Source organism: Eulemur rufifrons, chromosome 6, assembly GCF_041146395.1.
Source record: "Eulemur rufifrons isolate Redbay chromosome 6, OSU_ERuf_1, whole genome shotgun sequence".
NCBI classification, from domain to species: Eukaryota; Metazoa; Chordata; class Mammalia; order Primates; family Lemuridae; genus Eulemur; species Eulemur rufifrons.
In genome coordinates, this window is record NC_090988.1 from 37,679,324 (window position 1) to 37,823,502 (window position 144,179).

At 37.3% G+C, this 144,179-nt stretch overlaps 1 protein-coding gene and 1 pseudogene across 1 annotated transcript; both read left to right on the plus strand.

Annotated features, from left to right (window-relative positions):
- Window positions 1-16,009: 16,009 nt before the first annotated feature.
- SLC36A4 (solute carrier family 36 member 4) lies at window positions 16,010-64,523 on the plus strand. Its single transcript, XM_069469073.1, has 11 exons — window positions 16,010-16,158; window positions 29,824-29,947; window positions 31,066-31,156; window positions 32,371-32,459; window positions 33,512-33,607; window positions 35,806-35,890; window positions 41,834-42,061; window positions 43,943-44,041; window positions 47,868-48,037; window positions 56,010-56,179; window positions 64,046-64,523. The coding sequence occupies exons 1-11, from the start codon at window positions 16,104-16,106 to the stop codon at window positions 64,351-64,353; spliced, it is 1,515 nt and encodes a 504-aa protein (XP_069325174.1). The 5' UTR covers window positions 16,010-16,103; the 3' UTR covers window positions 64,354-64,523.
- Window positions 64,524-122,086: 57,563 nt separating this feature from the next.
- Window positions 122,087-136,215, plus strand: LOC138384808 (large ribosomal subunit protein uL24 pseudogene; annotated as a pseudogene).
- The last annotated feature ends 7,964 nt before the right edge of the window (window positions 136,216-144,179 follow it).

Here is a 144,179-nt window from a genome sequence, read left to right on the forward strand (position 1 = left end):
GGAGTCAGAAGACAGCTTTGATTTCTTTCTTTATTTTTGTTTGACTCCCTGTGTTATACTTTCTGAGTAGCAACTGGCTCATCTTTAAAATGGGGAAATGTACTCTATCTCATTGGTTTTTCTGAGAATAAAGTAAGAAAGTGTATAAAACGCTTTAAAAAAAGGAAATGTGATAAGATGGCTTTTTGTTTTGTTTTGCTGTGTGTGGATTAGTTATTGTTTTCTGTTCATAATTATCATACCCAATTTGTTTGTTTGTTTGTTTGTTTGAGACAGAGTCTTGCTCTATCATCCTGGGTAGAGTGTAGTGGCATCATCATAGCTCACTGCAACCTCAAACCCCTGGGCTCAAGTGATCCTCCTGCCTCAGCCTCCTGAGTAGCTGGGACTACCGGATAATTTTTCTATTTTTAGTAGAGACTGGGTCTTGCTCTTGCTCAGGCTGGTCTCGAACTTCTGAGCTCAAGCAATCCTTCCCGCTTCGGCCTCCCAGAGTGCTAGGATCACAGCTGTGAGCCCACGCCCGACCTGTGGCAGAGATTTATCCAGCAGTTATTTGTTGAAGGCTTACCCTGTGCCAGACCCCTGCTCTTAGGATCTGGCAATGTTCCAGTGACAGGGAGACCTGGCAGTTGCCAAGAATGTTCTCTGCAGTCACTGGTTTCTGATGAGGCAGATCACATGGGATTTGCTGCTTTGGATTGTTAAAAAAAAAAAAAAAAAAAAAAAAAAGTGCATCCACACAGACATGGACTTGGTCGCCAGAGGTTTGATATTATAATTAGCTGTAGAATGCAAGCCAATGGAAGTCAGTTGGCAATTACTAAAACACACCTATTTGGTTTGATAGCTCACAATGAGTTTGTTATTGAGAACAGTTTATAATCAAATTTTCCACTAGGTGACAGCAAAGCCCATAGTATTATCTTAATCATCATTTCTCTTGAACAAATATTGTTTGAGAATCTTCTGAAAGCAGCCTATCCTGCCATTCTGGAGAGAGTAATTATTGCTAAAACTATGACATGGCCTGGAGAGGCGGTCATTATTCTCCTGAGCTAACTAAACTCCAGTTTTTAAAAGCCAATTTTAGTTTTTGGCATTAAATCACTAGAATTTATGGAAACAACTACAACAATAATATAAAGAGTTAACATTTATTAAACATTTGCTACTTGCCAGGCAATGCTAAAACCAGGAAAGTCCTGGGCACATCAGGACAAGTTGGTCACTTAGATCATGGTGATATTTGGTTCCTTTCCAGTTTTCATCTGATCAGGCAGGCTTCTCCAGAAGACAGAAAGAGCATTCAAGACCAGTAAATCAGAAAAAAGTTAAATGATCATTAAATCATTTAAATTAAATTTTAATTTCAATTAAATTAAATGATCATTAAGTCATTAAAAAAGAAAATCATTAAAGATCTGCTGATTGAACAGACATCACCACCATCTTCTTAATAATAATAATAATGATGATACTTCAATGGTAAGCCATATTTAGAGGGAAACTAAATATCTCTTTCTGAGCAACTTTCTAGCAAACCAAGAAAAACACTAGTGGGATAATTTTAACAGAAGATTTTCTCTGTGGGTGGTGAGAGAGCACTAAGAAACTGGCTCTTCCAATGGCGAAGGAAGTAGAAGATAGGAGCTGGGGTACTTGCCACACTTCAGAGAATAGAGATCTGGGGCTCCTGCTCCCCAGCAGTGTGGAGGGGGCTCAGCCCACATTAGGTGTGACAGTAACAGGAGGAAGTGCAAGAGTGAGGTGACTGATTCCTCTTTAGAGGGTTTGGGGCAAGTCTGGAGGGGATGCTGGCCTCCTGCGCTGCAGCTTGCACGGTTGCTGCACCCCCACGTCCTGGCCTGCACCCAGCGGAGTCATCGCCCAGACTGCTCTGACAGGTGGACGTACCCACAGCTGAGGAGGACGCAGGAGGATCAGGGTCAGATGTGGGCTCCCAGGGTTATGGCACTGCTCTGCACAGAGACTGAGGCAAGGGGTGAGGAGCCGAGATCAGGAGCAGAGTGGGAGACAGAGGTCCTCACTGGGTAAACTCAGAGACTTAGGACACAGGCTGTAGACGTGGCTGAGGCACTAGAGGCTTATTCTCACCGGCTGTGGGATTCAGCGACATAGTGCCTACAGACGCATAGCTCTGTGCATGGCATATAGTTAAAGCTTACTTTATGTTAGCTAGTTTCGTGTTTTGCATCTCTGAAAATTAATCAACTAATTTCCCCTGGTGTAGAAGCAGGGAGATAAAAGTCAAGAACTGTATTTCTTCTCTGGGGATAAAAGTTGTGTTTGTTCCACCAACAGTTTTCTTTGATCCAAGCAAGCAGTATAGAAAGATCAGAGTTTGCTTCTACAGTTTGTAGAGAATAAATGATGTCAACAGCACATCTGCCAGGAGGAGACCATTAATGATCTCTCATAGGCCTCCCAAGGTGGTATCATGACCTGAGTTTACCCACACAGGCCAGGAACCCTGATTTTATCCACCCATGGAGAGAAAATTTATCTCTGGGGGTTAGTTCCATACATTAATCAAACTTACAAAAGTGATATACAAATGAGTGTATCTTTTATTTGTGGCTTTAAATGTTTATTGTTTTTATTTTTATTTTTCAATGGTATAATAAAATGAATAAATAAAATAAAAGAAGGGCCATGCATGGGCCAATGGTGAGAGGGTTGTCACTAAACACAGACAGGTAGTTAGCAGTGTCTGCCCCAACCATGGCATCAGTTTATTAATTTTCAATGAGAAATTACTCTCAGATTGATGGGGTCCTTACGATCCATGCCAAATGCCGTGAAAAGTCCAATCAAAATCAGAAACCCATTAATTTTTTCATTCAGAAGAAATTACTGCATAGGAACCAGAATGCAGAGGTCTATTTGACAAACACACAGTCTTCCTTAAGAGAGAAGCTTAACCATAACCAGGAAGAAAGTTGTTCTGACTACAGAGCACAGGTACTAGGAAAGTTGACTGTTTAATGGCATCGGGATAAGAAAGTTTCTCACCCACAGGACTTGAAATACTGGCCAGGTCACTGCCTGTCTTGGACAGTGCTGAGATGGATGTTCCCAACATTTGTGTCAGTGACTTCTGTTTTTTTCTATGCTTTCCTAACACGCAAAATCACTTTTTTATGTATGCATTCTTTGATTAGCCAAGTTAATATATTCATTTCTGTTACAGACAAGTTTTACAAGTCCACAGGCCAGGTTTTCCTCTTAAGAAGTTTTTGTGTAACTCTGCTTTGATTCATAGCCTTTTGATTTCTCTGTTTCTCCCTGTGCAAACACCTCAAGTTCTCTGTGACCACCACTGACACCCTTATATAGAGAGAGCAACTGTCCTATCTCTCCCTTTTTTGACATTCATATTATGTTATATAGCATATATAGGCAATTTCACAAAGTCTCTTAAGATCCCTTCTATTCAATAGGTTGTTGATTGAAATAACTTTGCCATCACCTAGGTCTCTGCACCATTAATTACCTTCTTTATTTCTTGGATCTTAATTTCTTACTCCACTGTATCTAGCCTCAGCCTACAAATGTGGTTAAGCCTAACCTCCCCCAAAAGCCTGCCCTCAAGACTGCTACTCTCAGGCCACCACTCTATTCCCCCGCTTCCTTTCATCATCACAGGACTGGACTGTGATGTGTCATTGCCACCTCCCACTTATCCATGCCTTGCAGTCTGGCTCCATAAGTTCCACAATCCACTGGAACTTGCTTCTTGGAGTAGGGCTAACCTTCAGTGACCTCTTCTCACTGGGGTCTGGTGCTAGAACCCAGACGGGGTGACTGCCTGGCTTTGCTAATGTCACTCCCTTGGCCATGGCTGATTGTTCTAGGGAAAGAGACATACACTCAAGCTGGGCCAATCACAATCTCTCCTGGGATCTGGAGCTTGGATTGGAGAGGCACAGAATTTGGTGGAGCAGAGTTGTATTAATGGCTGTGCCACTCAGGAAAAGGAGCTGTGGATTTCCAGATGGCCCCCAGAGCTGCCTTGGTTCCTACCCTTCCCGAGCCTGGGTTGTGCATCTCTTCTATTGACTCTGTGAGCTGCCCCAAAATCCCACCTCATGCATTGGCCTTAGAGTCCCTTTTTTCTGTTTAAGTTAGAAAGAGTCAGCTTTTATACTTTACAACCAAAAGACTCAGCTAATTCATTATTTTACCCTTTTTAACAACTCAGAAGCATTGGACACTGAAGCACACCCTTGCCTGCTGAAGATCTTTCTCTCTGTCTTTGCTGCCTTTGCACTCTTGTGGCTCCTTGTCCCAGCGCATTTTCTCAGGCTCTGCAGCCACTCCTTTTCTTTCCCCAAACCCTGAATGGGAAGCTTCTGAAACTTCTATTCATGGGAATCTTTTTTACATTCTCATTTATTCAACTCAACTAAACAGAATTTTGAATGAACCAGACACCCCACCACCTCAATTCAGAAGACTCCCAATAGACATAGTCAAGCATCAAGACACCCAGGTTCTAGACATACATTTGTGATCATCTAGACACATATTTCTGATCCATCACCACCTAAGGTCACCAATTGCCATTTCAAATTGAATATGTTTAAAACAAGACTCATGATTTTTGCCTATGAATATGATCCTTTTTCTGTCTTTCCCATCTCAATCAAGAGCAGTACCATCCTCCCAGCATGGGCTTAAATATTAGAGTCATCTCTTATTTCCTCCTCCCATCTGATCAATGCACAGGCCCCGCCAATTCTGACCCTGTCACACATTCACCTCAACAGAACATGCCCACGGTCACCTCTCCTCAAGACCCCTTACATTGCACATGCTGTTGCAGGGTTTACTAATCATCCTCCACACTACTGCTTAAGTCTTCCTAAAACTCATATCCAATCATGACAGTTCCTAGGAGAGAAGCCTTTAATTCAGTGGGTCTCCATTGGGACATCCATTAAAATAGCCCAGGAGTTTTGAAAAATTACATACTCTTGGGCTGCAAATAAGACTTCCTAAATTAGTTTCCGGGAGTGAAGCATGAGCATGTGTACTTTGAGAAAGCCCCCTCCCCCCTCCCCCCCCCCCCCCGGGATTCTGTTGCAGACCTGTGGTTAAGAGTAATTGCTTTAATTGAACCTCAATGACTATTAAACAAATCTCAGATTTCTCACTGTGATATTGAAGGCACCAACTTCTGCTTCAAGCCTTGTCTCCCTTTATTCCTTACGTATCCAAAAGTCTGGCCAAAAAATGATTACAGTAGTTACTGTTTCCTGAATGCCTCCTGACATCATGCCTTTCATTAGCCTGTTCCTGCCACCCGGAATACCCTTTCTTTTCCATTTCTATTTCTTTCAATTATACCTTTTCTTCAAAGTCAAGCTTAAAGTGGATTTAGACAAAAGTGCATTTAAAGTATCTAGACTAGTCTTTTAGTCATAGTCCATATGTCTTAGCCCTCCATAAATACTAGCTAATGTTGTTATTATCATGATGATAAATAATACATTCTACTTCCATGAAGTCCTTACCACCCCCCAAGTCAGAACTAGTCTTTCCTTCTGTGTTTCCACCCCACTTTGTTTCATTTCTGTTAGGGGTGCTTGTACGATTCTGTTTTCCATTTTGCACCTGTCTCACCTCTCTGGTTGAAGTGCAACCTTGTTGGCAAACTCTATCTTGGTCAGGGACTACATCACATTCAAAACACAGTAGATGTTCAACACATTTTTCCTCTGAAAATTGAGTTCTAAATGATCTATGTCACCCCAGCCAGAACCAGATGTTTAAGGGCATTTCCTGCCTGCTTGCTCAGCATGTTTTGTTACTGAGCTGAGCAGGGAAGCAACCTGACCCAGAGTCCTTTAAATTAAAAGTGCATTTAGGAGGCAAAAGAATTTCCAATTAGAGTTGGAGCAACGGAAACATTAACATTTGTCCAGTACATACTGTCTGCCAGGTCACTGTGGTCTACTTGCCCTTGGACAGCTGCGTAGCAAGGGGCTGCTTCTGACTTATCTTGTATTCTTTGCTCCCATTGTTTGCTTAATGCAACATTTATGTCTGATATTTTCTTAGCTCGCCCTCAAGTTGTTTCTTAGCATTGTACAAAGGAAATAGTTCAATAGGTGGCGACGCCAAGCACTCAAATTTTCCACCGAGTGTTCAGGACCAGAGGAGTTGTGCAGAACAGAATTTGTGACTGATGTGTTAGCAGTGCTCTTTGAAAAGTATTAAGAGTCAAAATATCTGGATAATTTGCTGTTATTATCAGGCAGGTGGCTGTTTAAATGGTTTTAGAAGGAGGAGGAGTTTCAAAAAATTGGGGGTCTTTTCCAAAACCATACTCCTGGGAGAGGTGAGGATTTGGGCTCATGGCGTTATATCTCTGTGAATAGTACCAGAAATGTAGGTCTGCTTTGCTGGGATAAGGGACAAAAGTAGCTCTCAGAGCACATGCTTCCATGTTGGATGGCAGCTAGGGCTATAAGAAGGTGGCCATGTAACTTATTGTTCGAACAGGGACACTCGGAACAACAGAGTAAATTGGGACTATCCCAGGCAAACTGGGACCTTAGCTATCAGTGCATAGATCACCTCTATGCAGGGAATGGAGTTGTTGACAGTTGCTTCTTTTAGCCCCAGAGAAAGGGTCAACAGAGACAATGTGAGTCCTGAGAGAAAGTACAAAGATACTCTGGATGTGAAGGATTCATCCTGAAGTAACTGAACAAAGCTAAGGAATGGATTCAATAAATCCCTGCACTGTAGCCTAATATAAGAGACAGCTTCTCAGTTAAAAGAATAAGTCATACATTGGATCTTCTGAGCAAAGTTAGGCCTCTCCTATAGATACTGCAATGTGACAGGGGGTGGGCATGCATTCTGTCTGAACACTGAAACTGGTATCTGAACTCAGGAATCAAATTAACTGCATCCAGTGTTTCCTGAACTGTCCAGCCAAGTGGTCATCCCAGGCCCTCTCCTATGTCCTACCTTATCTTCAAGGCTCACCAAGAGGTGAATTCCTCTATTTGGTATTCTCACTGTCCTCCAAATTCCATTGCTTTCTCCTTCCTTTGAACTGATAACAACATTCTCTACTACAGGATTTGAGACTTAGGTTTATACAGCCATGCTGAAAATCATCCCCAGCCAAGCTCAAAGGGATCTTTACACATTCTGATTCCCTGTAGCATTGAGAAGTTATTTAGTCCACTTGGCCATTGGGATATATAGCCTTGCATTGTTAGTTCTTCTTTTGCATGGACCGTTTTGTCTTCCCAAATTGATTGGGAATTTAAGTCATATATTATTGTCACACCTCCATCCACCTTACTCAATTATCAATGAATACTTATTGATTTTGAAAATCTTATTTCATATGTTGCACCATCTTGATTTTGTTCTGAATGAAAGAGCTATTAATATTTACTCAAAAGGGTGATGCTAGAAGCCTAAGGTATGCAATGGAAATTGTACGATGAATAGAAGCTTGAAAACACATCAGATCAGAGTTGGGATCCTGGCTCTGGTTCTTATTGACAGTTGGGCTCTGGAATTTTCACTTCTCTGAACCTCGGTTTGTTTGTTTGTAAAATATTGATGATAATATCTGTTTTCATAGGGCTACTGTGAAGATTAAATGAGATAGTGTATAAGAAAGCACTTGGCATGATGCTTAGAACAGTAAATGTTAAATAATTCTCAATCTGAATGAGCCACTGCTATTGTTTTGAGTATGCCAAGCTGTAATTCTAGATATTTTGGTTTCCTAAATAGCCACATTTGAAAGATCACCAATGAAGATAAGGTCAAACTTGTTAGATGGTAATCTCTTGGCATAAGTAATGAGAGTCCAAAGACCTGACTAAAGCATGAATTAGGAAACATTTTTATTATACAAAATAAACCACTTCTTGGTCAATTTCTCACTTCTTTGACTTAATACAATGGCTTATCATTAAGCAATCAATCACTGATCTAATTTATTATAAAATGGAGTTAGTCTATTGAGAAAATCAGGTTGAAGTGCAAAGTTTTCATGAGAGTAAAAGCAGGCAATGAACAATCATGTGTTGTTATCACTAAAAACCAAAATAGACAGGAATAATATCCTACAAATGGAGCATAATGTGATTGGCGACCAGCCTGGCTTTAAAGTAAACAGGTTGGTGACATTTTCTTTTTCAAATGTACCTCTTTCTAAGCACTTCTTGTCTTAAAAACTTGAGGGCATGGGCTGGAACACAACCCTCTAGCCGGGACTTCTCCTTTTTCCACTGAGGAAACTTTCTAACTTCCATGCACTTCTTTTTATTACCAAAAAGCATGCTGTGTGTTGGTCTTTATTTTCTCTATTCAAGTGCACCAGGGATCTGCATCATTTAGGCAGATTTCCCTAATGAAGTATGGTACAATTCCTTCCCAATGTGGCTGGTATTCTCAACAAGGTTATTAAGTTGTAAGCAAGCTCCTCAAGTCACCATGAAAAGTGCTCCAGGTAGCAGGAATTCCAGGATTCCTCATGCATAACATGTGTCTCAGGTGACCTACTTACCGAAAGTAAGTCTTTCCCACACTCGCTTTGAACTGTGATGAAAGTAGGCTACACAAAAGCTGACAGGTACAGCCTGTCAAATTAAATCCCAGACCAGACCTTGATGTTAAAATACTGAAACAGAGAGGACTTAGCAGGTTAAATTTGCATGTGAGGATCGTGAGTTCTTAGTGTCCAGAGAAAACCCAGACTTTTGTACTTGGCATGGTAATAGTTTTATTTGAAGAGAACACAAGTAAAATAATTTCCTTGTAGGCTAATGTTTAACCAATACATAATGCTTAGAAGAGAAAGACGCAAACTTTGAAAAGCAGTCTTTTTCTTTTGAGCCTTTGGAAGTACACTTGGGATTTATTAAAATACAAGCAGTAAAGCTTTTTATTATTTATGTTAAATGACAAAAGGAATAAATAACATGTGGGAAAATAAGAGTGTGCTTTCCAGCACTTGCCATAAGTCACTTTTTCTATTGACCTTCAAAGAGTAAAATTTTCAGAGGACAATGTTTAATGTTAGTAGTGATATTTATGTCAGAATTAAACCCCAACAGTGAAGCTCAGTTACCTGATTTCAGGCTGATCTTCCTAATCTTTCATTAACTATATGAGAATGGATAGAGACAAGTGTATAATACAACACTGTAATTAGTAAATCACACACTGACCAACAATCAGAGCTGTGAGTGGCTCTCACAACCTGCCAGCTCAGGACCTCAGGACCTAGAGCAGCCATGAGGCAGAGTGGTTAAGAGCACATGTCCTAGAGTGGCATTGGGACTCAATTTCCATCTGTGGAACTTTGGGAAAATTGTTTAGTCCGGTTTAAGCCTCAGTTTTTTCTTTCTTTCCCTTTCCAGTTTTATTGAGTTATAATTGACAAATAAAAATTGTATATAGTTACAATGTACAATGTGCTGTTTTGATATACACATACATTGTGAATCAAGCTAATGAACATATCTATCACCTTGCAGTATCTTTTTTTTTCTTTTGAGTGTGTGGAAAGAACATTTAAGATTTACTCTCTTAGGAAATTTCAAGTATAAAAAAATCCAGTATTGTTAACCATGGTCACCATGCTACGCATCAGATCTCCATAACTTACTCATCTTGCATAACTGAAATTTTCTACTATTTAACCAACATCTCCCCATTTCCTCCACACACCCCCCTCCTCTCCCCAGGTCTTGGCAACCACCATTCTACTCTCTGCATCTATGAGTTCAGCTTTTTTAGATTCCAATATGAGTGAGATCATGCTGTATTTGTCTTTCTGTGCCCGGCTTATTTTACTTAGCATAATGTCTTCCAGGTTCATCTATGTTGTCACAAATGATAGGATTTCCTTCTTTTTAAAGGCTGAATAATATTCCATAGTGTGTGTATATATACGCACATATATATTCTTTATTCATTTATCCATCAATGGAAACTTACATTGTTTCCATATCTTGGCTATCACGAATACTGTTGCAATGGACACTGGAGTGCAGATATCTCTTTGACATATTGATTTCATTTCCTTTGGATATATACCCAGCAGTGGGATTGCTAGATCATATGGTAATTCTATTTTTAATTTTTAATTTCTTAGTTTCATCGATCTTTTCTATTGCTTTTCTAGTCTCTATATCATTTATTTCTCTGATCTTTGTTATTTCCTTCCTTCTACTGAATTTAGGCTTAAGTTATTTTTTTAGTTCCTTGAGGTGTAAACTCAGGTTGTTCATTTGAGATCTTCCTTTTTTCTTAATGTAGGCATCTATTGTTATAAACTTCCTTCTTAGAACTGCTTTTGCTGCATCCCATAAGTTTTGGCATACTGTGTTTTCATTTTTGTTTTTCTCAAAGTATTTTTTAACTTCCTTTTTGATTTTTTCTTTGATCCACTGGTTGTTCAGGTGCATGTTGTTTAATTTTCACAGGTTTATGAATTTTCCAATTTTCCTCCTGTTATTGATTTCTAGTTTCATACCATTGTGGTCAGAAAAGATGCTTGATATAATTTCAAACTCTTAAATTTGTTAAAATTTAGTGTGTGGCCTAACAAATGATCTATCCCGGAGAATGTCCCATTTGTGCTTATAAAGAATGTTTATTCTGCCATTGTTGGAAGGAATGTTTTGTATATATCTGTTAGGTCCATTTGGTCTAAGTTATAGTTCAAGTCCAATGTTTCCTTATTGATTTTATATATGGTTATTTATCCATTGTTGAAAGTAGGGTATTGAAGTCCCATGCTATTATTGTATTGCTGTCTATTTCTTCCTTTGGATCTATTATGTGCTATACATATCTAGGTGCTCCAATCTTAGGTGCATATATATTTATAATTGTTATAACCTCTTGATGAATTGACCCCTTTATCATTATGTAATGACCTTCTTTGTTTCTTTTTACAGTTTTTAACTTAAAGTCTATTTTGTCTGATATTAGAATAGTTATCTTTGCTTTCTTTTGCTTTCCATCTGCATGGAATACATTTTTCTATCACTTCACTTGCTATTTATGTCATTAAAGGCAAATGATGTAGTACACTTACATTTCTTTTATCACTATCTTGTTAACTGGAATTACTTGCCTTCCCCCCCCCCATCTGCTTGATTTTCTTCACATCTGTGGCTTAGTCTTCTAAGACTTTAAAAACCATCTCTTTGTCCAATTTTACACACTTCAGATTATTGATCAGTTTCACCGTCTCTTTTGTTCCTAGAGATATCCCTTCCTGGTACCTTCTGTCTTCCTGCCCCAATTTGGACTGGTTGATCTCTAGGTCTGCTGCACAACTGTGATACTGGAACTTCTTGGCATCCCCTTGGAATTTCCTCTCTCTTATGTTGAATTCCTAGTTTCCTGAATCCCACATCTCTTTCTTTCTTAGATAACTCTTCAATTTTGGTGGAGCATTCCTCCAGTGCTTTCTCAGAAAGGGTACATGGGAAGTACATGTTAAGCTTTTTTTTTTTTTTTTTTTTTTTTTTTGAGACAGAGTCTCACTCTGTTGCCCAGGCTAGAGTGAGTGCCGTGGCGTCAGCCTAGCTCACAGCAACCTCAAACTCCTGAGCTCAAGCGATCCTCCTGCCTCAGCCTCCCGAGTAGCTGGGACTACAGGCATGCACCACCATGCCCGGCTAATTTTTTTTTTCTATATATATTTTTAGCTGTCCATATAATTTCTTTCTATTTTTGGTAGAGGTGGGGTCTCGCTCTTGCTCAGGCTGGTCTCGAACTCCTGAGCTCAAACGATCCGCCCACCTCGGCCTCCCAGAGTGCTAGGATTACAGGCGTGAGCCACCGCGCCCGGCCATGTTAAGCTTTTATGCGTACTAAAATGTGTTTATTTTGCTCTTTCATTTGACTGATAGTTGGTTAGGTATAGAATTCTAAGTTGGGTGTGTTTTCCTTCAGAAGTTGGAATACAATGTTCCATTGTCCTCTAGCTTTTGATGTTACTACTGAGTAGTCAGATGTGACTCCAAGTGAATGTGACCCCCCTCACACTTTTTATTTTTTTCATCTGAGGAAGCTTTTAGGATCTTCCTATTATTTTCAGTGTTCCAAAATTTTTATGATGCTGCATCTTGGCTTAGGTATATTTTCATTTGTTATATAGGGCATTCAGTGGATTCTTCAAATCTGGAAGAAAATGCCTTTCAATTTTGAGAAATTTTGTTTTATTACTTTGATTATTTGCCCCTTCTCTTTTTTATCTCTTATCTTTCTGAATGAAGATATTGGAACTTCTGGATGGATCCTTTAATTTTCTTATTTTTCTGTTTTCCTTTTTATGGTCTTTTTCTTCTATTTTCTGTTCACTGATTATTCCTTTTTTATAGCAGTCTATTCTTTCTTTTACAGATGCAGTATCTTTTCTAAAAATCTATTTGAGAATATTATAAAGGCTTTTTTTTAAAGGTTAATTTTTTGATATCTGCATCATTTTTCTTTCCTGCAGGCACTTAGTTTTCAGGTTTTTTACAATATGTTAAATCAGTAATAAAATAAAATTATTAGTAGTAAAAGTAAGGCTGTCAGTAACAATTACCCCAACAAAGAACCTCTTATGAGAACTAGTGCTGGTCAGCTTGTTTCCTAGCTTTATTAAGAGAATAGAGAAGTCATTAAAGCAGATGTTAATTATAAGATGGTGAGAAGCTTGTTTCCATTTCCATTGAAAATGTAAGTGGGTAAAACAGCCTTAGCATACAAAATGAGTAATATTTTACAGAGAAGGAAATCAAAGTAGCCTGAACACCTAGGATTTGATCAGCTCAGCCTCTCCTTTTGAGAACCGTTCCCTTCTCCACACTGGCATCTACATGGTTCCGTCAGGAACTATCCCTATATATGACTTTGTCCACCACTCACTTGACTAGTCCAGGGTTGGGAATCTGATCAAAGGTGATACAATCCCAGGTCTTCCCTGGAAAATTTTATAATTACAACTGAGAAAAAAAGACCAGCATGTTTCTGGACACCTAAAGTATAACATATAGAAATTGAGAGCTTTTAGGAAACATCTTCCTGCTAGGTGAACTTAAGAAGCAGAAGAATTATGCAGCAAAACCCCACACAGATATAGAGCAGGTGCACAGAGAAAAGCAATCCCTAGAGAAGGAGATAGAGTCTCAGAAGCATCAGGATCAGTTGTCCAGGGACCACTCTCATCTCTGTCCTGGGGATCTCAAAATGCTCATTAAATTCCCTTTTTGGCTTAAGCTATTTTGAATTGGCCTCTCTATTGCAATAACAAAATTTCCTAGCTAATATGCTCAGTTTATTTGATGCTTTCTATGAATTAGGCAATGAGCTAAAGCTTTATATACTGTATCTCATTAAATCTGCACAACCTATAAGAATGGTAATATTATTTTGCATATGAGAAACTTTAGAGATCCAACTACTGTATATAGACAACTCTATCTAAATGTTCTACAGGTGTCTAAAACAGAACCATTTCTCCATCTATAAATTGGGAAAGGCTGTTCTCATTGCTGGAGGTGCTCTGCTCCCTAAACACACCTGGCCAACTCCACTCCTTCTCACCTTAACATGTCAGCTTAAATGTCCTCAGAGAAGACTGTCCTGCCTACCCAATCTAAAGTAGGTTTCTGGTAGTGGCCTTGTGATTTTCTTCACCAGCAACTGTAATTATATATTTAGTAATTTTCATTCTTTTCTCTCACATGCTCTCCTGCACTGGACTATGAACTCTGTGGCAGTTGGGACCGTATCAACATTGTCTGCCATTACAGTCTCTGCACGGAGCACAGTGCCTAACACAGGGGAAGGTGATCCATAAATGTCTTTGAATAAATTAAAGACTTCTAAATGTTTCCTTTCATCTATCTATGAGGCTGTGCTCAATAACTTTCAACAACTATTTATTGAATGACTAGTATGTGCAAGGCACTGGGGAAGGCCCGTTTGAGACAAAGACAGATAAGATACAGCCTCTCTCTCCTGTAGGGGCTCATAGTATAGCATAAGGCCCAGAGAGGGGAATAAGTATAATTCAAGGGGAAAAGTCTTATAGCAGAGAGATGAACAAAGTGGTGCAGTTGCAAAGAAGGAAGTATTAATAATTAAGATACGATCCCAGAAGTTAAAATCAGGAAAAGGAAGAAAGAAATTGTCAGGATTCAAATTGTCAGATTCTATATGATATCTGTATTCTGATACAACTTTACCTTGTGCTCTCTTGTAATTTCAAGACCTGGAGCAGAAGTTATAGTAAATATGTTCTCAAGTAGTGATGCATGAAAAACAATTCTCTGGAATCTTATGATCATCCCTATCACTTGGTTCATCTCCATATCACTGTATAAAGACACTGAGCCTGGCTGTCTGATTCAGCCCAAGCCTCTCCAAAAAATCCTAGGCCTATAGTACAAGTCAGGATTTTTTCCCTCTTTCATATTGCCCGATCTGCTTCCCCTGAAGCTGAGATTAGGGGACAATGGCTTTTGATCCCTTTTACCACTTAAAGGATAATGTTCCTCTTTCAAGACACTGTCCCAAGTGTTCTCATTACATTGAGTGGCTTATGGACAATTACCTGAGTGCTATGACTTCTGCCTACTTTCTCACTTGCTGATCTCTAACTAGGCGACCCACACCAACACAGGTTAGGGACCATCGTTCTAGTTATATTCCAGGATAGATCTCTCTATCCCTCTCTTTCTCTGTTTTTTAATCTCCCCTACATCTTCGTTATTTGTCAGGTACACTTCAGACAAAAACTCCCTTTGTGATTTGCATGTGTATGTGTGTGAGTGATTGAGGTTGATTTAAAGGGAAAAAAAAGGTTTTGGGAAACCAACACCATCAATAGTTATCTAGTAAAAACCTACAAAGGCTGAAACTGGAAGAAAGATATAGATGTTATGTAACTGTGTACCATTTTAATCTCAGAAGTTTAAGAATTTAACACCATGTAGTTACATCAGTGGCTCCATAAATCAGAACATCTCCCAGCCCCCAACAAAAAGCCCAACTCTCCTAAAACAACCACAATGAAGTGAAACAGATAAATATTAAAAATGTCTGGTGTCCTGATTTTAAAGAACCATGAAATGAAAGTGAAGAACTATGAAAATGAAAGCAAGTTTAAAATTAAAATAAATATTTTCCTTTCAAACCAAAAGCTTGCTTCATCCATTGATTCATCAAATATTTATTGGTACCCACCCGAGAAGCCAGCTTTGCTTACTGGTTGAGAGGCCAGCTTTGGCGGCAGATAGAATTCCATCTCTGCCATTTACTAGCTTGACTGTCCTCGGACAAGTTACTTACCTCTGTGTGGGTTAGTTCTTCATCTTTAAAATGGATACAAACAGAATATCTCACAGGTTGTCATCAGAATTAAAGATAACGTATGCATGATGCTTAAGAGTATTTGACATTATCTCAGTATAATTACTCTTAATCTTAATTTCCTTTCAGTACCGCGGTTAACGTCAAATATCTTGAAGGGCATTGAAATATAAAAGTGAAACTTTATGTGACTAAATTAAATTATACTTGAGTGATGTATCCTATATCTTTAAACAGAGGAACAGGGAGATGGATAACCAAAGAATAGTCAGAACCAACACGGACAGGTGACAAATCCCGTCCTACTTTGCATTCTCCAAGATGACTTACAGAATGCTAAAACCTTGCAAGTAGACGGACGTCCCAAATTTAAGTTCTCGGTCAACTTTAAAGACCGCCAGGAGCTATGTGCCTGAGTCTCTGCCAGCTCTGTGTCCCTAGCCCCAGTTATCTCCCAAACGTCCCTCCCCCGGGTCACCCTGCTCTTCTCCAGGCCCTACCCGGCGTCGCTCGAGTCCCGGGTCCTCCACCCCCCAGGCTGCGCCCGCCGCCCGGGGCCGCCCACTGCGCATGCTCCTCGTGGCGGTGGGGAGCGCCTCGGCCGCGAGGCGGGCACCGGGCGCGGGTCCCGCCGGGCAGGGAGGCCTCGGCCCGACGCCGGCCACGCAGCGGCGGGAGAGCGAGCACCGGGGCGGCGGCGTCCTGGAGACCCCGGAGAGATGGAAGCGGCGGCGGCGCCGGCGGCGGCCGAGGCGGCGGGGTGCGAGGAGCTAGGTCGGTGTTGCGTGCGGCAGGGACGCGGGGCCGGCGCGGGCGCGGATGTGCGCGGCGGCGGGGTGCGCCCAGGCCTCCCGCGCCCGGCTCGGCCACGGCCGGGGGCGGATGTGGGCCGCCCGGACCCTGCCTACCCCCCGCGGCCAGCCCGCATCCGGGTTCCAGCTGCCTCCGGCTGGACAGGGAGAGACGGGGGCCCGGTGTGGGCCATCCGCGCGGGCGTCGGTGAAGGCTCCTGGGGGTGTGGGTCTGGTGCGGGTTTGAATTGGAAACCCCGCAAAGCGAACCGCTCCGGGACATCTGGGATGAGCCGAGGCTCTGTGGCTGACTGACCCCGGCTCAGCACCCGCGTAGGAACCGGTTGTCTGACCAGACAGCTTGGTCAGAGGAAAAGCCAGGGCCTGCAAAGGGCGTCGGAGCGTGTGTGTGTGTGTGTGTGTGTGTGTGTGTGTGTGTCTGGGGAGGGGCTCTGTGTGTACACGTCAAGGGCAAGCCAGAGCCTGCGCCGCGACTCTCACCGTTTTTTTCCAATGATGCTTTGAGGAAGTTGTCATTGTTTTGCTTTTCAAACGCCCGGTTTGGAGTCTCCAGGTGAATCTTATTTTACCTCCTTGCTACCCCCGGAGTGACGCACAGGAGGTGCTGACTAGAATGAACAGGAGATACCTGTAGCTAGCTCCCTTGGCAAAGTTTGTTTTCCTGCTTTCCTCTGGTCTGATCTGATCTTAGCAACAGGGAGTGTTTGTTTTAGTTTCCCACTGTCCAAAAGAAAACAGAAGTCAGGATCAGGGTGGTAACATGATTGTCCTCCCAGTTTCATACACTATACTTAGGAATATTTTTAATTCAGTGCTGAATGATTAAATGTAATCTTCAAGAAAGAGGTTGAGCTTTAAAAAAATACTTTATTATAAGTAAGTAACTGGTTGGTGTTCCCGTAATAATGCGCAGGGCACTTTGCAATTGACTTCTTTCAAGTGATAGTAATGGTAGAAACAATAGGCTTAATATATTATCGTGTGTTTACCGTGTGCAAGCACTGTGCAACATGCTTTCCATATGCAGTGTCGTCTTTAATCCTCACAACAATTTGGTGAGGTAGGTGCTATTATTATCCCCATTTTATAGATATAGTAATTTTAAGCTTATTAATGGCAGAATCCAGATATGAACCCAGGTTTATTTGTTTTAAATTCATTAATAACCTATCTTAGTGAAGATGGAGGGAAATGAGTATTCTTGCGCATTGCTGGTAGGAGTAGGATAATATGTTTATCCTTAAAAATGTACATAGCCTTTGATCCAGCAATACTACTTCTAGAATATTTCCCAAGGAAATAAGTATTGTAACAAATGTTTACATAAAGAGATTTTCATTACAGTATTTATGATAGAGAAAAGCTGGCAAATATCTAAGTGTACAAGTAAAGGAAATTTGTTAAATTGTGGTATAGCTGTATAGTATGGTGGTATATATTAATAGCACGGTAGTATATAGTCGTACACTACCTAGCTGTTAAAAGTGATATAGAAAGATGTCTACCATATACATTTTTATTCACTGAAAAAAGATTTCAAATTATTAGTTTTTTTAAATTCATTAATTCAACACATACTCATTGAGCTTCTCCTAAGTACTTGAGATACATCATGAACAAAACAGATCAAGATTCCTGCTTTCATGGAACTTGTATGTAGTAAGGGAAAGCAGAAAATAAACAGTAAAGATAATAACCAGTTAATTATATAGTATGTTAGGTGAAAAGTTCTATGGAAAAGAGCAGGGTAAGGGAAATCAGGAATGAGAATGAGGGCTGGACAGTTTATACTATTTTGTAAAGAGGTCAGGATGGGCCTTAACTGAAAAGGTGTGATTTGAGCAAAGACTTAGAAGAGATGAGGGAATTAACCAAGTGGGTATCTGAGGAAAGATTATTCTTGGCAGAAAGAACAGCTAAAGTAAAAATGTAAATAGCAAGGAGGATAAGGTGGCTTCAGCAGCGTGATCGAGGCAGTAATGAGGCCAGATTATGCAGGGTCTTTTAGGTCATGTAAAGACTGTGACTTTTACTCTGAAAGAATAGGGAACCAATGCGGGATTTGAACAGGGGAGTGACATGATCTCACTTAAGTTTTAAAAGGATTACACTGGCTACTGTGTGAAGAATATACTGTAATGGGGCAAAAGTAGAAGCAGGAGGGTACTTCAGTAATTCAGGACAGAAACATGTCCTTCGGAGCAGTATGGTAACAGCATTGGAAGTAGATAGAAAAGGTTAGTCTCTAGGTCTATTTTGAAAGTAGAACCAGCATGATTTCCTGACAGATTGTATGAAGCTTGAGAGTGCAACAGAGGAAACAAGGATGACTCCAGGGACCTGAGTATCTAGAAGAATGAAATTATTAATACTATCAACTGGGATGTTATGGTAGTTTTATAATATGCCTGCAAGTTCTCTGATGTTTCTTTTCTTAAAGAAAAGGAACTTAATTTCCTTACCTTTGAGCGTGGGCTGGATTTTGTAACTTGCTTCCAATGACTAGATTATGGTAGAAGTAATGATGTATGAGTTCAGCACTAGGTCATAAAAGGCATCGTGCCTTCCTCTTTGCTTTCTCTTTTTGGATCACTCACTTGGAGGGAAGCCAGCTGCCACGTTGTGAGAAGACTGAAGTAGCCCTAAGGAAAGGTCCATGTTGCATGAAACTGAGGCCTCCTGAGAACAGCTGTAAATTAATATGTAACTAGTACAGATGGGCAGAGTCACAGAAAGAGCAGATTTGGTGGTGAAGATCATCAGTTCAGTTTGGGGCATGTTAAGTTTGAGATGCCTATTAGACATCACAGTGAGGATGTCCAATAGGCTGTTGGATTTATGTCTAGAATTAGTGAGAGGTCTCATCTAGAGATAGAAATTTGAAAGTCCCCAGCACATAGATAGCATTTAAAACCGTGAGACTGAATGAGAGCATATGGGGTGGGGGTAGGGGGGAGAGAGAGAGAGAGAGAATACTCTAAAATGTTAACAGGGTAATTTCTGAGTGACCAAGTGATTTTTCATTTAAAAAATATTGCTTACATATTTTCTGATTTTCCACAATAACCAAGTATTATTTAATTAAAAACATAATTAAAAAAATGAGTATTTATGTGAAAAGCACTGGTAGAGATGTTGAGATACAGATTCTCTTAAGGTGGATAAGTAGCTTAAGGTCTGCACTTTATTTCATAGGCCATGGGACCTCTTGAAGGTTTCTTGCTATGCATATTTTCTCCACCTCAGAAACGAACAAAACAGTTACTGTTCCTATTTTATGTCTAGACAGTAGTTTATAGAATCAGATGGCAACATTATGTTATTTTTTAAAAAGAAACTATTTCTACTTTCTTTTAGTTTGTCCATTGCCAAAATATAAGTGATTTCCTTTTTTTTGCTATTATAAAAGTAATGCAAGTTTATTACTTTCTTCTCATTTTTTACATTTTCCAGAGAAAGAAAAGGGCACTCATGATCCCATTGCCCACCTATATCCTTGTTAACTTATTCACAAATTGTAAATTGTATATTTACTTTCCTGTATTTCTATTTAATTTTTAAAAACATTATTGCAATTAAACTATGACTATCTAGCTTTTTTCCCCACTCAGCATATGATATACTTTTCCCTGTTGTACTCAGCCTTCATAATCATAATTTAATGTTAGTGCTATATTGTATACAGTGGTTGTGCCATAGTTAATTTAGTAATTTCCTGATTGCTGCACATTTAAGTTGCTTCCAGAGTTTCAACATTTGTAATGTTTCAGTTAACATCCTTGTGCAGAAGTCCTTTTCTCCATATACTAGCTTGCCAGCAGTAGAACTGCTACGTGAAAATAATAAACATTTTCAAGACTTTAATACATACGGTATTGCTAAATTAATGTGATTTTTAAAAAATTCTGTCTACAAATTGAAATGTAGATTAATTTTAGGTTAGGAAACTGAGGTTGAACAATTGTCTAGGTACTATCAGAGAGCATACAAGCACTGCCTAATTTAAGAATGTTCCATTGGTAGGCCCCACTATTGTATATATATGATGTATGGTATATAATAAATATTGTATAATACTGAATCAAGCTAGTGTTTTTTATTCATCTATAATTTCTCCGCTCGTAAATAGAAATAATTATGTCTAAGTTGCTCGATATCTATTACTTAACAGTGATTTATTTTATAAGGCATTATTAATTCTTAGCCATAGTAATCACAGCACTTTTCAGACCTGCCCAATTCAGTACTTGGCCAAAAATTACAGGAAAACATTGGAAATAGTAGACATTATGTGTAATGTAAATTGGATCATGTAATTTTTAATTACTTGGTGAGTGTTGAGATTTTATTTCATATGTTTTTAACTCTTTTAAAGCTTTACCATGGAGGGTTTTTAAGTACTTGTCTCCTCCACTAGTCTCTATTTCCTTCTGGGGAGGGTAACATGTTTTGCTCATCTTCTCATACTCAGTTTTATACTATAGTTTGTAGCTCATAAATGCTCAGAATTATTATTATTAAATTAGTTCTAATTTCTTGTCAAAAATTGACATTTTAAAATCCTATAATTTGTTTCTAGTATATCATTATGTAGGGGGGGAAGAAAACTAGTATTTATTACTTATTATGTGCCAAGGTCTGAGCTCTATGTTTTATATATGTTATCTTATTCTTTATATTATATATGTAATACATATAAAATATATATAATAACTTCATATATGTTATCATTTGTGATTATGACACCACAAAACCCCTATGAGGCAGAAGTTATTAGTCTCACTGTACACATGAAGAAAATAGGCTCAGAGGAATCTTGGTAAAATGTAAATCAGATGATGTCGCTTCTCTGCTCAAAACTCTCCAGTGCTGTCTGTCTAGTATGATAGCCATTAGTTATATATGGTTATCGAGCACTTGAAATGTGGTTTGTTTGCATTGCAATCTTCCATAAATGTACAATATATGCTGGATTTCAAAGACTTCATGTCAAAATTAGAATATAAAATGTCTTAATTCTTTTATGTTGATTACTTGTTGAAATAACATTTTAGATATATCAGGTTAAATAAAATATATTATTAAAATTCACATGTTTCCTTTTTTTTTGAAATGTGGTTACTAGAAATTTTTAAATTATATTTTGGCTCACATTATATTTCTATTGGACAACACTGCTCTAGTGGCTTTTCATGTCACTTAGAATGGTACACAAGGCTGTATTAATCTGTCTTCTGTCACCCCTGATCTCATTTGCTCCTGCTCTCCCTCTTGCTCACTCGTCTCTAGCTATTCCTGCCTCCTTCCTGTTCCTTAAGCACACCAGGCTCTACATCAGGAGAGCCTCTGCCTTTATTGTTCCTGCTGCCTTGATTACTCTCCCCCTATATATCCTTTCCACATTGCTCACTCTCACTCCTCCTTGAGGTCTTCTTTAAAATGCCACTTTCTCAATGAAGCCTACTTTGACTGTCCTATCTAAAATTACAGGTTTTCTCTCCCAATTCCTGTTTTTCTCCTTAGCACTTTAACACTGTCTAGCTTATCTCTGTTTTATTTATCTTATTTATTGTCTTTTTCCCCTAGTAGAATTTGAGCTCCGTGAGGGTAGGAATTTTTTTTTTTAGTTTTCATAGTTGTTCCCAGCATCTAATAGTGTTTAACATATATTGGGGCCCCATTAATATTTGTGAAATTGAATAGAAAACAATTACAACCTCTTTTATTGAATATATTCAATCATGAGGCACAGACCTTTTGTGCTGAAGGGCTATTGTCAGTAGATATTGGTGAGATGATGATGACAGTCTATTAATAGAGGTTCTCAACAAGGGTCAAAAACCAATAAAATTTGTGAGAAGCCTCGTGCCTCTTTGCATCAGCTCCTGTAGTGTGTTCTGCCTGCAATGCTGATGTACATAAAAACCATCTTAGTCCTTGCCATCCTTTTCACCAGCAAATCAAAGGTAAGCCATGGGAATCTACTGAGCTAGGAAAAACAACTGCTACTAAACACTTTCATATACACATCCTTTTGGGAATTCCACAGGAGGTTCCCAGAGAGACTATGGAGCACTGATTCTTTACCCCATACCTCACTGCTTTCCATCTGATGTGACAGTGTGAAATAAGGGAAAGACATGGTGCTGGTGATGGGTGCTGCCTTTCTTGAACATGAACCAGAAACCTTTCCTAGGAAGGAGATTGCAGTTCTTGACAAAACTGATTTGAAAACTTTTCAAGCTTTACAGTGTAATATTTGCCATAAACATGCACCTTCTATTTCAGTCACATTAAACCAACCTGAAGTTTCTCAAGCAAACAGTGAATTCAAGCCTGGAATGCCCCACTCAGTCTTGTAACCAGTGCTAATGCTAATATCTCTCCTAAAAATTTAAAGAGTTGACTATAAGAAAACAATATTACTGCATTTTTCTATACTGTATACCTAAATTGGGAACAAAAATACAGTTTAGAATTTTATGTTTAGTATTACCGGAAGCTTCTAATAAATGACTAGTTGACTCTTTTAATAAATCTAATGCTCAGAGATCAAAGCTTAAGTGGGTTAATACCATTTAAAGATACACTTTCTTGGGTATTAAGTATTTCCCATATATTTGTAGTTTATTGTCTTTTAATTTAGTCTGTAGATTCAGGAACTATTTTGTATAATTCAAGCTAATATGTTCAGTCCTAAAACCTAATTGCTTCACCTATTCTTAGTTTACTTAGTTTAACAAATGTGTATTTCTCAGGATGTAATGTTAGCTCAATAGTGTAGGCTTAAATTGAGGGCAAAGTCTTAGAGATTTTTTTAAAGTGCAGTTTTGAAAAAATAGTTAGAATTTAGCTAATAATTTGTAACATTTCATAGTTCTGTTTTAATGGTAGAGTCAAAAATAATATGTAAGTGTACTTTTTAAATACTTAATACTGTTAAGTATTTTTCTTTCAAATTCAACTTTTAAAAATTAACTTTTTAATCTCACTGTGAGAGGGTTAGTTGGAGGAGCTTCTTGGAATAATTATGTTTAAAAACAATTTTTTATGAGTATATAATATACATATTTATGAGGTACATGGGATATTTTAATATAAGCATGTAATATATATTGATCAAATCAGGGTAATCACCACCACCTGAAATATTTATCATTTATTTGTGTTGATAACATTCCAAATATACTTCTCTAGTTATGTTAAAATATACAATAAGTTGTTACCTATAGTCACCCTACTGTGCTACTGAACTCTAGAGCTTATTCCTACTATCCAAATGCATTTTTGTACCGAAGAATAATTAAATTTTTATTAAGCTTTTAAATGTGAGAGATGACACAAATGGATTTAGAGCAAAGAAGTATGTATATGAAAAGCCATTTTTCACAGTAAGTCATGTTTAGTGTTTCCTAGACAACATACCATTGAGAAATACTGAGTTTAAGAACTCGGGAAGAGTGTAACCATAGGGGATTACACTGTCGAGCAAAAATAAATAAGACAATTGCTAAACAATTTAAGTTTGTTAAGAATAATTGAAAGCCCAGCTAACTTCTACTTGGGAATCTGAGTGGACATTGTACTATTACTATAAAAGCTTGACTCTGTAAATTACAGAACTAATATTTATAGGTCATTGTAACACTTCCAGATTTTCAGGTTTATCTAAAAAGATATCAAAAGTAAACACTCCAGTAATGCCATTAAAAGTAAACTTATCATTTAGAGTTCATAATTTTTTAAAGTGAAGGGAAAACCTACCTGTTTCCTGATTTTCCATTGCTGCTTGGCTCTCTTGGGCAGTATGCTTCAAATTACAGATTGTTCAGTTTTTGAAATAGCGATAGGTATCTTTATTGAGAACAATTAGTGTGTATTTAGTACTGCACAGCCCCTGGCAGAAAGAAATTAGAAAGTTCAAATAACTGACAGTTTGGATAAACTGAATGAATAAAAGCAAATTTACTCAAAAGTCAGCAAGGACAATGGGGTACATTTAGGAATGAAAATAGTAACATTTCTGTTTAAAACTGAAACTAATTCAACTATTAGGTTGGTGCAAAAGTGATTGCGGTCTCAGACTGAATTTTAAATCATTATAACTAGGCTCAAACACATCTTTATTAATCAAAATAGGAGCCATTACAATACACATATTTTTGCCAATGAGAAATAAGTTTGTTTATTCTTGTAGTGTAAAAATCTATGCTTCGGGATTCCACGAACTCTTGGAAGGCATGTTCATCTTGCTAGTTGTGGAAGTGTTTTCCCTGCAAAAAGTTGTTGAGATGCTTGAAGAAGTGGTAGTTGGTTGACGAGAGGTCAGGTGAATATGGCAGATGAGGCAAAACTTTATAGCCCAATTCGTTGAACTTTTGAAGCGTTGGTTGTGCAACCTGCGGTTGGGGATTGTCGTGGAGAAGAATGGGGCCCTTTCTGTTGAACAATGCCAGCTACAGACGTTGCAGTGTTAGGTGCATCTCATCGATTTGCTGAGCAGACTTCTCAGATGTAATGGTTTCACCAGGATTCAGAAAGCTCTAGTGGATCAGACTGGCAGCAGACCACCAAATAGGGAACATGACTTTTTTTGGGCACAAGTTTGCCTTTGGGAAGTGCTTTGGAGCTTCTTCTCGGTCCAACCACCAAGCTTGTCGTTGCCGGTTGTCATCATATAAAATCCACTTTTCGTCACCTGTCACAATCTAATCAAGAAATGGTTCATCATCGTTGTGTGCAAGAAGAGAAGACGACACTTCAAAATGATGATTTTTTTTGATTTTCGGTCAGCTCATGAGCCACCCACTTATTGAGCTTTTTGACCTTTCCAATTTGCTTCAAATGCCGAATGACCATAGAATGGTCGACCTTGAGTTCTTTGGCAACTTCTCTTTTGGCAACTTCTCCTGTAGTTGTAAGAGGATCAGCTTTGATGATTGCTCTCAATTGGTTGTTGTCAACTTCCATGGCTGGCCACTGCACTTCTCATGCTCTTGTCTCCTTTGCAAAACTTCTTAAACCACCTCTGCACTTGTACATTTGTTAGCAGTTCCTGGGCCAAGTGCATTGTTGATGTTGCAAGTTGTCTCCGCAGCTTTACGACCCCTTTTGAACTCGAATAAGAAAATCACTGGAATTTGCTTTTTGTTTAACATCATTTCCATAGTTTAAAATAAATATATTAATAAAATAAACAGCAAGTAATAAGTCATTAGCAAATAAAGCAAGAAATGCGCATTAAGATGATGTGTAACATAACCACATTTATTTAAGAATGCATTCCAATATCAAACAGCAAATTTCAACAGTGCTAAAACCGATTACTTTTGCACCAACCTACTAATAACGATGATTGTTATGGGTTAAATAATCCTCCTCCCCATTAGTATGTCAAAGTTCTAACTCCCAATACCTCAGGATCTCAGGATGTGACCTTATTTGGAAATAGGGTCAATGTAGATGTAATTAGTTAAGATGAGGCCATGTAGGATGGGTCCCTAGTACAGTATGACTGGTGTCCTTATAAAAAGGGGACATTTGGACACAGATACAGTTACAGGGAGAATGTCACGTGAACTTGAATATGGCCATCTATAAGCCAAGGAGAAAGATCTGGAATAGTGCCTTCCTTCCCAGCCCTCAGAAGGAGTCAACCCTCCCAACACTTTTTCAGACTTCTAGCCTCTAGAACTTTGAGACAATAAATTTCTGTTTTTTAAGCCACCCATTTTGTAGTACTTTTTTATGACAACCCTAGCAAACTAATGTGATGTTTTTACAAGATAGTGTCTATTTTGTATAGAGTGTAACAGAAAAGGTTATAGGATCTGTTCAAACAAAAGATGAACATAATTTGTGTTAGTAAATCTCTAGAGTAAATGCGAAATAGTCGATATCCCAGTAGACCTAATGCTGGGAAACCACTTAATTTTCACTGTGCACAGGTCTCGGCTTTGCCACCTTTGATACTGGAGAACAAGAAAAAAGGAAGTTCTACAAAATAATCTATGGCGAATTAAAGGGTTAGAAAAACCACCAAAGATGAAAGTTGGGGAATTTGGATTATAGAAAATCCTCATTAATTTGGACTCCAGGAATTTGGAACTTTTGATAATTTAGTGACTTTTACTATTCACATATTTTATTAGAGGAAGAATAAATTCAAATGATTTTATAGACTATTTTCAAGCGTCTTTCAATATCTTAAAGCATCACTTTACTGTTAAGAAAAACTGATATGCTGAATTCCAGTTGGCACTAAGCTAATGGTGGCTGCCTAAATCCTAATCTCTTAATATATTCTTCCCAAAAGCTTGTATATTACACTACGAGCACAAGTAAACCATTCATGAAAGTATTCTTTTAGCATTATCCGGAGAGCAAGGATACCACAGACTTCAAATTATCTGTAAGTAGAGAAAGAAACAGCAAATTTCAAACAGAGTTCCTATTGCTGCTGCGAGCATGGAGTGTGGGGAAGGGAAATCTTAGAATCTGTTTGGAAAGGAGGAGAGGGGAGCAGAAAACCAGATGAAGCACAGTGAAAATCTCCCTCAGAAAGAGAAAGGCTAAATTAAAGTGTTAAAAGTCTAAACAGAGGTCAGGTCTGGAATTTAGTAATTCACAGCATGGAGTACAGAAAAGGAATCTGTGAGCAGAACTAGGGAGTGCAGCATTGGAAAAACATTGCTTCTGGAGGAGGGAGATAAATAGAGCAGTGAATATGATGCCCCTCAGATACCTGGCACTGAGGGGAAATAAGGTAGTAATGGTGGAAAAATCAACTGCAGAAATGAATTAGAAGACATATAAGTTACTCCTCACAGATAACAACTCAATATCATCCATGAAATGAACTGAATTTCACCATAGTGACAGAAGAGAATGCTATCGAACTAGGGTTTCTGTACATGAAATGCTTAGAAATAGGAAAAATCACAAATAAAGAATAAATTACAAGGTATCCAAGGGAGAATGTATTGAAATGAAAATTTAATGCCATGGAAGAAAGACAAGAAGAATGAAAATAAGGTAAAGAAAGACATTAAAAGGGGCAGAGAGAAAGTAGTTGAAATGGAAGACAAAGAATATCCAACATGCATGTAATTAGAATCCCTAAAGAAGAAAAAACATTTGAACCAAACACATGTTTAAAGCTATAATCCAAGAAAAGCTTCCAAAAATAAGAGAAAATCTAAATGAACATACCAAAACAGCTTGGGAAAATTGTATCCCCTGGGAAAATTGAGTCAGACCAATCAACCCTAAGATATATTATAGCAAAGTTATTAGAATTTAAAGATAAAAAAACCTTCATGACCTCCAGGGAGAAGAGAAAGTTACTTAATGGCTGGGAAAATTACTCTGACATCAGACTTCTCAAAAGTAAAAACAAGGCAGCGTTTTTAAGAAACTCAAGGATAGGAAGTATGATCCAAGGATTTTATATGTAGTTCTTCAAGCCTCCAGACTTTAGAAAAATAGTTTGAGACATGCAAAGAACTCAGGGAATACTGTGCCCATGAGATCTTCCTGAAGCATCTGCTAGGGCAGTGGTTCTCAAAGTGTGGATTCGAGACCAGCAACATCAGTACCACCTGGGAACTTGTTAGAAATGCATATTCTTAAGTCTAGCCCAGACCTATTAAGTCATAAACTTTGGTGTGGAGTACTTTAGTTTGTGTTTTAGCAAGACATACAGGTCATTCTGATACACACCCTACAAGAGGATAAACTTCTCCCAGCCAAGGGAGGATTAAGGAAACTTTGGCCAAGAACTAATAGTAAATATTGATATTCATTGCAGATATAAGTCTAAGAAATGGGTAAAGATATACTTGGAAGAACAATATGTAAAGCCCCAGAGTAGAAAGAATACAACTAATAGAATACAACCAAAAATGAGAGAATAAGGGACAAAAACAGGAGGAAAAAAATGAGATTATTTATTGTTGAATAGGTAACAGGTAGAAGTCAGAGAAAACCATTTAAAACTGTCAAGAGAATAAAAATTAAGTAAGATGAAATATCATCTCACCCCAGTTAAAATGGCTTTTGTCAAAAAGACAGGCAATAGCAGATTTTGGTGAGGATGTGGAGAAAGGGGAACCCTCTTACACTGTTGGTGGGAATGTAAATTAGTACAGCCATTATGAGGAACAGTATGGAGATTCCTTGAAAAACTAAAAATAGAACTACCATATGATCTAGCAGTCCTACTTGTGTTTATATCCAAAACAAAAGAAGTCAGCATATTGAAAAGATATCTGCACTGCCATGTTTATTGCAGCTGTATTCACAATAGCCAAGATACGGAATCAGCCTAAGTGTCCATCATTGCATGAATGGATAAAGAAAATGTGATACACATACACAATGGAATATTATTCAGCCATAAAAAGAATGAAATCTTGTCATTTGTAGCAGTATAGATGAACTGGAGGACATTATGTTAAGTGAAATAAGCCAAGCCCAGAAAGACAATCATATGTTCTCACTCATATGTGGGAGCTAAAAAAATGATCTCATGGAGAGTAGAATGATGATTACTAGAGGATAGGAGAGATAGTGGGAAAGGGTAGATGGAAAGGGGTTGGTTATTGGACACAAAATTACAGTTGGATAGAAGGAATAAGATCTGGTGTTTGTTAGCATAATAGGGCAACTATAGTTAATAATAATTTATTGTGTATTTCAAAATAACTAGAAGAGTAGAATTGGAATGTTCCTAACACAAAGAAATGATAAATGCTTGAAGTGATGGATACCCCAATTACCCTTATTTGATCATTATAAATTATATGCTTGTATCAAAATTTCACATGTACCCCATAAATATGTACAACTATTATGTAGCTATATAAATTAAAAATTAAAATAAAACAACAACAACAAAAAAGAGGATTAAGGGCATCATGGAACATGTAATGGCAAAGAAAACAGTAGAACAACTCAGTTAAATGCAATATGTGATCCTGGACTGAAAATGTTGCCAACAGGACTTATTGGTACAATTGATGAAAGTGGAATGTGGAATATAGATTAAATAAATTATTGCATTAATAATTCTATAGGAGTAATATGAATATTCAAGAGAATATTCTTGGTGTTAGGAAATACATGCTGATGATTGGGTAAGTGCTAAAGGGCAAATTTTGATATTAAAATTTTAGATATGGGAACAGTTTTCTAATTTAAGTATTTAAAAACATTACTATTTATACAGTCTGATTTGAAGCTAACTGGAGATGAAAATATATTTGATTATTTCTTCATATTTCTCATCTTGTAATTCAGTGATCACTTACTGTAAACCTCATGTGGATTTGGAAAAAGCAGAAAAAATTTTGCATTAAGTACTTAAGCTTTTTGCTTTGCACTGCTTAATCCAAACAGAATATCCAGCAAATAAATTTAGTTGTTTCTTTTAAAATATACTAAAACTCATGTCATTAATGTGAACTAACTTACTCAGGGTGGAAATAGTAAAGATAAATACGAATGGTATTTCCTAATACTTTAAAATTCATTTATACCAGTTTTGTTCCAATTTTTTTTAAATTTTATTTCAGCTTATGGGGGTACAAAAAATAATAGTGAAGTACATTGGTTTTCTTTTTTAAAGACATGGATGTAATGAGGCCCTTGATAAATGAGCAGAATTTTGATGGGACATCAGATGAAGAACATGAGCAAGAGCTTCTACCTGTTCAGAAACATTACCAACTTGATGATCAAGAGGGTATTTCGTAAGTGTTAAGTCTCCGTTTCATTCAGTTCTTTTGGTAATCTTTTTTTTACAGGCAAGGCATTTTACTAGATACTACAGAAAGTACAAAGATGAAGGTACGGTTTCCATCTTCAAGGAATTTATAGTTTATTTGGGAAAGGAGAAATGCATTTAAATCCCAGAGCAGTGTATAGGAATTACTACTCTGGTGATACATATCAAATGCTGTGTATCTAGAAAGGAGGGAGATCTGATCTAGAGGAAGTGAAGTGGCTTCTGAAATGATTAGAAGTGAAATAGTGGGAGGTAGCAAATACTTCTTTATGCTGAGTGCATGGCATGAAACAAAGTCACGGAGGTAGGAAAGCATTAAAATGTTTTTTTAAAACTTTTTTGTTATTTTGTCATTAATTGATTTGAATAAGTTCTTATTCTAATAATTAATAATTAAGCAAAGTAACATGAAACTTAATTGATTAGAAAAGATGAGTATAAACTGAAAAAAATTTTAGGCAAACATTTTTGTTTCATAAATTTAATTTTTTTGCTCTTTTTTTTTTTTCTGGTTTTAATTTATTTCTTCTTGATCAAGAGATCTTTTTTAAATGCCTCCTAGAAACTATTCTTATCAGATCCATTAGGGAATTTATATCTAAAAATTAATTCATTATTTATCTTACCTGATGATATACATACAGTTTTAAACCTTTGTTTTCTTTTAATTAACTTCTTCTTAGGTTGATAGTCATACATCAAATATGTTTAGTATCATGATTACACAGGCAGTGTCAAAAAATGGCTGTCTTATTAGCCTAATCTTTGCCATTGTTCTGAAAATCATAGCCACAAAGTATCTTATGAGAAAATTACCTTTTCTTTAATTATTACTTTACTGTTTGCAAAAACAATTTCACTTAAATATGTCATGTAATCTCCACAGTAACTCTTGGTATTTCACTGTTAAGTAACAAGGATAGGGCTTGAGCCAACTATGACTCCTGGCCCAGTGGTGGGAATGTTAATTTGGTTCCTTGCTTAGATTAATTGTCAGTTCCCTTCTAATACCAAAACCATGAGCATGTGATTTTAATAGCTTTTGTTGTAAAATGTTTAAATCTTACAACTTTTACTTTTCAGATTTGTACAAACTCTTATGCATCTCCTTAAAGGAAATATTGGAACTGGCCTTTTAGGACTTCCGCTGGCAATAAAAAATGCAGGCATAGTGGTAAGACTTATCTTTGTAATCTCCAGTTAAGATACAATTACCAGTCTAATTTACAGCAAAATTACCACAAGCTAACATCTAGCCTAGTCAAATTATAACCTGATCAGGTGACATTTAGATGGTAATTTAGCTGTTATATTGATAAAATTATGTGAACTATGGTAATGATATCTAACAAAAAATGAGAATTAGTTTTTCATTTTTACTTAATTATTTATTTGTAGTATTTAACAAAACTCCAAACCTAAAACAGTGTTTGATTTTTCCAGATATGGTCATATCTTATTATTCTTTTAGATTTTCTGGGATTTACATACCAACAAATATATTTAATAGAACAGATTATTTGTATTGTGGAACTGCATAGTTTTTTAGACTCAATAAAATATACAGATTTAAAGAATAATAGTTAAGAAAAGGAATAACAATATCTTTTAAAAATAAATATTTAAAGCATTGTTAGAGACGATTATTGTAATTTTATAACAGAAGCTTGATAGAAGGGAATTCATTTATGAAGTAATGAAATTATATTTAAATTTTTTAATGGGCCAGTTTCTTAAAAATAGTTTTAACTACCATCTTCTTCTTTATTTGACTGTTTTGTCCACCCTAATTTATAGTAACTTAAAAATTTCTGATTATAAAAATAAACTTCGGGAATATTTTGGTTATGTCTCAATAATACAGGTATCACTTTAATTTTAATAAATAAATACTTGAAATTTTTTATGTACCACTTTTTGAAATAATTATTTTCTAATCACAGTTTCTGACACATAGTAAGTACTCAATAAGCAGTCCATAGAAGAAATTGGTTGCTCATAATCCCAGTCTGATATTGTGCTTTTTAGTCAGTTAGATAATGATGCATAGTTACATATAATTATAATGGTAGGACACTGATAGTTGTAGACTTGCCATATGATATTAAATATGATGTTGTATTCCATTCTACCTTGTTACATATCTGTACTTTGTATTATAAGTTTGAGTAGCCAAGTTGATAAGGTGGAATCATACATGGTTGGCTTAAATATGATTTAAAATTCATTCTGTATCAAGTTTATTAGTTTCCCCATTCAAATGATTATTTAATCATTTTGCCCAACAAATATTTATTCACTGCAAAAGAGTAATTCATTTACTACTTGTTTAGAAAGTTACTCAATTTTTGTTAAATATTTAAACCTTATAAATTTTCTTCCCCACAGCTTGGACCAATCAGCCTTGTGTTTATAGGAATTATTTCTGTTCACTGTATGCACATATTGGTACGTTGCAGTCACTTTCTATGTCAGAGGTAAATGTGGATTTGTTAAGCCTATTTAATTTATCTTAAAGCTATCAATTTATTTAGAGCATCAGATAGTCTTATATTTCTACTGTGCTTTGTATTTCCTTCATTATATAGACAAGTCTAAGATAATGAATATGAAAAAAGGTAGCATTTCATATGATTTAAATCTGGTTAGAATCTATTTATTTTTAAGAGGTAGCTTTATTAGTGAAATAGGTTTCTCTTATTTAGTATAAATGGGAAAAATCAGGAAGGATGTATAGAGGCAGTGGAGGCAGTTATACAACTTTCAGTTGTGGCATAATGATCTTCAGTTTATCATTAATTCAGTTTGGGGTGTAACGCCTTTGGTACTCTGTATTGATATATAGGTTAGTAGTAGATAGTCATTAAAATAATACTCTTTTTCTTTATTTTTGTATCATGAAATACTTCTATTGGATAATACACAAACTTTAAAAAAAAATAGTATTGCCTATGCTATTAGCCCAATATCTAGTCTTGACTCTTTTTATTTTTGTTATTTGTTCTTAAAACTTTGGATAAATCACTATGATCTTTAAATGACAATACATACTTTACAAAAGAGAGAAAAAGGGAATGGAGAAGTAATAGCTACCTCATGGGGCTGTCTTGAAGATTAAATGAGATAGTTTATGAGGAAATGTAGAGCCCTGTACAGATGTATTTTTAGATAATGCTGTTCTCAGAATGGAATAGTTTAGACATGAACAATGTATTAAGAGTTGGTGATGTTTTTGGGTATTTAAAATATTTGCATCTATGAAGCACAAATATTAGGTTATATGAATTCTATAGTTATATAAACTTTAGCAGTAGGTAAAAATTAATATTCTGATAAAAAGGACAGTTATTAAAATTTAATGAGGCATGTTTTAGAAGTATGCAGATCTTGAAATTTTGAAAGCTCATCTGTCATTGCATAGCCCTACATTGGTTAATTCCCATTCATTTGTTGTTCTTTTGAAGGGATGGCTTTATGAACCAACTTAAAATTTTTCTTTTTCCTTTGTATGAATATCATTAAATTATAGGTATAAAAAGTCAAACTTAGGTTATAGTGACACTGTGAGTTTTGCTCTGGAAGTAAGTCCTTGGAGTTATCTTCAGAAGCAAGCAGCATGGGGACGGTAAGTACCTGCTGTGTTACTAATATCTCATTGTCAAAATTATGTTAATTTTAAGTATTTTAATCTGACAAGATATGTAAATAAAAGTATGATAAAGTTGGGGAATAAACATTAAAAACTTTAGAGTTAGGCAGGCTTAGGTTCAAATCTCAACTCTACCATTTTTCAGTTTTATGACCTTGGTCAGATTGTTTATCATTTTGGCTTGGTTTTTTCACTGTGAAGTGAGTTTATAATAATATTCACTTCACAGGATTATTGTGGTAGATTAAATAAAATTATATTTATAGGGCACCTGGACAACCAATGACATAATCATGTTCGGTAATTTTTTAAATAAAGGAAAAAAGCAAGACAAATGTTGCAGTCTCGTTATTTCAAATTGGTGGAGTTTAGCTACATGCTCATAAGACATCTGAGGTGTGGATATATTTTAGCATAACTTTATTTTATTGTCTTGTTATTTAAATATAACTTTATCATTGGTGGCTTTGGCTAGTCAAAGTCAGATGAACACAAGACTAAAAAAATAAGGACGTGTAAGCAAATCAAGTGCTAACTGTGGTACAAATGACATATGAGGTGGGAATAAATGAAGAGAAAGAACAGTGTTGGTAGATGAGTTTATGGTTAAATAGGGCGTTTCTGGGGATTTTTAGGAGGTCATATTTGTTTATGAGCAGCTCAGAGCTCCTGATATGCTGAGTAGGAAAAGGAAGGAAACAACCGAATGCCCTAGGGACTTGCCCCCGGAACCCAGAACTGCATCTTCTTTCTTCTGGCCCAGACTAGAGGCATCTTTGTCTACTTGTTCTATGAAGAAGAATGGCTTTCAGATAAAAGTGGCTGGAATGATTGTTGAGGGGACACTAATATCAAAGGTGGATGAAGACATATTAAGGGAATGCTTAAATGCAATTCATCAAGGAGAAGAGACTTGAATTCATTTCAGGGTACTAAGATAATTTACAAATGAGATCCCTGAAGAACCATGGAGAATGGTAGAGTTATGGCAAGAATGAAGATAGGCATACTGATCCCAACTTAAAATGGAAGAAGGTGGGACTATAGATTTTATAGACCACAGTGTTTGACAGGTTGACACATGGTCAGACAAGAGACAATAAGAGATTAGTATATATATGCTATAGTAGTCACTCATTGTTCTTAGATCAAAATGAAGAAGTCTGGGCTGTATATTAATATCATGTAGGCAGATTTGTAACTGATTACTGCCATACCCAAATAATGCTAATTTGACTGATGTCTCTGGTGATATCCCTTCCCTACTCCTGTATACTATTTTATGTAGCTGAAATTATCTAGAGTACAGTCATCCATTGGTATGCATGGGGAATTTGACCCCCCTGGGGATACCAAAATCCAAGGTTGCTCAAGTCCCGTATATGAAATGGTATACTATTGGCATATTACCTACGTATATCCTCCTGTAGACTTTAAATCTTCCCTAGGTTACTTATAATACCTAATACAGTGCCTACATATCACTTCATTTCCATGGATTCAATGTAGTACTTAGTGTGTGGCAAATCAAGTTTTGCTTTTGGAATTTGGTGGAATTTTTTTTCTGAATGTTTTCTATTTGCATTTGGTTGAATCCATGGATGCAGAACCCACAGAGGCTTACTGTATCTCACTAACAAAAAATAAGAACAGAGAAAAGCCACTGGAGAGGTCTCTCCTGGTATGATTTAGGACCATGCTCCAAATCCTCTTCCATTCTACATTCTTATTGGTGATTTGAATACTAGAAAGCATGCTCATCATATTTGTAGATGCCATGAATCTGGGAGGGATGGGAAATATACTGGGTTGATCTAAAAAGATCTTAAAAGGTAGGAGCATTGGGCTTAATCTGAAAGAGGAAATGTTTTTATGAAATGATTTTATCAGCTGATATCCTCAAACTGTTGAATTTCAGAAATAGAAGATGACAGAAAAATCTTGGCCTTTTAACTTAATGGAGAATCCTTTCGTTCTATAATAATTCTAGTGACATATTGGTGATAAATGTGTGATCTTTGTAGAAAATAAATATTTTAAATGTTTCTTATTTAAGGAAGCAAAAGAATATGTGCTGTTATAAAATGTTTTAAAACAGTTAAAAAGAGACATAAAATGTAGTAATATTTCAGCAGCTCTGATTGATTCTTATTTTTGGATATTTCTTTTTCCAGGACTGTGGTTGACTTTTTTCTGGTGATAACACAGCTGGGATTCTGTAGTGTTTATATTGTCTTCTTAGCTGAAAATGTGAAACAAGTGAGTATTTTTCTCTAGTTAGTGAAATAATTTTCTTCTAATGCCCTGCCTATGGCCTCCTATTTCTTCTGTGGCATCCATGGTTGAATATGAAAACGTGTTCCTTTCATAAATAATATTCTTTGTAGATTTTACTTTAGTCTTTTTTTTTTTTTTCTTTTGGAATTTGGATTTCTGCTGTTATTGTTGATTTTACTGTTTTTGCCATAATATCAATAATGCTTGTCCTTTCAGATCAGAATATGACATAATTTACTGATACTTAGCTACTTGAAACTTAGATCTCAAAAGCATATATATAGATGGTTTGGAAGCATATTCTTTACATTGATTTTCTATAAAAAATACATAAAACTTCAGCCAGCAGCCTAAAAAAAAAGTAAAAAAATAAGCATTCATTACAAAAATCCAATTATTGCCATTGTCTAAAAATATACTGTTTCCAAAAATGAACAGCTTTCTGTAGTTCTCTCCATGTTGTGAAGGTTTGCTTTAAGAGGAAGTGGTTTTCAGTCTTGGTAGAGATTGACAGTTCATTTGGACAGACACTGAAATAAAAACTCCTATCAAAACAATGCCAAAGCATATTTCTTTATAACTGGTATTATTATTCCTATATTACCCATTGGTCTTCTTAATTATTTTAATTAAAAATATTTATTAATTATACACATGAACATGGGGCAATAAGCATTTTACATAGTATTATATAGAACTGTCTTATAGGTATTGTAATGCAAAATGATGATATGAATATTTTTTCTAAAGAACCTATATATATATAAGTATATATTTGACTCTCTTTTCTAAGTATAAAGTATACTTCATTTTATATTTAGACCAAGAATTGGCAAACTTTTTCTCTAAAGGACTAGATAATAAGTATTTTCCACTTTCTGGCCATATGGTCCCTGTTGTAACTACACAACTCAGCCATAGATAACAATATGTAAACATATAGATATGGCTGTATTTTAGTAAAGTTTTGTTTGCATAAATAGGTGGTAGGCCAGATTTGGTCTGCAGGCCATAATTTGCTAAACCCTGATTTAGATTATGCCTTTATATTATATTTGAGCCACTAGCTTAAATTTTTAATATTGGAAGAAGTCATCAAGTCAAACCCTCTTTTATAAAACAGTTGTCTTAAAAGGTCACAGCTAGTTAATAATCAGAGCCTGGATTTTCAGATCAGTGTTCTTCCCCGTGTACTATGTCTCAGCATCTAGAAAAGTTTTGTTTGTATCTGGAAAGTTCCAAACCTAGCTTAAATGTCACCTATTCTGTGAAATCTTCCTCAACTGTCCCTTCTGTGCCTTCCCTTTCTTCATCTTTTGCCAGAATTTATTGATTTTTCTCCTGGGTTTTGTCTAACACTTTAAAAATAACCTTGATTATACTGTATTAAAAGTTGATTACAAGTTAATTTTCACCAGTAGACTGCAAACCCTCTGAAGGAAGGGACCACGATATTTGTTGTGTTCACCACTGTAAACTATCATGTAAGAGTTCCTCTTATTGGTACCCAATATGGTTATTGGACTGGAAGGGAAATGAACTCACTAAACTGAGAGGGATATTTGTTTTTCATCTCTTTATTTCTTAGACCTAGTACTGTACCTGGTTTATTGAGCAAGTGTTCAATAAGATTTTGTGGACTCAAAGGGTTTAACCTTTCTGTTTGATTTTTCCCAATGATGGTCTCTCTGCTGCTTTCCTTACTCCCATCCTTTCTCCCACCCATTTCTCCCATTTTCTTTGTCAACTCTTCTCTTTCGGCTCCTTGTGATTGTTTTAGCTTGGTTTGTCACTTCCGTAGCTATTTATCCTTGTGTCTATAGAAGGAATGGTGTCAACCAGATTAGTGTTGTGACTGCTGACAGTTTTAGCCAGGAGATACTCTTAGTTGCTATCTACATCTGAGAGTCTCAATAAATTATGTAGTTTTTTGTTCCAGCCTTATATTACTTCTTTTTCCAAATATCTTCTAAACTATTTCTTCTCTCCTTTCTTTTCATAGATACTTGCAAACAATCAAGTTCATATACAAACTTTTCTGGAAGAAAAATTCATAATCTAAACCATTGCTGTTCCTTTAGATGTAGGTGTTCCTCAAACATACTGTAACTATAGAATCAAATGAAAGACTTTAGTGAGAGCTGTGGAAGAAGTAGAGTAATAGCACTTAGAGTTAATTAGAATCCTGTTTATACTCTTCTGTTTATTAAAATAAAGCATCAATCATTTTATTGGCATTACTTATTACAGATGATGTGCTTTTGATTTTACAAGTATTTAATTCTACAAATTGCATTTCCTAGGACTCCTAACTCCATTAAGGCCCTATTTATTGTTAAGAACTGCTAAGACATACCATCTTACCAATCATTTACATAGAATATGATGGAAATGATGCCTTTCTAGGAGAATTGTGTAACATGGTAGTACTGTATCTTTTCTAATATCTCCTAAGAGAGTTACCAAAAAGCTCTATTTAAATTGAAAAGTAATGCTATCAATGTCTTATAAGTTTTTATTTATAAGCTATGACATATATCATTTAATCTTTACAACTACTCTGTAAAGTAAGTACTGTGCTCATTTTATGAATGAGGAAGCAGTCTCAGTAAACATGAGTAAGGTGCCCTAAGTCATGCAGAATTACATTGAAACCTAGGTCTCCGCCATAGCTGCCACCCAATAGGTTAATTGTTTATCACTGGACAGGACATAGTCTGATTTTAGTTGTGATTGAGTGTATTTGTATGGATATGACATAAAGAGTAAAGAAGATAAAATAATTGTCTATAAGCTTAGGATTGGTGACTTTCTCCCATGAAATATTATCAGTTGCTTCCAAAGTTGAATGGAAAAGTTAAGCTCATTTGTACATATCCTAAGAAGACTAGGTAGAAAAAGTAACTCTCTGGGAGGTAAGGAGAATGTCTGCTGTAGATAGAAAGGTGAAACTCCTTTTCAGGCATAAAGAGTAACATAGAAAAAAGATATGCAGTTAGGCTTGAGAAGATAGTTGAGGTGGTCACTGAAGCAGCATGAGGTCGAGATTTTCATTCTCTCAACAAAGGTGTTCTTTTACATTTGATAGCAGTATACAATAGTGGACACACTGATTGATTCAACCTTACCAGTTACTACTACTAGTATAGTTAAAAACTGTGGAATTGTTACCCCCTTAATTTACATGAAATTGAAGGTACAGTATTTGGTTAACCCAAAGAATTAAGGGTTTAGTTGCCATACAAGTGTGGAAACCTGCTTCGTAACTGCCACATGGTTTCATTAAGCCAGCATGTATTATACAATCAGTAGAGGAAAAGAACCCTAGTGCTTCTGATGACTCTGGTCCCTTGTGGTTATAGTTGCTCCTCTCTGTTTTTACTCTAAGATACTCTAGAAAATTTCAGATAGATAAAATAGTGTATATGGGCATGGAGAGTGGGGAAGGAATACAGGATTATATTAAGAGGAAAAAATGTAAGGATACCAAATACCATTGACTTCAGAGTCAGAAGATAGGAGCTCAAATCTCTGCTTTCACAGTTTGAACTCACACATGGGGCAAGACCTCCCTCCCTGGTCAAGCCTCAGTTTCCTTATTTATAAAAATGGAAATAGTACAAAATCTCTCCTTATTTCTCATAAACTTACTGTGAGGCTCAGCTGAGAAAAGGTTTATGAAAGCCTTTGTAAAATGTAAAACAGTATACAAATGTAGGGTATAATGACTTTAATTCTGCATTTAGCTTTACTAAAGAATATAAGCTGCCTTTAGAATTTTAACCATTAAATTGCTGAATCATTGAAAAGTTAAAAAGTAGTGGGTTTTAGTAAATTTGAACTCAAAATGGAAACAACTGAATTTAGTAATTTTATTTTATAATATTTATTTCAGTGTTTTACATTTTGGTAAACATGTGAGATCATAGGAAGTCCTATTAGATAGCCAATCTCTGTCTCTAGAGGGCACCAAAGGACTCAAATGTTTATCTGAATCTTGCTCTAGGTATGTATCTACATTTTTATTTTATTTTATTTTTTAATCCTGAGAATTTTTATAACCATCTTTCTGCCAAGAAATGCTAAAATAAGAGATTTGTTTAGAATTAATTTTAAATTTCCAAGCACCTAGTAATAATTAAAATGGCCGTTTTAAAAATTGGCTATAATTGCTTTTCTCTTGCCAGGCATCCTTGTTAGAACTTAACTTTGATCATTACTTAACCTAATTTTTGGAGGTACTGCTTTGATAAGAAGTACTTGGCTCTAAATAATTTAGTTACTAGAAAATTAAGTCAACAGTGAAATACATTCATGAAAAAGTAATGTAAATTACCAAATTTGCTTTTATTTCAAATTATAGAAAATAAAATATAAAGTTCTAATGGTCAGTTAGAAGATAATTGTGAGCTATGCATTTCTTAAATGGTACCTGGTGTAACTTGAGAGTTTATTAGTCCAGTATGGGTTTTAAATTGCCTTATAGCATAAAAATCTAATAGATACATTCCCTGCAGTCTGAGATGATGTGTACATTTGTAGTGACATTAAACATTGCTTATCATGGGTTATAAATATAAAATTAAAAGAAACACTTGAATTAATCATGTCAGAATTGTATTTTAAATTTCTGTTGGCCTCTTACTACTTGCTGCATTTAAAGAGAGATATGTCTGAGTGGAGGCCAGGTGGCAGCGTGGTCAGGGCCCCCCTTTCTGGGTTGCAGTATTTTGGTAAGGTTAACAGATAGCTGTTACAAGTTAGATGCTGGAGTCCTAGGCCTGGATTTGAATCTTAGAACCATCACTTACTAGCTTGATGTTATGCAGGGTTTTTTTTCAACCTCTCTAAGCCTCAGTTTCCTCAGATATAAATTGAAATTGATACTATTATACTGCCCACTTTAGAGAGTAATGTTAGGATTAAATGAGATGTTATATAAGTATAAACCATGTAGTTCCATACCTGATCCATAGAAAGTACTCAAAGTACTTAAGAATGTGTGTAACCACAGACTTTGATAATATCAGTGTGTTTGAAGGAGGGTACACCATGTTTGGGGGCAAATAACTTGTCACTGGTATTCAAGTTATGGTATGATCTGCCTCTACTGTAAGTTTTTTAGTTTGTTTCTAAAGTTGTTTGTAATTTCATACCTATTTCAATAAGTTGAATTATGTGATTAACTGAATCAGAAACAGTTTTTAATATATGGAGCCTGTAAATCATTGTATTTCTTTTGAAATCTGAAAAGTGGGTTATAGAAGTGACTGAATAAATTGTCACATAAAGTTTATTTATCTTGTAGAAGATTTTTGCTCCAGCAAAAATTTATCTACTGTTGAGCATATGGCCATGAATGAATGTAGTAGGTTCTTAATGAATATCTATTGATAATGACAATTTGTAAATAATAGCTTTATAAAAGTTTTAAAGTTAGGATATGATTATTAAATTTTACTTTGATTACATTTCTAGGAGGTACTTAGAGCTTGTTTCATATCTGAAGAAAATAAGCTGGAGTAGAATACCCAATGGCCATTATAGACAAGTATGATCCCAAGCTTAATGATCGCAAAAATGAGATCTTTGAGTCTTTGCAGAGATCATGAGTATGATATTCACAGAGCTTCAAAATAAATTAGTAAATTCATCCTCATAATTTTTAATGAAGTTTATTTTCACAGTATGATAGAAATTATGCGAAGAAGATTATCCTACTTTAATTATCCTTATGTTTGATATATATGTTTCTAGGAAGCCAGAGTATCTTGAAAAACTGCAAATATTTTATGTATTGTAAAGTGCATTATGGGAATGTATCATAGAGTGTATAGATCATAATTTTCTTTCTGTGTCTCTTTTACGATTAAAAGTTGATGGAAGTTTTCTCCCCTTCCTTATTCTCCTGGTAATCCTGTCTAGGTTCATGAAGGATTCCTGGAGAGTAAAGTGTTTATTTCAAATAGTACCAATTCATCAAATCCATGTGAGAGAAGAAGTGTTGACCTAAGGATATATATGCTTTGCTTTCTTCCATTTATAATTCTTTTGGTCTTCATTCGTGAACTAAAGAGTCTATTTGTACTTTCATTCCTTGCCAACATTTCCATGGCTGTCAGTCTCGTGATAATTTACCAATATGTTGTTAGGGTAAGTATAACATGTTTTTAACTAAATATCATGCATTTATTATATAAATAAAATTTTTGTTTGCTTTGGAGGTAAAAGTAATGCTATGTAAAGATCCCTACTTCATATGTAGTACACAGTAGACAATCCGTTTGAGGGATACTGTTGAATTAGAAAAGTATGTGACATGGAGATTAAAAACCACAGGCTTTGTGGTCAGATCTGGTTTTGAATCTTGGTAAATATGCTTCTGGGCTTTGTGACAGTGCTTCAGAAGATAGTAATACCTACCCAAGAGATTTAGGACTGTGCTTTTAGTACAGTGCAAAAAAGAACTCATTAAGTGTATTGTTTATTGCTTTAAAATTTGAACCAACCACAAGAGATGAGTGTATAGATGTAATTCTGTAATTTTCTCTCTGCCACTACACTAATCTATAATCCCTTTATCTGAAGTATATGCAGTAACCTCAACTGATTTCATTGTCCATAGTCTAGTCTGGGAATTCTTAACCCAGTTTGCTTAAAAGAATCTGTTGATGGGATTCAGGGAGTCTGCACTTCCCTCAAAATTGTTTGCAAGATTTAGTGTTTCTGTATGTATATATGTGTTTTTCTGCTGAGCAGCTGTATAGTTTTCATCTCTCTAAGGGGCAATGACCTTGCTTCCAAAGTAATTGTTGTAATACCTCCATTAGCAATTCATTACAAACTTTTGTGATGGGTCTGTGTTTCATTTTGCCCCCTCTCTGAATTTCAAATCTGTAGTCTCTATCATAACACATGAGTAGAAGTGAAGACAGGAAGCTCATGTAAGGCTTTCCATGACCTCTTTGATGAACATGTAAGAGTTAGTGGAGCAGAAAATGAGGTTCCCTGGGTAGAGGAAACAGCATTAGCTAATGCATGGAGAAGTGAAATAGCATCCTGCTTGCCTTGAATAATAGTTTAGTATTATCCGATGATCCAAACATTTTAATACCCTTTCCATTCTGAGCCTAGCTTATGTTTTTGATCATATATCACAATTATATCACACAATTCAACCTATGCTTCAGATGTTGTAGACCCCTGTGTTCCCCAAATTATTAGTGTACTTTCACACTTCAGTTGCTTTGTTCATCCTTTACTTGGCTTGAATTCTACTCCTAATGAGGTAAGACAGAGAACACAGGGTGGTGAGGAGAGCAGGGACCAGACTTTGTGGAAGTGACCATTGTGGAGCCAGAGATCTTGTAAAAGATGTATAGTTTGTCCAAATAGTGAGAGTTGGAGCAAGGCTATGAGTCAGGACAAAATAATCAAAGCCAGAGTTGGGATACACACACACACACACACACACACACACACACACTCAACAGGGATAATGACAACTCTCCGGTCAAAGAGCAAACACTCAAACCAGAAGGAGACCTGTTCTAGGGAGCAGCAGAGCTATGAGGTAGAAAGCAAATTCAGGAGCCAGGTATCTTAGAGAACTGAAAGAGCAATAAAATAGAATGGAGAGTAAATTTCCTTTGGATACCAACAGCAGTGGTTGATAACTGACTATATGGCTCTCAGCTCAGACCTTGAGTATGCTTATATATTTCCTGTTGTGGCAGGAGCCATACCTAGTGTGCACAGCCTGGGACTTGCAGGTGGAAACAGGTAATCAGGAGTAGTTTGCTCAGATGGAACGTGTGGGCATGAGGGGAACAAATGCTTTTGGCAGTGAAATCCTAACAGCTTGGCTACATTTAACATAGGTTGCTTAAAGTGTTTATTGAAAGAATTATTCACTTTTATAACCTACATTTGCTGTTGTGAAGCTCAAAAGTATATGATTTTGCTCTTTCTTTTAAAATTCTTTAGAATAAGTAAAGATGTAACCTGTGTTATTTTTTTTCTGCCTTTCTTCAGAACATGCCAGATCCCCACAACCTTCCAATAGTGGCTGGTTGGAAGAAATACCCACTCTTTTTTGGTACTGCCGTATTTGCTTTTGAAGGCATAGGAGTGGTAAGAATTTAGTCTTTATTATTAATTGTTAAAATATTAAATCAACACAAATATTTATATAGTCAAGCTAAATAAAAAATGTATGTTTTTCTTTTTTGTTTCAATTTTGTTTATTCACAGAACATGATTTCCAGCTTGGTATGAAAGACTTGAATTATAGTTTAGTTCTTCCACTAACTGTATCGTTTAGGTTCTCTAATTCTCTTTTTCTGTATCTGTAAAATGAAGATATTAGACTAGATAACTTTTAATATTGTATTATGGAAAATTTTAAACATACAAAATTTAGACAGTGGTATAATGAACTCCCAGGTAGTACACCACTCAGCTTCAAAAATAATTCACTCATGGCCAATTTGTTTTACTTATATCCCACATACTCAAGTACATCCCAAACATCATATTTTATAGACTAGATTATTTGAAGGGAATTGACATAGTTATGCCAGTGGTCCCCAATCTTGGGGCCACAGAACTGGGCCACACAGCAGAAGGTGAGCAGCAGGTGAGTGAGCGAAGCTTTATCTGTATTTATAGCCACTCCCCATTGCTCATGTCACCGCGTAATCTCCACCTCCTGTCGGTTCAGCAGTGGCATTAGATACTCATAGGAGCACGAACCCTACTGTAAACTGTGCATGCCAGGGATCTAGGTTGTGCACTCCTTATGAAAATCTAATGCCTGATGATCTGAGGTGCAGCTGAGGCAGTAACGCTAGTGCTGGAGAGCGGCTGCAAATACAGATTATCATTAGCAGAGACGTTGGACTGCATAATAAATGTAATGCACTTGAATCATCCTGAAACCATCCCTCCCACCCTGGTCTGTGGAAAAATTGTCTTCCATAAAACCAGTCCCTGGTGCCAGAAAGGTTGGGGACTGCTGAGTTACACAATTACTGTTATATAAGAAGAGTCAAATATAAATTCTTCCTTTAGATTTATTCATATCAGGTTTGTTTTGAGAAACAGTGTTATCATAAAGCTAATACCAAGAGACACAAGCATCCCGAGGATTCTAAGATCTTAAATATTTCCATTCAAGATGCTCCCATTTCATTTAAAACCTAGAATTTGTAGATTTGGCGAAAAGAGAATATTGCTCTCTACTTTGTTCCATGGCTTATGTTTCATTGTCTGATGGTTTGGTATGGGAGCGGACCACTTGTAAACATCTATGTATATGAACCACAGACAAAATAGATCTAAAAGAACATTTTATGCCAATTTAATTGGGTTTCTGCTCTTTCTGAATTCTCTTTTAGAGAATTCTCATGAATTCTTGTACATTTTCACAACTCCAGTTATCACTGTTGCAAGCATAACTGCAAATTTTAATTTCTGTCTTTAACTGGTGAGCTCTAGTTAACTCTTGGACATTTCCAGTTAAGCGTTGTTTCTCTCACATCTCAGATTCAGCAACTCCAAAGTCTGACATGCTTCCTTATCTAAAACAAGCTTTACTTTCTCGTTTCTCTTTTTCTTTTAGTTTTACTTTCAGTTGCTTAAGCTTGAAACCTTGGAGTAATTCTTTTTACCTGTCTTGGTTCCCCAATATCAATCAGTAATTAAGGCATATGGATTCTTCTCTTATATTTCTCAAATCTGTTCCATAAAGGAGATTATGTGGAAAACACCTCTACTGCTGTGATACAGAGGAAGCCCGAGGAAACGTTAATTTCTTTCCCTTTCTCCTTTTCAAGCTGCACGGGCACCATTCTTGATGACCGCATGATATTTCAAGTCTGGATTATCTCCAGAGCATCCAAATTGTTCTCTGCTCTCTTCTCTACTATTAACATTTAATGTTTCCATATGGAATTGACCTACATGAAAAGTGGGGAAAATATTAGAGTTACCATGTTATAGGGTTATTGTGAAGACTGCAAGATGCTACATGCAAAAGTTTTAGAATAATACCTGGCATATGGTAAACACTCAGTAAAATACTTGCTATTATTATTATTATTTTTTTGTTTTGAGACAGAGTCTCACTTTGTTGCCCGGGCTAGAGTGAGTGCCATGGCGTCAGCCTAGCTCACAGCAACCTCAAACCCCTGGGCTTAAGCAATCCTACTGCCTCAGCCTCCCAAGTAGCTGGGACTACAGGCATGCACCACCATGCCCAGCTAATTTTTTCTATATACATTTTTAGTTGGCCAGATAATTTCTTTCTATTTTTAGTAGAGACGGGGGTCTCGCTCTTGCTCAGGCTGGTCTCGAACTCCCGAGCTATCCACCCGCCTCGGCCTCCCAGAGTGGTAGGATTACAGGCGTGAGCCACTGCGCCTGGCCTTGCTATTATTATTACTTAGTGTCTTTCACTGTATGGCCAAAACCTCTGAAGATTTTCCTAAAAAACTTGATTTTTCAATCATCCTTTTTTATTTTCTTTAAAGGTTCTCCTTTTAACAAAATAAAAATTATTTGTTTTACTAAAATTGACAAACAGTAGATACAAGTGGATAGATACAGAAATAGTTATAGATATGTGTGTATACATGCATATATTTCCAGCTCTGTCTCCTGAGAGGGCCCACAACCAGTGATACTCCAATAGCAACAAGCACACCCATCATCACCCAGATCTAGATTTCTAAATACCATTCTTCAACAAAAGAACCAAAGTTCTTTGGAGAAATGGCTGATTTTAGGGCTGAAGCAAGGGAATTCAAGATGAGTCTGGAGCATCTTTTGGTGCCAGAAAATAAGGAAGTATTCGAAAAACAAAGGAATGGAGGCATGTCAAAGGGACACTAGAGCCAACCTGATAGAATTCGCAGTGGCCAATGCTGGAACAGTAGGAGTCACAAAATAAATAACAGAATATTGGATTATAACTCAATGTACAAAACAAATATACATGAGTTCATACTAATAAAAATAATTGATTAAATAAATATATACATAGGGGAAAATCCTAAACAATTTATGTAGGTACCCCTCCCTCCAGAAGGTGTAGCTAATCGCTCCCTGGTCCCTGGAGTATGGGCTGGATTCAGAGTCTTACTTTCAATAAACAGAGTATAATGAGAGGGAAGAAAAGTAACTTTATGGCAGAGAGATCTGGCAAACACCTTAACCAAGTGATCAAAATTAATTTCACCAGTGATAAATCATGTTAATAACACATATGATGAAACGGGCATTTCACCTCTATGGTATCCTTTTCTGAAACCTACAATACCAATCCAGTCACAAGGAAAGCATCAGACAATGAGGAGCATCATGCAAAACACCCAACCAGTACTCTTCAGCTGTCAGGATAATGAACAATGTGCCAAGACTGAGAAACTGTCACAGACCAGAGGAGACTAGGAGGCATGATGACAACATGCAATGTGGTATCCTGGATGAAACCCTGGAATAGAAAAGGGACATTAATGGAGAAACTAATGAAATCCATATGAAGTTTGGAGTTTAGTTAATAGAAATGTCCCAGTGTTGGTTCTTAGTTGTAACAAGTGTACCATGGTAATGTAAAGATAATAGTAGGGAAAACTGGGTCAGGGGTATATGAGAGCTCTCTGTGTTACCTTTGCAACTTCTCTGTAAATCCAAAAAGGTTATTTAAGAAAAAACCTGACAGGTTTGCCTCACAAGAGCTGAGTTTAAACCTTTTTATTTTAAGAATTAAAAAATATGTAGTGTAAAAAGCATATAGTCACAGAAATATTCTTCAACAATTATATATGTTGTTTTAAAGGAAACAAGATTTGCATACAGACTATAAAAAGACCAGTTTGTATGTGTAAAAGACGCTATGTTATTTTGCATTACTTGTATTGTATTCCCTTTTTAAAAAAGAATTGTATTCTTTTCTTAGGTTCTTCCACTGGAAAACCAAATGAAAGAATCAAAACGCTTCCCCCAAGCCCTGAATATTGGCATGGGAATTGTTACAACTTTGTATATTACACTAGCTACTTTAGGATATATGTGTTTCCGCGATGAAATCAAAGGGAGCATAACTTTAAATCTTCCCCAAGATATATGGTAGGTGGATATGAGTTTTTTAATACTAGTTTATATATTTTATAGATATAATTTACCAATATTTGATAATAAAGGTGTGTTTTGGATTTGTGGTTTAAACATTTAAAATTTTTACTGTGATTTCTTTATTTGTGTAATGTAGAATTTTTTCATAATCTCCAGAGCAGACCATATGTGAATTTAGGATCCTTGTGGAATTTTTTAAAAAAAGATTTACAAATTGTAGGTTGTTCCAAATTTGAATCAAATGTAAGAGTAAAACATGGATTCTTTTTAATATGGACTCACTTTAATTAAAAAAATATTAATACCTGTCCTTACTGCCAAAAAACCAAACACTCTGGGTTCCTGATAAAATAATATATTCCATCATTATGGTCCTCAATATTTTACTGGTCAGCTTTATATTGTATGTTCTCCAAGTACTTTCAGAACACAGTTTGGACATGTTATAAGTAATAAAATAAAATGGCACATCTTAATGTTCTTTTTATATTAGAACCATATTCTGCTAAATGAAGCAATATATATGATTTTTCCTTCTTTCAGAGGTTGGTCTTTGGAAATTTTTAAAAGATATTGGCAGTGATTACCATGCAGACTTCCTTATTTATAAAATGGAAGGTAACTTCTTAGTTTTGATAAATGCAAAGAATAAATGCTAATTGCTGATTAAATTAATGTTACACTAGTCTGTTAGCTCCTTGGATAGTAACCTGTGAAACCTTAAATGTTTTGCAATATTAGGGAAAACCAACAGCAGCAGAAATTATATCTTCTGACTGGCTTCCTGATGAGAGTTTGTCTACCATTTAATAATCATTTGAATCTTGGGCATTTATTGGGGTCATAAATGTTGTTAGGACAAATGTATATAGGAAGCCATTTATGAGAGTATGTACCTAGGATAGTTTCCAGATTTCACAAGGGGCACACAAATGCTGTGTGTATATATATTTTTTTAATGATAATTTTACTTTAGCTAACATTTTATAAATGTATTTCAAGATGGAAACGTGTTTCAAATGTTATAAATATGTTTCAAGATGGAGTCATGACTGCAAACAAGATACATGTTTGTTTGGTATTTATTTCATTAAGCCATGTTATGGTTGGTTATATAATTTTGTTTCCTTCAAGTGGGCTTTTTCTTCTTTTTTGTAATATGAAACTAGAAGCTTAATGAATAGAAGCTTAAATAGTATAAGAGAATCAAGGCTAAAAATATGGTAGTATATTTCATCTTTTCAAATACTGTATAATGTCTAGAAAATAGAATGGTAATTTTCCTCACTTAGAATAATATTTAGATTAAATCTTAAAAATAATAATTTTATAAATAAATTTGACAAGTATTTTTAATGTCAAATATGAAATATAGGTGGAAACATTCTCAGAATTTACAAAAGCAGTTAAGGACTATCTTACAGGAAAAGGGACTAAAGTGGGAGTATGCATGCGTTCAAGTTAAGAGATTCCTATCCCTAGATGGTTAAGAACACGGTGAAGGAACAGTGGGCAAGAATAAGAGGGAATGCTTTTGGTGTTCACAACTCAATCTTGGGGGTAGCTCTAATTACCCTTCCTTTTCCCCACAGCCCCTTCCTACTTCTCACCTGATTCCTAATTGCTATGGCTCTCCGGTGAGAATGGAACTAGTTGCAACTTTTGATTTTAAAAAGGACTATTAGATCATAATTTCTACTCAAGAAAGTCTAGCTGGACACCTGCTTTTCATTAGAGGAAAGCCTAGAACAAGTATCCTAAGAAACAACAAAAATATGGAAAAAACAGGAAAGCAAGTCAAGATAAATATTTCCCTTTAGAGAACCTCTGTTGGTTAATTGCTTTTCATTGTGGAGATCGGCCTTCTGTGGCCTGTGGTCTGTTTCTTTGTGGTCTCTGCAGTTGTGGGACAGTTAAAATAATAGTCATGACTGAGAGATACAGGAGGAGAGTTGCCTATAGTTTTACAGTGATAGTCGTCTATAAAATGAGATGTTTGGACTAGAGTAATCATAGATTATGCCTAAGATATGAGAGTCTCTCTTCCCTTCTTTCCTGTGCTTCACACGAGAGGCTTTGGTGTGCTGTGTACTCTGTTGGCTGAGTGTGTCCCAAGAACATCCTAGGGAAGCGATGGCTACTAGCTATGGAAAGCTATAAAGAGCTTTTGGTGCCAAATTGACTTAAAGTCTCAGAATTCTTAGGCTTATTTCTGTAAGAAAAGATTTTTGAGTCAGAAGGAGGCTCTAGGATAAAGCAAGTATGTATTAGCGAAGCTCCAAGTTATTATTACCCTCAATCTTTCTGAGGCATCATCTTTAAAATCTAGTTAAGAGTAATACTGTTCGTGTATTACATTTAGCTTTTGAAGTAAAGAATATATTTTAAAGATGATAAGGAAGTAAACTCACAACTCTGAGCTAGGACGTTAGCACATTGAGGACATGGACCCTGTATCTTCTAGGTTTATGTTGCCTCCCCATAATCTATCACAATGCTTAACAATTAGGAGGCACTTGGTAAATATTTGTTAAATACTATTCTAGGTTTAAAAGCATTTTTCTTAGTACCAAGGCACTACTACTAGTCAGAGTCAAATGATGTTTTAGCAGTGTTTTTCCAAGTTTTCCACTAAAGTAATCCAAAGAACAGAGAAGAGAAAAAAGCTTTTCTTTGAGAGTCTTGGGGGTACCCTTAATGGCCTGCCTCAAGCATAACATCAGTTTATGCTCTATTAAAAAATGCACCTTTTGTGTTCTAGTTTATTATATCTATGGTACCTTTTATGTAAAAATAATTCCCACACCCAAAAAAACTTTTGAGTAAAATTTATGGTTCAGAAAGATCCACCAGCTTTAGTCTATAGCTTTGAGAACCCCTCACACACTGCCACACCCCAGAAGGGAATATATACTCCAGGTTAAAAGCACAGAGTCAGTACAGTTGCAAGGAAAATAACCAAGAGGTAATAACGAACCTGTTGAATACTGAATTTCAAAAATATATGCAAATAAAGTCATGATGGTAATAACAGCACAGATCATAAAATGATACTCCTTTCCATCAAGATTGATTTGAAGAATTTTTCATATTACTTTATATAGATTCTGTTCTTTCACACAAATGGTTTCAGGTTTTGCCATGTTACTAAGTTTTACTTTAATTTATAGAATCTCCTTAGGAAAAGTTTGCTTGAGATTGATATGAAGAAAAAAATGGGAATGTGGACTCAGGCAGACTAGCAGCAGAAACTATGTATTGTCTTTTGAGCTTGTGCTTGGGAGTGAATGCCACATCTATAAAATTTTCTAGGTGGTTGTGTTTAAATTATATCTCTTTCCAACTCCTATAATTTATCAGATTTTTAATTTATCAAATTCAAAACAGAGGATGAGGAAGATTTTTAGCTTAATGTCATTGTTGCAAGGGAAAGTTGAAGATCTGGAGACTCTAGGTCTGCAGTCTCCAAACCCCTGGCCATGGACCAGTACCAGTCTATGGCCTGTTAGGAACCGGGCTGCACAGCAGGAGGTGAGCAGCATGTGAGTGAGCGAAGCTTCATCTGTATTTACAGCCACTCCCATTGCTCACATCACTGCATAAACTCCACCTCCTGTCAGATCAGTGGAGGCATTAGAGTCTCATAGGAGTGCAAACGCTACTGTAAACTGCACATGTGAGGGATCTAGGTTGCACACTCCTTATAAGAATCTAATGCCTGATGATCTGAGGTGGAGCTGAGGTGGCAATGCTAATGCTGGGGAGTGGCTGCAAATGCACACTATCATTAGCAGAGAGGTTTGACTGCACAATAACTGTAATGCACTTGAATCATCCCCAAACCATTCCCTCCTCCACACACCCTCCCCACACCGTCCATGGAAAAATTGTCTTCCGTGAAACCAGTCCCTTGTGCCAGAAAGTTGGGGACTGCTGCTCTAGGGTAATCATTGGTTGTCAATCATTTGTTATATCGTCAACTGATGATATAACAAAGTTCTCCAGAGGACTTAACATAGTAAATAGTATTTATTTGTGTTCTGTCTTATTGAGTTCTCTTGAGTAATCATATGCACATCATAGGAACAAACATCTTTCTTTTTGTTATTAGTTTCATTTGTTCATTTTTGTGTTGTGGCTCTTTTTTTAACCAGTCAAAAGCCCAAAGTCCTCAACTTTTTCCCATCACAGTTACAGTGCCTCCTTATTTGGTTTCAATTAGTAGCTTTTTAACTTTTGAACCGTAACCCAAAGTCAGAAAGGGAATTGTGTTTTGTAGAAAAACCCAGTGTATATGTATCTGCATGTGTGTGAGTATCTGTGTGTCCATACCTCCGCCACACATATAAATAACAGAAATAAATGAAAGGTTAAATAAACCCATCAGTTTTTCTACATACAATGTCCCCTGATACTTTCTATTCCACTCTATATCATTAGAAAAAACTGCTCACAACCTGCTAAATTGATGTCATAAACCACTAATGGGTCATGACTTAGAATTTAAAAATAAGGGCCTAGAATAAATTCACATGTTAGTCATTAAATCAGTACACTTAGCACTTTTTTTTTTTTTTTTTTTTTTTTTGAGACAGAGTCTCACTCTGTTGCCCGGGCTAGAGTGAGTGCCGTGGCGTCAGCCTAGCTCACAGCAACCTCAAACTCCTGGGCTTAAGCGATCCTACTGCCTCAGCCTCCCAAGTAGCGGGGACTACAGGCATGCGCCACCATGCCCGGCTAATTTTTTCTATATATATATTTTAGTTGTCCATATAATTTCTTTCTATTTTTAGTAGAGACGGGGTCTCACTCTTGATCAGGCTGGTCTCGAACTCCTGACCTCGAGCGATCCACCCGCCTCGGCCTCCCAGAGTGCTAGGATTACAGGCGTGAGCCACCGCGCCCGGCCCACTTAGCACTTTTACTAAGAAATATTAAGGGATTAGGTTTTGTACTAAAAACATTGAGCAGCAGCATGTGACTTCTGTTGTCTCACGTGTGATTTTGTGTGAAACGTGCATTGGGTAGGAAAAATTCAATTAAAAAATAGGAACAGGAAAGGGATAAATAGGCATTTTATAATTTGTTAAGATAGTTGTACTGGGACCTTATTTTTTTTTTTTTAAAAAAAAGAAGAAAACCCAAGTTTGAGCCCATGTTTGTAGCATAGGGGCTAGGAACCTGAATATTCTGGGAAATAAAGTTGAGTAGTGGCAGGTAATCAGGATCCTGCTGGCTATCAAGGGGTTGAACTCCAAGGAGGTTGTTACCTAAGATGGAAGTATTTAGGCATGAATGGATTTAGCAAGAGGTATAAGAAATAAATGAATGTAAAGAAACTTAAAAAAGAAGATTGATATATTCCCTCTGTCCTCTCCCTTGCAATTTCTTAATAATCTAATATTAACATTTCCGATCACTAGAGATCCATCCCAGACTGCCTCTGCCTATCCTCATTGGAATGACTGTTATAATTCAGAATGAAGGGCAGCTACCAAGTCATTAATTTATCCATCAGATATTTATTGTTCATCTTTTATGTCCCAAGTACTGTTCCAAGCTCTAGAGATACAGCAGCAAACAGATACAGATTTTTTGCTCATAATGCTTACATTCTAGTGAACATGCTACAAAACTTTACTGGTTCAAGGCATGTAATTTAGTTATGAATGCTAGATAACCATAATCGTCTTATTTTTTTAGCTTAAAAATGAATCATGAATGAATGGCTCTTGGTGAGGATTGGAGCTAGTCCTCATTTATGATGACTTCTCAACTTGAGTATCATGAAGTGTCCAAAAGGGAAAGTGAGTTTTCAGTCTGTTTCCAAGGGTAGCTTCTGTACTCAACCTTGAGAGAAAGAGACTCAGCCAACAACTTATTTCCCAAGTTGATTTTTAAAAAATTTTAAGATATTCATATCTGAAAATATAGGTCAAGTATTGATTTGTCAACAAATGTGGGGAAAATAATAAAAGCATTGCAAGTATAGAAATCCTGTGTTTTTAAAACTAATGTTTTTACTTGAACTTTAATTTGTTTTTCCCCATAATCTGACTCTAAAGCTTGACTGAAAAATAATTATTAAAAAATACTTTTCTGTCCTTTACTAAGATTAAATTTCTTTACTGTCAGTATCTATCAGTGTAATAGATTTTGTTTTCAGGCATGAATCATTTTATTCTTTAAAGTATTATTAATATTTGTTATATTCCATGTAGTTTCTAAGAATCATCCATACCCATTTTGATCATTAATATTAATTTAATTAATATTTAATTATTAGCCTATATAACTTTAGTTTTATCTCAATAAAAAAGTAATTGTACTTATATGCAAAATGGTGTAGATTTATTTTTATATATTATTAACCATATTTTAAAAACATATAAATGAAAATATAATTAGAAAAAAGGAATGTTCTTCTTTTAAACTAATAAGAATATTCATTTAATTCTCCATTTGTCAGAGTATATGAAACGGGCATCTTTCAGTTATTTCGCATATTTTCAGTAATTTGACCATATGTTTAACTTTTAACCCTCAAGCTGAGAAATAACATTCTTAGCAAATTTTAAAATTAAGATTTTATTGTTGGTAGGCTTAAGGAATTCCTTCTTTCCTAATTATGCTATGGATTTTTAAATCTTTTTTTACTCTGCTTTTTTATTTCCTCTTACTTTATGATAAATATGTTACAGCAGGAGACTTACTGAATTTCTTCTTGCTTGGCAAATCAAGAGAACTGTTTATAATCCTTACTACTTTAAGTCTTAAGACATTAGAAATAAGCTTAAAGCCTAAATAATGTTGAGGTTTTTATTTACTGAAAATAGAATACTTTATATCCTTTTAAAATGATTGCATTTTTTCCTAAGAAAGAAAACGCCTTCTCTGTGCTTAGGATTCTTAGGTGGGATGGGGGAAGATTGCGACTATTGATGACATAGTTCTACTGAAAGAGGACATGTGTTTATCACTGCCCCGATACAGCGATTTGATTTGCAGTCACCTTTCTAGTTTGTTTCTTAAAAAATACAAGAGGGATTGGGTTTTTCTTTTGATTGTTATAAAATATTTAAATGTTTTTTAAAAATACAACACATTTTTTATTATCTGCAACCCAAGAGAGTAGGTTCTCTGTAATGTTCCTTCCCCTGAGTCCTACAATTCTACATTTTTCTATCCATGTCATCATCAACATTTAAAAAGTCTTCCTCTGCCAGACGTAAGAAATTTACTGAAGTCTTTCTCAAGACTTGCATGCTAGCTTTTGACAGGAGGCTATCTGCAATGTAGAAATATAAGGATATTTATAAAACTGAAGATTGCTGTGCTGTTTTGAAGCACTGATTATCAAAGAGATAAGTTTGTTTGGAAAAAAACAACAACTACCTAACTCAACAACTGTATTTTCATATAGGTAGTATGTATAATTTAGAGAACTTTGCAAGTTGAAACCATTTAGATGCCCTCGTTTTAGACTTAAGACTATGATATTTCTGCAACTAATGATAAAACCTACCAAGATTTTCAACCAAGGAGAACTATTATAGAGTTTAATATGAGTTTGTCTTCTATATAAAGATCAATGAAGGTATGACTCAAGATTTTAAAGACATACAATATGCTCAAGTTTTTAAAAGAAAGTTGAGAAAACATTAGCTCTGTATGGGCTGAGTCTAACCTTCACAACGTTGGCTTACCCAACAATATGCCTCAAACATTGGCAAGCCATGTTCAAGCCTCCCAGGCTTGTCAAAAGGAATTGTCCATATATCATCTAGAAATTTAGTTAGTAGAGATCAGTCAGCTTTTTTTTTTACAAACCAGCATTTTTAGTTAGTAAGGTCTGGCCCAAGTTTGTGTTCTGCATTTCTTATTTCTCTTAGCATTAAAAATAAAAAGGAGGAACTTTGGATTCTCATATTAAGAGTGACTAAATTTTGAATTTTTTTTTCAACAGGTTATATCAATCAGTGAAAATTCTGTATTCGTTTGGCATTTTTGTGACGTATTCAATTCAGTTCTATGTTCCAGCAGAGATCATTCTCCCTGCAGTTACGTCCAAATTTCATGCTAAATGGAAGCAAATCTGTGAATTTGGGATAAGGTCCTTCTTGGTTAGTATTACTTGTAAGTATCACTACATATTTATATCATAATAATTTTTTATTGCTACATTTCTTAAAATGAAAGCTACTTGAAGTATATTCTTCAATATTTTAAAAACAATTTTATTCACCCAGCTGGGATACTTTTTGGGTTAAAATTCTGTTTTTCTACTACTACATAAGAAAAACACGAACCAAATCCTATCACACTTAACTAATCAAATTATTTTGAAAATGACATTAGTGGTCATTAAAATCAGATATCCAAGGGACCCCCTAGATAACACATTTCATTTTGGTTCTAGTTTTGCTCAGGTTTTTTATTTCTGCTAACTTTTGTATATTTAACAGTTTAATTCTCCATGACTACCTACGGGAGAGGATTTTATAATATTTTATTTTGTGTTGGTCTTTAATAATTTTAGTGGCTTATTTTTTTTTTATTATTTGAAGGAGCATATATAATCTCTTATTAAGGTTTCACATCAGAAAATGCCTTTGCAAGGTAGCATTAATAATGGAGGCTTACGGAGAGGGAGCTTGAGTTGCTATAGTGTAAAGAGTGTGAGTTTTTGAGTCACACAGACCTGGGGATTCAAGCTCAGGTTTGCCACTTACTGTTGTCTTTAGGCAAGTTGCATACTATCATTGAGCCCTTCTTTCCTCAATATGAAATGAAGATAAAAACTTCCTTATGGCATTTTTGTGGGATTTAAAAATAATATTAACAAAGTAGCTGAAAGTTATTGTGATCATTGTTGTCACCATTATTATTGTTATAACCACAATATAAGGATGACTGCATCACGGTACTAACCGAGGATTACCTAGAATGATACCAGAGACCAGATTACTAGTGTTCTGGGGGAGAAGCAGCTTTGGAAATTCTGTGTGTAAGATATTAATAACCATCTTGTACCATTCAAGGTTAGAGAAGGGTAGAGCTAGAAATTTTGGGCAACCTTGTCAATTGCGTTGAGCAGCCTGAAGTGGAGCTTGTGTCTAGATTTAAAGAATTGGGTGTATTACATTTTGTTTGAAAAGAGAAATGCAAAGCTAGAAAAAGATAAAACTTATTTTTGAATTATTTAAATGAATTATATCACAAACAAGAGAAATCATATTGAAGAATGAAGTAAATAAGCTCATACTCACTTTTAAAATTCTTTTAATTTCAAAATATTAAGGGGGTACAAATGTTTTGGGTTACATGGATCACTTTTGTAATGCTTGAGTCATGGCTATAAGTGTGCCCATAACCCAGATAGTGTTCATTGTAACCATTAGGTAGGTTTTTGCCTTTCTCATCTTCCCCCCTCCTCCAGGCTTGATTTCCACTGAGTTTTATTTCCCTCTGTGCACATGTGTGCTCACTGGTTAGTTTCAGTTTAATAGGGAGTACATGTGATATTTGTTTTTCCATTCTTTAGATACTTCACTTAGGATAGTAGTCTCCAGTTCCATTCAAATTATTGCAAAAGGCATTAATTCATCCTTTGTTATGGCTGAGTAATACTCCATGCTACACATATACCACATTTTATTAATCCACTCACGAACTGATGGGCACTTGGGTTGATTCCACATCTTTACAGTTGTGAATTTTGCTGCAATAAACATTCAAGTACAGGTGTCTTTTTGATAAAATGACTTCTTTTCCTTTGGGTAGATACCCAGTAGTCTGATTGCTGGATCAAATGGTAGGTCTACTTTTAGTTCTTTGAGGAATCTCCATACTGTTTTACATAGAGGTTGTACTAATTTGCAGTACTACCAACACTGTATAAGTGGTCTGTTCTGTCTGCATCCCCGCCAGCATCTATAGTTTTTGGACTTTTTCATAAAAGGCATTCTAATAGGGGTAAAGTGATATCTTACTGTGGTTTTAATTTACATTTCCCTGATGATTAGTGATGTTGAACATTTTTTCATGTTTGTTGGCGATTTGTCTATCCTGTTTAGAAAAGCTTCTGTTCATATCTTTTGCCCACTTTTTAATGGGGTTGTTTGTTTTTTTCATGCTGATTTATTTGAGTTTTTTGTAGATTCTAGATATTAGCCCTTTATTGGATGTATACTTTGCAAATATTTTCTCTCATTCTGTGGGTTGTGTATTTGCTCTGTTGATTATTTCCTTAGCTGTGCAGAAGCTTTTTAATTTAATCAGATGCCATTTATTTATTTTTGTTGTTGCTGTAATTGCCTTTAGGGTCTTAGTCATAAATCCTTTGCTTAAGCCGATACCTAGAAGACTTTTTCCTACATATTCTTCTAGAATTATTATGGTTTCATGCCTTACGTTTAATTATTTTATCCCTCTTGAATTAATTTTTGTGAGTGGTGAGAGATATGGATCCTGTTCATTCTTCAGCGTGTGGCTATCCAATTTTTCCAGCACCATTTGTTGAATAGTGCTTCTTTTCCCCAGTGTACATTGTTGTCTGCTTTGTCAAAGATCAGTTAGCTGTATGTAGATGGTTTTATATCTGGGTTCTCTGTTCTGTTCCGTTGGTCTATGTCTCTATTTTTGTACCAATACTATGCTGTTTTGCTTACTATAGTCTTGTAGGAAAGTTAAATATGCTGTTGGTATTTTCATGATGATTGCATTGAATCTATAAATCACTTTGGGTAGTATGGGCATTATAACAATGTTGATTCTACCAATCCATGAGCATGACATGTTTTTCCATTTGTTTATGTCATCTGCAGTTTCTTTCTTCAGTGTTTCATAGTGCTCTTTGTAGAGATCTTTCACCTTTTTGGTTAACTGTATTTCTAGGTATTTTATTTTATTTGTAGCTATTGTGAGTGGTATTGAGTCTTTGATTTGACTCTCAGCTTGACAGTTATTGGTGTATAGGAATGCTACTGATTCATGTACAATGATTTTGTGACCTGAGACTTTGCTGAATTTATTTATCAATTCTAGGGGTCCCTTGGTGGAGTCTTTGGGGTTTCTAGATATAATATCATATTGTCAGTGAAAAGTGATAATTTGACCTCCTCTTTCCCGATTTGGATACCCTTAATTTCTTTCTCTTGCCTGATTGCTCTGGCTAGTAATTCCAGCACTGTGTTGAATAGAAGTGGTGACAGTGGGCACTCTTGTCTTGTTCCAGTTCTTAGTGGGAATGCTTTCCATTTTCACCATTCAGTATGATGTTGACTGTGAGTTTGTCATATATGGCTATTATCATTTTGAGATATGTTCCTTATATGCCTAGTTTGTTGAGGGTTTTTATCATGAAAGGGTGCTAGATTTTGTCGAATGCTGTTTCTGCATGTATTGAGATGATCATATGGTCTTTGCTTTTGCTTCTGTTTATGTAGTGAATCACATTTATGGATTTATGTACATTGAACCATCCTTACATCACTAGGATAAAGCCTACTTGGTCATGGTGGATTTTTTTTTTTTTGATATGCTGTTGAATTCAGTTTGCTAGTATTTTATTGAGGATTTTTGCATCTGTCTATATTCATAAGTGATATTGGTCCATAGTTTTCTTTTTTTTGTTGTGTCCTTTCCTGGCTTTGCTATCAAGGTGATACTGGCTTCATAGAATGAGATGGGTGGATTCCCTCCTTCTTGATGTTATGGAATAATTTCTGCAGTATGGGTACCAGCTCTTCTTTGTAGATCTGGTAAAATTTGGCTGTGAATCTATGTGATGAAGGGCTTTTTGTTTTGTTGGTAGATTTCTTATTACCGCGTCAATCTCTCTCTTTACTGGTCTGTTCAGAAGTTCTGTTTCTTCCTGATTTAGTTTTGGGAGGTTGTGTGTTTCCAGGAGTTTTTCCATTTCATCCACATTTTCTAGTTTATATGCATAGAGGTTTTTGTAGTATTTGCAGATGCTATTTTGTATTTTTGTGGTGTCAGTTGTAATATCTCCTTTTTCATTTCTGATTGAGCTTATTTGGGTCCTTTCTCTTCTATTCCTGCTTAATCTAGCAAGAGGTCTATCAATTTTCTTTATCTTTTCAAAGAACCAACTTTTTGTTTTTGTTGATCTTTTGTATTGTGATTTTGTTTAGTTCTACTCTGACCTTAGTTATTTCTTTTATTCTGCTGGCTTTGCATTTGGATTGTTCTTCCTTTTCTAGTTTCTGAGATGTTTCATTAGAGTGTGAATTTGTGATCTTTCTGTCTTTTTGATGTAGGCACTTAAGGGTAAGAATTTTCCCCTTAGGACTACTTTGTTGAATCCCATAGATTTTGATAGTTTGCGTCTCCTTTGTTGTTCAGTTTCAGGAATCTTCTGATTTCCATCTTAATTCCATTATTGACCCAATAATCATTCAGCAGCAGGTTGTTTAATTTCCATGACTTTTTGCTGATTTGAGTGATTCTCTTGGAATTGATTTATAGTTTTATTACACTGTGGTCTGAGAAGATACATGGTATGATTTCTATTTTTTTGAATTTGTTCAGACATGTTTGATGGCCTAAGAGATGATCAACCTTGAGAAAGTTCCATGTGCTGATAAGAAGAATGTATGTTCAGTAGTTTTGGGGTAGAATGTTTTGTAAATGTCTGTTAGGCCCATTCTAGAGTCCCATTTACGTTCCAGTGTTTCTTTATTTTCTGCTTAGGTGATCTGTCCAGCTCTGTCAGTTGGGTGTTGAAGTCCCCAGCAATTATGATGCTGCTGTTTATTTTTTTGCTTAGATCTAGTAGAATTTCCTTTATGAATCTGGGTGTTCCTGTGTTAGGTGCATAAATATTTAGGATTATTATATCTTCTTGGTTAATTGCTCTTTTTACCATTATACAATGACCATCTTTGTCTTTCTTTACCTTTGGTGATTTAAAGTCAGTGTTATCTGATATGAGAATGGTTACACATGCTTTCTTCTGGTTTCCTTTTGCATGAAACATTTTTTTCCATCTCTTCACCCTGAGTTGGTATGAATCCTTGTGGGTTAGATGTGTTTCCTGGAAATAGCAGATATTTGGATTGTATTTTTTCATCCATTCAGCCAGCCTATGTCTCTTGAGTGGGGCATTCAGATTGTTCACATTTATTGATAGAATTGATATGTGTTGTTCTGTTGTTCTGTTCATCACGTTGAGTAGTACCTTATTGCTTTGTTTACCCTCTTGTGCTATTGTTTTTATGAGCTTTGAGCTTTAGCCTTTGGGTGGTTTTACACTGCAAGGTTTCTCTTGTGCTGATCTATGTGTAATGTAGTTCTCAGTACTTCCAGCAGGGCGGGTCTGGTCTTGACAGATTCCCCCAGTGTTTCCTTGTCTGGAAAAGTCTTTATTTCTCCTTCATATATGAAATTTAATTTTGTAGGAGACAAAATTCTAAGCTGGCAGTTGTTCTGTTTAAGAAGACTGAAGATGAGGTCCCAATCCCTTCTGGGTTGTAAGGTCTCTGGTGAGAAGTCTGCAATTAGTCTGATGGGTTTTCCTTTGTAAGTTACTTATTGTTTTCACCTCACAGCTCGCAGGAGTTCCTCCTTCATCTTGACTTTGGCCAGTCTGATGACTATATGTCTTGGTGATTGCCTCTTTGCAGTAAATCTGCCAAGTGCTTGTTGAGCTTCTTGTATCTGGATGTCTAAATCTCTAGCAAGACCAGGGAAGTTTTCCTCACTTATTCCCTCAAATAGGTTTTCCAGCCCTTGTGTATGTTCTTCTTCACCCTCAGGGATGCCTATGATTCTTATATTTGGCCATTTTACATAATGCCATATTTCTTGTATGCTTTGTTCATCCCTCTTGATTCTTTGTTATTTATTTTTGACTGGGTTATTTCAAAAGAGTTGTCTTCAAGCTCTGAAATTGTTTATTATGCCGGTCTAGTCTACTCTTGAAGCAATGTTAAAAGGATGTAACAAGCATTTATTAAATGGAGAATCTATTTTATAAAGTATTTCTACTTTAGAGTTCCAACTTCTTCAGAGTCAGTTATTTTACTTAAGGGTTATCTCACTTCAGTCCTGTTAAGTGTGAAGCTAGGTTTATAATTTCAAAACAATTTTTAGGACTTTAGCTTTCATAATAATTTGAATAGAACATGGTAAGTAATAACTTCTGATTCCATGAGAAACATGGTGAGAACTCAGTTCCAAATTGATTCCACATTTTCCTGGAAAATATTGAGAGCCACAAAAAGAAAAGGGAAGGCAAAAAAACTCCAGAAACCCTGTAAACTAAAAATTAAGAAGTAGGGAAACCAGTAGACTGCAAACTGAAGACTGAATTACAAAGAGGACAAATTAAACTATATATATTATATATTGATATATTAATATTTATATACACACATATTGCTCACAGAAAGTGTAGTAAAAGACAAAGAGGCTCAAAATTAGAAAAGCAAAAGGAAATGAACTTAGAAATAATGAGAGAGTAACAAGGATTAGAGAGAAAATCATAGTTATAGAAGAAAAGGAGAGTCAACACATTCATAATTGGAGACCTAGAGAAAGAACTATGGTGCTATAATCATCATTGGTGGCAGTGGTGATGTAGTTGTCATAACTTGCATATGAGCAAACTCTGGGGTTATTTTTGGTGGCAACTCCAAACCTTCAACAAATCATTTAACAAAACATTTAAGGACAATTTAAAGAGAGAATGAGTTTTGGTTTTTGCAAACCTTCTGTTGACACATTTGGGTAAGATCAATATGATATCAAGAAAGTGCTAGACCAAAATTTGCAGAAAACTTGTCAATAGTTTGGAAGAATATTCTGTTGACAATAGTGGAGTACTATTTCTTTTTAAACCTTTTCATTTTGAAGTAATTTAGACAGAAGGTTATAAAAAAGAAAGTATTTGCTGTAAACCCTTTACTGAAATTCCTCTGGTGTTACCAGCTTACATAACCACAATACAGTTATTAAAACCAGGAAATTGACATGGATACCATGCTATTAATTAGTCTATAGACTTTATTCTAATTTTGCCTGTTTTCTTATTAATATCCTTTTCTGGTCCAGGAAATAATCTAAGTTCCCACTTGAATTTAGCTGTCATGTCTACTATTCTCTTCCAATCCTGAGAGTCCTTGTCTTCATTTGTCTTTCTTGACCTTAACACTTTTGAAGTATCGGTAACTTTATAGAATTTCTTTCAAATTGAATTTGTCTGATGGTTTCTCATAATTAGATTGAAGTTAAACATTTCTTAACAAGAATCCCATAGCAGTGGTGCTGTGTACTTCTTAGTATATCACATCATGTCATCAATGTCTTTTTGGTGATGTTACCTTTACTCACTTGGTTATGGTGGTCTCTGACATATTTCTCCACTGTAAAGGTACTATTTTTCCCTTTATGATTAATAAGTATCTTATAGGGAGATACTGCAAGACTATGCAAATATCCTGATCTCATCCAGTTTTTGCCCACAAATTTTAGCATCATCCATTAACTCTGCCTTCCCAGTGATGCCTGTAGTGTTTGCTTAATAATGATTTTCTCTTTCCATTGTTCCTTCTATTTTAATTAATTGGAATTCTACTGTAAGGAATAGCTATCTCTTCTCTCCCATTTATTTATATCACACTACTCCATGTTTTGTGCATTGTTGAGCTGTAAGGCAGGCAAAGTAATGCAATTGCTTTGTAAATAAACTGCCCAGACTTCTTTGCCCAGAATTTATAGCAAAAAATTAGAAGTCATTTACATAAGAAACTCTGTTGACAAGTGAAAGTCCAGAAAATGTCACTTTCTATTTTGGTTTCTTTATTTTCTCTTTTTAGCTCAGAACAAAGTATGGCAGATTTTTCCACAAGCAATAATTAAGTAGTCTGATTTCAATTAATTACTTTCAGTAATTACTTTTACTGTTGAAAATATCTACTTTTAGTATTCATGTAAGTACCAAACATTTAAATAAGAAAAATATGTATTTTCATTTTCTAGGTGCTGGAGCGATTCTTATTCCTCGTTTAGACATCGTGATTTCCTTTGTTGGAGCTGTGAGCAGCAGCACATTGGCCCTGATTCTGCCACCTGTGGTTGAAATTCTTACATTTTCTAAGGAACATTACAATATATGGATGATCCTAAAAAATATTTCTATAGCATTCACTGGAGTTGTTGGTTTCTTATTAGGTACATATGTAACTGTTGAAGAAATTATTTATCCTACTGCCAAAGCTGCAGCTGGCACTCCACAAAGTCCCTCTCTAAATTTGAATTCAACATGCTTAACATCTGGTTTGAAGTAGTAGAAATAACATTATGAGCCTTCTACATTTGTCTTAATTCTAAAAATGATTAAAATAAGAACTAGTAAAATGCATCGTCATATGCTTACAAATAGTACCAAACTCTGTTTTCTTTTGGCACGATATCAATATTTTGGCAGTAATTGTAATTCTTTACTGGTAGTGGTGAACTGTGACAGATCCTTGGTTTTAAGTGTTAGCAATAATTTCAGAAAATTAAGTTTTGAAAATTGAAAAAAATCAAAACTAAAATGTAAAAAATTAAAGAATAAAAATATTTCTATTATTATTTATCTTAATAAGAAATGTTTTAACCAAGATTTCTCTGTTACTCCCATGCTACTCTTTTGCCACTTAGTTGAGAAGAGAATAGGATTTAAATAATAAGAGAATTAAATAAGGACATATATAACTAAAATCTCTCTCCAGAGAGATTTGTGCATGCCAAAGTAGACTTTATGTACGTATAATGTAAAAAATCTCAATTATGTTTTTATTAGCCAAATCCTACTGATTAGCCCCTGAAAGTATAGAAAACTCCCATTAACTATAATGTAAACTTCAGAAAATTCCAAAAACCAGAATTATTTTTACCCTATACTATATTGGTAGTTAATCTTCATAATAATAATCAGGTGACATTGTGCAAAATTCTGACTTAGTATTTCAGTAAAATTTAAAAAGGGACTTTAACAGTTATCGAATACAACCCCCTTATTTTTCATTGGAGGAAATGGAGACCAGAAAGGTTAAGTAACTTGGTCAAGACCACTCAGCCTTGAGATCAAGAGAAACTGATCTTCTGACACCCTGGCCAGGATTTTTTATTTTTTACATCACATCCAAGAAAAAAAATAAATTATGTTCAGCTTAATATTAATGTTTTGTCTGTTTAATTATATTTTGATACTTTGAAAGTAGGCGTATGCTCTTTGAATATTGTGTATAACCTCAACAGAAATTCAAGGAAGCCTAATTATGACCATATAAACTGTTCAAACCTCAGCAAAGGAAGGAAGCAATATTCTTTTTAAATGACTAGAGACCACTTGCTGGCATAACTGTGGGCTGGTAGAATGTGCCCAGCTATAGTATTTGTGGTTTTAGCTCTTTTTATTGTTTCTTACCTTTCCTGGGTTTTGTAGGCACCATCTTTCTTAATGGCATCAAATAAATGTCTTACAAAATATAGGATTTATGGATTCTTTCCAGGCCTGTGGCTTTCCTTTACACAGCCTTTTATTGATCTGAATGGGCAGAATAAAGAACCATAAAAGGATTCATGCTTAGTAAAAATTGAGACAATAATAAACTGTCTACTAAATATTGAGATACTCTAGGCTGCTTCCAGAGAAATACCTTCTATTATTCCATATTCTTCAAACCCAGTTATTAACCAAAATAAAGAATCTCAGTTGATGGGAAGATGAAAATTATCAAGTGTAAAATATTAAGAATAGAATTGTCTCCTGTTTTTTTTTTAAAAATTCATACTTTAAAACATGAACTTTTTAATCAGGCTAGTGCTACTCTAATTTGTAATACTGTACTTCAAGATATCATCAAGATCATTGTAGTATATATATTCTCTATTTTTATATGTAAATGTTGACTTAGTTCAAGTATTTTTTGCTTACATCATTAACTGATCATCAAGTACAATCCTAAAGATATATCAGAAGCTTTATTTTGATACAAATTCATAAGAATCAAAACTTTTTTAAACATTTGCATTAGGTATCACCAATAATGTTCCGATACTTTTCTATCAAATCTGTTACACTGAGCCTTTAGTCATACTGAAAGAATGCAGAAGTTGTTATAGGAAAAGTATTCTTCACTGAAACTGATGTTATATAATCTTGAATCTAAGAATAAGTGGTATTTTAAAAAATTTATAACTTGATATAAGTGAGTTAAAATCATTATTTGATAGAAAGCAGTATTAGGATTTTGCCAGCTATCTTCAGATAGTATTTCCAGTCTATATGTGTGATTTTATTTTTATACTTTTACCTTTTTTTATTTTTCTTATGGAATTCATGATATGCAATGAAATTTACAATAGTTGATCATAGCAATAAATAATTTTTTAAAATGCAGCACAAACACATCTTGAGCATATTATCAACCAGGCTTTCTTATGCAATAAGAATGCTGAGTCAACATTCAGTACTAAATTTACTAAATTATCAACACTTTAAATACAAGAAAAAGTTGAAAAGAAGAAGAGAGGCTAAAAAGGGAGAAAGTAGTTCTAATTCTTAACAAGAAACACTGTTTAGATGGAAAGTAAAAATGTACTTTTATTTAAGGATATTTGGTGATATACTTTATCTGTAAAATAATCAGTGGGTAATATTTTTTTCTCTGAACATTTAGTTTTAATGAGTCATAAAATTTTCTAAAGATTTTTGGAGAAGATATTTTGATTTTACCAGCTGTTGCTTTTATTTTGGGTGTCTGGAGAAATGAGAGTGATTGTACCTGTCAAGTTTTCTATCTGATCTCTTTTGGATCATCACAATATGGCTAAAATGATTTCAGCATATTATTTGCCACCACAGTGAAGAACTCTTCTGTGAAAGTTAATCAGTTGTCTGAAAGCCTTTTCTGCTACTGAGGGGGGAGAAAGGAAAGCTTTATTTACCTCTGCTGAGTTATGTTCTAAATCAGTTATCACTGTTCCCCTGCACCCTAGAGTTTCGTAGTATCGGAGTCAACTTGTCTAAACACTGATTCTCAGACTTTTTTTTTTTTTATCGGAGGATCTTCTTTTTTCCACAGGGCTAGATTTCTTCACAAAGAAATAAGAACTAGGGGGTTTTCTTGGTTAAAGACTAGTTTAGATGGTATTCCCAAGTGAAAACTAGTAAATGTGTTACCAAATGCCACATGTTTTAATTTATTCTTACTGGATTCTCCTTCATTAAAACCATTTCTGCCTCTCCCCTAGATGATGCACTACGTATTTATAAGCATTTTATGACAATGTGCACGTGAATTTTCTAAGTGTCTGATTTTACTCTGTAGTTTCACAGTAATTACATAAAACTCTTTAACTGCAGAGTATTATAAAATTTTATTTGAAATATTAATTAGAGTTCTTTATTAGTACCATTTCTAGCTGTGGCAAAGCACAGGTCCTACTGTAGCTTACTTGTGATATTTCTTCACCACAGACTTCAATATATCATTTTAGTAGTACATGTTTGCTGACAGAATATACCCAAATTAGGTCTTGACCTTACTTCTCCTTTCTTCATTTAAAAGGGAGAATATAGATCATAGAGTTAATGGAAATAAATAAAATTATTTAAATAATACCAATGGCTCAATTAATACTATCTGTTGTGGAATAAAATAATCTGGTAAAAATATAAACCATTGATAATGTAAAATGATGAGTCTATTTTGCTCTTTTTTGGCTGTCTAGCTTCCCCTTATAAGAAAATTGGAGAAACTTTAAAAGATATAACATGATACTTCCTAACATTATATTGCTGGCTATACAGTTAATACTTTGGCAGTATTATGGTTAATCTTGTTTATGCCATTAGTAGTTACTAGGCTAAACACCTTTCTGAAACAGGTTGGTTTTGACCTAGAAGATAAGAAAACATTCTTAAGAAATGGCTAGAAATGCTGTTTATTGCCCTATGATAAGTGAAATGGCAAATCACACTGATTCTTAAAGTTTCATATTAAAATTAGCTAGTTCCTACATACACATGTGCACACACAGACACACACATCCGTAATCTGTGTGAACTAGATAATAATACTAATGTGCTATTTAAATTGGGTCCAGAAAGATGTTGTATTAATAAGGTTATTCTAAAAACTATTCCGTTAGAGTTTTCTTGATAACAAATAGGAAAATACATGTTTATACCTTGAATAAATTAGGATGTAGATTTTTATGTTTTTCAAAATGATTTTGTTAGTTTGAATGAAAACTAAATATTGCACTTGAGTCAATTCTTTTAACTTATTTTTCTTTATAACAATATGAAAAAATCTGTCTTAAAGTATTGTAACTTTTATGAATTTTCAATAAAATTATTTTGCTTGCAATTGACTTTTTAAATAAATTCATCTTTTATAAGGTTAAATAATATTGACAAATGTCATAAGCTGAAAATGGCACTAGTATAATATTCTAATAACATTTTAATCAGTTTTTATGGTTAATTCTTTGTCATGTTGGAAGTTGATATTATGTGCCTCTAAGATTTAAGAGGAGAAGTTGATTTGAAATGAAAGAACACAGTCAAAACCATGGTCTGAACTTCCCTACACAGTGAATGCAAGATGAGCTGTCTGCAAATGCTGCATCCATGATTTGATTTACCACCTTCTTTCGGTCAAGAATGTGTATCTATCATTTTGTTTGTGTTACAAAATTGGAATAATACTTTTGGGAAGCATTATGCCAACCCCATATCAAAGACCATAAAGATATTTATACCTTTAGTAATCCTGCTCTAGTGAACTTAACATAAGGACATAGCATAGTTCATATCATAGAATAGACTCTGCCTAAAGGTGCATTTACAACATTGTTTTAATGGTGAAACAGTGGAAACAACCTAAATGTTCAATAATGAGGTCATAAATGATAACCTAGAATACAATGAAGATTATATTAATTATACAAAAGTTATACTGAGGACTAATAATTTGGGAAAGAAAAGTTACATGAAGTTAATTTTAATTGCAGCTCTGCAAAAATATACTTCTGGGTCAAGACAAGGAAATATACAGAAAATGGAACCAAGTGTCAGGATAAAGAAATGGGTTTTACTATTTTTAAATAACTAGTCAAAGCAGGCCTGTGAGAGGAAGAAATGGAAATGATTTGGGGAACGCACTAGCCTTATTAGTAGTGCATGCTTCTGCTTCTGACAAGCAGCAGAAGGAACACAAAGACCAAAAAAAAGAAAGAAAAATGAGATGGGGATAGGACTAGGTACACAGAGATGTGAATGTATTGAAAAGCCCTGTGGAATACTTGCAGGAGGAAAAAAAATCAAATATGGCTACTTTGTAAAATTATTACCTGTTTAATGTAAAAGGTTTGAGCAGTTATCCGTAATAGACACACACACACACACAACTTCGCATATAGATTAATGGAGTTCACGAGTAGAACAAGAAAGTAGGCCAAAAAAAAAAAAAAAAAAAGGCAGTGCAGAAGTGAGCACTTCAGATCATGAGTCTGTAGTGTCTTATTTATCTTTGTAACTCCAGCACCCAACAGTACTCCACTGGGCACAGAATAGGAGCTTGAAAATCTGATCTTGTCACTTTCCTGTCTTGAATTTTCTATCCTATCCTTCTCCAATTTTGGCTGCACAAAGAACAGTCTCCTGGGACCAGGCAGGCTTCACTCCTTGCCTCACCCTGCAAGTTACAGCAACACCAGACTGCTTACAGCACTGCAAACACACTACACACATAGTTTTTCATCTATGTGACCCTACCACCACCTCATGCTAAAATGATTTCCTTCTACTCCCTCCCCTGTTTTTTTTTTTTCCCCCTGGCCAATTCGTAGTTACTGTTAAGATTCAGTTTAGGTGTCTCTTCTACCAGGAAGCCTTCTCATACATCCTCACCCTACCCAGAGTGAATTATGTATTCCTTCATTTTCTCTCTCTCTCTTTTTTTTTCCTCTGCCCTCCCCTAGACAATGTAAGTTCCATGAGGTTGGTAATTTTATCATTTATGTTCACTACTGAAGATACAGTGCCTAAAAGAGTGTCAGATACGTAGTAAGTGCTTAAAAAATGTGTTGAATGAATGAATTGAAAGGAAAAAAGGAAAAGCTCCTATTAGTGCTCTGGTACTTAATAAAATCTTCAAGTGCAAGGGCAGTCATACTTTTTCTACTGTCTCCTCTGCCCCTGTGTCTATTTGTTGAACAAATATGGCTGACCCTCTTTTCTACTTTGTATTCTAGCTCTGCAGGCTACAATACTGTAAAGCAAAGACACCCAAGTTTGAGTGTCTTATAAAAAAATCCCATGAATCAGGCAAACCCTAAAAACATTCATAAGCTTCATCAGAAGCTTATGCATGTGGAGTCTATAAGAAAGAAAAGATTAAAAACACTTCCTCACAAATCTTTGTTTTCATGTTTTACATGAGCAGATTGAATTTTGTAGAAAAAAAAATCAATTATACGTTCTACCCATTGTTTATAAAGTTAGGTATAACCTAGAATGCAAATGGTCCTTTCTGTCTGAAAAAAGCATAATATCTAGATCCAAGAATATTTTTCTGAACTTTTGATACCTAAAGGTTCCTTGCTTGTAAAAGAGTCAAACATTCAATAGTTTTTTGGGGAATCCTCTCACAAAAGAGGACATTCTCTGGCTGTCGGAACCTACCTATTGTCTGAGTTTATCACAATATATGTCATAAATGGACCCCCACTCAATACAAACCAAGAATGGAATCTGTAAGTGTGGGGAAAAGTGGCCCTGCCAAGATGATCATTTTGTATTAATAGAAATAGCTCAAAAAGAAAAGTAAAAATAAGAATAGCAATAAATATCTGGGAATAGGAATTAATTTAGCTAAAAGCCCATTTGCTTCAGTACATTGACTTTCATGAGACTTTGCTCAAGTGCGTTATGTGCACATAAAGCAGTGTGCTCTGTGGTTAAAAAAAATTACTACAACCATACTTTTCAGTATAAAATAGATTAATTTTGCACTGGAAAAAGACTAGAGGCCTCAAGATTACACTTCTCATGGCAGAAACATACCCAGGGCAGCCTCTTTATGATATGCCTAGGAAACTAGCCACCTAATATTGATGACTGGAAAATACTGTATTAAAAGACACTGCTGGAAATCACACATTATGAACGGTGTACAGCACAGCCGATGCTTATCAAATCAGCATAGTGGCAGGGATTTCACTTTCAGCTGATGCTGTGTAGTATATAAAGTGCTTAATGACTTCATTATGTTATTGTAATACAGAAAACTCAAACCATAGGAGGAGATATTTTTTAAAATTAAAAGTAATTTTGGAGTTATCATATAGACTGGAGAAGATGTACTCTATTTTGACAGAGGCTCAGCATATTACAAGATTAGGAGAGTAGCCTCTAAATGCAAATCCATACACCACTTGGTTTTCAGAGATTAATTAGCAGTCTACCATAGTATTCTCTCTTCTAGTATTCTCTGTTCCACTTTTGACGTCTGTGAGATCAACTTTTTTTAGCTTCCACATATGAGTGAGAACATACAGTGTTTAACTTTTTGTTCCTGGCTTATTTTACTTAATATAATGTCCTCCAATTCTATTCATGTTGCAGCTAATAACAGGACTTCATTCTTTTTTATGGCTGAATAGTATTCCATGGTGTATATAAACCACATTTTCTTTATCTATTCATGTGTTGTGGGACACCCAAGTTGACTCCATATCTTGACTATTGTGAACAGTGATGCAATAAACATGGGGATACAGATGTCTCTTCAATATAATGATTCCCTTTCCTTTGGATAAATTCCCATTAGTGGGATTGCTGGATCATACAATAGTTATATTTGTAGAGTTTATTTATTTAGTTATTTCAGAGAGACAGAGTCTTGCTCTGTCATTCAGGCTGGAATGCAGTGGTGTGATCATGGCTCACTGAAGCCCCAAACTCCTAGGCTCCAGCAATTCTCCCACCTCAGCCTCCCAAGTCACTGGGATTACAGGTGTGAACCATTACACCCAGCTTTATTTATGGATTTTTGAGGGACCACCATACTGTTCTCCATAGTGGCTATACTACTTTTCATTCCCACTAACAAGTGTATAAGAGTTCCCTTTTCTCCACATCGTCACCAGCATTTGTTATTTTTTGTCTTTTTAAAAATAACCATCCTAACTGGGGTGAGATGACACCTCATTGTGATTTTGATTTGTATTTCCCTAATAATTAGGGATGTTGAACATTTTTTTCATATATTTGTATATGTCTTTTAAGAAATGTCTGTTTAGATCATTTTATAAATGAATTATTTGTGGGAGTTTTGTTGTTTGCTGTTGAAATGTTTCAGTTTCTTGTATATTTTGGATAGTAATCCCTTGTTGGATGAATAGTTTGCAAATATTTCTCCCATTCTATAGGTTTTCTTTTCACTTTCTTGATTATTTCCTTTGCTGTACAGAAGTTTTTAGTTTGATATAGTCCCATTTGTTCATTTTTACCTTTGTTGCTTGTGCTTTCAAGGTCTTATTCATAAAATCTTTTCCCAGACCATTGTCCTAAAGCATTTTCCCTATGTTTTTTTTTCTAGTAATTTTATCATTTTGGGTCTTATATTTAAATTTTTGATCCATTTTGAGTTGATTTTTATGGAGGGTGTGAGGTGGGGTCTAGTTTCATTCTTTGGTATATGCATATCCAATTTTCCCAGTACCATTTATTGAAGAGACTATCTATCTTTTCCCCAGTGAGTGTTCTTGGCACCATTGTAAAAAAAATCAGTTGGCTGTAGATATGTGGATTAATTTCTGGGTACTCTATTCTGTTCCATTGGTCTGTGTGTCTGTTTTTATGTCAGTACCATGATGTTTTGGTTACCACAAACTTGGAGCATATTTGAAGTCTGGTAATGATCTCAAATGATCCTTTGCATTTCTGTGGTATCCCTTGTGATGTTTTATTTTTTGTTTCTGATTTTATTTATTTGGGTATTCTCTCTTTTATACTTAGTCTAACTAATAGTTTGTGAATTTTGTTTATATTTTCAAAAAAGTAACTATTTGTTTCATTGATCTTTTGTATTGTTTTCTTAGTCTCAATTTTATTTCTGCTCTGAACTTTATTATTTCTTTTCTTCTACTAATTTTGGTTTTGGTTTGTTCTTGCATTTCTAGTTCCTTGAGGTACATTGTTAGGTTATTTGAAATCATTCTAGTTTTTTTTTTTTTTTTTGCTATAAACATGCCTCTTAGTACTGCTTTTGCTGTGTCCTATAGGTTTTTGTATGTTGTGTTTCTATTTTCATTTGTTTCAATGAATTTCAAAATTTTATTCTTAATTTCTTCTTCCATGCTTTGGTTGTTCAGGAGCATTTTGTGTAATTCCCATGTATTTGTATAGTTTTAAGTGTTCCTCTTGTTATTCATGTTTAGTTTTATTCCATTGTGGTCACATAAGAAACTTGATAAGATTTTGAGTTTTTAAAATTTGTTGAGACTAGTTCTGTGTCCTAACACATGGTCAATTGTAAATGTCTGTTAGGTCCATTTGGTCTATGGTGCAGTTAAATTTGATGTTTCTTTGTTGGTTTTCTATCTAGATGATCTGTCCAATGCTAAAAGTGCAGTGTTGAACTCCTCAACTATTACTGCATTGGGGTCTATCTCTCCCTTTAGCTCTAACAATGTTTGTTTTATATAGCTGGGAGGTTCAATCAACATTGGATGCGTATATATTTACAATTGTTATATTCTCTTGCTGAATTGATCCCTTTATTATTTTTAAATGCTCTTGTCACTTTTTGTAGCTTTTAACTTGAACTCTGTTTTGTCTGATATAAATATAGCTTGTATTTGGTTGCTATTTGCATGGCACACCTTTTTTTAAACTTTTTATTTTTAATTATTATGGGCATATAATAATTGTATATCTTTACAGGGTACATGTAATGTTTTGATACAGGCATACAGTGTGAATTAATCAAATCAAGGTAATTGGGGTATCCATCACCTCAGGCATTTATCATTTCTTCGTGTTAGGACTATTCTAATTCCACTCTTCTAGTTATTTTAAAGTATACCCTAACTTATTGTTGCCTATAGCTACTTTGATATTCTATCAAATATTGTTCATTCTATCTACCTATCTAACTATATTTTTGCACCCATTAACCATCCCCACTTTATCCCCATTTCCCTGATACCCTTCCCAGTCTCTGGTAACCATCATTCTACTGTCTTCATGAGATCAATTGTCTTAATATTTAGCTCTCACATATGTGTAAGAACATGCAAGATTTGGTTTGAGAAGTGAGTCACTATGGGCTGACTGAGCTCTCCATGCATTTTCATTTTCATCTCAGTGGTCAACACCAGACTGCCAGCATCAGGTATACACTTAGCACACTTAGAACAAAATTTCTTCTCATATGTTCCCTCCCATTATTCCCTTCATGAAGAAAATTGACTCATGTGAGAGACTGAAACAGATGAGATGCTCATATTATTAGCACTGTGATCTGAACCAAGCAGCCTCAGCATGGGAACCTAAAAAGAGACAGTAATTAAGGACTAATTTCTGTTATAAAAAAGGTAGAAGGAAATACTGTCATTCATGGCAACATGGATAGAACTGGAAGACATCATGTTAAGTGAAATAAGCCAGGAACAGAAAGTGAAACACCATATGTTCTCATTCATATGTGTGTTCTCATTCATATGTGGAAGCTAAAAAGAGTTGATTTTAGAGAAGTAAAGAGTAGGACAGAGGATAGTAGAGGCTGGGAAGGGTCAGAGGAAGAAGGACAGGGAGAGATTTGTTCAAGGATACACAAATACAGCTAGAAAGGAGGAATAAGTTCTAGTGTTCTATACCACTGTGAGATGACTATAGTTAACACTATATTAGAGGATATTGAATTTTTCCTAACACAAAGAAAAGATAAATGTTTGAGATGGCAGATATGCTAATTCTCTGATCAAATCACTATACATTATTTTTATCTTGAAACATCATTGTGTGCTCCATGAATATGTATAATTATTATTTGTCAATTAAAAAAATTCTTAAAAGGTGACAGGAATCCAGTATGTTCAGGTTTTAACATTCAAAAAAGAGAGGAGAAACATTGGCAACAGAGAGGAATATGAAATGATGTTTCTTATGTGTTTTGATTCTGAAATTTGCATGCACTTTTTCTCCTCAAACCTTAATTGTCAGAATTAAGCAAGCATCATACAAGGAATGCAGCCACTGAAATAAATTCAAAAGTCCCTTCTGAGCACAGCAAGGTATCAATAAACATTTGATGAACGGAGGAACAGATGCAAAGAATATTACAGTACTGACAGCTTCTGTATATAGCACTCTATCATTGTTCAGGAGAAAGACAAAACTAGTAATTAAGGTTGTTGTCTTGAGTCTCTATACTTACTGAAGGAGCCTTGATTTCCTGGAATTGCAATAGCATTAAATATTTAATTATGATATGGCTGTAAGTAAATAGTTACTATAAGTTTTGTGTTTTTAAGTAATAAGCATAGTTTAATACACTATTAGATTAAATACTGTGGACACAATAGGTAAAAATGAAAGCAACCAAACATTTATAATAGGGTGCAGACCCCTCTAAAGGACAGATTAAGCCCTAGTCCTGTGTGCTCGTTTCTCACCATCGACTGCTGCTTTAGCTTAGTTATCCGTTCACAGCTTAGAAAACAGCGAACTTGAGAGATGGCAGCATGATCATTTGAGTTCACATCAATTATGCTCCCTTATTTCTGGAGGGTTCCCGTTTCTGCCTATGATTTCCAAGCTGGATAGTGATGATTATCTGAATGAACAGCCCCTCTCTGTGGGAGCACAGAGTGGCGCCAGAAGGCGATGGCAGTCCTCAAGCCTGCTTCCACCTGCTCCTCCCCTCTGAGACTTTGCCTCCCTTGGCAGCCTAAGGAAAACGTTGTCTAATTCCTCTTTTGTATCTTGCTTGTTCATTGTATCCTGCTACCTTGCCTCTCTGTTAGTTTCTACTAATGGAGGTCCAAAGCAGAGAATACAGTGATCTAAGAATCATTGCTATTACTTCTGACAGCCATTTCACCAGCGATAGCTGGGAGCTGCCACCCAAGCATCACTGTCTACAGGTCTTTCCCAAGGCTCAGCAAGATGTAAGGACGCTTTTGTGAAAATGAGTGAAACCAAAAGTAATTAAGAATAAAAAATTCCCTCTTCTTTTGGACACTTTAAAACACAGATAAACAAAACTCCCATTATTACCTTCGAATTCGACCTTATGGAGCAATAAGAATGGCAATTTATCCCTTAGATAATTCATAAGGACAATTGTCTATTATACGATATCTCATTGCTCTCTTTTAATAGAGTCGGTCTACTGCAGATAATAAACTATAAAAACAGTTATGTGGCACCTATTATGTGTTGGGCCCTTTATAGGCGGTATCTTGTTTAAGTCTCCTAACCATATAAAGGAGGTAGTGATACTATCCCAATTTACAAAAGAGGAAACTGAGACTTAAGAAGGTTAAATAATGTGCCTAAGGAGACACAGCTGGTAAGGGATAAAGCCAGGATGGAAAGTCAGGTCTGACCAACGCTAAACGCCATGCTCTTGACCAATATATTACTTGTTATATTTGATTGCTTCTCTGTGCAAGGAGATGACACTGAACAGTTAAGGATCAAATTAATTATCATCTTATGGCATTATTTAACTTTAACGATAATAGCTCTTGGCATTTTTCAAAAGTCAGACAATGAAGTCATAACTTCTTCGGGTGATTATGTGAATGCTTCCAGGATGTTCTAGTCTCCTTAAAAATGTCAGGAGACAAAAGAAAGGAGACAAATTCAAATTGGAGCAGGTCAGATGTAAAAAAGAATTTCCCAAGAATGTAATAAGTATGGAAATGTTTTACCCAGAGATGGAGTACGTTATCTTGAGACGTATGCAAAAGGTTTAAAGATTTCAGCCCAGAGCAAGAGAAATTGATTAAATTACTTCTGAAAATCTTTAAGGGTTTTCTTTATTAAAGGAATTCTGAACCAAAATTAAGATATTTGAAAAAGACGTCTAAAATCTTTCATTATAATAGGTAAAGACCAAAAAATCCCAAATCTCTCTAACTGTAAGAATTATTTAGACAATTTAGATTTTGATAACATTACATTGCTAATGAAGATCTCCAAAGAAGAGTAAAAAGTCACTTAATAATGAGAATTTAAATATTAATTCAACATAGCTACAACATTTTGGATATATATATGTGTGTGTATGTGTATATACATATATGTGTATACATATACATGCAAACATAATATACACACATGTGTATACATATATATTAAAGTCCTTCTAAAGTATATATATGTTATTAAAATTAAAACTTCAAAAAAATTAATTTAATGATTCATGGAGTTGCACGTTCAGAGATATAAGAACAAATCAAATGATATTCCAATTTTGTAAATACACAAAATTTAAAGCAGGACTATAAGCAACATAATATAGTTTCTGAAGTCCCAATCCAATGGATTTAATTCAATTCAACTTCCCAAGCATTGAGGAAGCATCTACTAAATGTTAATATCTATGTTAAGCACTGGGCTTTCATCTCATGATGGTGGGTTCAGCACACCTTTGCCTCTCCTCTTTCATGAGACCCCTTTGAAATAGCAGTAGAAGTATCAAAGAAAATAAATACATTATGGTAAAGAGAATTGCAGAAGAGTCATCAGCAAATAAAAATTCTAAAATATTATAAGCCATTGAAAGTATGTAAGTTTATGAAGCAGAGCAAGAGAAAAGGGCAGCTCACAGAAAGTGGGCATTGAGGGGCTGTTGTGGGAATGGGAGCCAATATTTTCAGCAGGGCCTTGGGAGCTGAGCCCCAAGCCTACAGGTATGGAAGTTGGGAGTGAGAGAAGTAGAACTGAGATAGAGAAATGAATCATATGTCTGTCTCTGGAAAAGCTATGCCCATTCACCCTGCTCCCCAGTTCTAAAAGCTGAGCTAGTTTTAAAGAATTGACACAAATTCTTCCAAAAAATAGAAGAGGCGAGAACATGTCCCAGCTTATGCTATGATGACAGACACCAAATACCTAATACCAAAACCAAAGATATCAGAAGAAGAGAAGACTACAGACTAATATCCCTTATGACTATAAACACAAAAATATTAAAAAAACTACTAGAAAACTGAATCCCACAACATATAAAAAGAATTATATACCATGATCAAGTAATATTTATCCCGGGAAGACAAAGTTGTTTTAATTTCCAAAAATCAATTAATATATCATATCAATAGAATAAAAAAAGCCCACATGATTATCTCAATAGGTGCAGAAAAAGTACTTGACAAAGTTAAACACCGTTTCATGATAAAAACTCTCAACAAACTTGAAATATATGGAAACTTCCTCAATATGATAAAGCACATCTGCAAGAAACCTATAGCTGACATCATGCTTAATGGCCAAAGACTGAATGCTTTCCCCTTAAGATCAGAAACAAAACAAGGATGCCCATTTTCACCACTTCTGTAATATTTAACATTGTACTGGAGCTTCTAGCCAGGGCAATTGGGCAAGCGCTATAGACTGTTTGTTTGTGACCCCCTACCTCCCAAATGCATATGTTGAAGCCTAAATCCCCAATATGATGGAATTTGGAGGTGGGGCTTTTAGGTCACAAGGGTGGAGTCCTCGTGAATTAGGCCATTACAGGGGATAAAGAAACCAGATCTCTTTCTCTTTACTGTACAACAGGAGACAGCCATCTGTAACCAGGAAGAGGGTCCTCACGAAGAACCTGACCATGCTTGTGCCTTGATCTTGGACCTCCCATTCTCCAAAACTGTGAGAAATAAATGTCTATTGGTTAAGCCCACTTAGTCTAAGGTATTCTGTTATATAGCAGATCTAACTGACTAAGATGTAAAACTATCTTTGTCTGCAGATAAAATGACTTGGAATATAGGAAATCCTAAGGAATCTACTAAATTACTATTGGAACTAATAAATAGTTGCAGGATACAAGAACATTATTCAAAAATCAATTGTATTTCTATACAATTGCAATGAATAATCCAAAATAGAAATTTCAGCATTATTCACAATAACCAAAAGGTGGAAACAACCCAAATGGCCACTGACAGATGAACGGATAAATAAAATGTGGTATGTACATAGAATAGAATATTATTGAGCCTTAAAAAGGAAAGAAATTTAGTACATGCTACAACATGGCTGAACCTTGAAGTCATTATGCTAAATGAAATAATTGAGACACAGAAGTACAAATATTGTGTGATGCCACTTATATGAGGTACCTAGAGTAGTCAAATTCATAGAAACAGAAGGTAGAATAGTGTTTACCAGGGGCTGGGGAGAGAGAAGAATGGAAGGTTATTGCTTAATGAGTACGAAGTTTCAGTTTAGTATGATGCAAAGTTCCAGAGATCATGGTGAGGGTTGCACAGCAATGTGAACTGTACACTTAAAAATGATTAAAATGGTAAATTTTATGTTATGTATATTTTACCACAATAAAAATTAGAATTAAGAAAACAACTCATTTATAATCACATCAAAAAGAATCAAGTACTTATGAATAAATTTAACAAAAGAAGTACTTACATTTTGAAAACTATAAAATATTGTTGAAAGAAATTAAATAAGACTTAAACAAATTTAAAAACATCTCATGTTCATGGATCGAAAGACATTGTTAAGACAGCAGTACTCCCCAGATTAATCTACAGATTCAACACAGTCCCTACCAAGATTCCAGCTGCTTCTTTGCAGAAATTGACAAGCTGATCCTAAAATATGGACATTCAAGGGATTCCCAAATAGTGATTGGTGCTCGCTGGCACTCCTGATCCCTCCTCCCCTGCCCACATCAGAGTGACTGAGTGAAGAGCAGAACCTTCACCCCCACCCCATGGCAATGAGGCAGTGTGAATCAGTGCTCCAGTTTCAGCAGGAAATATCAGCGGGGCTGGAATGGGAGCTGAACTTCTATTCACATCTAGACCTATACACTACAGCTAAACAGGGTGACCGTCTGCAAAAAGCAAGAGTAAATGGGATCCAGCGTCTCAAACATAATATCAAACTGTCTAGGATATAATGAAAAAAAAAATCACTTGTCATACCAAGAACCATCTCAACTTGAAGTAGAAAGACAATCAACAGCTGCCAGCACTCAGATGGGACAGATATTAGCATTATCTGACAAGAAATTTTAACATAACCACTATAAAACAAAGCAATTATGACCCTGCTTGAAATAAAAGATAAAACAGAAAGTCTCAGTAATGAAATAGAAGATATGAGGAGAACAAAATGGAAATTTTAGAAGTGAAAAATATAATAACCAATATAAAAAACTCAAGTGGATGGACTCAATAGCAGACTAAATGCAACAGAGGAAAGGGCTGGGTGCAGTGGCTCATGCCTATAATCGCAGCACTTTGGGAGGCCAAGGCAGGAAGATTGTTTGAGGCCAGGAATTTGAGCCTAGACTGGGCAACATAGCAAGATCCCATCTCTAAAAAAAAATTTAAAAAATTAACCAGGCACAGTTGTGTGTACCTGTAGTCCCAGCTATTCAGGAGGCTGAGGCAGGAGGATTGCTTGAGCCCAGGAGTTCAAGGCTGCAGTGAGCTACGATCACACCACTGCTCTCCAGCCTGGGTGATAGAGAAATACCTTGTCTCTAAAAAATAAATAAAATAAAATGAATACAATAGAGGAAAGAATCAGTGAACTTGAAGACAGGACATCAGAAATGACTAAACCTGAACAATAGAAGAAATTTGATTAAAAAGAAATCGACCTTAGGGACCTGTGGAACTATCTCAATAGATCTAACATTTGAATACTCATAGAGCCAGGAAGAGAGGAGGAAAAGAGTGGAGCTCTTTGAATAAATAATATTTGAAGAAATAACAATTCAAATTTTTTGAGCAACGCATTCCCTTTTAAAAGATTGAAAAATTTCAGAGCCCTCCCCACTAAAATTGCCCTACTTTTTATTTGTATTCACAAGAAAAAATACAAATAGCAAAAAACTACATAAATTTAATGATGCTTTTGATAAATTTGTTTGTATTTTTACCATGAGAATTAGTAGGCATGGGTAGATGTGTGAAACATCTCCTCAGCCTTTCAAACAGCTCCTCTTGCACACCATGGTTTGCAGATCCCATGATATAACTCTCTGACTTCAAGGATGGTCCCTGGTTCATTCATCTGTTCATTCATTCAGCAAATATCTACTGCTCCCTTACTGTGGCCCACATATCAGGAAGTGCTATTTTATAGAGAGATTTTTGCACTGAAGGCTGTTGTCTGGCAACCCGTTTCTGTGTTCTGCTCTTCTAGGAAATGTCTCCTCTTGGCACTGGCCCAAGTAAGCTTATTAGGCTATAGCATGCTGTTGGCCTTTGTTGGTTTTGCTTCATGAAGTGCTATAAATTTTCTTTAGTGTAAAGACATTTTATTGTAAAGTAGTTAAATATTCCATAGCCAAATTTACTTATGGTTAGTTTTATACAAAGTCTTATATTTATGTAACCATTCACCAAAATTCCAGGCTCATTCTGAATGGATTTTTTAATATGGAATCCCCTTCTAGTGTCCCATGACAATTGCTGCCTACTTTGGCTATTACCATCTCTGTTGTAACCACTCTCAATAGGCTTAGCCAATAAGCATGTGAGTAACTATCAAAGGAATTGGAAATTTGGGTGGAAGGAACTGGTTTCAACTTGGAGTGGATTTTAGGCCAACATCTTGTTGCTCCTAAGTTCTAAGTATTTTGTGCCTACCTTGCTGTGCTTACCAAGATGGCGGAAGGCAACATATTTTAGTAATTATTAATTAGTGAATCAACAATTCAGTAAAAGTTACTAATTAACTGAAAATTTGTGACCATAATTAAATATGATGTCAAAGGATAATTTTCAAAAAATGATAGGAATTATGACTTTCAGATATAAAATGAACATGTATCATAGGTTTTATTTAGCTCATATGTGTGAATTATTAATACAGTAAAGAAATGTTGAAATGAATTTGCAAAAAAACTGTCCTATCTGTGGAGCAATAGTCAATTTTTATTCCAACTGAACACACCTACTTTACATTCCTACAGACAAGAATTGTTTGCATTGCTGTCAGTTTGCTGAAATTTAACTTCTATCTTTACAGAATTGTAAAATAACCTAGTGAAAGTCACCTCTAGATGGAATTAAATAATTCCTGGGGCCTTCAGCCTTTCATTGAAAGGATATCCAATAATCTCTTTTGCCCATTTCAAAGTCTTAAATTTTTCTTTACCTTGATAAAAGCTATAATTCTGCCTTAGCACAGTTATGGAAGGCAGAATAAGGAAGATATTCACTAAAACTATACAGAAGAAAATCACATCTCTTTTATGGCTTGTGCTTAGTTTTTTTATTTTTTAAAGAGTGAACAGAATAAAGCAAACATAAATATTCATAATCATGATGAGGGTATTGTAAATATTACCTCAATTTGGTTATCTAAGACCACAAATGGCACTGTAACAACTATTAACTGAATGGAAATAGACACTTATGATATATAAGTCCTTTTCTTATGCACAAAGGGTGTATACATTCTGTCAAATGAAAATAGAGATTTTTTTTAAAGATGTGAAATTATTCCAGTCGAGTCTTTTCCCCTTTAACAAAATAAACAAACACATAAAACATGCATTTTCATGTTAGTGAATCAAGTCAGAGAAATCTAGGAAGTTAAGGGGGGAAGATGGGCTGTTCTCACGGAATGTAAATGGCTTAAATACGACATTCAAAGGATTCTGGGAAGCAATTTTCTTAGACTGTTGACATTCAGTTGACTTATTTGCTTTAGGATTAATTTATTCTTTTGTCTGCAATGCAATGCCAATGAATTTTAATTTTCAAACAGTAGATTGTTCAGGAAGCATTTATTATATGTCCTTGCTATGTGCCTAGAACCATGTTAATTATTGTTCAATACTGTAAAAAAATGCTGTTATTACATCTAATTGTAATTAGAGCTTCCTTATACTTGAACCACAAGTGGAAGGATGGCAGAAGCCAAGACCAATGCACGGTTTTTGAGCTCAGCTTGTGGGAAAGGGAAGTGGGCAAGGCAAGGCTGGTGAGTGCTTGCTTCTTCCACTCAGGTTTCCACAGGGCATCAAGATCTGGGCAGCTGTTATCACCTGTTACCTGTTGCCTGATACCACCCCCACCCCAAGTTCACAAGCCACATTAAGTTCTTTGTACGGTTCAGACAAATGTGGTGTTTACTCATCTTTCTACAATTGTACCAAAGCAGAATTCCAAACCTTGTCACATTAATGCCCCCTTCCTGAATTCCCCTGACTACTTCCTCTTACATCCTTGCTTACTATTAAGAGAATGTGTTATTTTGAGGCAAAGATTGTATCATGTACCTATGCATGTCCCTGGTGCCTAAAATGCCTAGCATATATAGTAGGTATTCAAAAATGTTTGTTGACTGAATGATTAAAAGAAAGAAGAAATAACAAGTTGAAAAAATGAACAATTCAAGATTTTTCTGGGCTATCAAATATCCTTTATAAAAATTTAAACTTCTTCACAAAGATTAGAGGATCATCAGTGACGGATACCTAGCTGATTCCTTTCTGATACCCAGGTGAAATCAAAAGGGGATTGGAAGCTTTGATGAAAGAACCTGGGGAAGGATGGAGATGTCATTTCTGAGCTTGGGGCAGGAAGGAAAAGATGCTGCCAGAAGCAGAAAGAGGCAGAGATGTGAAAATTGCGAGAAACAATCCACCTTCCTTCATAGCTCTGCCACTTACCTACTTGGCAGGGAGCTGATGGGGAACCATTTCTTCTTTTGGAAACCTGGGCCCAGCAGTGATGAAAGAAAGCTCCACTGTTGCTCAACAACCTCACCATCTAACCGTGGAGGGCCAAGGGGCAGTGCAAACCCCAGAGTTCTTGGGGCTTATGGGAGGGATGGATTTTCTGGAGCCTGGATGGGGGAAGTCTGTCCACTGTGAAAAGCAGGGATCAGACATGCTGGGAAAGGGGCTTCTTTTTCTGAGAGCAGAACGGAACTGAATTGTTCACTTGCATTGCTCAGGCAGCCTTGCCTCCAATGTCACTGACAACGGAGACACCACATGGGAGCTCCCTCTGGTCCCCTCTCCCCCCTTCTTGACACTCCTCAAGGCAGCACCCACTTCCATTTGTTTCTCTCCTGGGTGGGAAGGTACAGGTACAGACGTGAAAAATGCTGAATCTCATATCAAGAAATCCTTTCAGTAGGTGAATGGATAAATAAACTGTGATATGTCTAGACAATGGAATACTATTGATGCTAAAAAGAAATGAGCTATTGAGCCATGAAAAGACACAGAGGCAATTTAAATGCATATTACTAAGTGAAAGAAGTCAGTCTGGCTACATACTGTATGATTCCAACTATATGGCATTCTAGAGAAGGCAAAACTATGGAGGCAGTAAAAAGATCAGAGATTCCCAGGGTTGGGGTGGGAGAGGGAAGGATGAATAGGTAGAATAGAAAACACAGAGGATTTTTAGGGCAGTTAAAATACTATATGATGCTATAATGGTGGATACATGATATTATGCATTTGTCCAAACCAATAGAATGAGCAAGACCAAAATTGAACTCTAATCTAAACTGTGGACTTTGGGTGACAATGATGTGTCAATGTAGGTTAATCAATTGTAACAAATGTACCACTCTGGTGGGGGATGTTGCTATTGAGGGAGGTTGTGGCAGGGTGCAGGGGGTACATGAAAAATCTCTGTATTTTCTACTCAATTTTGCTGTTAACCTAAAACGGTTCTAAAAACACCAAATCTATTACAAAATGCTGAATCTACCGAAATAGCACCAAAATAATCTCTTAGTAGAGCAATAATAAAGTTTATTTCTTACTGCCATAGAGGAGATCACCTCTTAGTCAGTTTAGCCTGCTATAACAAACATTGCAGACTGAGTGACTTAAACAATAGAAATTTATTTCTCACAGTTCTGGAGGCTGGGAAGTCCAAGACTAAGGTCTGGTTGCTTCAGTTCTTGGTGAGGACCCTCTTCTTCACACGGTGGAGACAGATCATCTCTCTTATATCTCCTGTTATAAGTGCGCTAATCTCATTCATAAGGATGCCACTCTCCTGACCTAATCACCCCCCAAAGGCTCCACCTTCAAATGCCATCGCATTGGAGGTTAGGCTTTAGCATATGCATTTTGGGAGGACACAAACATTCAGCTCGTAGCATTGCTACATGTACAGATTCTTAGTAGCATCTCAAAGTAGGGAGGGAAAAGGCAGGATATTTATGAGGTTTGGGAGTCTGGTTTGAGCTGGGCCTTTTGTTGCATGGGACTTGATTAGCACTGGGCAATCTCGTGACATATTAGGATTTGTGGAAAAAGTGAGGCAAGAGTGTTGAAAGGAGTCTCAGCATAAACAATTGTTTGAGGCTATGTGTTGTAGTAAATATAGACTATGAATAGTCTAATGTTCACTTAAATGAATTTTCAGGAAATTCTTTTTTTTTTTTTTTTTTTTTTTTTTTTTTTTGTTGAGACAGAGTCTCACTTTGTTGCCCAGGCTAGAGTGAGTGCCGTGGCGTCAGCTTAGCTCACAGCAACCTCAAACTCCTGGGCTTAAGCGATCCTACTGCCTCAGCCTCCCGAGTAGCTGGGACTACAGGCATGCGCCACTATGCCCGGCTAATTTTTTCTATATAGATTTTTAGGTGTCCATATAATGTCTTTCTATTTTTAGTAGAGACGGGGTCTCGCTCAGGCTGGTCTCGAACTCCTGACCTTGAGCAATCCACCCGCCTCGGCCTCCCAGAGTGCTAGGATTACAGGCGTGAGCCACCGCGCCCGGCCTTCAGGAAATTCTTGAAACACATAATGCAATTCTTTGCAACTTTATCTTCCTGGGCAAGATTGTCCTGGAATAATAAATCATGTTGGTGGAGACAATGGATAATAAAGTCATGTTAATGTAGACAATAAATAAGCTCTGTGGGTGTAGGTAATTTCTGTTCTCAAAGATTAATGGCAACAGCTATCATTTATTGATTGGCTACTACCCTAGGTACTGGGCTGGAACTTTTAAGTTGAAATGGACCTGTGTTTTCTTCCCCCTCGTTTTCCCCTCTTTCCTAACCATAATTTAAGCAGGTGGCAGCTTTGCATGCCTTTAGATCCTTGCTATTCGAACTCTGTTTCTGGGACCACAGCACCATCAGTGTCACCTGGGAACTGTTAGAAGTGCAGACTCTCGGGGCCCCCTTCAGATCCTCCAAGTTAGATCCTTATTTTAACACCATTTCCAGGTGAAGAGGATAAATGTTAAAGGTGGTTAAAGTTTTGGGTCAGTTTTGGCAGAATGGCATTAAAAATAAAAAAGAACTTCCTGTTTAGACTGAGCTGTGTCTGAGTAGTTAGTCTCAGAACTGAATTGAATTGTAGGACACCCAGTTGGTGTCCAGAGATTTGGAGAATTGGTTGGTGTGCGGACAACTCCATGCATTTGGTGTCAGCAGCGTCCTGAGTATTACAGATTCCTCAGCAAAGCTGTTACTGAGCGCGCCCCCAGGGAGGCTTCCTTAGTACCTTAATCTTGGCCTGCAGCGTGGCTGGGCTTTTCCAGGCTGTGAGCCCCTCTGGGGAAATCCTGGGCATCTCCCCCTGCTCCTGACAGCGTACAAGACCTTAAACAAGTAAACTTGCTTCTCTGAGTGTGTTTTCTCCTCTGTGATATGAGGATGAGAGTAATACCTTCCTTATAATGAGATGTCTGTTCTTTGCGCAGGGCCTGGCAGATGGAAAGAGTTGGATAAATGAGGGCTGGCATTATATATGTGAAATGCAGATAATAATACCTGCTTTGCAAGATTGCTATGTGGATAAAATCCGTAGATGTAAGGAAATCACTTAGCCATGTGTTTGGCACATAGACGTTGAGCAGTATGTGGCAGGCAGGAGGAGTAGCTATCAACCATGGTTATTGTTCATATTATTATTTTAGTGTGACTCAGGAACACAGAGCAGGGGAGACAGAGGAGGTGAGGAGGAGGAGTTTCTAAATTTCAATGGTCACTTGCACACATGGATTTTTTTGTAAATGATCCCAACAAAGAACCATGATTGGTTTGGGCTTTACATGAGGACTCTGGCACCATCCAGCCTGAGAATCCTGCCTGTGATGAACCCTCTGGCTGTCTCCAGGCGAGGGGAAAGAGCTGGTTTGCAGAGCTGAGGATGCCGCTTTCTTGTTGGTAACTGTCGGGCGGGTGCAAGGAGGTAGAAGGCTGACAAGGACCTCCCTGCCTCTCACGTGGCCCCCACTGCAGAAGCAGCTCGGCAGGACCAGGGACGAGTCAGGCGGCCCTCAGAGGGCCCTGTTTGGGTGGCTTCCACCTTGACTGGGGGGAGTTTTCCAAGGAGGTGAGGCAGCCCCTCTCCTGACGTCGCCTCCCTTTCCCCTTCTCGGATCATCAATGTCATTTAGTTGTGTCGGTTTGGGGTTTTGTTTTGGTTTTTACTCTCTTCACTCCCTCTGTTTAGATTGCTTAAAAGCCCAGGTATCTAGTGAATTACTTATTGGGAAAACAGCAAGATGTTCTTCCCCTCCCACCCCACCTTACTCCCCAATCTTCATTTTCTTCTTGGTTTCCACTCCAGTGCCCTTGGCACAAGCAGTCGGAGCTGGAGTCCTCTCCCACTGCTCTGGGGACGCTCCAGTGGAAACGGGGCCTGGAGAAGCCCGGGCTTCCTTGCTAGCCCCTGGTACACACGTTTTTCCAGACTTTCCCTGAAGATCTTCACCAAAGCCTCTTAGGAGCTTGGGTCACGAGCTCTCAAGAGCTGGAAGAGTCTGGAGAGGTCAGGTTCCTGCATTCCCCCCCAAAATTCCTGCCCCCAGGCTGTGCCTCTCTATGTCTCGCCTCATCTCCTGTCCCCCTCACACCCTATATCTTACACAAGTGCAATTCCTGTTGGCTCCACTTGCAAAATGCACCCACATCTGAGCCCATCTTGCTCACTGCTACGCGCCAGCCCATGCCACTGTCTCTACTCTCCTGGGCTCTAGCAACAGCCCCTTCACCAGTCTCCCTGCATCCCCCGCCTGCCTATTGCTAGTCATCCACTGTACTTATTTTAAAAATTTATTGTGAAGTATATTATACCTAGGAAAGACACTGTATGTGATTTGAAAAATAATAATAAGATGCATATACCCTATAGCCATGCTTAAGAAATAGAATTTGCCAATACTCTAGGTGCCCCCTGGATTCTCCCAGGAATTGCACTTTCCTGCCTCCCTGAGAGGTAACCCACATCTGGAATTTTGTGTTAATCATTTTCTTGCTTTTTATTTTTTTTTTTTTAATAAAAATGTGTCCTTAAATCAGAAATCAATTAACATTGTTTGCTTTGGACTCATTAATTCTTTTTTGACTCACTTCTTTTTTCAGCAAGTTTTGAGTTCATCCATGTTTAAGCTTTAAGATACATATATGTTGATGCATCTTGAAGGTTAAATCAGGTTATGTTGTTCACCTGCTCAAAAGCCTTCAGTGGCTGCCCACCACACTTAGGAATCAAATCCCATCTCCTTTCTGGTCTCAGAAGGCCCACATGATTGGCCCTTGCTTGTCTTATCTCCTATGTTCTCCCCCGCATTTGTTCTGCTCCAGCTATAGTGACTTCCTTGTTGCTTCTCAGACATGCCAATGTTGTTCCTGCCTCAGGGTCTTTGCATTGGCTGCTCCTTTTGCCTGGAATTCCCTTCCCTGTCTTCCCATGACTTGTCTCATCTCAAATGTCACCTCTCAGAGGGACCTCATTTAATTTACTCTACTTAGATACTTCTTGCCACTCCCTGAACTATCTCTTTGCATTGGTTAACTTTTATTCACAACACATTATTTGCCCTTACATATTAATTTATGATCAATCTTCCCCATTAAAAACTATGAGGACATCTGCTCTGTCTTGTTCACTTGTCTGTCATGGGCTGCCATATATTGGACATTCAGTAATATTTTTGTACTAATAAATGATTGAATGAATGAATGAATGAATGGGGGCATAATCTCCATCAGTCTGCCCCTTCAAATCACCCAAATATACAAATAATCTAAACGTGAGCACTATGTTTGCTTTGTAAATGCAGCTTTAAGATCGATACTTGTCCCTACACCAGAGCCGACCCAGTATAGTTGTGCAGGTTGCACACTGCCCACTATTAGAGGGCACCATACACACATACTAGCAATTTTGAAATGGCCATTGTCACATTACTCACTAGAATATTCACAGTTTTTACATTATTTCTTTAGCTGCATGTAATAGAAAATGCCATTCAAAACTGGGATAAACAAGAAAGGAGATTTGTTGGTCTGTTTGCCTGGAAAGCACAGCAGAAGAGTAAGCATCCGTGTGGTGGATCCAGCAGCTCAACCATGTTATTATCAAGTTGTACTTTCTTTACACTTCTTTCTGCTCTGCCACCCAGAGTGTTAGCTCAATTTACAAGTGGATCCCAGCATATTGGGAGCTGCCTAACTTCTAATTCAGGGCTTATAGGGAATAGGAATAGCTTCCGCCCCATTCCAGCAAGAGTCCTGATGGGCTAGATTAGATCTTGGGAAAAGCTTCAAGAAGTTGACTGTGGTGAAGACAGTTACACATGGTGCCCAGCTCTAGTTATCCAGCCTCCCTGTGGGCCTGAGAGTGAGGCCAGTCTCCCAAGTACACGGTCTGCAAAGGGCAGGATGGAAGTCTCAGTACTATAAGCCACGGGTACTGAGTAGACACCATAGATATCCACTGGGTCACCCTGTGGGCACCATATGAGAACTGTGAAGTTAAATGAGATCATAGATCTCAAGTGATTTAATGAAACAATAGAAACAGAATAATATTAGCTATGAATTTTGTGAATATTTCCTTCTATTAATAGAGCTAAATGTAGCCCCTAGGGGATGAGGACCTGCTGGTTTTCAGATAGAGAAGCAAAAATCTTTATTTTCAGGAGTCAGATCTGAAATTGTGCCGTGGCTGAATGTGAACTCTTCTCTTGCCTGGATGATTTTCTCCTGGGCTTTAGGCAACTTGGCTGAGACAGTGAGGAGGAAGAGAGTGTCGTGCTCATTCAGGGTCAGCACCATCTTTGATGCTATCTATGTTGGCTGATTTGTACTCCCAGGACAGAGAGAAAAGAACAACTTGAGATTCTGGTTCTTTGGAGCAAAGAAGCTCACAAGGAGATCTCAGGAGTCAAAAAGTGATTATGCCAAATGTCTGCCAATATCCTGACCTCAGGAAAGAAATCCCTGACCTTGGGGAAGGCGTCCCTCAGTGAAGCCCAGGCCTCCACCTCCCGGCGCTTATCTCTCTGCTTTGGGCCACTTTGGACCTCAAGAATGACTTGACATATCATGACACTGGGGTTTCAAAGAAGATCTGGGGGTATGGATGATAATAAATATTGTGGAGAGGAGGGGAAAGAATGGCTGGGGCACATGGGGGCATGTGTGTGATATGATCGGACCAGTAGAGATGGATCAATAGATGACTTCTTAGGGGCTACCTCTAGGGATATTCTAGAAAGTTCCCTACCCCATGTGGCCCATTAGTCCACTTCTCTGTCTGAAGAATCTGGTCTGCAGGGCTGGGTCACCTGGACATGACATTCCTAGCAGGGCAAGCAGGAAGGGAGCTGAAGGAGCTGGCCACATGGTACGCACAGAGGCACAGTGTCCTCTGTGCACCACCACAAGGCCAGGGAGTGGGCCCCCCTTCCCAGACTCAGCTGGAAAGTTCAACCACGCCACCGGCCATGACCTCTCACTAATGCCTGGAGGAGATGTAGTCAGGACTTGTGTTACAAGGAACAGGAACTTTTTCAAGTTATTAGTGATAGAGGGAGATCTTCTGGACCCCAGTGCAGCATGAACGGCTGTGCTTCAGGCGTCTGGGAAGTTGTCGGGCAGCTGCCTTTTCTACCTTGGGTTCTCTCTGCACTTCTGCTCCATCTCCTCACTGCAAACCGGTTTCTCTACCATCTCATAAATTCAGCGTGCATGTGGCTTGGTACACCATGGTGCTGACTCTGATTTTGGCTAAACAAGACTTTACAGCTCAAATGCTGAAGATCCTCTGAGTACATTTCCCTTAGATTAGAGAGGGAGAGACAGAAAGAGAGACAGAAACAAAGGGCAGGTGGTATGGGCATAAATGGTCACTTAGGCCCATCTCCTCAGAATGGGATATGGGGGTAAGGTTGCCATGCAATATTTAGGGCATACTTATACCAAAAACTAATTTTTTGTTCATCTGAAATTCAAGTTTATCTGGGTGATCTATATTTTTATTTCCTATGTCTGGCAACTCTACATGGGGGTCACTCCAAAGGAGTCAGCTATAGGGGCCCAGAAAGTGAAAATGATTAAACAGCACCATTTTTGTCTTTCAGTTCAGGGCTCAAATGTCAGCATTGCCATTTTTAACAAATGTGATTCATGTAATTTTTGAATGTTAATTTCTAAATGGGAATAATTATCTTATTAAATAGAATGATTAAGATAATTAATTACATCCTGCTTGGCTCCAAAATAAAATATAAAATGGAGTGAAAAATAAAAGTAATATGAGTGTGCCACAAATTTGATCCTATGTGGAGCCAGATTGAAAATCATATCAGGTGAAGTAAGTGAGGCTCCTGAGAAACAGTAGAGACTCAGTTTCCTGGTCCATTTTCTGCTGCTATAACAGAATATCATAGACTGGGTAACATATAAAGAGCATTGATTTATTTGGCTCATGGTTTCGGAGGCTGGGAAGTCCAAGAGCATGGCACTGGCATCTACGAAGGGTCTTTGTTTTGCATCATAACATGACAGAAGGGCAAGCAAGTGTGTGAGGCAGAGAAATAGGGGCTGAATTTTCTCTTTTCATCAGGAACCCACCCCTGAGATAACTAACCCATGCCTGTGATAATGACGTTAAGCCATTCATGAAGGCAAAACCTCATGACCTAATCAACTCTTAAAGGCTCCACCTCCCAAAACTGTTACATTGGCAATTAAATTTCAACATGAGTTTTGGAGGGGACATTCAAACCATAGCACTCAGTAATTTTTAGTTCCATTGAAAGCTTTACCTTACTCCTGCTTTAATCTACTTATATAATGAACAATTTTCATGTTTACTCCATTAGTTTTTTCTGGGGGCTTCTAATCAGTACCTCGGGAAATACTAATTAATTGTGAAGTTCATTTAAGAATGTATCTATGGAATGATGGCAGCCATGTTTTAAAAATTATGGATAAGAATTGCAAAGAAAATGCAAGAACTATTAAGGTAATGGAATTATAAGGGATTTTTTTCTTTGTAATTTCATTTATGGTTAGTATAATGTTTTTTTATGTGCAATAACTATGAATTATAAAATACCTTTCCTGGAGTGTTATAGGAATCTGTACTGTTTGTTCAAAAAGAAGTCTTTTGTGTGCAATCTACTTGGGAAAAGGTTTGTAGAAGTTTCTGTCAGTCAGTAACAGCTAGTTTGATGGATAGAAATGAAGAATATTGTAAGCAATGCCATTATTTATAAAGAAAAAAAAAACAACAACAAAAACAGACCTGGCAGCCCTAAAACCTGGAGCTGGAATAAGAGATATAAGGAAGTTACTCTTGAGGCAGCTTATAAAACCAACGCAAACACAGGCTGTAAGGCGAGAAACTTCACATTTCAATCTCTCTGGCTGTTACAAGAAGGGCAGTGGTTTGGCTGGGTCTTAGAACAACTGGAGCCAGGGACTCAAACAACAGCAAGACTTGCTCTCTTTGTCTCATGGTTGTGGTGAGAATAAAAGAGTTGATGTAGACAGAGCTTAAATCAGATAGGTACAGAGCAAGCCCTATATAAATATTAGCTATTATTATTATTATCTCTGTTTCTGACTTCATGTCAACATCATTTTCTGGTGAGAATTGCTTTTTCCACATAGAAGGAAATGCAGCTACTGGTAGCTTTTAGGTTTTACTTGTTATCATTTCCTTTACTGGAAAAAGTCAGTCTGGATTTCTAAATCCAGTTAGAAAAATTCCACAGGTGTAACGGTGAATCAGAAGTAAACCAACCCTTGCAGGGACTGATGACCAGGTCCAGGTCAACTGGAAGCCCAAACATAGCTTCATCCATGAAACTGTATTCAGGTGATCTTGATTACTAAGGTCACTTGGCACCTGGCAAAAACAAATAAAAATCCTCTCTGGAGGAAGATAAAATCATTGTAGCCTTCAAAATATTATTCGAAAGAATGTTTTCAAATACTATGTAAGGCACATGACCAATGTAACCAGCCATTTTTGGACATGAGAGGATAAGAACAAACATCAGCAGAAACAACAGATAGTAGAGACAGGCGGAGGCTCTAGATACTAGAATTACTTGACACAAACTTTAAAATATATTATGCTTATTATATATGTGAAGATAAAAAAAAAAGCTTGATATTTTTAGCCAAGAGCTAGAAACTATAAAAAGTGATATAGACATTTTGAAAGGACTTCTGCCTTTGAGTGAGATGAAATAATTGGGCTACAGATCAGCTGTCCCACCTAAGACAACCAGAAAACATGGATATAATTCAAAAATCATCTCTTTAAGGCAGTGGAGCGCTACTGAGGCAATGAGAATTAGTGGGCTTAAGACTCTACTCAGAGAAGGAAGAACCTTGGAGAGCAGAGATGACTTCCACAGCCACCTCTATCTTAGAGGCACATGTCAATTCTGAGCATGGGAAGGAGGCTGAGAGTTTGGGGAAAAGTCTGATGCAACATTTGGTAGAGTTGCTGCAAGAGAACAAAGAAATGAGCAGAACTCTTGGCAGAGATGTGGGGACCTCAAACACATAGCTGGGGTTTCCTTCAAGACATTTGCTGAATACCAGGGAGGCATGGTGTAGAAGACTACAAAACCGAAATGGGAAAACTTTTGAAAAGCAGAGGGTAGTTTTTCAGCAATCTTATAAGACAAGGTTAGAGTTTAGGGACCAGTAGGGAAAGAGGCTCTGTAAATACACAAGGCCCTTAGCTGAAAGCCTGGAGAGCCAAAGGCAGATGTTCCTAATTGGAGTAAAGTGATAAACAATTTCTCTATGTGCCCAGTGGGAGGGTTAAACCTTTTCTCTAGAGGAAGGTTACATCCACCTGGAGCTTTAACACAGTTATACATACAATGTCTGTCAATAAAGGAAAATTATTAGCCATGTCAAAGATGAGATCCTATGGCTAAAATACAGAAGAAACAGACCTACAGGTGATCAAAATATTAGAGTTGACCAACAAACATTTAAAAAAACATGATTTATATATGTGAAGAAACTGAGAAAATAGATGAAAAAATGAAATCTTTATTAGAAAATTGGAACACAAGAATAATTAAATTAACATTCTAGAACTGAAAAAATATTATAAAAGAACTAAATTAAATTTTGCAACTTTAAAATAAGAAAAATTAATTCAGTGGCTGTGTTTGACAGTAGATTAGACACAGCTGGATAGAAAATTGAAGAACTAGAAGATAAGTCAGAAGAAATTATACAGAGAAAAACATGGGGAGAGAAAAGGATGAGAAATACAAAAGAGAGGGTAAGGTAACTAGTGGAGACAGTGAGAAGTTATATTATTTGCTTAAATGGGTTTTCAGAAGGATAGATGAGGAAAAACAGGACAGATGCACCCAACATTTGAAGTGATAATAGCTATGAATCTCCCAAACAGATGAATGACTTTAATTCATAGGTTAAAAAAAGTGTCCCAAACCCAAGTATGATAAATAAAAAGACACATCAAATATAAAACTGGTGGGAATCCAAGATCAGGAGAAAATTTAAAAGTAGACAGAGAAAAAAAAGATCACCCTCAAAGGAGCAACTATTAGACTGAAAATTGACTCTTTAACAAAGACAAAGAAAGTCAAAGTAGGAAATTTTTGCAGAAAGAGAATAACTGTCAGCCTAGAATTCTATGCCTAAGAAAAATTTCCTCCAGAATGGGGGTGAAGAAAAGACATTTAAGCTACAAAAAATTGAGAAAATTAATCACAAACATGCTTTAAAGAGAAAATCAAAGATTATTTCTCAGGCAAAAGGAAAATTATCCCTGAAAGAAGCTTACAGATATTGGAATAATGAACTATGAAAAAGGCAAATATATCAGTAAATCTAAATGAAAAGTGCTTCTATGAGTTAATAATAATAATCTATTGTGACTGACATAGATCCATATTTTAGAGAGTAGAGAGAAAGGCAAATGGGTAGGCAAGAAGAAAGAAAGAAGGAAGAAAAAGGAGGAGACAGAGAAGGGGGAGGAAGAGAGAGAATTTAAATATATAACAGAATACACTTCAGCAGAAGCAAAAAGTCATGAGAGTGTAAAAAGTCATGTTATTTTAAGCTCCTTGCTTTATTGGGGAAGAGGATGAAAATGACAATATTTGATTTTCATAATTCAAGAATTCATATTGTAATTTCTAAGAGTTTAATTAAAAGAGTATATTACTTCCAAATGAACACAGAAAAGCTAAAGGGGTTGTTTTAAAAAAAAATCAATCCCCCCCCAAAAGGTAAAAAAGACAAAGAAAAGGAACACAGAAGAGGCAGGACAAATAGGAAGGGCATAGGTATGTATGTACAAATAAACATTGAATACATGTAAATTCAAATATCTCAGTAGTATATTTAATGAAAATAGCTTAATTGCTCAATTAAAAGGCAAAAAAGTTTAGACATTTAAAAAAACAGAAGCCAAGTGCATGCTGCTTATAAGTGATACACTTTAAATGCGTAGATACAGAAGGTTGAAGGTAAAAGAATAGAAAAAGATGTGGCAATCCCAATATCAGACAAAATAGATTTTAAGGTTGAAATCATTACTGGAGATGAAAGAGGCACTTTGTAATGATAGAAGATTCAACTCACCAGGATAATATAGCAATTCTAAATTTGTATTGATGAAATAACATGGCTTGAAAATATATAAAGCAAACATTGACAGAATTACAGGAGGAATCGACATATAAATTAACAATTATAATGGGAGATTTAACACACATCTCCCAGTAATAGATAGGACAGACATTAATCATTAAGGTTATAGAAGATTTGAAAAAGATGATAAACGTGACTTAATGGACATACCTAGAACATTGCATCATGATAGCTGTAGATAAACCTGATGAGTCATAAAGCAAGTTGCAACAAATTTCACAAAGTGGAAATCACACAGTATATTTTCTTACCACACAATTAAGCTAGAAATCAATAATAAAAATATAACTAGGATATTATTTCATGTTTAGAAATTAATAAATATATTTCTAAATTAAAAAAATGTCAAATGATATATTGGAAATATTTTGAAAAGCATACTAAAGACAGTACATATTGTAACACTGGGATGTAGCTAAAGCAATGCTTAAAGAATAATGTTTGCTCTTAAATAAGTATATTTGGAAAGAAAAGCTAAAAATTAATGAGCTCAGCATTTATTTAAAAAGGTGGAAAAAACTGCAAATTAAATCTGAAGAAGGTGAAGAAAGGAAATAATAACAGGAACAAAAATTAATGAAATGGAAAAAAATACAGCAGATCAACAAAGCCAACACGGTTTGTGATAGCCCAAGGAAAAAGAATTAAAATTTGCTACGTGCCAATTACGTTCTTTTTTGGTATGCTAGGCTCTTTAAAAATACTCTCTAGTTTAATTATTTTTAATCCTTTAATTGAGATATAATTCACATACCATAAAGTTCACCTATTTAAAGTGTACAATTCAGTGATTTTAGTATACAAGATCTGTCCAGAAAGTATCCAGCCATGTAATATGAAAAATTATATTAATAATGGCTGGATACTCTCACGACAGACCTCATATATAGGACTGTGCAACCATAATCAAAATCTAATTTTAGAACATTTTCATCCTCACACTTAAGCAGTTATTCCTCTTCCTCATCCACTCTCCCCTCCGCAACCCAGCCCCTTGGCGACCTCTAATCTACTTACTCTTTATAACTTTCCATTTCCTTGCATTTCATATAAATCTAATCTTATAATATGTGGTCTTTTATGACTGACTTCTTTCACTTAGTATAATGTTTTCAAGATTTATCCATGTTGTAATATGCATTAATTCCTTTTTATGGCTAAGTAATATTCCATTAGGTGGACATACCACATTTTGTTTTGTTTTTCAATTCATCAGTTGATGGAAATTGCTTTGGTTTTACTTTCTGGCTATTACAAATAGGGTGTTATGAACATTTATGTATAAGTTTTTGGTGGATGTATGTTTTCATTTCTCAAGTTGCAAGAATTCTTTATGTATTCTAGACACAGTCCCATATTAGACTTATGATTAGCAACTATTTTTCCTATTCTGTGGGTTGTTCTTTTACTTTCTTGGTGGTATTGTTTGTAACAAACACAAAAGTTTTTTATTTTAATATAGTCCTAAGAGTTTTATAATTTTAGCTGTTACATTTAGTTCCATTTTTAGTTCACTTTTGTGTATAATTTCATGTTTACAACAGCTCTGTAGATGAGTATTATTATCGGCATTTTATATGCAAGATAACTGGGACTGAGTCTAAATGAGTTCCCTGTGATCAAACCAACATGCACTGAAGCTGAGATTCAGACCTAAATTTCAGACCAAGTCCAGGCAGAAAGTTCACTAAAGCACAAAGCCCACTTAACATTTCTAGCATTATGAAATCTCAGTTATTTTTAAAGTACAAAGCATGACTATATGCTGTGACTAGATTAGATGGAGAAAATGTTGGCACTTTATTCAAGAATATATTCATTTAATGAAATCCTGTTTCATTAGGTGCTTAGATGGGGAAAAAATAAAAGAGTTTGGCAAATATCTTATGAGGCTTGAGTTCATTAAAAAGACACAATACTGCAAGGCGAAAATAAGTACCAGAAGACCAACTAGACTCTTTAAAGCATGGTTAATGAATCTCATTAGCCATGTCCTATTACACTTTATCTCTTAATTAAATGCTACATAAACTATTAAAATACACCTTTTCTACCAAAAAGCTAACAATATCACTAATATCAGAGGACAGTAAATAGATGTCTTAAGCCAGCTGCTTCACGGCATCAGGGGCTGATCTTTTCTCTGGGTGAAGAAAACTCAAATGGAGTATAAATGAGAAATAGTTACCCGCAGAAATAAGAACAACAAGTGGGACAGAAGGGAACTATCTCTTACTTTTGAAGGTGAATGATCTCAACAATGTTTGTTTATGAAATTGTCAATGTAAAATGATAGTAAAATGAGATGGTCATTTGGGAGTACTTTTTGCTGGTAAGTTTCAAAGCCCATTAGTTAGGGCTGCTATAAAAAATTACTATAGACTGTGTGGCTTAAATACATTCATTTCTCACAGTTTTGGAGGCTGGGAAGTCCAAGATCAAGGTGGCAGCAGATCCAGTGTCTGGTGAGGGCCCCCTTCCTGCTATAACGATGGCTGTCTTCTCGTGTCCTCACATGGCAGAGATGAGAGGAGAGAGAGCGAGAGAGCAAGCGAGCGAGCGCGTGCACGCATATGTTCTAGCTCTAATGTCTCTTCTTATAACGGCACAAATCCCACCATGAGGGCTCTGTATTTATGGCCTAATTACCTCCTAAAGACGTCACCTTCTAATGCCATCACATTGGAGGTTAGAATGTCAATATATGGATTTTCACAGGACACAAACATTCAGCTTTCTTCAGCATAGAAAATTTGATTACTAAGCCCTTGCTCTCTGATTTGGAGATGGCCTAGAAATTACACAGCAGTTTAAACAACACCCAGAATAACTCAAACTCAGTCCTGCAACACATCTCTCAAGAGAGAAATTGAAGTACCTGAAATGGCTCCCTGGAAGAAGAAATTGGCAAAAATATAAGGAATGGACCAAGCAGGATATGCTGACATTACAAATGCATTGTCAAAAATGTAAAAAGAGAATTTTACTTTTGGCTTACTAATAATACACAAATGGCATAATATGAGAATGTAAGACAAATTACTCAAGAAGAATTTAGTGAGCTTCATGTAAGTACCAGGGGCATGGTAAGAGATGTTTTGTTGTTGTTTTAGTAACAAATATCCTGATTTTCAAATAAACTCTTTCTCAGAACTCCCAGTATTTGAAATGAATAAAAACAGTGACTGTCTGATCTTAGTGGGGAAAATGGCCCAGGACTCTAAGCAACTCTGTCTCCTTCACTTTTATCTCAGACGCCTTTTGTAGCACATATAGTGAAAACTCTTGCTTCTCCAAAGAAATAAAATTCCTTTCTTTGGCATTAAAAATATGTTAAATGAAATGATGGAATAAATAGATGGCAGTTGTTTTGTTTTTAGGATTTGGCTTGGCAAAAAACAAAACAGAAAACTGGTAACAATACATCACTTCTCAAATTAAAAAAAAAAAGGCAGTTAAACTGTTATGGGTTGAGTTGTGTTACCCCCAAAAGGAATTTGAAGTCCTGGTCCTTAGTACTTCAGACTGTGACCTTATTTGGAAAGAGGGCCTTTCCAGAGGTAATCAAATTACAATGAGGTTTTAGGGTGGGTCCTAATCCAATATGACTGTGCTCTGATAAAAAGGGGAAATTTGGACACAGAGACAGACACATGTGGAGGGAAGACTAAGTGAAAATCCAGGCAGACGCCATCCACAAGCCGAGAAGTGCCCGAGGTTATTGGAAACCGGGCAAGAGGATACAACAGATTCCTCCTCAGAGTCTCAGAAGGAAACAACCTGAATGACACCTTAATTTCAGGCTTCTAGGCTCCAGAACTAATCGACAACAGATGTCTGTTGCTGAAGCCACCCAGTTTGTGGTATTTTGCTGTGGTAGCCCTAGGAACCTAATACACAAAGAAGAAATATTGTTGGTGCCTTTAATCTCCAACTCTGCAAGCCACTGGATAAGCAGATTCTAAAGAAAAATAAGACACTGTCTTTTCTTCAAGAAGAAAGGCAGTCAACCTCAGTGGAATCCCTCCCATATGCCAGGCTTGGACAGTGGCTGGTTTTGCTTGTTATCTCATCTCATTCTCGTAGCAGTGCTAAGACGTGCTATTAATCTCATTCTTATGGATGAGGAAATTGAAGCTCAGCAGGAAAAATTCGACATTATTCAAGTTCATACTGACAATAAGTGGCAAGTCAATTTACAGAAAATAATAACTAATACTATTGAGCATTTCTTACATTCAGGAGTTATAGTGAGTCATTCATGCATGCATTTGCATGTATCGACTCATTCAATCTTCACAACAACCTTGTGACATAGCCCCCATGAATATAGGCTATTTCTCATTTTAGTTAGCCATTTCTTAGTTTTTTTAAAAAAATAGAATTATCTTCAAGGAATTTTCTCCATAAGTACATTAGCAATTCTTTCTTAGATTAATATCTTGAGACTATAGTTTTGTCACTGTTGTAACATTTTTCAGTTGGTTGTTCCTGGTAGATGAATGTTATTAATTGTCACAAGTTGTATAACATTGTGGTCAGAGTATAGGCTCTAGACCCACACTATCTGCAGTCTCACCCCTCGCCCTGTGATCTTGGGCAAGATATTTAATTTCAGCCTTGTGCCTTAGTTACTTTATCTGCACGATGGGGATAACAATAGCACCTACCTTGTACAGTTTTTTTGAGAATTAAATGAGTTAATATATTTAAATCATTAAAATAGGTTTAGCTTATAATAAATGTTAGCTTTCAGCATTGTTATTAATTGCAATTATTCCATTTTACAGGTGTTAAAATCTAAATAATATAAATTTTTGCCTCTTTAGATAGAAACATAAGTTTTCAAGTCAGGCAGATCTACGTTTGAATACGTATTTTTTTTTTTACCTACTATCTGTGTGACTTTTGAAAAGTTCTTCTCTAAGTCTTGGTTTTCTTGATTGGGGGATTTTATAAAAATTTTTTATTCTTTTAGATTTTTAAAGATCGTCCTAGCATATTTATTTTGAACTAGTACAGGTGAAAGATAACAAAATGACTGTTATCTAAAATACCAGAATTACTTTGAGTTTCTTACAGTGTTAAAGAACAATGAGTTTAGCTTTAGACAAGAAATGAAAGAGAAAGAGAGAGAGAGAGAGAGAGAGAATGACAGAGAGAGAAAAGAAAGCCCAATAAATTCATTTTAAGTTTGGGTACATCTAAAGTAATTGATAATATATGCAATTTATTAAGGACTTCCTACAATTATTGAAGCCTGTGTTACAAAACTTGACATCTAGCCAAACATAGATAAGGACAGATTTTTTAATAAAACAATTCTACATTATAAGAGTTTTCACTGGTTTGCCTTAACCAGGAGGAGAACCTCACAGCCCGGTGTCAATTTGACAGAGAAGATGGCATAACCAATTTAATCCTGCTCGGGGCCAGCGAATGGGCTCTGTCTGGATCTCTATCTAGCTTTTGAATCCGTACTTTGTCAGCACTGAGTAAGGCCTTACCGCATAGCATCTGCATAAACCAAGCGCTTTCAGGAGTACTTAGCTGATTCGTTCTTAAATGGGACATTCACATTTTAGATTACATATTTTCCTTCCTCAAAGAGAAGCCTTATTTTACTCTCTTTTATACTTCACTGGCTTATTATATGATAGTGTACATAATATAATGTATGTAAAGTTCTTAGCACAGTGGCTGGCAACAAAAAAACCAATAAATCTTATAATTATTATATTTCTTGCAAAACCAAAACATTAACTTTCTATCAGAAGGAAAATAGAGATGATTTAATTTTAGCTGCTAATACCGTTTAATTTCTTGAAGAAGTGTTTCCTTCCACTTGTCTATCTTTTTTTTTAAAGTCAGTTGGCTATGTCAAGGCCCTTAGACATTTTCAAAGTTTAATTTTCAAATAACAGAACAGCAAATTAGAAAAAAAAGAAAGAAAGAAAGAAAGAAAAAAACACAGAAGAGGACCAAAAGGTATTTGAAACAGTATTTGACAGTTTGGTCATCAAAAACAGCAATGTATTTGATTCATTCCTGAACTGGGAAAATAAATGCTATTTATTGATGTTGGTATACATTTGTTCTGTAGAAAAATCACACAAAAACCTTGGAGCTCAACTCTGTAGGGAGCCATCCAACCATCTCACTTTCATTACTTTTGGAGAAGTTTGCGATGCTGTCTCTTGAGTTCCAGACATGAAAGAGCAGATGGCATATAAAAGAAGCTCCACAGAATAATAAAAATAATTCTTATTATTTTGAATCAGCTCTTTAAAAAGAACTGCAGCCATCTCAACTTATTATATAATCTTATCCAAACTATATATGTATGAAAATATGTATTTATATTCCATCTATGTCTTAAAAGGATTTTAAAGTAGTTCATAATAAAGGGCTTTCAAAAATAATAAAATTAGAATAGAAAAAAATGATATAGGAAAAAGACCATTACGGATTCTCAGAAATAGTGTGGTTAATGTACTTAGCATAACATTTTGTTTTAAACTTCCTGGAAGCCCAGGCAAGAAAGGGAGTCTCATTATAGAAAGAAAGACATACTGCAGGCCTGTATAAGCATTGAGGAATGGAAGAAACATGGAGCCACTGAAGATTGCATGGGGCTCTCTGGCATCTTTTCAGCCACTGATAAATCCAAAAAGGCAAAGTGAATCCCTTGGGACACTGACTCCTAACCATCCCCATGCCACTAGGTCAGAGCACAGCACAGCCAGGCAAAAACAGAAAGAAAGAGGCATTGTACTGCTGCGATGCCCACACAATAGACTTGTTTTGTCCATCTAGTTGATGGGCTTTTTTGTTTGGGCTAAAGTGAATTGAGCAACTGTTTTGATATGATCCACCTATATCACTTTGGCTGATACACCTGGTTGCAGGTAGCAGGAATACAGCTTAACCAAAGAGCCTTATCCCATCTTCTCTCACTCCCACCACCCCTTAACAAAGGTGTGTGTGCGTGTGTGTGTGTGTGTGTGTGTGTGTTTCTTCACATGAAAAGGAATCTGGAGCTGAGCAGAGGATGGGTCAGGCAGCTTCATAATGACAACAGGAATCCAGGCTCTTTCTTGCTTTTCATTCCACCATCCTCAGTGTGTGGCTTGTTTCCTCCTTTGAAAGATGGATCCTTCATCTCCAGGCATGTGTCTGTGAAGAACAGGAATTGATAGTAGGAAAATGTGTGCTCTCTTTGATTCTAACTGATGCTATTCGCTTCTGTGACTATGCTTGCTTTTAGTTGTTTGATAAATATAGTTAATCAGAATGAAAAACAGGTATAAGAGCAAGGGTAACTCCATGATAGGCTAGGCTTCCTGGATGTGAGAAGCTAACAGCCTAGTTCTGCTTCTGTATATATGGCTTGCTGGCTTGGCGCTTAGCGTAAGTGGAGCCATGGCAGGCTTCACTAAAGTAAAGGAAAACAAAGTCCAGGGGAGGTGACCACAAGTTACTTCCTGATAAAGGACTGGAGAGTCCAGGTGCCTTCCAACCAACTAAGTAGATAAGAAGAGCAAGACATGATCAGCGCATGAACGGCTTGTGCAGGGCGTGTGTTCCTAGTATTGCTTGTAACCAAAAACTAGAAGGTATGCAACAACAGCCCCCCTCCCCCGTCGGAGACCCTCCTCTTCCCCTGGATGTGTTAACTACAACTGGCGCCAGTGCGAAAAGCCCGAAGCTTAGAGTCAACAAACCTGAAGCCAACGCGATCAGCCACTTCTAAAAAAAAGAACAAATAAACTGAAGGGGGATGAAGTGCAGACTAGTGTGTCGTGTACAGACTAGTATGTCATGTGCAGACTAATGTGTTGTGTGCAGAATAACGTGTCATGTGCAGACTAACGTGTCATGTGAAAACTAGCATACAAAAAAGTATAAAAGCTTAACCTTTACCCCAGGGTAAAGAACCCTAGCTCGAGCTAGCCAATAAACTCCTTTGCATTTTTGCAGCCTCAATGACTCTGCCTCTCTGTTCCTGGGGCCAAGGGGAACTGGATCTAACATCTGTATTCCAGGTAGGAAGAAGAAGGGAGGGCAAAGGGTTAAGGACAAAAGGATGCATGGACTTTTAACTCTCCAAGAGCCTCAGAGTCATGTGACTCTCATTAGCCAGAACTTGATCACGTGGTCTCATCTACGGACAGAGGAGCCTAGAGAAGGGAGTATTTTTAACTGGGTGCTTTGACATCCCAAACAAAATTGATAAAGGACAGAAGCATGGATATTGGATGTACAATTTACAATGTTTGTCCCACAGCCCTTGACTTTAACCTTAAAAAGAGATAAAGCAATAAGGCATAACACCTTCCCTGGATTTCAGAAAGGCAGGATTTTTGTGTCTGTGTGTGTGTGGGGGGAATGACTTCTGAATCTCCTTTGTATTTTCAAAATAGACTTTATTTTCTAGAACAGTTTATAGAAAAATTGAGAAGATAATAGAGTTCCCATATATCCCTCTTACTCAAATTTCCCCTAACATTTTTTAATATGGCATATTTGTTTCAATTAATGAAATAATATTGCAAAATTCTTAATTAAAGTACATAGTTGATTCATATTTGTTTAGTTTTACTTAAGCACTTTCCGGTTCTAGGAGCCCACCCAGCACACCACGTTACATTTACTTGCCACGTCTTCTTAGGTTTGTCTTGGTTCTGGCCATTTCTCAGACTTCCCTTGTTTTTGATGACCTTGACAATTTGGGGGAGTACTGGTCAAGTGTTTTTTAGGCTGCCCCTCTACTGAAGTTTGTATGGTGTTTTTGTCATGATTTGAGTAGGGTTATTTGCTCTTGGGAGGAAGATCACAGAGGTAAAGTGCCATTTTCATCACATCATATCAAGGGTACATACTATCAACGTGATTTTTCACTGTTGATATTGGCCTTGATCAGCTGACTGAAGTAGTGTTTTTCAGCTTTCTCCACTACAAAGTGACACTTTTTTCCTGCCTTTCCTGTACTCTTGTGAAGGAAGTCGCTATGTGCAGTGCTCACCTAAGGAGTAGTGGGGAGTTATGCTCTCCCTCCTTGAGGGTTGAGTTCTTATGCAAGAGAAATTTGTTTCTTCTCTCTCATTTATTTATATAAGTATGAGCTCATGGATATTTATTTTATATTTTGGGTTTTAATGCCATGCTACTTTATTTTGTTGCTCAAATTGTTTCAGCTTTGGCCATTGGGAGCTCTTTGAGTTGGCTTCTGTGTCCCTGTGACATAGTCCCATCAATGTAGGTTTTTTGTGTGTTTCTTTTTAAGCACTCTCTTACTTCCTGACACTAGAAGATGCTCTAGGTTCAGCTTGATATTTCCTGCCCCAGTTCTAGAATCAGCCATTTCTCCAAGGAGGAAGGCAGGATTTTTAAGACATTATTTTCCCCACTTTTACATCTGAGATAATTGATGCAATTTAGGTAACTCATTTAAGTTCCAGAGCTTACTGGTAGTAGTATAAGGATCCCAGCTTCTTTCCACTAGATCATCATTTTTATATACCATTTAATAAATCTTATTATAATTTATGCAGAAATTTCAAGGAAGCGTGGACTCCAAAAGCCCATCCCTGAGAATTGTAAACATTGAAACCTAGTGAATGTCACAATCTACATGAAAAGAAGAAATATTATAGGAGGATTGAGAGCACTTATGAGGAAACCTTGGCTAATTCACCTGGAAGCTGTCATTTTTCAGAGAATCTCGAGCTCCGTGGGAGTCTGAGTAGTTATTGATGTAGGAAGGGGCCCCTGGTGGGAATACAATCTCTGCCAGGCCTGCAGGGATCCTGTGACTCAAGTGACAGCGACTAAGGTTATACCCCAGGAAGCTGGCTCTCTTTGTAAGCATTAGGTTGTTTTGCATACAATGCCTAGGCCTGCAGGGAGCTTATGGAAACCCTTGGAAGCATTCTAGAAATGGCTTAAAAAATTTAGGATGCTTTGGACATACGGTTAGCCTTTTGAATCAAGGTGGAGATTATTACAAAGAGAACTGTGTGATTGAAAGCTCTCAGACATTTTGGATGCAGAATTTACTCATCAGAGCAGTATCTGGAAAAGATATTATAATTGCCACGCTGGGGATATAAGCATGAAGTGTGCTTTTTCTGTGATTAAAACTCATTACTGTTCCCATCCTATGGCTTGGAGGAAAAAAGCATTTGTTAATCAGAATGGACCAGTGGGATTTATTATCCCAGACTCCATTCCCTATTGATTTCTTTTCTTGAAGAAACTCCCTGGAGTGCTGATCCAAAGTTCCCCCAAGGAACTTCTGTTCTCCTATTTCAATTTAATTTCCTTCCAACAGTTTATTGCTGTATTAAATGTATCTTTTTTCAAAAAGTTTCATTTCATACAGATTCCTTTGGCCTCTCCAGTGTATTGTGCTTGCCTGTTGCCTGCTTGTTCAAAGGCCCCACATGAAAAGTAGAATCAAAATCAGATGATAAATCACCTCTATCATCACTGTACGATAGTCTCTATTTTATTTTCCTCCAAGATTTCATCATAAACAAAAGATCAGGTATGTAAACATTCTTGATAAACATCATAGTTCCCAAAAGGCACTTTCAAAGCTCTGAATAGATATAATAATCTCCTAAGTTACAGATGATAAATATGTTCATTTCTGTCCTTTGCCTCTGGGTGTGTTTAGCAATGAGCCTTCATGAGTGCTAGAGAGCATATTTGTCAGGGTCCAGCCAAGAGATAAAAACCACACCAGTTATTTCATAAGAGAAAGAATTTCACACTAGTTATTGTATAGGAAAAAGAATTTAACACAAAGGACTATTAGCTGGGTATATGTATTAGGAATTGCTAACGAGGTAACTAAAAATTCAAAAGAGAACAATAAATTATCACAGAAGTAGCGAATGCAGAAAGCAGGTGTCACCCTGTTAGAGCTGGTTCCCCTTGGCCCCAGGAACAGAGAGGCAGAGTCATTGAGGCTGCAAAAAGGCAAAGGAGTTTATTGGCTAGCCCGAGCTAGGGTCCAAATTCCAGAGCACCAACGCAGTGGCCTCTCCAGGAACTAGGACCCCGCCCTGGGGTAAAGGTTAAGTTTTTATACTTTTCTGTATGCTAGTTTTCACACGACACGTTAGTCTGCACATGACACGTTAGTCTGCACATGACATACTGGTCTGCACACGACATACTGGTCTGCACACGACACACTAGTCTGCACTCCATCCCCCTTTAGTTTATTTGTTCTTTTAGAAGTGGCTGATTGCATTGGCTCCTGATTGGTTGACTCTAAGCTTCGGGCTTTTCGCGCTGGAGCCAGTTGTAGTTAACGTCCTTTAGGGGAAGAGGAGGGTCTCCGACGGGGGAGGGGGGCTGTTGTTGCATACCTTCTAGTTTTTGGTTATAAGCGATACTGGGAACACACGCCCTGCACAAGCCGTTCATGCGCTGATCATGTCTTGCCCTTCTTATCTACTTAATTGGTTGGAGGGCCCCTGGACTCTCCAGCCCTTTATCAGGAAGTAACTTGTGGTCACCTCCCCTGGGCTTTGTTTTCCTTTACTTTAGTGAAGCCTGCCATGGCTCCACTTACGCTAAGCACTAAGCCAGCAAGCCATATATACAGAAGCAGAACTAGGCTGTTAGCTTCTCACATCCAGGAAGCCTATCCTATCATGGAGTTACCTTTGCTCTTATACCTGTTTTTCATTCTGATTAACTATATTTATCAAACAACCAAAAGCAAGCATAGTCACAGAAGCAAATAGCATCAGTTAGAATCAAAGAGAGCACACATTTTCCTACTATCAATTCCTGTTCTTCAACCCTAGACTGGGGAAACAAAGGGAAGGGGATGAAATTACTAAAACCTAGAAGCATGAGGAAGAGCCCCTGCTGAGCTGTAACAGATTTCTGAGGAGAGCGCTGCTCCGCTGATTCTGGCATCTCTGTATTTGGCAGAGGGATCCCGGGGACCAGAGGCCCCGTCCTCCGAGGAGGGGCCCTGACCCTCTGGGGCTGGAGTCTTTGAGTGGCACAATAAATCTGCCTCTGTGAATGTTGGAAAAGCTGCTGCTTTTGGAAAGAACTGCCCCTGGCAGGGAAAAGAGGACAAGCTTTGGGGTGACACTGGCAGGAATGTGGGAAGGGAGGTCAGATCATACAGAATGGTGGTTATGAGAACCAGCTCCGGCGTCGGAAGGACTGCGTCACATCGCAGCTCTAGCACTTTCTAGCTCTATGACCTCGGACATGTTATTTAACCTCTCCTAGCCTCAGTTTTCCCATGCATAAAATGGATCTAGTATTCCTTATCTGATATTCCTCATCTGAGAATCCAGAGTGATCAGCTATGCAAAGTGCTAGGCAAAGTACCTAGTACTTAAGCCCTGTGCACTATGGCCCCTATTGCTATTAATAAACGCATGAGGGTTTAAATCAGTGGTTTTCAACCCAGAGTGATTTTGTCCCTCAGGGAACATTTGGAGATGCCTGGAGATATTTTTGACTGTCATGACGTAGGGCAGTGCTCCTGGTGTCTAGTGGGTAGAGGACAGGAGTACTGTTAAAGCACAGGACAACAAGTAATTATCTGGCTCAAAATGTCAACAGTGCTGAGGTTAAGAAACCTTGGCTTAAATAAAAACAAAAACGGTGCCTTAAGAACTGTGAAGAAACCGTAAATCAGAGAGAGGAGAGTGCAGTGCGGACTAGTCTGGTCACACCGTGGAGAAGGAGCGTATGGAGGGATGAGTGGATTTGGACGGAGTGCAGTAGGAGGGCATCCCAGGTGCAGAATGACACGAGCAAAGGCTTGCAGGCGGGACCTTGTCTTCTTTATTATTAAGTTGCACATCCAAAACCCCATAATGTGAATCACTAACTCAGAAAGGGAATGCTAAACATGAGTCTCCATTCAGTTGGCTCCTCACAGAAACCTCACACAACTGCCTGTCATCTTGAAGAAAGGAAGATGTCTCTGCTGGGTAGATCCCTGCCTTCTCTGTCCTGTCAATCAACATTTCCACACAGCCAACACTGCAGAATCGAGCATGATGGGATGTGCAGCAAATGCCGCCACCTTTGCAGAGTCCTGCCTTCTATAATTATTTGTCCTTTAGGAACTTGGCAACCTTCCAGAGCAATGGCTTCCATGGGAAGCCAGTAGCTCTGGCTAAACCATAGATAGCTTGGCAAATCACCCTGGCTTGGGATCCCTTGCTCAACCTCATTCAAATAACCTTACATGGTTACTACACAAAAGACCCTGATGACGGCCAAGGCTGTAACATAAATGAATTTCCCTGAGGGCCGTCACGTTTTAGAAGGATGGAGAGAACACTCAATGAGGCGTGGGCAGATGAAGCTGGGGATTCAGCTCTGCTACCGATAAACCCTGTGACTTTCCTTGAACAAGTTCACGCACATCTGCTTGCCTTGCGTTTCCTCAAACTGAAAATAGGGCCAGCGAAAAAATGCTTGCTTAGGTTAATTAGGGTCAAATTCTAAGATTTTTATATCTTCAGAATCTGAAATTCCCAGGTCTTGTTTACCAATGTTAGGAAACACTGACTTAATTTGTTTCTCTGTTTGTTTTATTGTTTTGTTTTAAACCTGCCTTTCCCTCCTAGAGTGGAGACTCCACAAGGGAAAGGGATTTCCTTGGTTCATGGCTGTATCCTCAGCACCTAGAGTAGTTCTTGTGCATAGTAGGCACTCAATAAATATTTGTTGAGTGTTGAATGATATCACGTATCTAAGGGTCTGGGGTGGACCCTTTGAGCTGCTGGGCCAAGCCAGCAGGGAGGGACTGAATGACCCCACCCGTCCAGAGAGTCTGCTTGCGGAGGAGGAGCCGTCTGAGATTCACGATCTGGCAGTCTGCAGTGGGCCTCGCTCCTCTCCCCCCTCCTCTGTTCCACAGTCTCCTCTCGGCGTCTGCTGGGAGGCAGGAGCTCAAGCCAGCCAAGCTCCCCCATGACTGTGCTACAGGCCAGGAGCTTTCCTGTCCAGCATCCCGGCCTGAGCTGAGAGTGAGGCCCTCCCATGGAGGAAGGGGTGCCCTATGAGCATGTCGCAGCCAGGACTCACACTGCACTTTCCCTACCTGATTGGCCCACTCGGGCTCCCTCACCTCCCAAGACCAGGAATATCAATCCCTGACCATGCCAGGGAGAAGTGCACCGATTCCAAGTCGCCTACAAGGTGCCTGAGCTGGATCAATGTTCCTCTGCCTCGGGGCCTGCCGTGCTCTGAAGGAGCTGCTGGGCAAGTAGCACTAGGGAGGGCTAGTGAGCAGGGAGCTCACAGACCCAGCACCCCTCAGTCTGCTGCAGGACCCAAGAGGAAAGGCCTAAGCTCCACTCTCTGGGAAAGCCTCAGTGTGGTGACTCAATTGTCTCTCTCGGCAGCCATGGGTAGGGGAGGGAAAGAGTCTGGATGGAGGAGAGCTAGCACTCTGGTCATCTCTGACCCTGTCTCCAGGAGGCATTCTGCCTAGAATGTCCAGGCTTTGGAGTCATGCAGACCACCCAGGACCCATTGAACCCTGTAGCTCCTGTAGTCTGGGCCAGAGTTGGGAAATGTCCACGTGGGAATGAGGAGGATGAAACCTTAGGAGCTGAAGCCCCCTGGGGAGGACAAAGGCACACGGTGGGTAGGGAAGCAATATGGCGCCTGCCATCCCAGGGGAGCTGGGATGGGAGCCTGGTGCCCTGTCCAAAAGAAGCTCCCAGCTCACTGGTGGCAGCAGCCTCTGGGCTTCTGTGGGCGGAAATTCTGTCCAGCAGCTCGGGAACCCACTGACTATCAGAAACACGAAGGAGGGAGAAACTAACGGCTCCACCTAGCCTTCTCACTGGATTTCCAGCCTCTGGGAGGTCGAGGGGGGCTGATTTTTGCCGATACTTTGGTCCTTCTTGTTCTGTTCCGCAACTTCTTCCCATGGAGTCTCCTGAAGGCTCAGACACCTTTCCTTCAGATCCACATCTGATCTATGTTCGTCTGTTTTTTTCTCTTTCATCTCAAACTTCTCCTTCTTACTGAGATGCTCTGGCATCTGGTGTCTCTGGGCAGCTGTCTTGCCACCTCGCAAAAGTTCTTACTGCCTGTTTTACTGTCTCTTCTTTCAGACAAAGTTCTTTAAAGGAAAAAAAAAAATGAGGAGGATTGTATAATTGTTTGGAAATAATTATCCTTGGCTACATAGATCCATAACAAGAGTGAGGCTAGTCTGAATTTGGACAGGCAGCTGCTGGGCAGATGTCACTGCAGAAGTACATTTTTGTGTGAGGTTGTGATGGTCTTTTATGCAAGGTTGATGTTTTATAGAGTCTTTTTTCATTATCAGGTGTACGAGCATAAAAACCCTCTTTTCATGGCCTTCCCTGGTTCTATTTGTCAGGGTTTTCATAACATAAGTGACTTCATTTTGATTCTGACAACTCTCACATCTCACTTCTGGGAAAATAATATTTGCCATGTAGTCATTTTCTACCAAGCAATGTCAATGTTACCAAATGGGCTCAGGAAAAAACAATGAAAAGTTTCTCAGTATCTTATTATTTTGAAGCTGAACATGTTCTTCTGGACAAAGTGACTCATGCATATTAAAGCTTTGTGCTTTCCTTTCTTTTAGCAAATACACTCATGTCATTATCAAGGTCTCCTCACTCTCTCTTTACCATTTAAGTTGTTCTCTCTCCATAAATACCTGTCTTCATATCAAGAAGGGCAGATTCGGGTCCAGATACCGCTGACACTGTTGGAGTATTGTTTACTTTTTTTAAGGGGAAAGGTGGCATGCTTCTCTTCTTCTTCCAAGACTATTTCTACATTCATAATTATGATGATTTTACAATAAAAACATCAAGATAGCTTTGAATTTAACAGAACAGAGGCTCTGCCCCCAATCACAGATGTGACAAAAAGAGCACCACTTAATGAATTATATCATTAGTGCTGAGCTACCTCATTGCTCTGTTTTAATTATCCCTCTAATTACTTTCAGCTGTTACTAATGAGCTTCAATAGTGGCAATAAACACACCCTAAGTAAATATACTGAAAATTATATTCATTCACCTTTTCAGGTCAGTGGAGAGGTTATGTTAACAGGGTGTTTTTTTTGTTTTGTTTTGTGGTTTTTTTTTTTTTTTTTTTGCAGCAAAAAGTCATGGTGATTTTTTTCCTATGGATACAGTTAATCATGATGAACTTTCATCAAACTAATCATCCTTACTCCACATTTTGGCTCTAGTATTTTCATGAGTTTTCTCTATTCAGGGCTCCAGGACCCTCAATCTACAGCCTAAATGCAGTCTCAGGCTAACTTCATCCAGTTCATGATACTCTGGAGAAATAAGTTTAGCTAAAAGTACAGTTTTCCTCCCTGGTAAGCATCTTCAGCTCGCACATCCAGAATGTTTTGTAGGTTCTTCATGGACTTGATAAAATATACAAATGGCTATGAATAGTCTTTGCTCCACCAAAAGTATTCCCTTTCATTTCATTCCTCAGGTATTCACTGAGCATTTACTATATGCTTTCATGTCACATGGCTGCTGAACATTTTTCAGTGGTTTTCATTTATTGGCTAAAGAATAAAATTCAAACCATTTAGTCTAATATTCTAGGCCTTGCCAGCTTGTGTCCCTTTACCCCTCCTTCCCAATTTCCACCAATACACACACACATTCCATAGATGAGTGTTATTCCTTCCTTTGGACTTTGCTTATTCTGTGGGAACTGCCCACAGTCCTCCTCCCATCCCTATATATATGAATCTGCACCATCTTTTAAAGACCACCTTTTACATGATATCTGTAGTGTTCTGGTGTATATTTCATAACCAGCTCTCCAGAAAACAGCCAAACTGATTTGTAGCATTTGCTGATTTGCTTAAAGTAAATACTCCCACTATAGACATTTCCAATCAATGTGGTATGACTGGATGTAGAATCGGGAAGAGGTGAGCAGTAGCTACCACTAGAAAGTATTCTCACCAGTAAACAAAAGCTTCCCTTTTATTCTAGTAGGGTTAATGCATAATGCATGGTGTGAACAGTCACCAGTTGCCCAAGAGTAAACTTTTCGGCTTCTTACAAAATATCATAAGTAACAGCTACCACTCTCAGACAAGTGGGACATCCTTTTGTCACCATATCCAATTGCTTAGAAAAATAAGGTGCAGGTTGCTTATGATCCCCCAAAGTTTATGTGCATACTCTGAGTCCAATTCCTTGCCTTTCTTGAATGAACAAATCAAAAGGCTTACATAAGCCCAGGGAGCCCAATGCAAAGGCAGTCATTAATTTTTCTTTAATAGTCAAGAAAGCTTGTGGCATTCTCTGGTCCAAGTAAGTAATTTTTTCCCTTTTCCTTTTAAGGCTTCATAGAGGGGTTTTGCTATTAGCCTGAAGTTAGAAATCAGAATCCTCGCAACTGCTTGTGGGTGGTATGGATGGCTATTCAATTTACAGCCTCTCTCCAATGTGGAAGGAGGTTTCAAGTTTCAAGAGACAATTCAAACCCCAGTATTTGACAGTGGGAAGTGAGATCTGAGCTTTTTCTGAGATGCTTTATATCTTTTGTCAGCCGGCAAATTTAATATATTTAGGGCATAATGCCTTGATTCAGCTTCAGTCTCATGGCAATCAGGGTATTGTCTACATACTATAAAATCATTTCCTTGCCTGAAACTATTTTCCTCAAATCTCTGGCCAGAATTTTTCTGAAAATTGTTGAGGAGTTGTTTTTTATTTATTTATTTTTATTTATTTATTTATTTATTTATTTTTTAATTTCAGCTCATTATGGGGGTACAAAAGTTCAGGTTATATATATTGCCCATGCCTCCCCATCCCCCCGAGTCTGAGCTTCAAGCGTGTCCATTCCCCGGGCAGTGCGCTTCGCAAGTTGTTTTTTAAACCTCTGAAAAGGACAGTCCAGCAGTACTGGCTTTTGGCTTTGGACTTTAAGTCTTCCCATTGAAAATAGAATGGTACTTGGGGATTTGGGAGCAAGAGGAATACAAAAGAAAGCATCTTTTAAATCTATTACTGAAAATCAGGCAAAATTTCCAGATAAAGTGGTAAGGAGGGTGTGAGAATTAGGTACCATAGGAAGAATATCCTCCACTATTGGGTTTATTGCCCTTAGATCTTGAACGAACCAGTATTCCTGGGTTCCAGGGTCTTTAAAATGTTTTTGACTGGCAGAATGGGGGTATAATGAGGTGTGTCCAGCCTCCTTTCCCTTCATGGCCAGGAACTCAGTTTTAAGGTTTTTTGCTGGGAGGGGGTCTGCTTGGCCAAGAGGGAGTCTGTTTAGTTAGCTGGGGAAGGGAGGAAGTGCCTAGAATTTTATTTAGTTTACATTTCCCCGCCTTTGGCCAAGATTTGTCTGAGGCAGAATCAATGGCTAAACTTTTACTTGGTTCCATCTTTGCCAGGGTGCTCTGGCTACCAGTCCTGGTCCCATCCTGTCCCTCGGTGGGACCCTGTGGCCAACAGACTTAAAGTCAAAAGATTTATAGCCATTAAATGTTCTAGACCAGACGGGAATGGAGGTGGACAGGAATTCATCAAACTTTATTTATTTATTTATTTTTATTTCATCATATTGTTATGGGGGATACAGAATTGCAGGTTACATACGTTGCCCATGTACCGCCTTTCCCCCCATGTCAGAGCTCCAGGCGTGTCCGTTCCCCAGGTCGTGCACGTTGCGCCCATCATGTAGGTATGTGTCCCTCCCCCCCCACCCCCCCTTCCCGAGTCAGCACCTTCAAGTGTTACCATTCCCCAAACGGTGCGCAATGCACTCATTGTGTAGGCATACACCCATCCCCTCCCCCACCCCCCACCTCAGTCTGATATCCGATTGGTGTCGTTCCTAGATGTGTATTTAGGTGATGTTCAGGGAAACCAATTTTCTGGTGAGTACATGTGACACTTGTTTTTCCATTCTTGGGATACTTCACTTAATATAATGGGTTCCAGCTCTCTCCAGGAGAACCATAGAGATGTCGTATCTTCATCATTCCTTATAGCTGAGTAATATTCCATGGTATACATATACCACAGCTTACTAATCCAATCATGTATTGATGGGTATTTGGGTTGTTTCCACATCTTTGCAATTGTGAATTGTGCTGCTATAAACATTTGGGTACATGTGTCTTTGATACAGAATGACCTTTTTTCCTTTGGGTATATGCCCAGTAATGGGATTGCTGGGTCAAATGGCAGGTCTACTTGAATCTGTTGAAGATACCTCCATAATGCTTTCCACAGTAGTTGCACTAGTTTGCAGTCCCACCAGCAGTGTATTAGTGTTCCTGTCTCTCCACACCCACGCCAACATGTATTGTTTTGGGTTTTTTTGATAAAGGCCATTCTCATTGGGGTTAAGTGATATCTCATTGTGGTTTTGATTTGCATTTCTCTGTTCATCAAACTTTAAAACCTTTTAAGCAACATAAGAGTGAAAATACCAAACACCAAAAGCAAGGTTATAAAATTAACTTATCTATAAGCGTGGAGCTACTGTCAGACTTGTAGGGATTCACTATACAAAACATAAGCATCTATTAACACCATCTGAGCCAAGGATTTAGAGACTCTTTTTTTTTTTTTTTTTTTTGAGACAGAGTCTCACTCTGTTGCCCAGGCTAGAGTGAGTGCCGTGGCGTCAGCCTAGCTCACAGCAACCTCAAACTCCTGAGCTCAAGCGATCCCGTGTCTCAGCCTCCCGAGTAGCTGGGACTACAGGCATGCACCACCATGCCCGGCTAATATTTTTTATATATATATTTTTAGCTGTCCATATAATTTCTTTCTATTTTTAGTAGAGATGGGGTCTCGCTCTTGCTCAGGCTGGTCTCGAACTCCTGAGCTCAAACGATCCGCCCACCTCGGCCTCCCAGAGTGCTAGGATTACAGGCGTGAGCCACCGCGCCCGGCCTAGAGACTCTTGTATCAGAATGAACAAACAACATTCTAAACAAAAAGGTTGTAAGTCCTGCCTGGTTTTGACAATGACAAGAAAATGGAAGCTTAACAGGTAGCTAAACATCCAAATTATCTAGATTTTGTGGACATTTGTCAAAGATGTTAAAAGGCTCAAAACATTTGATCAAGAAAGAGTTACAGGTTATTGAAAAATAATAGCAATTCACTTAACCAAGCGTGATCCTCAGAAGACTGTAAAGGCAATGCAGAAAAAGCACTTAACTTTTTAAAGCTCAGTTTTCCTAAGTAATCAAAAACCTAATAAGGACAGCATACGAATCACCTTGATAAAACATAAAAATCTTTGTTTCTTACGCCAGTTACCAAACGATAAAGAAAAACCTCCTTTAGTACAATTGTTTTTTCTTATGGGAAACCCATCTAGACAACTTGGAAGTCAAACTTCATGAAAAAGGTACCAGAATTTATCAGTCATGAGAAGACTGTGTCCAGGGTCATGAGTGAACATTATATTATAAAGGAAATAAGAAACTAGAAAACTAATACCTTGAGACGGGTAATGTACAACTCTTAGTAACACCATAGGAAGATTTTTTACCATGTTGAACAATCCAGACATATCAAGAAGCTAAGAAAAACATTGCTTTTCAGAACTTTAAGGTTAATATTTAAGTGTCAGACCTTAAGAGCAGACCTCGAACCAGAGGGGGGAAGAAAGTTACAGGAGCCAGCAAAAGGCTGAAGGTGAGGTTGTCACCTCAGGCCTTCTCCAGGGGAGGACAAGCTGAAAGCAGTAAGACACAACAACAGTTGAACTTCTAAGATGTAGATCTGAGCAGTTTCAAAAGAAGCAGATTATAGAAAACCTCTTGCAATTTTATTACATTTATCTCATTTACATTTGCCTAATGTATTTTAGCAGTTTACTTAAACATTTTGATAGCCAGTGAATATTAAATATACAACCAATATGATTAATTATACTCTCAACAAAGTCATTTAATGTCTAAAAAAATTTAATGTCTAAACATATTTTCATAAACAAAATTGGGAGAGAAGAGGAAATTAATTTTAAAACATAGACCAAGAAACAATCACAAAATATAGGTTTAACTATCACTTTTAAACTTAATAAAACCCACAAAATAACAAACATAAGCATTCTAGGAAGGCATGTTATTCTGAATAATGTAACATCTTTAAGTTAGATAAATACAATAGAAGTTTTAGAACATATCCTGTTTAAAGATGTTAACTAATTTGATCTTTGTAAAATACCAATATCCCCAAATAAATTTACTAACATGACATCGCCTAACTGTAGACTGAATAAATCTCTAACATCAATACTTAGCATCTCAAATAATGACACAAAGTCATAATATGTTTACATAAGGATAAAGATCAAGTTATTTTAAAAAACAATCTAAATGATCTCAAACCACTTTCCTACTTAAGTGTGAATTTGAGTACATGTAAGAGTAAGATTGTTTTGAGATTCTCTTTGGAGTCTAAGAATAATTACTTTACAAAAACTATCCTGATAATTTTGAAGACATTTTTATTGCTACTTTATCAATAATTTTAAAAACCAGCTTGTTTACCAAAGATTACTAAATTCACATGAACTTGAAAAGCATTTGGGCTTATCTATTTAATTTATGAGAGCTCCTTTTATTTATAAGCCAATTTTGGTACCTTGTATACATATAATGCATGTATGTACAAAAACACATCTAAACACATACATTATGCACACAAAGTTTCAATAGCTTTTATCTGAGACCTCTAGCCATGAGATCCTCTGAAGTTCCACATAAATCTGTGTACATTATGCTTCTGTTCTCTTTCCCTGTCCAATAGCAGGTGCCCGCAACTCCAGGTTGCCTCCATGGACAGAGATGTTTTTCAATCTCCTAGACCATAGGGCAGAGATGTCATTTAATCTCCCAGACCTCAGGGTTAAGGTGTCTTTTTTTTTTTTGAGATGGAGTCTCACTCTGTCAACTGGGCTAGAGTGCCGTGGCATCAGCATTGCTCATAGCAACCTCAAACTCCTGGGTTCAAGTGATTTTCCTGCCTCAGCCTCCTGAGTAGCTGAGATTACAGGCACACACCACCACACCTGGCTAATTTTTTCTATTTTTAGTAGAGACAGGGTCTTGCACTTGCTCAGGTTGGTCTCGAACTCCTGACCTCAAGTGTTTCTCCTGGCTTGGCCTCCCAGAGTGCTAGGATTACAGGTGGGAGCCACTACGCCAGACCAGAGTTTTCTTTTAACCTTTTAGACCTTAGAATCTGCTGCAAGAGAAACTATCATCTTTCAACATCCCAGACCTTGGACTGCACTTATAATATCATCAACAGCAAATTTAAAGTAGGAAAAAAGAAAATAGAGACAAAGAGCATAACAGACTCCACACTACCTGCCTCACACCAATACAGATAAACACCACAAAGAGAAATTCGAGACGTTTTGAGCAAACAAGCTGCAGTTTCATCTAATAAACCCTGGGAGTGCCAAATTAAAACAATTAAGTCAGTTCCCACTCTCACAAATGCTTGGGGGCTTATTCAACCCCAGACAAATGGGAATTCCCCAAATTGAGATGGGCATCCCTCAGTGTGTGATACCTTCAAATGGCACTCACCCATCTGGAAGCAAATGTGAAAATCCAGATTTCTCTTCTTCAGAGGCAATCAGGAGGCAATCATCAATGCCTTGAAGGCTGGTAACAGTGGAGCTGGTGGGAGAGTCCAAAGCTGCCCTCCAGCAAATATGGCCAGGCAGCTGCTAAGGGAAACGTTTGCTCTCTCCCCATTCTCCAACTGCTGAATCACATGTAATGCCATCTTGACAATCTCCCATAATTGTCAAAACCACAAGGGGGTTTCGCTTAGGTCTGGTTATTGAGACAACAGAATTGCCAAGGAAGAAAGGAATTTTTATTATGACAGACATCTTGTCAGAAGAATAGGAGAAGCTGCCTCAAATCCTTCTCTCCAACTAATGGCCATCACGAGCTTATAAAGGAAGGGGACATATGCCTTGGAGAGGTTGTAGGGGATGGTTAATCTTTGCATCATGAGATCTACCCAGCAGACTTCAGAATCTCAGCTCATTTGTCCTGCAAAGAATCCACCATTTCTGGAAAACAACTCAAAAGCTCAAGTAGTTAGTTAAGAGAGAGGATTATAAAAAAACATATAGGGGTCATTGAAATTTGTTCATGGAGCCAGTTACATTTGCAGCAATCTATAAAATTCTGTTGTCTTTTTCCAGTTAATCCCCCCAAAGAGGTAACTATTATTCTTACTTTTATAATTATTCACTAGTTTTGCTTCTTCCCTAACTTCATATAAGTGAAATCACGTTGTGTGTACTCTTTTGTGTTGGGTTTATTTCACTCAACACATTGTGAGATTCATACAAGTTGTTGTGTGTAGTGGTGTTTTCTTTTTTATCACTGTATAGTATTCCATTAGATGAAAATATACATATATATGTATTTTCCCTTTCCTGATGATGAACATTTAGATTTTTTCCAGTTTGGGGAAATTATGAATAAAGCTACTATTAACATTTTTTTGTATATCTTTTGATGAACATATGTATTCCTTTCTCTTGAAATTCTCAGTCTCTTTAGTTTTAGTTATTGTGGTGGATGTGTAATTGGACAACTATGACAACTGGTTGTGGTTTTAATTTGCATTTCTCTGAAAAGTCATGAGGCTGAACCTTTTTTCATATTGTTAATGAACTCAAAAAGGGGTATTTTTCCCAGGATCAGTTGCTGGCCTCACAGAAAGGCAATTACTGAGAGAAAGAGGATTGTCAAGGAAGAATGGAAGTTTATTGTGAAGGACATCAACCAAAGTTGGGAGGACTGTCTCAAATCTCCCTCCTTGACTGACGAGGTCAGGGTTTTTTCTAGAGGTTACAATGCATAATGCATGAAGTGAGTGAGCATCGTTACATGTTTGGGGTGGAGTGCAGGGCACCCAAGCACAGTGAGAAATAATATAGGCACATATACAGCATGATCAAAAAATGGTGGAGGAGTCCCTCCCCGGGTGGATATTTTAGTAGAATGAGCTAGGAGGTAGTATCGGTCATCCTTTTGGTCTTGTGCACATGTGGTGGTGGGGAGTAGGTTTTTCAGCAGGTTCTTGGGCAAGATTTGTGGTGGAATTACACTTATCTTGGCTTCTTTGAACAATCGGGTAGTGTAAAACCTCATGATTATCTCATTACTGCAAGGAGGGTCCACTGTTTCTGAAAAACAACTCAAAAGAGAGGGGATCAGTGAAACAGAAAATTACAAAGTTCTGGTCAGCAAATCTTACTGGCCTGGGAACTTGAAACATAAGAGAACTATAAAAAGGCATTTTTGTTCATGCAGCTGGTTACGATATGCTTATTGACCATATGAATATCTTCTTTTATATTGAGTTGTTTGTCTTTTCCTTATTGATTGGTAAGCATTCTTTATGTATTCTGGATATGTAAGTCTTTTGTTGAACGTAATTATTACAAATACTTTCTCCTAGTTAATGGCTACTTTTTCATTTTCTTAATGGTATTAAGGAGCAGAATTCTTAATTTTAATAAGATTTTATTGAAAAATCTGTTCTTGTATGGTGAGTGTTCTTTGTATATTATTTAATAAAACTTGGTCTACCTCCAGGTCATGATGATATTTTCTTCTAAAATTTTTGTTCTTTTACCTATACCAATTAGGACTATGATCTATATAAAATTAATTTTGTGTACAATGTGAAGAATAGACCAAATTTTTCTTAATATATGAATATGTAGTTGATCCAGCAACATTTATTTAAAAGACCCACCTTTCCCCCTGAATTGCACTAGTTTTATATAAATAAAGTGACTGTATGAGTATATATCTGTTTCTGGGCTCTTATTCCATTCCATCGGTCTATTTGTCTATTCTTGCACCAATACAAACTTTTAATTATTATAGCATTATAGTGAGTTTTGAAACCTATGGTTAAGTCCCTTAACTTTATTCCTTTTATTTTTTTCAAAGTATTCTTGGCAATTCTAGATCTTTGCATTTCCATAAATATTTTAAAATCAATGTTTTAATCTCCAGTGAAAAACCTGCTGGGATTTTGATTGAGAATGTATTGAATCTGTAAATCAATTTGCAGATAATTGACATTTTAACAATTTGAATCTTTCAACCCGTGAACCTAATATATCTTTTCATTGATTTAGGAATAGACAGTTCTCTCAATATTGTTCAATAATTTTCAGTGCAGAGGTATCACACATCCTTTATTAGACTTTTTCTTAATTACTTGGGTTTTTTTAATCCTAAATGGTATTTTTAACTTTATTTTCCAATTGTTCATTGCTAGCATATAGAAAAAACAATTTTTACATACTGTCCTTATAATCCATGACCATGCTGAAATCACCCATGAGTTCTAATAATTCTATGATATTCTTTTGTATTTTTATATAAAAATTATTTAATCTGTGAATAATGAAAGTTCTGTTTCTTCCTTTCTGACCTTTACACCTTGTCTTTATTTTCCTTGCATTATAGCACTGGCGAGGACCCCCAGGTGAATGTTGAATAGATAAACCCTCTTTTTTCCAAATTGTGAAGGTACACTTTTGCTTTCTAAGAGACAGGAATATTTAAGGGAAACAAAATGTTTTTCGAAGACAGAAACTGGAAGCTGTAGCAAAGTGAAAATGGACTCGTGTTGGTTTGGGATGAATATAACTTCCTGGAGCTTCAGTGATGACTGGGGCAAGAGGAGGCAAGAAGCTCCAGAGCTTATTTTGAAAGGCTGTGCCTCTTTTGAAAGAAATTTTGATATTTTTAGGCCTTGCATGAAGGCCTTACAAAGTTTGACTATGGATATTCTGAGGAATGTTAAAAGACTGTTCAATAAAGAAATCGATCAACCACAAAAAGAAATTGATCAAAGGTAAATGAGAAGTCTACGGAATGTAAGAGGAAACTCAGGAGAGAACTTCATAAAAAGGAAAGACTTCAGACAATGCATCAGCAAGAGAAAAAGGTGACCAGTCAGCATCACAAGATGCCATAAAGGGCCACGCCATCACTGCAGAGATTTTTCTCAGAATGTTTCAAGCACATACACACACATATACACACCCCATGAATAGTTCGAATACCTCACAGCTCAAAGAGCAAACCAAGTCAGAGGTGGCCTTTTCTGAGATAACATGTACATATATTTTCATTAAGAAAAGCATTTGTGAGTTTTGAAACCTGTGGTTAAGTCCAAGAGCATCTTATCCTCCTTGAATTGTATATATCTAGTAATGATGGTTAGCTATAAAAGGTAACTCTTGTTCCCGTCTTATAAAATTAGGATGGAAGATCGTCATGGAGGGGCTGCAGTAGACCTAGGCAACAACCCATCTCCTAATTAAACGTGCCCCTGACCTGTCAGCCGTAAGGGACTTTTATTGAGTTGTCCCTTAATTATAGCAACCATATATGTCTGGGTCTTTTTAAGTGCTTCTGGGGACAGTGACACAAATGCCAATTTGTTCTATATTTAATTTATTAAGACTCTTGAAGTACTTAAATTTGCTAAAACTGTGAAAACTTTAAGTTTACTCTTTTAAAAAATAAAATGAAACAGGTGAAATTAATGTTAATAATATATTTCACTTGACCCAATATATTCAAAATATTATCATTGTAACATGTAATCAATGAGATATTTCACATTTTCTTTTTTTCCTATTAAGTCTTCAAAATCCAGGATTTTGCACTTACAGCACGATTCCATGTGGACTAGCCTCATTTTAATCGCTCAATAGCCACATGTGGCTAGTAGCTACTGGCAGGCTCAGAACATGCTACCCCTAAATATGGCACCTTGGCATACTGAGTATATTAAGCTGAAGAAACTGAGAAAACCACAGAAGCAAGAAGGTCTCTCAGACCTTCCCCCACCTGCCACCTCCCACTCCTCCTGAAGTAGGCCACAGAAACTAGACCCCCCCAGCCCCTTCTCCCATGAAGCAGGCTGTACCATCCTGCTGACTTTCCCCTGAAAATAGGCCATAAGATTCTCATTCCAGATGGGTCCTCTCTACACCCAGAGGAAAGGAATGCCATCACCTCTGAAGACACAGAGACAGAAAAGACTCTGAACCAATGAGCCTTGCTGGGTTCCCCTCAGTGTGTTATCAGCTTATACCTCGTTTAGTCCAATCATGATTCTCCACAACTACCCACTTCTTCATCAGACTTAGCATAAAACCTATACAGGTTTCCCTATTTCCTTATGAAAGCTCCCATGTCATGTCAAATTTATTAAATAATTTTGTATATTCTTAAGATCTGTCTTTTTAAGTTTTATCTTCAGACCCAGCCAGGGACCTGAAGAGGGTTGAGGAAAGCCTTCCGTTTTGGATACCACAGTTTCTAGGCTTGGTCGGATTCAGGATAAACACTTTTGGCAAGAGTCCTTCACAGACAGTGCTGTACACTTCATCAGGAGGCATAGATGCTCTGGTGTCCCACAGCTACTGATCTAAGTTTTATCACTTGATTAAGGGAGTGATCATCATCAGATTCCTTCATTACCAAGGTATATTTTCATTTTTACATCAGTGAAAAATTTGTGGGCTAATATTGAAACCACCTATATTCAAGTAATGTACGGCCATAAGGCAAGAACTGTGGGAAAAGTCTGATTTCTATAGAAATATAGACATAGCTAAAAGTTAACCAGCCATTGTTTCCTAGCTTGCCTTCCTATAATTGCTTACTGCTTAAGGGTCACTTATTGACTGGTGTAAGATTTGTGAGTTCCCATCACTTCTGTAGATAACATCACTATCATAAGGCCTAGGACTGCTGTTTGAGAAATCCTCCAGACTCTGCATTGGGGGAACCAACTGACACCAACCAGACCAGTGGGTATACATGGGAACTGACTCAACAGGTCCTACAACCCTCTAGCCAGGAACCGTCTCAGCCAAGAAGACAATTTCTGCTTCCCATCCCTGTGGTTCATCCCCAGCCAATCAGAAGACCCAATTCCCTAGCCCTTTGCCTGCCAAACTACCTTTAAAACCCTGAGCTCCCAAATTCTTGGGGAGGTGGACTTGAGAAATTTCTCCCATCTCCTTGCCTGGTGCCTTGAACTCTTCTCTGCTGCGACCCCTGCTGTCTCAGTGTATTGGCTTCCTCCTGGGCAGTGAGCAAGGAACCCACTTGGGCGATAACACCTGGGCTGATACCATGCAGTCAGCTTTCACTTACTGATTTTAGCAACCATTGATGATGCTTGCCTGAATCAATTTTTATAATGGAGGTTGGAAAATAATCTCTCTAATTCCATTATTCCTTTCACATTCATTAACTGGCATTCTGTAATTGAGTGACTAATCTGATTAGGTCTGTCAACCTTAACCTTCCCGCTTGCTTTTTGTTATTTTTATTTATTTTTTTCCGTGTAGCTAAAGGCCATGATGCTGAACTCTCTAACTTAAGCTTCACTGGCTTCCTTAGGGATGACATTTATTTGTCACCATGGTAACGGTCACGTTAGTTGTTTTTCAGGAACGTGGGGGAGCTCCCATCTGGTTCAAACTGGTCAAGACCACTGACCCTTCAACTGGGCCTGTGCAAATGCCTAAGAGGTGGCCTTTTGATGTCAGAGGGCCAAAAACTCTACCCTTGGATCATGCTAACACTGCCATTTTCTAAATATGCATTCTGTGAAATGCCATGAACCCCTACTATGCTTTCACAGATCACTGATTACTTCATTTTTCCCCACTGCCAATCACCTCTCCCCATGCCTTAGACCATCCGGGTTCTCCAACCCATCAACATCCCTAGGCCTTATCTTCAAGGAGGCAGATTTGAGGGCTGTTCTCCCGCCTCCTCGCTGGGCTGCCTAGTGAATAAATCTTTTCTCTTTTGCAAAATCCCTGGTCACAGTGATTGGTTTACTGCACGTGGGGACAACAAACCTGGTCAGTATCAGCTTTATCTTACCCTTCCCCTGTTTTTGAGGATCATGATGGCCTGTGGACTTTAATTTACTTAGTGTGTTAGGATTCATCAGTTATTAGGATTAATAAGTTATTATTCTTCTTGATATTCAAATTATTGCAAGTTTGACCCTTTAAGCTCATTTCTGTAAGAAAATTGGTAATTTTTTTTTACTTCTTCAGACACTTTCCTAAAAAAAGACTTCATAATCTGTTTCAAAGTAACATACCAGTGACATTTTAGAATAAGAATATGCCATATTCCATGACACGTGGCTGTATTACAGTGGTTTTTAAATGTTTGTTTCTTATATCTACATTGGCAAGGATTATTTTTTTAGCCAGAAGGTAAAAATATATTCTAACTTCCTCTATCTAAATAACAGAATGATTATTTATTTTATATGTAAAACAACTGGTGCTGTAGCATTAATAGACTGTTCCTGCCAATCTTCCGCTCTCTATAGACATGTATCTCCCAACAGGAGTTCCATCAACAATTGTAACAAAGAAGATTAAAATCCGTCAGTCATAAACTCACTCATGGTATTTTGTTTATTTTATGTTTGTGTTTTCTTACATGCAATTTGTCACCTTTTCCCTGAACTCATGCATTCTCCCATACTAAGAAATTTCACTTTCTTTTAAAAGAAGAAAAGTAGGATGCATAAAAATTCTGTTTCCTTTCACAAAGAAGCCAAGCTTTTCCCTTCTTAGCAGCTGGGATCATCTTTTACTTCCACAGATTCACCAGACAAGCATGTTTGGGAACCTGCATGTCCTTCTGTGCCTCGATTATGTACGTTTTTTTGCTCGGTAAAGCCTGTGAGTATGGTTAAGCCACAATGAGTTTGTTCCTCCCTGGCCTGGTGCTTGTCTGTGCCAGGTTGCATGGTACAGTGATCTAGGTCAGCAATGGCACACAATACACACCTCTATAGCCCTCCCCTGACCTCATAGGCACTGCTTAATTGGGTGCATCTTGTTCAGTAGGAGTTCTGGATTTTCTCTATAGCATCAATTCACACTAAGATTTTTGCAGATGCAGAGCAAGTTTGGTGCTCCCAGCAAGCAGGATGGACAGCTGGTATACAGTGACCTTCAGGACGGACAAATCTAAGCATCTCCTCTGTTTGACTTCACTACTAGTCAAGAGGTGGTGTTAAACATAGCTGCAAACTTTATCTTTCCCACTCTATTGACGATAGAGCAGGATAATTTCTTGATCAGTGCTGTCCAGTAAAAATATAAATGTGAGTCACGAATGCAAACCACCCATGTAATTGAAAATTTTCTAGTGGCCATATTTATTTATTTATTTTTTATTTCAGCATATTACAGGGGTACAAATGTTTATATATTGCCTTTGCCCCACCTGAGTCAGAGCTTCAAGAATGTCCATCCCCCAGACGGGGCCCACTGCACCCATTAGGTATGAATATACCCATCTCCTTCTCCCCCCTCCCACCTGCCAGACACCCGACGAATGTTACTACTATATGTGCAGTTAAGTGTTGGTCAGTAAATACCAATTTGATGGTGAGAACATGTGGTGCTTATTTTTCCATTCTTGTCATACGTCACTTAGTAGAGTGGGCTCCAGCTCTATCCAGGATAATACACGAGGTGCTATATCACCATTGTTTTTTGTGGCTGAATAGAACTCCATGGTATACCATATTTCATTAATCCACTCATATATTCATGGGCACTTGGGTTGTTTCCACATCTTTCCAATTGTGAATTGTGCTGCTTACAAACATTCTAGTGCAGATGTCTTTTTTATAGAATGTCTTTTTTTCCTTTGGGTAGATGCCTAGCAATGGGATCGCTAGATCAAATGGTAGTTCTATTTGTAGCTCTTTGAGGTATCTCCATATTCCATTCCACAGAGGCTGTGCTAGTTTACAGTCCCACCAGCAGTGTATGAGTGTTCTTATCTCTCCATATCCACGCCAACATTTATTGTTTTGGGGACTTTTTTGGTAAAGGCCATTCCCACTGGAGTTAAGTGATATCTCACTGTGATTTTGATTTGCGTTTCCCTGATGATTAGAGATGTTGATCACTTTTTCATATGTTTCTTGGCCATTAGTCTACCTTATTTTTAAAGTTTCTGTTCATGTCCTTTGCCCACTTTTTGATAGGGTTGTTTGATTTTTTTCTTGCTGATTTTCCTGAGTTCTATATAGATTCTAGTTATCAGTCCTTTATCGGATGTGTAGCACACTAATATTTTCTCCCGTTCTGTAGGCTGCCTGTTTGCCCTTGTGATAGTTTCCTTGGCTGTGCAGAAGCTTTTTAATTTGGTCAGGTCCCATTTATTTATTTTTGCTGTTGCTGTGATTGCCTTTGGGGTCTTGTTCATAAAAATCCTAGCAAACCAAATTCAGGTGCTTATCAAAAAAATAATCCATTATGAGCTAGTGGCCATATTTAAAAAGTAAAAAGAAACAGATGAAATTAAGTGTAATGATATTTTTTCATTAATCAAATATACAAAAATATCATTTCAACATGTAATCACTATAAAATCATTAATGGGATATTTTACTTACCTTTTTTAATACTATATTTTTGAAATCTGGTGTGTATTTGACACTAAGAGCAAATCTCACTTAGGATCAGCCACATGTCAAGCACTCGGTGACCCCATGTGGCCAGTGGTTACTGCATTGAACAGCACAGGACTAGATGATGGGTCAAAGTAATAGTCATATTGCCCTCTGTAGGAGAACTATGTTCCTCATTTGTTTCATGTGATGACAATTCATCTGCTAATACAACTTCTTGTTATAGTCCACTTAAAAGTGGCGAGAAGTCTTAGAACCAGAGGGACAATAGAACTTGCTAACATTGAAGAATCTGACTGTCTCACCACTCTTTAATCAGTGTCTACCTTTGTTTAAAATGCAGATCTCTAGTAGGGTGACTATAGTTAATATTAATCTATTGTATGTTTCAAAATAACTAGAAGAGAATAGTGTGAATGAATTTATCATTTTTAGCATTAAGAAAATATAAACATTTAAGGCAATAAACATCCCAATTATCCTGACTTAATCTTTACACATTATATCAATATATCAAATATCACATGTACCCCAAAATATGTACATCTATAATGTATCAATTAAAAAACCACAGATCTGGTTTGGGTCAATAGATTTCACCCTTCATTGTGTCAAGGACAATCCCTGAGATTACAGAAATTAGATTACTTCTAGCTTTGCTTTGTTTTGGGGATGCCCACATAAGTAATTCCAACAGATCCAGATTCCTTAGCACACCACAATACATTGCTGAGTCTGCATGGTGCAAAAGAATGTGAGTATAGGCTGCTGGAAAATTACCTTCCTTACAGCTTCCCAGAATGAACATTTCCTTGAGACACCCAGAGCCAGGCAATTGGGTGCAAAGACACCTGCTGCTTTCCATGACAGTTTGTTAAGGAAGTAATATATCAAGGAATCTTAGGTGTATTTAATTTACCTGGAGGTCTCTGCAAGGTCAACTAGGTGGCACCATGGAAGGCTTCCAGAAGGAAATATGCATGGATGGAGTATATTTATTTGGCCTATGCAGGTATTTGTAATTTGTTGTAGGCAGGTGGTAAAAAGAATTATGTATTTTGTGATTATATTGATAGTGTGGCTTCCCCTCCCCTGGCCAGAATATATTTAGAATAAGGTTAAGGATCATGATGTGCTGGCATGACATACTTGGTAAAGGCCTGTTTCGATCTTTAAAATTGTCTACACTAACACTTTCATAGAACCACCACCCTGCATTATTAAATATTACAGGAAAGACTTCATAATTAGGTATAACTCACTGTATAAAGACTGCCATAACCAGACAATTTTATATATTAAAAAAATTCTCTGATAACATTTATCTCTATTTCCCGCTAGATTTGCCACACACACATACACACCTGCAAAGCTTTTCCAAGAATGAAAGGCCCTGGCTCACATGTCACTGCCTTCCAAAGGATTCAGCAGCCAGAAGAGTGTGCTGTAAAGTCACAATACTCACACAGTGGGGCCACGTTGCAGAGTTTCTTTCTCACCTTTTCCTTTATCCTTTACTGTCTTTATCACAAATGATGGCCTGCTGCTACACAACAAAGCTTGAGGATTCACTCTCTCTCTTTGAAATAATCGAACCTGGGGGCGTTTAACTTGTCAAAATTGACTTTGCAGCCCTTTCCCAGTGTTTGGTATGATACCATTATCTTGAGCCACACTGTGTCTTACAGCCATAGTACTTGGGGTCTGCAGAAATAACTGGCAGTGTGATGCTCAGGTGGCAATTCACTAGAATGTTCCTCCGGTAATTACCTGGAGAAGAGTCCCAGTCCTCTTCTATGACACTGACAATCTCAGGGCGGGGCATGCTAAAGACTCCTGCACTAATGCATGCTGCAGTAAAGCAGGCCCTGAAGATGCTCACTGCAGTTCACATCGGGTCTTTGGCATCTTTCCAGCAAATTAAAGCCACATCATTACCTCTGAAGTTTCAAGAGAATATGTGTTAAGAAGGTGAAGGCTTCAGAATCTAGGACACTGAAAAAAGAAAAAAGAAAAAAGAAAGAAAAAGAAAAGGTGAAAGCTCCTAGATGTCTCTCTGAAGTGGTACTGGAAAGATGTGGCCATAGTTCACATTTACCTCTCCAGCAGAAATCTTATTAATATCCCGGGGGTTCAAAGCAACTGCTCTTTAAAGCAATAACTCTCATTATATTCTGTTTACTGTCTGATAATCTCACCCCAGCTAGGAAGCTAGAGCCTCTGCCTACGGTGGAGCTGGTGAACATAATCACCAAAAGGATCTACAGAAATGTCTTTAAAATGCCAAACTTCACAAATCTCAGGAATGTTATCAGCCACTTGCAGCAATATATTTACCTCTACAGCACACTGAGCTCCTGCTTTGTAAACTTAGAGGAGTTTGTAGACAGATCTTAGCCTGAGTGCAAGAGAGCATAAATATTACCTTTCCACCAACCCTTGAGAGCAGGGCAGAGAATATAGTTTGACTTTTTCAAGATCAAGATGTTTTTGAGCATCTGCAAAATTACTATAATTAATGTGTGGGTATACTTTATCTTATTCCTGAAAGTAATATAAACTTGTGCCTTCACCATTGGGCACCATCTCACCAGTCTTTGAACCATTGGTGTAAGCAGATAGCATTTATTCAACCCCCTAAAAGAGGGATCCTTGGGTTCCAGAGGCAAGAGTAATTCATGCTGCCTTAGAAAACCAATCCTGAAGGGAGGCTCAGGAGACAACGGAATTGACCATAGTCCTAGTGTAAATCATTTCACAGGTTGTTTCCATTCCAATCACAACACTGTGGCTGCTCTCTTTGAAATGTGTCTTACCTCATTTGTGTTGCTATAAAGGAATACCTAAGGCTGAGCAATTTATAAAGAAAAGAGGTTTATTTGGCTCATGGTTCTGCAGGCTGTACAAGAAGCATGGTGCCAGCATCTGCTTCTGGTGAGGGGCTTAGACTGTTTCCAGTCATGGTGGAAGGAGAAGGGGAGTCAGCATGTGCGGAGATCACATGGCAAGGGAGGAAGCCAGAGAGGGAAGGGAGAGGTGCCAGGCTCATTTTAATAATCAACTCTCATGGGAACTAACAGAGTAAGAACTCTCTCATTACTATGAGGACGGCACCAAGCCATTCATGAAGGATCTGCCGCCATGACCCAAACAGGGCCCCACATCCAAAATCGGGGATGAAATTCAGCATGAGGTTTAGAGGGTCAAATATCCAAACTGTAGCAACGCAGGTAAAAAAGATAGAAACCATGGAAGAGAATAGCCATTAAATTCATAGGCCACTGTGGCTCCTGTGAAAGTTGTCAGAATCAAAATAGAGTTGCTTGTGTTAATAAAAAAAATCAAAAACCTGACAAATAGAGCCAAGGAAGGCCATGCAGAGAGAGTTCTCTTGCATAAATGCCCGATGACACAAACTATCACAAAAACTCTGCAAAAACCATGCACAAAAGCTGTCGCAACCTTATACAAAAAAATACTTCTGCAAGGACATCTACCCAGCAACTGCCTGTCCAACCTCAGACTAGTGCCATTCTTGTTATTAATCCGTGCAGACAAAAATAATCATCTCAAAACATTTATGTAATCCTCTTAATTTTTCCTTTAAAAACCTTTGTCTTCCTTTACCTTCCTGAATAAGCACATAGTTATTTTACTGTGGCATGCATATTCCCATTGGAATGCCCTATTCCTGAGGAAATATCATTTTCTTTTAGAGAGCCTCTCTCTGTTTGTTATTTAGGTTGATGTAGGCAGAGCATATGGAAATGTTCTCCTGGAACTCCTGGCTGGAACCCTCAGCCCTTCGATGACTAGGATAGAATGATGCTTCCATGCAGAGGTAGCTGTCAGAGACTAGCAAAGTCCTATTTGTCAAAGTTACTACATGCATGTAGCAACAGTTAGGCTTAGCCTCACAAAAGTCACTCTTACAGAACATATATTTGAAAAGACATATACAGGTCACATGAGCAATTTCTTTATAGTATAGAATACCAGCCATATTCGGACTCTATATATTCTTCCTACCCACAGTGCCACAACTTTGTCTATGGATCAAACAACTTATTCTTTCCATACTACTGTAAAATCTCTCCTCTATCTACTGACGTCATCTGACTGAGCTGTAATATTTCAGAGCTGTCATGAGAATCATGTATTTCTGATTCTAAAACATTTTCTTAAATGGGGAACATGTTCTGGGGAACATATCCCATGTTCCCCAGAAAACCCAAGGCCTGTGGAAATGTGTTTAACTTCAGGGAATAAAAATGCAGAGTAAGGAGAGTGAGGCTCTGTAGCTATCCACATCCTTCCCAAGGCATCAGGCTGAGAGCACTCTCTCCCCCAGTACCTGTCTACTGTGACGTGCTCACCGTAAGACTTTGAATCGTAGGTAATAAACAGTCTTGAAAATTAGCAGTGATAAATACATTTAAATATTATTAGAATTGGTCCCCAAGCTCTCCCTCTAACTTCATTTGAACATGTGTGTTGAATAATTTAATGTGAGGTGTGTAGCCTGATTTCTTATATACATTCAAAGTATTTGGGGGATCCGAAACCAAAGATATTTACCCTTCAAAACAGCCCTCCCAATGTTCCAATTAATATATGTAATTAATACCTGGGGTATTTTTCAAACTCTTGGTATTATCCCCTCATTAGCCGTATTGATAATATACCTTGTGTGTTGTATCCTCTCGAGCATCCTGAATGCTTATGAGCAGCCATGGACTCTGCGGATGATCTCCATGTGGACTGAACGACAGAGACTACAAGGACAAGAGTCACGGAAAGAACCTACGGAGCTTCCAGTTTGTGACCTATGAATGTCTACAGAAAAGAAAACATGCGGTGACTGAGAGAGTAACATAAATAGTTGGTCACACTCTCAGTTCAACTGAGAGAATGACCCAAAGGGGGCAATGATTAAAAAAAATAATATGGATGCTACAACTGCCCGAAGCCACGTAGCCAATACTGAAGTCGTCCTGATTTCCTTCCCTGAAACACTGGTCCCAATCATAAATGAAACACAAAATATAAGCTTTATGTGTTCATCAGCATGACTCAGTGAAATTGAGAGATAGATTGACAAAGAAAATTAATCTTTAACAGCCAGTCACGAACCACTTCTGGTTCGAGGTTTCCCTGTTCCCCAAGTGTTCTTTTGTGTGCACAATAAACTTCCACAATTTTTAAATCGGATCTGATTCTTTTTTGACAAACCTCACATTTAAAAGCACACACCACTCAGTGTCTCTCCCATAGAGCCAAGCTTGGGTGTTATTGTCTTTACACGGAGCCGTTCTGAAAGAGCCGAGGGCAGGGACAAGCAGGGCAGGTCACGTCTCACGCTGCGACGACTGACAGTGGCAGCGTTCTAGGTGTTTGCAATTACACTGGTGCTGATGTTCACACGTTACAGAGCATTCGCCACCAATATGAGTCGTCCCAGAAACAGCCACCATTGTGTTACAGCGCTCAGAGTACGAAAGTATAAAAACCGTTTGAGGACCCTGCTGACCTCCCAGAAACAAAGCGTTCCTGTTCACCATGGTCACATTAACAGCTGCATCCAAATGTACCTCAAATAATTCCCCACCTTTCCTCTGTATCTTTTTTTCTGAAAGGAAGACCCCTGCCCGCCCCAGCAGTGTCCTACCTTATGCAACGCTGCCTAAGAGCTGCAGCAAAAACACGTATGAGCTTCCATGCAATTAAAATTCACAAGATGCTGATTATTATCCTGAGTTATCTGAGTAGAAAGAACAGACAGATTCTAACTCTCCATGCGCCCTCTCCTTTTGTCCTTCATGTTGTCTTCATCAATCTATCACCAATAAACACAAAATAGTCTGCAACAAGGGATTCCGCAGCGTGTGGAACCCTCCACTTGTGTCATGACAATGGGCTATTCATATCCTCCTGACAATTGCAGCTGGATGTAAACTTCTGGGCCCAGCTTTGTCCATAAATCTCTGAAAACTCCTGGTGATCGCCCCCGCATGCTAGGAGTCTGTAAAAGATAGTGTCTGGTTTGGATTCTCAAAATAAAATGCATAGTCACATTCAGCACTATGAAAATTTCACATAGGAATTCTCAATTTCTTTAAAAGAAAGCATTTAAAACTTCCCTATCATTGCTCTTGGCTACTTGAGATTCCTCTCCAGCTCCTGCATCTTTTTTTAAGAGTCCCATGTTTTAGATGCCTTGTCTGGGGAGACCGCACGAAGTATCTCCCCACTGTATCTCAGGACGGCTGGGCAGCCCCTTGGCAGTTTGGTGGCACTACAGACTGTATCACAGGCTGACGAATGATATATGTGGTTCAGAGACACCCTCTCTGTTCTAGGCACTGGGGCCTCTATGGTAGCAAATAAATAAATAAATGAATAGCCAGCAGCTCTGCCTCAACCAAACCCTTGGGGCTGTGGACACATCCTCCCTAAACACTGTACTTTTACCCTCATCTGTCATATTCTTAATAATCTGTGTTTCTAACTTCAGTTTTGCTATCAGAAGCATCTAAGCATTTCCCTCAAGACAGAGGATAGTCTTGCAATGTTAACATCGCAGTGCCTTTGCCTTTCCTTTCAGCCGAACTATAGCAGGATTACCAACTACAGACATACTATATATAAAAAATACACATGTGTGATTTTAAAATTTCTGGTAACACATGTCTGTACCACGATATGCAGTTGTTAGCAGACTAATCACTTTCACATTTTTGCCTGTCTAGGGCAGTGTTAGAGGTGATATTAGCATCTGTTTCCCCATTTTTATTACAGTTTCTCTCATGTTCATACAGCAAACAGCCATCACCATTATATAGAAGACAGGAATATGTTTTTCCCAGAAACACATTTTCTGGGGAAAAGAGCTTAGGTTGCTTGTTGTAAAGTATATACAACCAATTTTAAACATATTTCCCTACTGATCCTTGAAAATAAAACATGTTCATTTACCTTGCCCTGTATGGTATAATCGGATACATGGGTTGAAAGGGGACAATAAACTTGCCACCACTTCCCATCATACCTTTATGCAAATATATACGAACTGCCCCATATTCACCCCCAAAATGTTTGCTTCAGACTGCTGAGAAGTGGGGTTCAGGGATCAATTGGGGTGACCCGATGGGGTTAACAGTGGGGCATCCATCCGTTCAGCCTCTAATGTGGAGAAGAGAGGCGTGGGCTCAGATTACCCTCCTCATTAAGGCAAACATAAAACATAAATTGAGAGACATCTCTTGCCTTCTCATAACCAGACTAATTACTATAAAAATAGTTGTCTCTTCCCCTTTTCAGCCAATGCTAAAGTGAAACCACAGTGGCCAAAATGAAATTTGTGAGCTCAAATAAAATCTTAAGCTCCCCCCAGCTGACTGAATGAACCCCTCTCCTAGCCAAGGGGACCCCAGAAAAACCTTAAAGCTGAGTTTCCAGCCATAAGGAGAAGGGAGGTCAGACGTGTCTCGTCATGCCCCTTCCGTTTTGGAGTCACTCTTTGTAACAATAAGTTCCTAAGTCATTAGGAGGCCTAGGGCCATGCAAGGCAAAGCTTAAAGCACACCTGCAGACCATCCATTTACCTAACAGATCACTTGAGTTTCAGGTAAATGGTGGCTTACATCTTTAAAACATTCCAAGCCTTTAGACTAAGCTTCACCTCTCTAACCAATTACAAATCAAAGAGTCTTTAAACCCACCCATAACCTGTAAGCAGCCCTTCATCTGCTGCCTTTGAGATTTCTCATCTTCTCGGGCCAACCAATGTAGACCTCCCACACACTGACTTACCATCTCACGTGTAATGCCTGTCTCCATGAATGTATAAAACCACGCCGTAACCTGGCTTTGGCAGGCACGTTTTCTCAGGACCTCTTGAGGCCATGTGCTCTGGGCCAGTCATACACATTCAGCTCAGAATAAACCTCTTTAAATTATTTTACAGAGTTTGGGTTTTTTTTTCTGTTAACAAATTCACACCCTTTGTAACTTCTGCCTGAAGCAAGAACCGTAAGAGGAATTTCAATGCACCTTCCCATGTTCACAGGAAGATTTTATCTTCCCCTCTTTCCAAAGAGCTGAAATAGAAATACAATGTTCGGTCCATGTCCATCTGAAAGGATGATGAAGTTCAGGTTGTGACAAGACACTATAAAGGTCAGCAGGTTGGCAAAATGGTCCAGGTTTACGGGAAGAAATATGTCATCTACAGTGAACGGATGTAGCAGAAGAAGGCTAAGGGCACACCATCCGTGTGGGTGTTCGCCCCAGCAGGGTGGTTCTCACTGAGCTAACGCTGGACAGAGATGCAAAAAGATCCTGGAATGGAAAGCCAAAGCTCACCAAGTGGGAAAGGAAAATGCAAACTATAAGGAAGAAACAATTAAGAAGATGCAGGAATAAAGTAATCAAATATAAAAATAGTCAAGATCTCCCTGAGTATTCTAGATCATAAGGAAAGGGCTCTTCAACCATGGTGCTACTAATAAGAAAGTGTTTGAAGCCATTTCAAACCATCAAATTGAACCTGATTCTAATGTCTCAGAATAAGATCACCACCTCTTCCCTCAGGGCTCTGTTTGCTTCACGTTTCTTTCTGCAGCCTTGAATCATATTTGAGTTATACTGTAGGTCCAGAGATATCCTACCCCAAAAAGCTTCTTGTTTAATGCTACGAAGGAGATCAACATTATACCCTCTGACTGTTGGCACAACTTATTGCCCTGAAATTAAGTTTATTTCCTTATTTAGTGGTAAGTAGGACATACTTTTAGAACTTTCCTACCCACAGCTGTGCCAACAAACCTTTATCCGTTATTTTTTAAAATTAAAGGGTGCTATTCTCATTTACTGACAAGGAACTCCTACATACTGTCAACAAAATGTACTAATACAAATTATTGTCCTCTCCCAAAATAATGAATAAAAAATGGTGCTGTACTTAGGATAGCAGAAATGAGTCTCTGGGGAGTTATTTTAACCCTTCCCGCCAATAGTTCCTGGGAGTTGAGAAGCAAGTTGGCAGGATGCCATGCCAGGTTCTGTAGTTTCATGTCCTTTCCTTCTGCTATCATGTCTAAAACAAGTGATATATATGCTGATGGAATATTTTGTTTTATTTCAGGTATCATTCTCTTCTTTTGGAAAATTTTAATTTTTTAGTGGTATGAGATGGGGGACGTTTCTGTACTGCCAACAATGGCCAAAATCATCCACTTTGATGGGAACTTTGACTATGACTTTGTGAGGCTTTAATACTTTAAAAAATACAATATTATATTTTATATATGTTAATTTATTTTAAAATACTTTAGTGTAAATAGTATGGTATAAATCCATGTCCAGGTTAATCTACACTTTAAGAGAGGTTAGTTGGCATTTGGAGAACACTAATCAGGAATTCACACTGCACATGTGGATGGGAAAACTTTCAAATATTGTTACCCAAATCTATACCAGAGGTAAGACATGCTAGAGTTGATTTTTTATTAATGAATGAGTGGTGTTCTAGATATGTGGGGGGGTGGGGAGAAAGATTTTAAGTGAGGGAGGTGCAAGAATTCAGCAAGCTCTGCAGCCCAACACCTTCAGAGGGGTGCCCCAAATCTAGAATTCTCTTTGATCTTGTTTTTCTCCACTTAATAGAGGACCATGTTGTCCCCATCTGACTAGAAGGCTTCAGGACATCATGGCACCAGTCTCAGACTGAAGTCTCCAGGCAGGTACTTTGTGAAGTGCTTAAGAACAGAGAACAGGACTTTACCATGCTTACAGAAGCAGGCGACAGGACTGCCTGTGCCTGCATGCTAATAACTATTGTACCTATGACAAAATTTGGTCAGAGACTTGCTTCTGTTGAAACTTACCACCTGAGAGCAATATTGGCAGTGAAGAGGCCTGTAGCGTCTATATGCTCTAATTACCAGAGGCCACTAATATTTCCAAAAGAACTTAATCATTGAATGACAAAATTGGCCCAGGTGCATTGGCAACATATGTATTTTGGGGTTCATTTGTATTATTGGACACAGAGTTCTTCCTAGTGACCTTTATGGCAGCAGAAATGAAGACATATAGATGAATTTAACATAGAGGCATGTACAGTAGTGATTCCTAACATCACTCACCCTTCCTCCAAACTCACATGCCAAAACAGACAAACAAAAAGCCCGAATTGTATTAATAAGAAAATTTTGTTTAACTGACACTGTCCTTCATCCCAGTAGCAGAATTCCCACAGGGAGAAGAGCATTTTGAGAAATTTGGCCAAATCCTTCACCTGATTGGCTCCATTGGTCCTGCAGTAGCACGGGTTGCCGGCTGATTGCCTCTTCTGTTGTCTGACGGGCAGCTGTTCTCGTTAGTGCTCACTCACCAGGAAGCAGAGTCACAGGCCACCCTCTCACCTCTTCGCTTCAGGGCCTGGTAATGAAAGGAAGAAATCACTCCACATTTCCAAAGGAGATATGTGCCTTCTCATACGTTCATAGGGCAACAAAAAACATTCTTCAGAATAGATTACACTTTCATAGTTAAAGACCTGGGGCACCAGAATGAGGCTCTGAACATCAGCTGTGTGTCCAGAGAGAAAAGAAATGTTCAGCCGCTTTGTGAGCCATCCTATTCCTGAATGGTTGTAATTACCTTCAGAATAATAACAATTCCAGATCTATTCTCTCTGGCCAGGAACTCTCACCTGAGCTCCAGGCAGGTCTGGCCAGCTGTCTACTGGACCCAGTGTCTCATACACATCCATTGTGCTTTCCCCAAAACCTGTCACCTGCTGCTGTTTCTCCTCTTGCGTATCCCAGCGTACCCTCAGATCCCTGTGCGTATGGTCCATATTAATGAAATGTGAGTGGTTTAATTCAATAGAATTTTGCTTCTCATTCATGGGCAGGGGGAGTCTCTGCCTCCCTTTTCTCATTCCAAGGCCCAGGCTGAGAGACGCCATTTTCATATGTGGTTTCCAAGGTCACTCTGGACATGGATATCTGGGCTCCGGGCAGCTGCCAAGGGCAGAGCCTACAGCATATAGTTTGCACATGCTCTAGGATGTCAGCTCCATGAGATGAGGGGCCCTCCCTGTCTTCTTCTCTCTGTATCTTCTATGTATTCAAAAGTCCTTGATCTTCAAGGGGAAGAAAGAATCTTCATATTGTGTTTGAACCTTAATCTGCGAGAGGTGCTCTTTATTTCAAGCAGACTGCAGAGAGAAAACTCTTCACCAGAATTTGGCATTTTCTTGCTAATGAAAGAAACCACTTGGTATATATAAAGTAGTGGGTTAATTAATATTAGGCTTGTGAATTAAAGAGTTATGGGTTAATTAACTCAAGACTTGGTGAGTGCATTTAAGCTTGTGAGCAAAGTCAATTTCCTTTAACAAATACATTTAACAGCCTAAGTGAACAAATAAAGTTTCTTAAAATAACTGTTAAATGAGTTTTGTGGTATAACAAATATATGGTTAAAGTTTATAGTCCTGTAAGAGTAAATGAAATTTTTATACTTGAATAGCTGAATGTCTTGGAGAGCCACCCACTTGCTTTTGAATACCTTGGAACTGTTGATGGGAAAGAGAGAGAGACGTGTAAGCAAGACAAGTTTGATCAAGACTCATTGTACATCTGTAAGCATTAAAAAGGGGGATATAATTATGGAAAAAGGATTATTTGAGCCAACTTTTCTTCTAAAATCAATTACAAATACTGGAAACATATTTTTAAAAACACCTTCTCTAAAGCATTGAAGAGTTGACAAGTGTGTTAGTCATTAGGGGTGTTTACCAACATTTCACATTCTCTCCGTCTGAGCACCCATGTGCTCAGCACTGTATTTCCCACCCTCTTGAAGTTGGTATGTCCATGAGACTTGTTTTGGGCAGTAAGATATGAGCAGAGGTAACTGATTTGTGTTACTCCTTTGTAGGCACTTAAGGGCAATGTGTGATTCACCATTATCCCTTTGGATGGTCTTCTGGTGCTGGAGATTGAGATCAAAGTCTGGTGACTCCTGAAAGAGACCCCTGACATGCTAAGCCAGATGCTAAAGAGGCTATACATTAGAACAAGGATGGGCTGGGCAAGTGGCTCATGCCTGTAATCCTAGCACTTTGGGAAGCTGAGACAGGAGGATCACTTGAGCCCAGGAGTTTGAGGTTGCTGTGAACCATGACCACGCCACTGCCCTCTAGCCCAGGCAAAACGGAGCAAGATCCTTTCTCAAAAAAAAAAAAAAAAGGGGGAGAATAAGGGTGAATCAGAAGTTAATTCACTCCTAGCCCAAGGGACTTAAAGGAAAGTTATTTCAGCATTTAAGTAGATCCAGGAAGGATTTAAAAACAAAACAAAACAAAACAAAAAACCTCATCCTTGTGAAATTGAAACCAAAACCCAGCCCTCTAAGGATTTATAGTCCAAATTCACATCACATCACTTGGTGGTGGTACAAGCCTGTACCTGGTGGAAATGCCTCTTTAGACATCTTACAGAAGAAAATACAAATTCTTCCTAGAGGAAGGCTCTTTTATCCTACACTTAGAATACCACAAATAATATTTCAAGGACAGTGATCAGACTACATAAACTTTAGTAAGTACACAAGGAAGCAAAATGCAATCATTGAGAGCTAGCAAAAAACAACAGCAAACAGAGAGCCACGAGGACTCTAGATATGAGAATTATCAGTTGTGAATTTTTTTAAAGAGGCTTACTCTGTTTAAATAAAGAAATTAAAAGTAACTGCAGAGAAGAAGAAAATTATTAAAAATTATCCAGAAGATTAAAAAAGACTCAAATAAACTTATAAACATGAAAAATGCATTTTCCCAAATTTAAAACCTATCAGGCAGATTTAAGAGCCAATTATACATAGCTAAAGAGTGATTTATGGAACTCGAAGTTAGGCTATATTGCCTGCACCATGGAGATAAAAATATAGAAAATGTGGAAGCGAAGTTAAGAGATGTGAAGGACAGAGTGAGAAGTTCTAATCTATATCTAATCAAAGTGCTAGAAGGAAGAAGAATAGAGGGGAGGCCATATTGGGTTAGATAATGGTTGAGAATTTTCCAAAACTAATGAAAAACACCAATTCACAGATTTGGAATTGTGATTCCCAATTAGCATAAACAACAACAACAAAAAACAAATTCTACCAACAATTCACAACAGAATGAAACTGCATACAGTTTCTGCACACACAGACTAAATCTTAGAAGTAGCTAGAAAAAACCAAGACAGTTTATCTTCAAAGGAGCAATAGACACTGACAGCCAATTGCTTTGGGACATCAGTGGCATCCAGAGGACAGGGAGGTGATGCCTGCAATGAGCTGGGAGAAAATAAATGCCAACCTCTATCCTAAAACCTGCATAACATCATGTAAAAATGAGAATAAGTTTAAGACATTTTCCAGGCAAACCAACACGGAGAGTGCTAACCAAAATCAGTCCTGATTAGAAAGAAGTTCTAAAGGATGAAACCTGAGTAGATTGGAAATAATAGCAGATGGCAGTCTGAGGTACAACATGGGTTGAAAAGCTAAGAAATGATATACAAGTAATTAGAAATGAACATAGACTGTACAAAACAATATTAATGATTTGTGGTATTAAAAATAGAATGAAAAAAACATAACAATATATGAACTATCAGAGATGTAAATGAAATAAATTGCTCTAATTTCCTTGAGTGGTCTGAAAGGAATTGATTAATTCTAGAGGTTTGTTAAATATGCATGTTTTAATTTCTAGGGTAGCCACTAAATAGAAACTTCTGAACTAATGGAATTTTAAAAAATCTGTCTGAAAGAAGGCAAGAGGTCAGGTGTAGCAACTCAAGCCTATAATCCCGGCACTTTGAGAGGCCGAGGCAGGAGGATCACTTGAACCCAGGAGTTAGAGACCAACTTGGGCAACATAGCCATAGACTCTGTCTTCACAGAAAATAAAAAAACAACTAGTGAGGTGTGCTTTGTCCTAGCTGCTCAGGAGGCTGAAGCAGGAGAGTTGCTTTGAGCCCAGGAATTCAAGGCTGCAGTGAGCTACGATTGTGCCTCTGTACTCCAGCCTGGGCAACAGAGTGAGACCCTGTCTCTAAAAAGTAAATAAAGTAAAGTAAAATAAAATAAAATAATTAAAAGAAGGCACAAAAGAAAAGAAAAGAAAAAAGAAATATAGAATAAGTGGGACCTATAGAAAACACAAAATATGCTGGTAGATTTAAACCCACCAGTAATCACAGCATATTAGTAATCCCATTAAATGTAAATATATTAAATGTTATAGCTAAAAAATTTAAAACTGAGAAATTAGGAGAATAATTCTGCTTATATGAGGATAGAGAAAGATTAAAATTAAGCAAATATTAACCAAAAGAAAGGTAATATAGCTATATTAATATCAGTTAAAATAGTTTTAGAGAAAAAAAGCTTTAGTAATGATTTAAAAAATCACTCTTTAATGAAAATACATTTGATTTACCAGGAAAGATATGACAACCCTAAAATTTTATTCATCCAATAATATGACCTCAAAATGTATGTCTAAAATTGTTAATAAAAGGATAAATAAATCTAAAAATCATGGCAACAGATTTAACATAATTGTTTCAGTAGTTGGTAGAAGTAGAAAAATGATTTCTAAGTACACACAAAATTTTAACAACACAAGTAACAATGCTAACCTAATGGATATGTACACAGTGCTCTACCCAACAAATGCAGAATACAAATTACTTTCCAATATACATAAAAAACTGTTATAGATTGACCAAAATAGGGCCGATATATTTTAATGAATTGTACTCATTCAGAGTATATCCCTGACCACAATGCAATAAAGCTAAAAATATATATCAAAAGTACAACCAGGCCGGGCGTCGTGGCTCACGCCTGTAATCCTAGCACTCTGGGAGGCCGAGGCGGGTGGATGGCTGGAGGTCAGGAGTTCCAGACTAGCCTGAGCAAGAGCGAGACCCCATCTCTACTAAAAATAGAAATAAATTATCTGGCCAACTAAAATATATATAGAAAAAATTAGCCGGGCATGGTGGCACATGCCTGTAGTCCCAGCTACTCTGGAGGCTGAGGCAGTAGGATCGTTTAAGCCCAGGAGTTTGAGGTTGCTGTGAGCTAGGCTGACGCCATGGCACTCACTCTTAGCCAGGGCAACAAAGCGACACTCTGTCTCAAAAAAAAAAAAAAAAAAAAAAAGTACAACCAGGAAATCTCTATCTTTTTGGGAATTATAAATAACTTTAAATAACCCATGAACTAACAAAGAACTCACAGCAGAAATTATAAAATATTTTATGCTGAAAATTAACATAGTAGGACATACAAAACTTGAGATGCAGCTAAAGCAGGACTCAAAGGAAAATTTGCCCTTTCAATATATATGTTAGAAAAGAAGGAGGACTGAAAAATTAAAGAGCCAAGCATTCATACAGCAAAGAAATTTTAAAAGGAGGAAGCAATAAAAATTCTAATAAAATGGAAAATAAACATAGTAGAGAAAGGTTCTCTGTAAAACCAATAAAACTGACATATCGGTAGCAAAGTTTATAAACTAAAACAGAGAGAAGGTACAAATAACCCATAATAGGAAATAGAAAGGAACATTATTATAGATGTTATGGATGTTAAAATAAAGTAAGAGGATATTATAACTAATTTTTATTATTTTTTTTTTGAGACAGAGTCTCGCTTTGTTGCCCGGGCTAGAGTGAGTGCCGTGGTGTCAGCCTAGCTCACAGCAACCTCAAACTCCTGGGCTTAAGCGATCCTCCTGCCTCAGCCTCCTGAGTAGCTGAGACTACAGGCATGCGCCACCATGCCCGGCTAATTTTTTCTATATATATATTTTACTTGGCCAGATAATTTCTTTCTATTTTTAGTAGAGACGGGGTCTCGCTCTTGCTCAGGCTGGTCTCGAACTCCTGAGCTCAAACAATCCACCTGCCTCGGCCTCCCAGAGTGCTAGGATTACAGGTATGAGCCACCGCACCTGGCCTTATAACTAATTTTAAGGCAGTAAATTTAAGGCAGTAAATTCTTATATGGAATCAAGAAATGCAATATATCAAAACTAATGAAGAAAGTAAAAAATGAATGGAGTGAAAACCATTTAACAAATTGAATTAGGTAACAAAAAAATTTCCCACATAGAAAACTTGTCCTCCAGGTGATTCCAAATGCAAATTCTATCTAATATTTAAAGAAAAAGGAGGGAGAGAGGAAGAGAAAAGAGGAAGAGAAAGATGAGAAGGAAGAGAAGAAGAGGGGGAGGGGAGGGTATAAGGATTGGAAAGGAAGAAATAGAATTGTCATTATTTGAAGATAAAGGGTACATTTATTTTAAAAAT

Coding starts and splice junctions, on each gene's coding strand:
- SLC36A4 (XM_069469073.1), top strand. CDS start 16,104: ATGGAAGCGGCGGCGGCGCCGGCGGCGGCCGAGGCGGCGGGGTGCGAG. Junction 31,157..32,370: donor TAAAAAATGCAGGCATAGTG/GTAAGACTTATC, acceptor TCTTCCCCACAG/CTTGGACCAATCAGCCTTGT. Junction 35,891..41,833: donor TAGCTGAAAATGTGAAACAA/GTGAGTATTTTT, acceptor AATCCTGTCTAG/GTTCATGAAGGATTCCTGGA.